The sequence below is a fragment of the Sinohyriopsis cumingii genome, chromosome 17 (genome assembly GCF_028554795.1).
Source record: "Sinohyriopsis cumingii isolate HCF-2022 chromosome 17, ASM2855479v2, whole genome shotgun sequence".
Taxonomy (NCBI): Eukaryota; Metazoa; Mollusca; class Bivalvia; order Unionida; family Unionidae; genus Sinohyriopsis; species Sinohyriopsis cumingii.
Window position 1 is genome coordinate 115,601,401 of NC_142977.1, and position 144,179 is coordinate 115,745,579.

The window sequence follows — 144,179 nt, forward strand, 5'->3', positions numbered from 1 at the left end:
TTCTTTTGTATGACTCGGCCGGGGATCGAACCCACAACCTCCCGCTTCCGAGACGGACGTTCTAACCACTAGGGTACCGGAGCGGTAATTAAAATGTACATAGCTTGCACAGGCATGTGGCTCTTGTTGCAATGGATATCATAATTAAAACAAGCAATGGACTGTTTATTCCTCTGTGTCAACTGATAACTGAACATGTCAATGCATTGTACAGGAGTAAAATCACAAGCATGTTAATATCGGTGATGCAATTTCACGATTGCCGGTAATATGGAATAGCATGCAGTGATACCATTAATATTCATGAAACTGGAAATTGTTAGTGTAAAATATGAAGCCAAGTTATTAAACTGGCCTAATCGAAATATGGACGAAAGATAGAAAATTCACAAAATTAGTGAATTCAACTTATACTCTGCACTCCGCACCGACTTTTAGGCCGAATAATACGGTAGTCTTCCAATTACTCACAATAATATAATCCAAGATGTCCTTGTTTTAATTCATTATAATTCGAAGTTAACGTTTCTATCCTTGTTTGATCCCTGATTACGATTATATGGTCTTGTACTAAGTAATAGGACAGATGGAAGCCAACAAGTTTTGTAAATTTCAACAAATAATTTATTTCCTAGAAATAAAACTTTTAAAAAGAAATAACAGTAATCCCTGTAGTCTTGAATATACTAATGCACTAGTAGTCTTCAAATGAATCACAATAATATAACTTAAGATGTCCTTATTTGAATTCACTATAATCCCAGGTTAATGTTTCCATGTAAGAATATTCTTAATGAACACTTTGTATTGGGAGTGAATTAAAAAATTTAGAAATAAAAAGAAAACACTGAACACAAAAAATACAAAGGATTCTGCTCAAAGGATTGAAGGATTGGTTCATGTTTTGTTTGAGCCATAAACAAATGTTAATTACTACCAATCTGAGAAGACTAAGAAGCAAAACATCTGCAGTCATTGAATTTTATATTTTAGGTAAAACGGCATTTTCACTCTAATGTTCGATTCGACCGTGCCAGTAGACACTCCCAGGGTTCTATCTATGCATCTAGTAACCATTTTGTTATGGGTAGCAAAAGATTGGGAATTTTAACAAGTTCCAAAATGCTGTTTTTACGCTTTCGTTATGACAAAGACGTTTGAAGCAAAATGACAAAAAAGACACATTTTCCACCCTAGTGCCACTGCATAAGTGTATATATGATCGATGGTGCTTATGTATAAAGATATCAAGGAGTACAAGGTACCAGAAACTGTGAATTTGTAATATCTATCCTTGGGTAGTAACAGCTAACAAACAAAGCGCACAACTGGCATTGAAACTTAATTGTGCATGACTTTTATCCAAGACTGTAGATTGTAAGAATCTTTTGTGAACAGCATGTTACATAACTAACTTTTGTCCATAATGTAGATTATACATTGGATTTTAGATATAGTTTTGATCATCCAAATTAATAATTTTTCTCTAAAAGACACAATAGTGCAGCAGAGATTGAATTTCTTATAACTGTGTTGTGGCATTTATGTACATTATTTGAATAAATACTATGTCAAAATTTTCTTTGATTAATATGAAGTAGTACGTTTAGTTTCTCATTATGCAATACGAGCGCTCGGATATCTTTGTATATAGCGCAATAAATCCACTGTCTCCATTTTGAAACAAGTGAACGGCAGATCCAGGGAAAAATCGAAGGTAACCTAAATTTGCATAATTGTATGCTATATATTGTGTACACCGAAGTTGATGACGTAGAAAACAACCACGCTACCAAACTGCGCAACATGACAACAACGGTGAATAACGTTCTTCTGTTTCTGATTGCTTTCAGATTAAGTAACTATTTTAAGAGAAAGTATTGAAATTTATTTGAACTACTATCTTACGTATATTTAAATATTGTTTTTTATATGAGAATTGCCATGATTTGTAAAGTATTTCAACAAATCATACACGATTTCTAATTGACTTAGAAAGTGACATTTCAGCTACCTACGTGAATTTGTACATTTTGTAAAACATAAATTACACATAAAAAATAGTTTATTTCGCAGCTAAAATTGCATCATCAAATGGATGAGTAACAAGCAAATTATGTATCTATGACGACACTAATTTGGAAATAGAAGATATATATATTTGTGTGTGTGTGTGTGTGTGTTTGTGTGTGTGTGTATTGTGTTTTGATTCCCCATATTAATACCTATCAAACACATATTATTCAAGTACAGTTTGCTTGTGGTAGGAAAGCATTTAAGTTATTATAATCTATGACTGTAGTAGGAAATCCAGGTCCAAAACGTCCATCAAATCACAACCTCGGGTGTGTTAAATTTGGCTGTCCATTAGTACTATATTTATAAAAGTTTGAAAAAGTACTCATGAATCCACCAGTTATCAATTCATAAAATGCTAAAAATAGCAAAATTCATTGCTTAGACAACTGGTCCACATTAGCAATTATAATGCATAATACAGAAGATACAAACCCAATAACAAACTCAAATGTGGAAACTTTGTAATTACCCAGAATGAAGAAATCAGCTTGCTTTACAGATCCAGAGTGACCTTGAAGAGGGAGGAGGAGAGGAAGGAGTTGTGGAGCAAGAACCAGAGGTGGACAAATAGGATGCCATGCCCTCCAGCCTTTCGATAACTGAGCTGCCTAAACCTGCACAGACTTGAAACTAAGCAAGCAAGAATGAGGGCAATATTTTTATAAATGTCATGCAAAACAAGTATTGATTTATAGTGAACAGTGTTTGATAATTTGCACAGATTGAAATACCTTAATGTTAGTATTGTTTTGCACAAGTTAGTTAATGGATACTTCCATTGAAGGACTATATATTTTAAATACCAACAAGTCCTTGTTGAAACTGATTTCAGTTTGGTAGACACTCATGCCCCATATCATTGGAAACACTAATTGAACACAACTAAAATACCGTTTCTACAACAGATACTTAAGATAGCAATACTACTTCAGTTATTCACTACATGTATGTAAAAGATTAAGATGCGATTTCAGAACGAGTGAGGGTCAAATAATAATTTCCAGAACATTCTCCTTGTCTACAAGGCCAGGTCCTTTAAAGGCCAACTAATCAGAAATCAGGTGAGTCAAAACTTGCTAAGGGTAAACTCATAACATAAACTCAAATCCCATTAAATTGTACACCTTGAAAGGTCTAGAGGCCACAAAAACATGCTTACTCAAATTACCTCATCCTAAAGTAAATTTACCAGTGGACAAAATTAGCTATTTAATATGTTGTTTACACAATGACCTACCAGTCTATAATCATAAAAGTAATTCATAATATGGGCATACATAATAGTGCTTGGAGCTGCCCATCTAAACATAATCTGTACTTACTATCAGCTCCGGCTGTGATGGAACTCTCAGTGCTCATATCAAATAAAAACCTTGTACAATTTGAATCCTATTTTGATCCATGTTAATTTTAAAGTAGATTCTGGCTAATTAAAATGAATACAACTTCAACAAGTGCATATTAATATTATTGTTTTTATTTATATTCTTTTACATTATAAATTACATATTAAATTGGTATAAGTTTTCAGGATTTTCAAGTTGTAATCCTGGATGGGGCTATGTAGATAAACTATTCCATTTCTAGATGATTAGGTTGATCTGAAGATTGCCAATAGACATGCTTCCTATAGGCAATTCATACTGTGGCAGCATGGTAGGCTGGGGTCTGAACAGAGACCTGTAATTCCCTCGTGTTGTGCCTGATAAATATCCTGATGCTTTTGGAAAGTACACTGGCTTCTTCTCCTCTAGGCTCGCATTAGCAATGACACTTTCCTGTGTTTAAGAATTTGTATATTAATGAATACAAGTGACATTTCTTTCTTTAGTTGTAGTCGCAAATAAAATTATTACCCATTTATTGCATCATACAATAATGCTTTCATACAGATGCTTCTGCTCTGAAAACAATGAGTGCAACAAGGTCAGAAATAATCAATATAGAAAGTTTTCATTAATTGCAGATACCACGTATCAACTGCTGTTTATTTTCAAGATGTTATGTAAAGTATAACCTGTTGTACCAGACATATATTGTATAACCTAATGACAGAATCAAAAGATCTTCACAAAATCTTAAGTTGATGGCAGTTCTTACGGCACTAGATTTCTATTAATTCTCCTGGGATCCTCCTCTTTATGTTCTCTTGTCCATCTCATTCCCTGCGTGCCCCCAAGTAGAGAGATAAGGCCTTTCTGTATAAGTTCCCTCATATGGGGATTTACTTTTTCCTTGCAAGGAAAGACGGACCATTTGCGATTTGTCTTGTAATAGCATGAATGATACTTGCTTGAACGAATATTATTTTCTTAACTTGTGTGACAAATATCCTCGTGCTAACCCATCATGACGTTTCATTCAATAGTAGAGCAATTTTCTTTCAGTATTCCACATTACTATGACATTTCAAATAGATTCATTCTCATAGACTACATATTTATAAGACTGGGTGATGTATAAATATGGATAAAATACAGAAATCAGAAGATAAGGACTATAAAATGTAACATGTTTTCATAAAAGAGGTATTGCATCACTATACAGTTGAAAAAGTTTACATTTATCTTCTCAAAATGCAAGGACAAGAAATCTCAACAAAAATTGTTCATAACTGCTGGCAGTCCTGCATGAAAACCAAAGAATGGTTTGTGATGTCTTTGGACCATTGTAACAAAACCACATTTTCCTTTTGTTTCATAATCTTATAAAAATGCAGATAAAATAAAAAGAGCATGAATAGTAACTATCAAAACAGAAACAGTCTTCCAATTCTATAGGCTTTATTTCTGGTGATTATTCTCTGAGTAAGTTCAAAGTTCATAAAGCAAATGCATACATCACATAATTAGAATTTATCGATTGTAGAGGCTGAACATTCATTTCCCATTCCAGGATCCCCAAGTTTTTATTCCAATTTAAGCTGGTCTGGTACATAGCCATGTGGGTCCCAATATTTAATTTCTTCAGTATATATGATTTAACTTAGACGGGGGTTCCAATAATTAATTTAAGTAGCAACAAACATTATGTGCAGTATATATGATACAACATTCTTAAAAACTACATTTTAAAGTTAAATTCAACTGTTTAATTACCCATCTCTCTCTCCACATTAACATCCAAATTATTAAATAGGATCACGACTATTTCTGTTAAAATTGTGAGACCACTGAAATAAATGTTTCAAGTTCATGACCTCAGACTTAAGAAGTTTTCAGCTGTCAATTTGTTCACTTTCAAGTCAATTTGTTGAGAACAAGTATCTTTCTTTCTTCTTTTCATTTGCTTGTCCTTAGGTTGCTTGGTATTTTAACAAGGTTTTCAACACTATTGGCTCTATATATTGCTGAGGAAATCAAAAGCTGTGTGCCTTTCACGAGAAGATCCCAATGCAGCTGAGCCAAGAATATGGTAGGGTGTCAAATCTAGAGCCCTTTTAAAGTTTTAAATGTAGTTTCTGTGTCAATATTGTCAAGTACTTAGTTGTTAATGTTACAAAATGTGCAATTTTACAATGTACGCTAAGTAATTAAAGTACATACAATAATTTATATGTATAATGAAGACATATTCTTACAAAGAACAGAACATATATGAACAAGGATATAATGCTCATGACAATGAAACATACGATTCACAATAACATTCATTTATTCATTGCAATAGATTAATGGATTGTCAGTTCTCATCATTTCTACACCAGAGACGTGTGGTTCACCACAAATATAAGGAATTTTTCTTGCTATATACAATTAATATCAGTTATATAAACATGGTACATTGTATAAGTTTTCTTTAATTTTAATTTTCCTATGTGCATTCATAATTATCTGAGTGGATAGATGAGAGGAGGGTGTTAACAGGGATTGCACGTTGGACATAGTTTATAAATGGGAAACTGTATAGAGAAAGTATATTGAGATTGAAACAATTTCAGACCGTACAGTCATCGTTGGTTCTCTAAGTACTGATTTACCAGTCATGACACATATGGGGGAAATAGCGGATGGAGAAAAATAGCTTTCAATACCAGTTTAGTCTGCACAGTATAGTGCAGCTAATTCCTCTAATTGAAAATATTATAAAGGAAAGTATACATTGGGGACTTTATCTACTTGCACATTTTTAAAATAAACTTTATTAGCATTGCATTTATTACACTATTGTTTCAATGAAATGACAGTTGAAGTAAGTGAAAATAATAAATAAAAGTCACCTTTCTCATTCAATGGCCACCACTTTACATACTCATTGTGTTTTTCTCTCTTTGTATTGTAAAAGGACTGGTCCAGGAGTGTAAGTGAAGCATGTTGATGCAGAGGCCATAAGTTCTGCTTCATTGGGTACATCTGCTGCAACATTTTTGTAACTGATAAAAAGGTAATACATTTTCATTTGTTTATAATTTATAATTTAAATCTATGTCTCTGTTCTGTATAATAGTGTAAGTCACATGGGTCATGTAGGTATTCAACACAGACTATTTCAGTAAATGTGTCTTTTGTTACAAATAGAATAGAGAATAATGGTACTAACATCTGTCTCGCTAGGCGCTCAGTATTAGGAGTTTAGTGTTAGGAATGGACGACCTGGTGTCAGGATAATGTATCTGGGTGGGACATCATGCTACAAGCCTTCGGCATAATGCCACAATGCTAGAAATCGCTATATACTGCCACACTGTAAACATCGTAGCGATATGACAGAAAAATTGATAAAGCAACGTTCAAAATCCAACAAGCACGCACGCACACACACACACACACACACACACACACACACACAAACAAACACACACACACATCTCTATCACGGATTTGCATAGCCCTTTTCCCGTTATCTTACCTTTTCTCCCGCTTAATAAGTTTCCGGAGCTAGATGCCAGACTTCCTTAGATACCGCAGTCGTCCAGCATCGTCTGTCTACCTCTCTGAAGTGTTTTCCGACAACCAGATGAAGGTAGTTGCTCAGTAATTTAACATTTGTCGGCCTTTCTTAAGACCGGCATGTGTAAAATGCATATATAAAAGTCCACACCTTAGCATCTATCACTGAAGCATATAGAAGAACTGTGAAAGTGATATTATAGTCCGTAAGGCTTGTACTCTGACGTTTTACCTGTGTTAATTTACATCGCATTCAACGAAAAACAGGAGAGCCTTTAACATAGTTTACATGGATTTTTCATATGCTTCAGTGATAGCTAATAATGCATGGAGTTTGAAATTTTTCTTGTACTTCAATGCAGACCGGTGAAATTGTTTCACTAGTTTTCATTGAAGAATATGAAACAATTCAAATTTACCACCTTCAGCAGTTATCACTAAAGTATATGAAAAACGTCTACATCTGACACTTTCGCTACTTTTCATTTACTGGAAACAAAGTTGCAAAACGGCCATTTTTCACCCATCGTAATAAATTTTCACAGTTCATTAGGGCCTTCCAGGGCCATAAGCACTGAAATATTATTGTGTCTACCCTCCTACAAAATGTGAAACTCAAAAAAGAAATAAAGGCTGAAAAAGGTTAAGTTGAATTTTTCCTAGTGCCCCTGTTGGGCTGGTGCCCTAAGCTCGTGCTTAGTGTGTTTAATGGGTAATCCGGCTACGACGAGACTGACTATATGTATAGGAGAAGGAGGCCCCCCTTCCACTGGAGATTGTAAAATATTGCATGTTTGCATACAATGTTCTATAATAATGTGTAATTTACATATTGTAAATGGAGCCGGAGACTAGGAGATTTAGACAAGAACCCTAACTGTCGAAGACTGAGACGGATACTCGTTTAGGTCCAAAACTGATATGTCATTTGATCAATGATCGTGACTATAGGACCACTTGCTTTGCAATTGACATTCAGTTTTAAAAAAACGCATAGAAGTGACGTGCAATAATTGGGGAAACATAAGATCACATGCCATGCAAATAACGCGCAGGTGGTAAAACTATGTATAAAAGATTTTATCAATGTAGATACACGGTGATCCAGGATTTAAAGTTGTTAAGATGAAGATATCGCAGAAAAGTCAGAGATATTAATGATTGTATAGAAAACGTCCCGCAGTTCTGAAGAAGAAAATTGCGATCGTCCCCTATCACAAGACAGGGTGCAATATTACCCATATCCCTAATGATATTGTATCCAGACTGTATTTAATTATACTTCAGTGGCATTTATTAGTATAATATTTTACTATATACTTTAAAATCTTCCGCACACTTTCATATTGGGACACCTTGAAGGAATCTTCCCAAATAGACATCCCTATATAAGTTTGCATAAAATGTCTCTATTTCAAGTATAGACAGAAACTTTCATGACAAAATATTCAATGAAACTGAGACAAAAACACTCAGGATATAGACTCGACATATTAATGTGAGCTATTTATGAGTATTTTATACAAACTTGTACATACACTGGTGTTAGAGTTTTATGGATTAGGGGTACTGTCCTAAAGTAAGTCTACCACATACTTGCCTCAGGTAACCTCTTCGCAACGTAGACGCCAGACAGCATGGGACAGGCATATACTATTATTTATATAATTATTCGATAGTGCGCAATACATAATTATATTATATCATGTCCATGAAAATCTGTGCAATTACCGTACACACCTTTGCTTTATAAAGCCGCTATTAATCAATCAAAATTTATACAATTTTGTAGACTTTTGTCTTTATTACAAGCTCGATGAAAATTGATATGGAATTTACTGCGTAAATAATAATTAGAGTTATAATCTAATTCTATATTAGAGTAAGATTTCTGAGACATTCAGGCCCTGCCAACAAGATTCCATAACCACACGTAGCAACCTGCACCGGGGATCAAACGAATTAGATAAGGAATGTCTTAGGTATATTGACTGAAGTGTCAAAACTTTGAATAATTGTATGAATACGTGATCATGTAAACGTTTGTAAAATCACACATGTTTCACTTCACAGATTACTGTAAGAACAAGATGCTTTCATAACGCTTCCTCAAAAATGGAATAATGTATTAACATAATCATTGTGTAACGACAAGGTTCCCTGATAAAGTTAGAGAAGGTTGATCATCCATTTTTAACTGATAATTATTTTAAGGACATGCATTCTCATAATATTCATACAATAAAGTACAAATTATTATGAGGTTCACAACATTATAATGTATCATTACATTATCACATTCACAAAATGAATTAAAGAGTTTTACTTTCCTCTTTTGTCCACGCTGCATGGATATATATGCATTTGAATACATATTGCATGTATGTATGGATGGATGTGACGACTCTAAGTCTTAAAATATGCTGCAGAAAGAAAGTAAAACTAACAATTTAAGTATATTCAAGAAGCAATTTATTTATTTATAATACCAAGTGAAAATTCAAGGGACACACACCATATTGTGAATAAAATGCCACATATTCCTAAATGTCCTATCACAAATCCAAAATATAGAATATTCCGAATGAATTCCAATAGTCTTGAATATCCTGAAACAACACAATGATACAGTCAAGCAATTCTTTGAATGAGTTTACAAAGATCCGAAGTAACATACTAATCCAAAGTTCACTGGGCATTTTAGTAAATAAAATGAATATTTCAAATAATTAATTCCTCTCCAATTAAATTTGATTTCAACAACACAAAAGTAAAATCCGATCACAAATGGATTGTCACTGACTGATCTGAAATATGAATTAATTATTTGTTTATCAAATTTATATTTACATACATTTTCACTTGACCTATACTGTAAAAGGATATAAAACAATCCAACGGAAAAAGAACAGCCTAATTGTAATTAAGGCCTTTTATTCAGTGGCATGTAAAACTTTCTGTTTACTTGTGAACATAATCTGAAAGTACAACCTACAACCATGGACAAAATATAAGCACACAATAAATATATCTAACAATTTATGTACATATGTCTGTATATGTATATATGCATATATGTCTACATCTAATTAAAAATGTATAAAGGATACGTGTAAATATATGCATGGAGTAGAAAAAATGACTTAGAAAACACAACTGAAGTCAGTAATTTAATATAGGTGCATTTATTAGTAACAAGAATATTGTGTAAACACCCATGTATATGAATCACAAGTCGAATAATGTCAAAGTAAACGACAATTCTGAGCAGTCAAATGTAATCTTGGTAATTGTAAAGTGTACGAATATATCATGATTTTACGATCACAAAACTTTTAGTACCTTCCAACCCAATCATTTTGTCATATGTTTCTGTGTGTATGCGTGCGTGTGTGTGTGCGTGTGTGTAAAGAATACAAATTATATGGCGAATACGGGCCCCGTGTACAGATGTCTCACATCTGTTTGTGTGTGTTCGAATATGGGGCTCTGCCAGCGTAGATATTTGAGAGAGCTTACCATTAGCTTCCTGTGGGTCAATGATTATTCCTGGATTTTTTACGAATTCTTCCTCCACCAGATATACTGGCCAACATATATAGCCTATTATTTACTGATACAGGTTCAGTGATATCGCGTGAACTGGATCCGGGAAGGGATTGAGTAGGATAAATGTGAAAACACAACTGGTGACGAGCTGTACTTAACTTTTTTCAACTAGTCATACGCTTTCAACGCTCTTTCGATCAAGGCAATTACAAACAGACGAACAAGGCAGATAATAAACACAAACGAATTTACACAAGTTTTTATGAATGTATTTCTAATTGAAATTGATATGTTGTTTGAAGTCGGGCTTTATTGGTTTGATGCATGTATGTATGAATTCACGTTTAGCCGCACATCTGCACAAAAGAGGCTGTATAACACCAACTGAAAGAAAATTTCGAAAATTGTAAAAATGATGAATTGTGCAAAACGCTAGGAAGATAAACCCCTCAAAATAAACGAAAACATGAAGTATAGCGAAGATTTAATAGAAAAGGTACCGATATTCTAATTATGGTTTATAAAAATAAAAGCTAAAAGGAAACCTGTACAATCTAAAAAAAATATACGGTCTATATTTAGTATATAAACCCCATTGCCTCAAAAATATCAAAGATATTACCGGGTGGTGAAGGGAAAAATCCTACTTTAATTCTCTGTAAAATGACTTAGGCACCAACTAGAACATGTCTAAACTGGCATCGACGGTTGAAATACAACGATAATCAACTACTAGAACCGACCTAAAGTGTTATTTGGAACATAGCCAACTTCCGGGTAACGAATTATGTAGTTTACGTTGCAGCAGAGTTACATGCAAATCATACAGGAATGAATATACCAAAAAATACAGACAGACAGCAGAATTCAAGGTGATGGCACAAAGGTAAGAACATGTATCCTGAGACAGATTAGAAACACACCGTATTTGCTGCCGATATGTAAATAGTAGATCTCTACAGACAAGTATTGATTCTCATGTTGAAACCTGTGTTTATTTTTCTGTGTGCACTGGGGTACATTGGACATGGCCACCTATCCTGGAGAACACAAATGTTTGACATATATGTGGTGGTCGAAGAGGACTCAAAGGAGGATGTCTTTCAGGAGCTGAAAGAAAAATATGCTGAGGTGGTTGAACAATCGGTAAGACCCACATGTTTTTCTTACTTTGATAATGAAAAGTATAAATCATAGTTCTATCCTTGTCTTTATATCTCCTAAGTCTTAGATGAATGGGGCTGTTAAGAGTTTTATATTCGAGAAATGAAACATTAAGCATATTCATTATTGCATTATTATATGTTAGCATTAACACTGTATACATTTAGTTAGTCCGAATGTACACACATACTGACGGACGGAAAAATCACACACGTATCATTGGATTGAAGATTAACAACTTGAGATAATTATTAATCCTCTGAGAACACATCTGTATATGAAAATTAATCTTTTCAATATTTCTCAATCATTGCCTACATATGACTACATATAACATTTCAAGCGCTTCAATGTCAATATGTGTGTCCGTTCGCACTGCTAAACTCAAACATCTCCTAAACGGCTCGGTGGACAACTGCATCAGCCTTGGTAACGTAGCAGTCCATACAACATCCATGCACAAAAGAATAGTTTTGGTTCCCTCTCCTTGGATCCTTGAAAGGGGTCTAATACTAAATGTAAAAAATAACTACAGTGTTAATTTCGCTTCTGTATTAAATAAACTTTTTTATATGTTGTTAAGCAGAAACATTCACAATATATTGAAGAAGAATTCACGTCGGACCATTGGGACAATGTCCCAAGGGAAGTGGTCCATATACCTGAGCGTGGAGAACATTAAATTTGATTTTAGGCCAGATGTTATAAAGGTCATCGGATCTACGATGCTAAGCTCTTATTTCAGAACTTTTAGCAACAATACCCCCCACCAAAAAACAAAAGCGAGGAAACAGTTAAAAGAAGACGAAACAATACAAAAACATTAAAAACCTCCACTAATTATTCAGGTTATGTTAGGAGACAATTCAAACAGTTGAATCATCTTCACTCTTTATGCTGGTCTAAACTGCATGTCAAGTGATGGTTGTTATATTTATAACAAATTAGCTAGATAAATAAGACTTTACACAGATTTCACAAGGCAAAGTTTAAAAATGTGTTTGATATTAAAAATTTCTTTGTGCGGAAGATGGATGAATAGAAAGCTACTGCATACGTCAATATGCATTTTTGAAAAATCAACGTTTTTATCGTCTTACAACAAATATGTGTTTACCCCCCTCCCCGCCCACACGCACACACAGATGCCGTATTGATTTTAAAGCAAACTGAACTTTTCTACTTATTTCTTGGTACACCATTCAAAATACAGCTCAGAAATAAGCTGAAAATGACCTATAAGATTCGTCTAATGTTTGATATTTCTAAAATGTACTAACCTTGTATCTCTCATTTGTAAAATAAACAATTTCATTATATAAAAAAAGATATTTTGGCACAAATACTTAGTCAATATTTTAATCTTAATGTTTTCACGTTTTATAAGAAGAACTTATTTTTAAATGAAATTAATATTTGTTACGGAAAATTTAAAGAAAAGAATATAAACTCTAACGTTTTTGGTTCAATATCAACAGTTATTTCAACCTACTTGAAAATCTTGACTCATAATTAAATTTATCGGTAAACAATTTCTCATAGAAACACTTCTATTTTATATTCTTACAATGACTTAAAACATATTAAAATAGCTTTGTAGTTAGCGTTCAACTTTTGTTAAACTGTTGAACATAGGAACTGGATTATAACGTTCTTTTTAAATATTGAAAACATAATTTTTTTTATGTTAAAATTATAACTATTCATATAATATATACAAATATGGCCACGTATGGTAGCCGATTGCAGAAAAGAAATCGAGAAATTAGTTCTGAGAAAATTGCTAAAAGGCAAAGCTTTGGTAAACACCGAATTATCTATTTTTTCTACATGAATTGCATTTAAGTGACTCGTACATTTTCAGTTGGTTTGTTTTCATTTAACTACAACATATACAAGCAATAATACATTTTTAAGGAACATAATAATATCTCTGCCGATGGTGGCAATGAAAAGACGTATAATGTTCGTCCCTCCCTATATCTAAGCCAACCTTGAAGTGCAGATTGATATTTACATTATACAAAGATACCTTTGTCATTTATGCATTAGAAAACCTCAGTGCACCAAAAAAAATTTTCTGAAAATGTCCGCTATACAGCGTTGACTATTATTTTGACTGTGCTTTGAGTCTGAATTTCATATAATTATTTGTTGCTTGTATTTTTCCAGCTACAAGTCACCCTTCTTTCTTTTGTGGACACCTACGTCTTTAGATGTATAAATATATATCATCTATCTATCTAAACATCTATTTATATGTTTATATGTTCTCTGTCTATTTGATCTATCTCTCGCCGTGTGCTAAGTGGTATTTTGTGACTAGAAAGTAAATCCTGCTTGATTTTGAGGATGACATTTATGCAACCAGATCTTGTTTTGTTTTGTCACTGTGACTTCTAAAACGACGTTTGTACGAATTGAACGGTTCCTATGTAATCTTGGCGAGTCATTTGCAACCATAAACGTGTTGTGACGAGAAACACTTGTATTATCGTGATGAACTGTTGATAAGAAAGACGTCTGATGTTTTCTGTCAGATTTATTTTAGAAATCATTGAATTCGTAGAAAATATAATGTCAGAAGCTTGGAAAAACTGCACGTTGGTCTACCGCCTTAAAATTGTACTTCCTCATCTAAAACCACATATTCGATCGAGCAAGCTGTATTGACAACGTGTGTGTGTGTGTGTGTGTGTGTGTGTGTGTGTGTACAGAGGCGAAGACAGGAATGAAACTATACTTGAATTGTTTTATATTCTTGATACTTTTCCTTTTTAAAATCGGTATGCGGTTATAAACTGCTGTTGGCTGTCGTTTGAAAATTACTGGAAGTCACCTTGTTCGAAGACTGAATATGGAAAACTGTCATCGGAAGTTACCAAGGCGACTTGCAGTCTTGAACAATTTTTGCTGTCTCTAGTGAAGGTGCTGATGTTACACAATATCGTCAAAGTTGCTGTGGTGTGCTTGTGGCAAGAGCTTCGTTATCTTTCGAACGATATAAGACTTGGTCGTTGTCGAAATGGTGTAATACTTTCATGATCGTGGAACATTCAAGTTTGGCTTTATGATATTCTCTGTCTCAAACACACACACACACACACACACACACACACACACACACACACATATATATATATATATATATATATATATATATATATATATATATATATATATATATATATATATATATATATATGAAACTTCTGGGAGAGATTTACAGAACATCATCACGGAGACTCAGATCTACTTCAGAGATGAAAGTGAAAAGTCGGGTTCCTACTGCCAGTAGAAAGGGTATTGGGAACCAGAATGTTGACAACGCGAAAGTAAATCAACTGCTTACAACAATAAAGGTAGAACCTGAAAGTTATGTGCTTGACAAACAAATGGATTTATTTTCTTAATGTCCTGAACGTTTAAAGAAAGTTGAAGAAAAGAAAAAGGAGACCAAGAAATAAAGCATATGAAGATATGATTGAGATTTTAGGAGAAATCCTATTCCATTTAAAGCATTTAAACTAATACGGTCATCAGACATTGTCAGAAGTCATGGGCAAAATAAATGGGGAAACAACAAACGATTGTCTGTACAATGGTGTGTTTCAAATATGCTCTTATTCATATTTACCAGAATATACAAAATTTAGATAAGAATCCAAGGTTGTTTAATTTTTGTTCTTGTCTTTTGCTACATTTTTCAATCATGTTATATGTGACTAACTTTGTATGCTGCGGTCCAGGGTGGCAGAGTGGTCTAACCCACCCGCCTTTACCGATAACTGCCATCTGACCTCTGTCCGCATATGTTCGATTCTCGGGCTCGACCAATGTTGGCATGAGAGAAAGTTATTCATTAGCTTTCCTTTGGTCGGTGGTTCTTAACCAGGGTTTTCCTTAGTCTCCACCATTTATACTGGCTGCCATGTATAGCCTATCTTGCGCTGAGAAATGGTGTTAAACCCCAAACACCGACAATTCGTGTTAATATTATGATAATGGGAGATTTTCTTTCATATACACATACTCATTAGCTTTCACATCACTCTGATTATATGCATGTAAGAAACATTTTTATTTTTAAAAATTCAATTTCGTATATAAACTTAATTTTTGGAAAATTCCAAAGCTTTCTCAGCAGGAGAAACTTCACGTTATCTATCTCAGGCCACAAAAGTTGACCATCAGTGATTCTTACCACATGAAAAATATATCAAGTCTATCTTATATTTCTGAGCACGCAAGGGGAAAAAGCAATAAATACATCATATGATGTGCATGGCTTATTATTATGATCAAAATGATCAAATGTCAGATGTCTTTATTCGTAATGGCCGTTATGCTTGGGTTGGGAAGTTGATGCTGTACCTACAGCGTTGTTCTTCTTTTTGGTCACATGTTACTCTAATTTGTATTACACTTACAATTTTATCTGAAATCAATGGACTAATGACCTTGCTTTATCAAAAGACTCGTAGATTTACCAACATAAATCCATCAAACCATCCACTTATCTATTTAACTCTTTCTTGAGAATATGCTTTCTCTCTCTCTCTCTCTCTCTCTCTCTCTCTCTGTTTGCATTATAAGTATTTAGAGTTTAGGAATTAATGTACATTGTATTGCTATGCTGCCATATCTACAGTCAGATCATACCTACATTTTTTTAATTCACAGACGAACTTATTCACTTACTTGATGAGATTTGCGAAATGGCTTTGTTTGTATTGGACGGTTCCTATGTAATTTTGGGTGTCAAGTGCAAACCATGACATGTGATAAAAAAGACAGACTCTTTTTATGAGCTATCAGAAATAACTTGAGCGCGTTTAATGCGAGATATTTTGGGAGTCAGTGAAATTTCCTGAACATATTGCCTCACTGTTATGAGAGAAACATGCGTTGGTCTATTTCGTACAAACCTTCCTTGTCTAAATTGACGTATTTGATAGGCTGTGGTAGACGGTATTGACCCCGGATCGTTAACATCCTGTAGAAACAAGACAAGCGTGGTTATTCTGCTACTGCATATCTGTAACGTGGATAGATTATTGATCTGTTTTACATGGAAATAGTAACATATTGTGACCACTGTGCATACACATTCCCACGGTCTCAGTAAATGTCTTCTTTTCTCGGCACGATATCTTTGTTTGAATTCATATATGCAATTAAACGTCGGTATGAGCTATTGGATATCATATCTTTATATAGCGATATTCAGTACGGCAGATTTCAAGTATAATACTCGAAACGCAGTTTTGAAATAGGAGATGTTCTTAACTATACTATATTGATCACACAGGATACTCGATCTCACTGGTGAATTCACATCCTTTGCAAAGACTCCGCCACTGATTTTCCCTTGTTGGTTTCTCCCTCCCCTCTGTCGGTCTGCTATTATTTCTAATATTTTCGTGTTAAGTTATTACCTGCCAGGTACCTCAGTCTCAATGTTTTAAAAAAATTGTCAGCCAATTATTAAATAATGTGTTACTTTGATTAAAAAATGTCATGGAAAAACAAGTCGTTCCATATCAAACATGTAGAATTTGTTGCTAACCGGAACAGCGTGTTGAAGTGCCGCATTGCCAACGAACGTGTAACTGCCCGTGAAAAAATAAACCAATTAACAAATGAGACATTACATATTCGAGTGCTCAATATATCGACATGAATGAACTCCACTTACATTCATTCGAGTCAAATCTTGCGTGTGAAAGGTTTAAATTAGAGAAACTAGAAAGATATAAATTACGTTTGCAAGAGGTCTCGATGATTATTAACTACTGTCTTCTTAGACAGATGGAACTAGCAATCTCACTGCATCTGGGATTTTTTCAGTGCATTCACTGAACAACATATACCGTTTTGGCCGTATAAATATGCAAGGGTCAAAATAGAATAAAGTGGATCGACGAACCTTGTTTAGGGAAGATGGGAAGAAACTATCAAGATTAAAAACAAAACTAAAGGGTTCAAATGTGATACAAAAAACTAAAAATATCAACATGCATTTTGAGAATCCATCTAGCATACTATATTACCTTGTAAATTTAATGTACAAGTCAGAAGGTCATAAATAAAAATATGATTGAGGGAAAAAGGTGAATGGCTGGGTAGAAGCGACATTACTAATGGACGAGATAACACATATATGAATCTGTACGCCCCACTTCTTGCAAACACAAAACGTGTTTAAATCCTAGGCCTAGAGCATTTACCCCCTCTACCCCCTTGCCCGCGGGAACAAACCATCTTCGAGCAATCGCTATCCTGCTAGGTACAACAAGGTTTAGTTGGGTTTAATTTAGGCCAATATATCTATCTCGATAACGAAATATATGTTCCGATGGTTGTTTTGAGCAGGTATTCCTTTTAATGATGAATTTATTTCGGTTCTCTACTTTTCTAAATGAAGAGTGTTGATTCATAAGTCTTGTCAATCCTAAAACAGTGCTGATGATTTCCACATCCTTATTGCGACCGACCCACCGAAGTAAAGTGATTCCCAGCAAGAAATATGTTTTCCCCATAGTAAATTCCCTCAATGGTAAAACTTAAACACACCTTTACATACTTTTAATTTAAGAGAAAAATAGATTCCACGGCACAGTGGTAACATTTTGGCACCTTTTTAACCACCATGTGTGTTAATGATGTGTACGTTGCCTTGATATTCGTTTGTATGTCTAAAGAAACAAACCTTTAAATTTGTTTCAGTTCTTTCTCCCTAATAATGTACTGCTTGTAGCAAGGTCAAAGAGAAAAACAAGTGGATTGCGCTTGAAGAAAATCCTGTCAGCTGAGGAAGAGATCACAGAGGACGTCAATATCTTCAGGCAAAAACCACATGTACGTCTATATTTACTACGTTATTCAATTTCTCCTATTTGATTTTTACGTATTTCATGCATGAGTTAAGATAATTGACATGAGTCATATCCTACCGAATTTAAGTGGAAACATTTCGCGATATATACATAATATAACATATAATGATGATAACTTAATCTGTGTTTTGCCGATGTCTATTGAAAAGAATCTTGAGCGGTTTGAAAGACACTTAAAATAATCATATCGTGCTTTTGGTGGCTTTCCTCACTAATAATATAGAGCTGTTAGAAAGATACATAATGTTCCTGCATTTTGTTTTGTTGTCAGGTTATTCTCTCCAATAAAGTAGAACTGTTAGAAAGACACGTGAGAACCTTCAGTACCAACGATACTCAGTGGTCGAAAATGTGGCAACTCGTAAGTTCATATCATTGCGTCATTGACAATATTGCATCCGATTTAGGAATTCATTATATAGTCCAGAAAGTAGAGTTCATTTATTATTCTTAATCTGGAGCACAGCAAAGCGATTTTGTTAGTGTTATCAGTGAACAAAGATCAACAAACCTCGGCGGGTCATGAGCAATCTGTGTACACTTTCATGATGCAATTTTATTAACAAGATCCACAATTAAGCGACACCCAGTATCGCATTACATTACCATTTACATGGATTTTCAGATTAATAGGCGCACTGTGATACTTGATTTGTTTTGCCCTAGTTTTGTATTTGATGCATTTCAACAAATAGTACAAGTAAAATAGTTTTCAGTTTTACAATACGTTTAAGTGTCCAGTTCATAATATTTAATAGTTTATTTTCACTTTTACGAATAAAGTCGGTATTCGAATCACACAAAATCTGTAATTTAATGATTTTAACAAGAACACATATAGGCAGTTACTGGTTAAAGGCGTTTTCATGTAAATACCTGCAAGACTTTGTACAAATATTCAGATGTATCAATGGACTTTTAGTTCTACAAGCTTTCTTGAACTTGTGCACATTATGAATGAAATCCTATCTATAACTGAAGATTTTAAATGAATCATGTTGTAAGGCCTACATTGTCATGAAAGAGAATCATTGAATGGGCCGTTAATTGCACTACATTCGTAACCATCAATACCACATTATCATAACAGCAGTAACAATTTTTCCATGCAATAACACCACCAGCTCCACCACCACCACCATGATAATAATATTAATAATAATGATTCAGAATGCGACCTTATCTCCGTCCATGAAGGTCGTGGAAGCCTGGAAATGTGGCTATAACGGAAGTGGAATTATTGTGACAGTCGTTGACGACGGACTGGAAACGAGCCACAGCGATCTGGATGCGAATGTTAGGGTTAGTTTTCCTCCGAGAAATACTGTTCAATATTGGCAATAATTCCTTACATTGTGGCATCAGAAATGAAAACAATCCCGATTTTTTTCTTCTATACAACCAGAGCAAAGATTACTGAACTTAAAATTTTGCTAATGTATAACCGATGTAACTTGAAATAATTGACTCAGAATCCTTTATATTTGGATCATTAACTTTAGTGTCATGTGTTTTAGTATTTCGAATAATATCCTGTATGTTGATTCTGAGAATTTAAGGAAAGAATTTTCCTGTATAATTTCGTAGGCTTACATTAAAAAGAAACGTTTTATGGGGTCTGAACGGTGGTCAGTACGGCTTTGTTTTGAAAGGTATGACAAATGATGAAATTATGCAATTCTTCATTTAAGATTATCATATGATATCAGATTGTATGGAAAGATGTAACATTAAGTGATATGATACTGTATTCTGTTCCGCTTTTTATTATGTCATCCTACAAGAGCGCATTACAGATTTTGTGTCAATATTGCATTAACTGTACACAAATAAACTGAATTTTCAAATGCAAACTGTAATCACGCGCCATTTGTCTTTACAGGTAAACGGCCATTACGACTTTGTTGATAACGATTTTGATCCTAATCCGCCTTTAGTCTCAAAGTGAGTAATATTGTTGAACATATAGAGTGGGGTAGGTCTAACAGTTGTTAATGCAATAATATTGTAGCTTATGTACGCTGCAAATACTATTTGGAATATTCGAAAAGTTTAAATTAATGTCTTAATTGTATAATCAAACTGGTATTTCCCTTAAATTTGGCTTTACATATTGGGGTCAATCTCTGTATAGGAATGGTTTTCGTTTCATTTTTTCCATAGTTCGTTTAAAGCAACATCTACACATTTATGTGTATTGCCATACAAATACTGAAAGCATTTAGGTGGAGCAATAGTTTTATCGGTTTTGCTAACACAAAGTGGTGTAACGAGCACCTGCTAGTATCATTTTTATAGTTTTGGTATGACTCGGTCAAGGATTGAACTCGTGACCTCCTGCATACGACACAGACGCTCTAACCACTTAGGCCACATCTGCTGAAAGAAACAAACTGTCATCAAAGAGACATACTAATGACACGGGGACTCCACTAAAAGACAAAATAATACCGTATATATTCATCGTTAACACAAACAACGAATGAGAAACACGTAGCCAGGAAATGCATTATTAACAGTTCACAAAGGCCACAATAAATCCATCTATTGATTAAATAAACGGAATGCGTTATGATATATCAAAAACATTCACACTGCGTAAAAACAGTCTTATTTGCGATTTCGTTATCTGACACAAGCGATACACACTACACTAAGGATGCATACGCCAGCCTTCATCTGTTACATATGCGGAGTTCGTACATTATTTTTTCTTTAATATATTTCGCATGATGAAAAAAGAAGGAATAAATGATAACAATGTAAGGTTAGTTTCTTTCATTTTATTTCAAATAAGTGTTTGTTTATCTATTTTCATGTACCGTCAGTGGGGGGCGGGGGTGTGGTCACAAATTCAACACAAAATTATTCCGTTTCTAAATGTCTTGGGACAAATTCCTTGATGAAAAGAAGTTTCACCGTAAGTTCTGGGATAAGAAAACAATAATTATTTTCTCGTGTCCCGATATATAGGGTAAATAAGGTGCATATATAAATGATTGATTCTACAGACTTGTACACATATAAATGATAAAAGTCCCAGAGTAATAACTCATACTTCTTTTTTAAATCCTTTTGCGTTCGTATTGTTTAACATAATGCTAAATAATGAGTTTGATCAAAGTCTACACTTTGCACGTTCAAAAAGTATTATAATTATTTTGAACAATAATATTTTACATCTGCAGTAACATTACTGCACTGTGATCCTTTCTTTGATATATTATACTTACAATCTTTCTATCCCTCTTCTCATATGCACCGTAGAGCTTTCTAAGGGATTTAGGAAGACTTAAAACTTTCCCATCCCTCACCCTATTCAATCCCACAGCTTCAATCATCTTCTAGTGGTAAACAGGGTCTTTTGGAAAAAAAAAAAAAGAAAACTCTTGTGTCACTCTTTTGGTTAAATCCATATGCAACACAGTGCACCATATTTGTTGTACAAAAGCAAGATCGTAAGATATATCACATGAACATTTATGTGAGAAAATTAAACATTTGAATTGCTAGGTTGAACAGAAGGGATAAATGTACGTCATATCCGTTTTGGCACGCTGAAACTTCTTATTGTTTACGGAGATTGCCGAATAATTTGTTCATTTAAAAAAGCGTATTTTAAGTCTAATTAAACATTTGTATGGTGTGCATACATTACAATGCGTTTTTTAATGACTATAATAATATCTCACCTTTGTACAATATAGGCAGCCAGTGACCTTTAAGAATGTGTTGGGGTAGATTATATGAATAATCTGTAGACTACGAAAAGGCCTTTAATAGTATAAGGAGACGGTTACTGTACCATATCTTAGTTCATGAAAGTCTTAGTAGACAAATGTTAAGCCTCATTAGGGCAATTTATAATCATGTAAAAGCATGTCTGTAGACTACGAAAAGGCCTTTAATAGTATAAGGAGACGGTTACTGTACCATATGTTAGTTCATGAAAGTCTTAGTAGACAAATGTTAAGCCTCATCAGGGCAATTTATAATGATGTAAAATCATGTCTATAGACTACGAAAAGGCCTTTAATAGTATAAGGAGACGGTTACTGTACCAAACGTCAGTTCATGAAAATATTAGTAGACAAATGTTAAGCATCATTAGGGCAATTTACAATGATGTAAAAGCATGTGCTACATCCAACAATAATATTATCGATGTATTTAATTGTTCTTTGGGCGTACATAAAGGTTATGTTTCATCGCCGTTACTCTTTAATTAATTTGTTCAACGATTTGAAATCCTTTTTAGCTGAAGGAAACGGAGTGTCGGTATAACTGATTATACTATAATAAGCTCAATAGGCTGCATACATGTCGCCTAAAGTGGAAAATAAAAGTGAATATGAAAAAACAAGAGTGATTGTATTCCGCAGAGGTGGCTATCAAGTTATAAGTATTTAGGATGCATATTTTCTTGAAAATGGTACTGATAAATGTGCCAGAAAACACTATCCTTGCAGGGGGCTGAAGGCAATGCATATATTGAAGCGAATTCTTTCAAAATTTGGCAAATAGCCCGTAAATGGATTACTTTGTCTGCTTGACTCAAAGAAACTCCCATACTTAACTATAGGGCTGAGGTTTGGGGGCTTTGCGATGCCAATGATATTGAAAAACTTCATTTGTCATTTTGTAAATATATTATTGGTACATCTACGTCTAATACAAATGCATTCATGTATAATGCATTAGAAGTATTATTATTCAGAGCATAAGATATAAACGCATTTTGAAATATTGGCTAAGATTTCTAAAAATGCTAGAAGACAGATATCCTAAGCAATGCTAACATTTACAGTCAAGATTGGGGGGGGGATTGTGAATGCTGGGCTGATAATGTTATAAAGCTGTTATTTAAATTTGGATTTGTCAATGTTTGGTGTACTCAGGGCGTAAATGATGAAAATAAATTTATTAGATTGTTCAGTCAGAGATATGAAGATATTTTTAGGCAAACACTTCGGGATGAAATTAAATTGATGGAAAGACTACATTTCTATACGTCACTAGGTATAGAATTCACTTGTCAAAGATATCCAGAATGTTAGGGGATAGCGATTTTTTTAAGGTAACATAGGAAAATATTTGTTGTGAAGAAAGATTGTTTCAACTTTTTAACGTTAATTTCTAAAAGGAATTCCATTTTATTACTGCTATGTCCACGTTATGGAGAATTGCGAAAAAATATTTACCCGTCTTTGTAAATAAAATTCCAGCTTTCGAATATTTTTATAACTTTTATACAAAGTGATATTAAAAAGGTCTGACGAATAAATTAGCAACGCTTACATCAAAAGCCTTAAAGGTTAGAGAAACCATTTTACCATCGATATAAGACTCTAGATTAAGATCACAAAATTTGCTCAATGCTGGCTTTTGGGTTTTCTTTAAATTAGTGTGTCTAATTATGTAGATTCTTATTTGTATTTCACCCAACTCAGTAAATGAAATAATGATTACTTTCCCTGAATAACACTTGTAATATATACGATGTTCTTGTCTAAAGCACTAAAACGTCTTTTTGTATGGAATGATGTATGCATTTGTTTCATTGGCCAGTGGCCTGTATAACAAATAACCATTATTATTATTATTATTATCAAGACATGGGACGCAAGTCGCAGGGCTCATTGCAGCTGAGCGAGACAACAACAATTGTATCGTGGGTGTGGCATACAGCTCTCAACTTATAGGTATTTTTCTCACCACAAATTATTCACGAATGAATCACTTCAAATAATTTGAAATGCGTTAGCAGCACTATTTATCACTTATATGCTATTATATTCAAATTTACAAAATCATATACATTTTTTTCATTATTCAAAAAATTCTAATAACATCTAAATATAATATATATATATATATATATATATATATATATATATATATATATATATATATATATATATATCTTTGGCGGTTACATCGCGTAAGAAATGATGCCACCGACACAAGAAAAGTAATCTGATATTCCAGTAGCTTATTGATATCTAGTATATGCACAATCAATATCAACCATGAGACTGCCGAGGTATACAAGCGGTTATATCGAAGATTTCCTAAATAAGGCAGCAGAGATGAAGGAAAACAAAATGAAACATCAACAGCACCCCTTAACATTAGGTCAAAGGAAATACAATCTTAGAGATTAGTCTAGTTTATAAAACCACTGGTAAGTGTTAGCTTTAAGCTTGTTAATAAGAAGTCTGTCTATGGGTATCATGATGACAAACTAACAAAAATGTTGAAGTTATCCTACATATATTGGATTTTCGCTAATACAATTTTTTTAAAAACCCGAAAACACTTCATTATGCACAAAACGATGAGACACTATTCCAGTTATAGATAAGAAAACATTTTAGCCTCCTACTAGGTGACGGTATTGTCTCAAATGTTTATGAATTTTAAATATAAATTGGAAGATAACCGATATCTTCTATGAGAAACATGTCTTTTGTTGCTTTATTGTCATTTCTGGGTATAGCCAGTTCCAAAAATCGTCTAGGAAGAAACAAGGGGATGGGGAGAGAACTTTCTGGCTTCTTATAGTATGTTTAGGACATTGTAATTAATACAAAAATCACAAATTGTTTACCTATCCAAGGACACATTTTTATATTTGACATCAGGATAATAATTTGACATATAATGTAGATGAACTTGTCAGTTATTGTCAAGAAATGTCATATTTACGACCATTTCACTGGTGAACATAGTAGCAACATAACTGTCATCTTCAATCTTCACAGTGAATGGGTTTTACCTAATTTAGACACATAATTTTAACATTATATTATGCAAGAATATGTTTTTCCCTATGACGCCTGTAATTTTACTGCATATCTCAAACATCATTCTTACAAATATTAATTAAGTATTTCAGAATGATTGGAATGGTACATGAGTGTTATCATACGCAAACTGAGAAGGGTTAGATTACAGTTTCAAACTTTCAGGAGTTCGACTTATCTACAGAGATTACACTACCGACATCAGTGAAGCGTACGCGATAGCTCACGGACACAACGTCACCGACATCTCATCGAATAGCTGGAATCCTCCAGATAAACTTGGGTACAATGGACCAGGGCCTTTAACAGTGAAAGCGTTTGAACTAGGAATAAATAAGGTAGGGTGATTAGCATTGATTCTTATGATGATACAGTGAATTTGAACAAAGAAATTCAAAGTGGTGTATTAAAGCTTTTGAAGTCTTCAAAATTAATTCACAACATTCACGTCATATTTAGATCCATGTCAGAAGACAACTTTTCGTGGAAACTAATTATGACAATAAACTTTTATCTATCAGCACAAAGAAGGGTGGGAAACTATTAAGGTTAGATATTTGGTTATGTTTTTAAATTAAATTTGTAGGCAAGTCACATAAATGATCAAAACATTCATTTTATTTCAGGATGGCAGTAGGTTCCTCAGTGATGGCTTAACATTTATCTATAAAATGTTTCTTCATTTGTAAAGCGACAACGTTTCGTTTCAGCTGTCTTCATGAGATCCTTTTGATGAAGTTTACACAATATCAACTTCCAAACACAATATGACGCAAGCCCCAAAAGTTATTATAAACAAACTAAATTCATCAGACTAAATTAACAGCCTATTCTAATGGAAATGTATCGACTGCTTCTTTGTGCATAACTGCTTCAGCAGACAAAAACAAACAAAAACAAAAAACAACAACAATATAAGGCACTATCCCTTGTAGCATAGACAATCTTCACTACGTTTTATTTCTCATTATTCCATCTAATCAACAGGGCCGAGGAGGGAAAGGTATAATTTACGTATGGTCAGCTGGGAATGGAGGAATCACGGACAACTGTAATGCAGATGGTTATGTCAACAGTATATATACAGTGGCCATATCAAGTGTTAACAGAGTGGGCCAGCCCGCATCGTACTCAGAAGTCTGCGCTCCTGCCTTAGCCGTCACATACAGTGGAGACGACCGGACATATATGGTATGCATTGTTAAATGATATAAATTGAATGGTCGAATACAAGTTAGAATCCTTAACAATAACTGGTTGCAGAGCCAAAATACACACTTCGAAATTATATAGAAAGTCACAGCAAAGCCTGCGTTGTACCTATTTCAAACTGTTTTGTAATTTGTTATATGAAGCTGAAAGGTAACATAACGGTTGCTCTTAATTCTTTCTCTCTTCAGCGGAACTATGGTGTAATGTACCTAAAATGTTAAATAAAGAAGACATTTGTGCATGTACTCCAATGTTTATGTTCTCTCGTTGTGTCTTTGCACCGTGTATTCACACTATTCGACTTTAAACGATCACAACCGAAACTGTAGATTGTAATGAATTCTAGCTACTTGTCGTAATTACATTACATTAGAGTAAATGATAATAGGCTCAGGTATTTAATAATCTGGCATATATTTTGTTAGTTTATAAACCTGAAATAAACAAAAATGTAATTTCCTGACAACCTCAATAAATATATAGGACAAAACAAGCGCAAATGTCATCACCTCATAAAGGCCGTGCATTCATTTAGACCACAGTGATCAAAGATTGTACGGGAAAGGTAGATTCCAGATCAGTATAATTTATTTAGTCTTTTGTATCTTTCTCATGGTTGTTTAGTATTTCGATCAACCGTGGGTCAAAGGCCTGTTTTATACGATGCCTTGATGAAACATATTTTTTCATGAGTTCGGCTTTCTAAGAGATAAGTGCTAGATCAAATGGATGAATAGGACATACACTAGTCATCCCTACAACAAGGGATCACTACTGGCTATACTAAGATGTGTGCTTCAAATGCTGCTCATACTGTGCTAAGATTTCGGTAGTTTCCTGCTGAATACTTAAAGCGTGTAATGTGGCGATGGTGATCACCGTTTACTATATGCGTCAGGGCAATGGTTTGTATCTACCTACGGTCAGACGTTTCATTAGTTTATATAGCTTCCTCGTCAACCACAACACATATTCCCCAAGCATTTGCACATATTTAAGATTTTACTGGTTATATAACTTCAAACTGGCTTGCATTATGAAGAACTCATCGCTAGACCTATTCCGTCATCTAGGGCATTGTACACAAGCTGATAGATGCAATTCCGTTTTGCGAAAGCAGTTGTGCATATCAGCTTATATCTATGCAGCCTAGTATCCCGATTTCGGTGGAAAAATTACCAATAAGATCAACAAGCTCAGAAACTGCTTATTCCTCCAAACTCCGTCAGAGCACCAGTCCTATTAATTACGTACAGAACATTAGCAACAGAAAACGGCCACCTACATCCGGATCCAAATATATCGAATTATTGTGTTGTGCAGCCTTTTAAGCTAGCCCAACGAACATCACCACTGTGAAACATGGCAAAATTATTTTTGCATCAGGAAATAGTTGCACATGTGCATTTGTTGGTGTAGAGTAGTTGGAACTAATGACTCATCTATGTCATGTCTTTTTATTTGACCATTCAGGGTTTAAAATACCATCTTATACATGTTTGTATATAGGTTGTCTGTGGTATGTCATAAAGCGACCGAAAATTTCGGAGCCTTGTTTTCACCGTCCCGGGAGAGCTGCTAAAGTCATAATATTTTATTGGCAGTAGGTAGACCGAAACAAATGGCCTAGAACTGTATTTTATGTAAACAAAACTTCTAAATCACTGTATGTAATTTTACAAACGCAATAATGTCTGCTCAACTGATAATTTGTGTTTCCAAGTGAATGTAACAGAGTGCGTTTGGAGCACAACATTTGACTAGTAATTTTCAGCAGTTTAGAATTTAACCTGCAAAACTCCTTTTACATACTGTTTTCAACTGGAATAATAATTTAACCGTATTCTGTTTAACCACGTTTATATTGGTATTCTTTGTTTAAAAATATTAGTTATAGCCAGTTTGTTTATTGTCGGATCACCAATGGCAACAATTACATTGCTACTGATGAATGCTAAAACAGCTTAATCTTAATCTTCAACCGTTATGGCTAATTATGACAAAAGTAGGCTGTTTAGGATACCATAATTATAACAGTGAACAGTCCGAACGAACCGTAAGAGGAAACATCAGATATTTACTTGCCAGATTGTATCGTTTGCACCTATTGTCACCTTTGAGTATTCGATAAAGTTCCTGACAAACGAAATGAAAAAAAGGACGTATTTATCACAAGTGCATCAACCTCCCTTAATGTCCTGTAATTGCATAAAATAGTACTGATTGGTCCAAGCACTACAAGAGTGTTGACGGTGCGTTCGGCAAATGGTTTATTTAAGTTTAAGTATGCTTGTCCTCGTTTCTAGGTTTACCACAGTGTATACAACCTACCTGATAGCTGTGAACTGGAGAATGTTATTAGCCGTCGTTTTTGAAACCCCTCTCATTATTGATTTGATTAAAATATGTGTTTTAACTACACCATCCGGCCCATGTTATTTTCATATCCATTAGTATCCAGCTTGCCAATATTTACACTGAGCTGACTTAAAGTTGTGATCAGGATTACTTTGGAGTTTATTCTCTTACCTCATATGTGAGCTTAGGAATCTTGCTAGTTATTAAATTTATTGAAGCTCTGGCATCAGTCTATTCATTAAAACAGGCTTTATTGTCTGCCAGCTCGTACGAGTAGCTAGAGTAATATTTGTCTGCCACAATCCTTATATCTCCATTAGAGCCAGACACCACGACAACGTTCGACACTTTTAGGTGCAGACTTTCACAGCTTACATTCGAGAGTGCGAGTTGTTGACTATAAGATGAATATAGAATATATCAACTGTTCGACTGTTTACCAAGAGCAAATCTCGGGATAATACCAGTCGCTGCATAGAGGATATAGACACTTACTGTCATTGAATGAATTTTAGAGTCCTTTTTTGTTCCATGTGTGCCAAAAGCAAACAGGTGATCTTACGATTCAACATCTGACTTACGAACGTTGCCAGATGTAGTGTTAGCAATAGGCATCTGAATTTACTTTGAAGTCACATAACTGTCTTCTGGACGAAAATCTTGGACTGTTACCAATCACTACACAGCTGACAGCATGCATAACAGTCAATGAGACTGCAGCAGCCGACCTATCAGAAATTGGCGTGATGGATTCCTGTTCCTCGTCCCTTTACGTCATATTTATTGTCAAGCGCTACTAAGCTGATTTAGTGGGTAGCACACGAAAGTTCAAGTCAGAGGTTTTCTAAACCATATTATCAATGGCTTCGATAATCTGACCACTTTATTAAACACCGTAACTGCATCTCCACTAATGTTTGAGACCTTTATTAATTAGGAGGTTGTGTCAGAATACCTGACAGTAGCATTAAAGCTTTAACAACTTTATCAGCAGGTGTTTCAGTTTTTTTATATGTGTTGTTATTGTTCCATCAAAATCTCTGCTAATACTTTGTCGCTGCAAACTGTCATCATATACCTCGTTATCAACATCGTTTTCTTCTTGCAAACATGGCGTAAGATATTCGACAGTCCTTGAGCGAGCCGTCATAATGTGTTAGTTATATCTAGACTATTTTCGTAGTTTTGTCTGTGATGGAGTGTTGTACCTACCTTATTTGTGTCATGAGTTTAAGAAACAAACAAGATGTTTACATGTATTTGTTTAATACCTGACCTTATTTACGAGTAAGTGGGTTTATCCGTAGAAAATACTATTACTTCGCAGGGTAAGAGAGAGAGAGAGAGAGAGAGAGAGAGAGAGAGAGAGAGAGAGACTTTGTAAGAAAGTAGTCATGCCTATCTCAAGATCAGTCTGTTGAATAAATGTTTGTTGTTTTGAGATATAATTGAACAGAAATCAATTATTTTGATTATTCATTGAATTACAAAATACTTATTGACATTTTGAGATAAAACACTATTTTTGAATTACGGTGAACTCATTCGAAGACGACAAAGATTACATCATTATTGTACATCAGAACATTTAAGATTATTGGAATTCATTCGGAATATTCTATACTTTTGGATTTGTGACAGGACATTTTGGATTATTCGATATTTAATTCACAATACAGTATGTGTCTTTCAAATTTTTACTTTGTATTCTAGGAAAATAAATTATTTGATGAACCTTACTTAAATTGTTAGTTTCACTTCCTTTCTGTTGCATATTGTAAGACCTATAGTCGTAACAAAGTAGCTAAAACAACTAAGTTTTCTCTAGCACTGGATCACATGTCGTATCTTATTTTCGTTATCTGCCTAAGCTCAGACTTACTGCAGCCATACTGTTACACTGAATTTCGAAGCCCCACTGAATACAAGTCTTCTCAGGCCACCTTTACCAGTACCAGTCCTTGTGGCAACGGCTCCGGCACTACTTGTGCATCTTAGGCTACTATCTCCTGTCCACATGTACGACAGCGATTTTTGTTATTGAATCCAGTGCAATTTAAGTGGATTACTAAATACACGAATCCGACGAAGCAGCGACATATATCAGACGTTCACATGAAACCGTACGTTTATTTCTTTGACATCTCTATATATCTTGCGTAACAGGTGGCTGAAAAGACAGATGTCAAGTTAAACGTTTGATTGGCAATAAGTCAAGGGAGACAGTTCGTAATTTCCAGTTGCCATTATTATAATTTCTTTACGTTCATAACTAGCCGCTGTGCAAGCGGTAGTCGTGATCCACTGAGAACGTCTGTAAGGAATCAATGCTGTTTTATTTATACGTGCACGCGGAGGAGGTAAAACGAGCTTGAAAACAATCGTTAACTCGCTTTGTAACTGACACTGAATCAAATCTGTATATCGTTATAACTGTTTCTTAATGTGATAAACACACCTTTATCGCGATCAGTCAACATGGAAAAGTTTCAAATCAACCAGACACATTCAGCTCTGATATGGGTTACCGTCTAAAGTCTGCCACATATACATTTGTCCACGAATAGGCACTGGTCGGTGTATTTCTGATGCTCAAACGTATCACCTGTACTTCTCTGAAAAGCTTCTAATGTCTGATAACGACAAGTATTATGTGGCCTCAAAGCCTCTATGCTTCAAGGACGGGACATGAAATGATTCAGACACATCTGTCAGTATCAAAACGTCAGTTTGTAGTTACAAATTGAGAGGTGATAGTCACCGATTTTTTCCAGCTACATATATTCTGATTCCTGAACCGCTCGCGCGGTTGTAAAATGACTATATTGGTCGAAGCTGGTTTTCTTCTAACCTCCGCCAGTTGTCCATGTACTGTGGATAGACGCATGTACGTGTCTGTAGGTCAATGCTAGTGGAATCAGTTTTGCCCGCAAAAGTGAATTGTCGATTTGTGTAACGAAAGGAGTGTTTCTGTTTGTCTGCAGCCATCTTTTCAAGGTTGCTGTTAATGTAATTTGCAAGCTGTCAATTAACTGTAGCTGCCCATAGAGAATTTCATGTACGTGTTTGTGTTGTTGGTAATGAGGGTGATTTGTTGCTAATTAGGTGTTTCCTAACTCAATCATTGTCGAGATTTGTATGGCAGACATGGCAAATCATTGGCCTCAGTGACCTCTGCCTGCTTCTACTTGGTAACAGTCATCTTTACTTAGTTTTATAGTTTATCCCTACCACACCAATCTCATACCTTGCATTAATCTTGCCACGAAGTCACATGCTTTACAGAACATCGCTAGCATCGAACAACAGCAAAAGCCAATTGTAGTTGTTCTGTAATATTTCCTTTGCTTTGTCTAAATGCTTCAGTAGTAACGCCAACTTTGAGCGACTCAAAATCGGCACAAATGACGAACTGTAGGTTGAAGAATAAGCAGTTATTTTCTGTCTCTGGCATTGCCACAAACGGCTACATTTTACTGAATTTACATCAGTCTTTTTCTTGTTTTGCATGTAAACAATCAGATCTGTATTTTGGATCTAGACGTAGTGGTACGTACTTTTACCAGTGTTGATCAACAATATATTTACAACATGCTGCCTATCTTACAACGATAGTCTCAGCGGAAAAAGGTATTCAATTCCACACAAATATGTTAACCTCATTTTCCTATTTGAGTCGTTCTGATCGTTCATTATCACTCAACTTCACAAAACAAAATACGTCCTTGAAGTCAAACTCGCATAGTACTTGCCTATATTTGTTATAATGATCCACATGGCCCTGAACGACATTAAAAAAACTCTAAAGATATATTCTTTGAAACGCAAATACACACGCGACTTGCATCTTAGAAATACATATCTTATCCAGTCCCCTCGAGCACATATCCGTGAATGCGCTGAGAAATATCTGTAACTGCCTGATATGGCGCCTGTCTTATTTAATCCTCTATCGTGAAGATGACTGGGCTGTTTCTGAAGTTGGCAGTTTTTTTAATTTCTATATTCAGACCTTTTATTCCAAACTTACAGTTAATAGATATTCAAGTTTCTGCTCTACAATTCTCTTTTTAAAAATAATATCAATATACCGCTTTGATCAGTTTACAAGTTCTATTGTATTAGCATCAACTTTGTGCTACTTTGGTACCACTACGAAGTAGTTCATTAATTTGTCAGCGTTTTTCTGCGGATTCGTAGTGCAGGAAAATATCGTGGTTGAACTGGTAGTTCAGCCACAATGCTAAGGGCGATAACCAGTACTCAAGTGTGCCAATGGTTGGCTAACCCCAGTTAGTGCCTCGATCCAGTATTATACCTTAAGTAGCCTTTGTATGGAAAGTGACTTTGATACATCATTTTTACATGTTATCTCCACAGAGGCAAAACAATTGCAGACTAAATGATGACTAATAGCGTTTACCATGTGAAAGGCTAAATTAGCCAACTGTTTCAGCAACAGTGTACTTGTGAGTTTCTCTGCCCACGCTTCCTCTCGGTAATATCATACTCATAGCTACAGATCTTTGCATAGATGTGTTTTGGATTATGCGTCATTTCCACGATTGCGAAATTTCACTGACAGGGTGCGTCTATTTAGACGTTTTTCTCTGTGGAGGAAATAACCGTTACCACTGATTTTACTCATATTTTGCGCTCACCAAACAAGAAGGAATGACACATTTCCTTAAATATCGGTAGCATTTTTCTAACGTAATGGTATTCTTCACATCTCTCAATATATCAAACCCTCATCTTCGTCCAACTAATAGTGATCCCGTATAGTATGGGAAATGGGGGCTCAGGTCTAATCTTTTCAGCCCTTTATATCTATCAAGTCTACCTCAGAAGGGCTAACCGAACGGAAAATACGTTTTATCGAGGCAGTAGATAGAAACAAGACTTTGATCCAATACTCTCCTATACAGCTCCGATCAATAATAACAATTTTACAATTATATTGGAACCCGGTTAATTAAAAGATGAATGTGAACTATTAACGAGACGTTAATATGTTATATTTTGATTATATATGTATGCACCAAATTCTTAAGGTTTTGATTATGAATATATATATATATATATATATATATATATATATATATATATATATATATATATATATATATATATATATTATTTAACTCTTTTTCTGTATATTTTCACAGACATTCAGACACTTAAATAGTTCAGGTGTTGATGGAAATAGTTCAGGTTTATCTCTCTGAGTTTGTTTTGCATTTCGTTTTGAGTTGTTTCTTCCCCTGAGAAAGAACTTGATTAATTCGAAAGTTTGGGTTAAATTTAGGAATCCGTATAGCTCGAACACACAAGAGACCTTATAAATTTGTCCGAAACATCCATAACCTGGTGAAATAGGTTTCATATAATTAACGTTGTGTTAAAGCTTTTAAAAAGAGTTCGAGTGATCCAGAATGTCCGAGCCATCGGTGCTTTGAGACAAGGAGATTCTACTGATTATAGTCAAATATTAATAATGTAATAATTTATCTGTACATTACGTTTCAATCGATATCGTAAAGGCATGTTTAGATGTTCCTCTCTTTACTGATCATCTATATAATCAATAAAGCACATGACACAAAGCCAACTTCGCCATTTTAATATTTTGTTCATTGAAACAAAATTGTTATTAGTCTTCCTAGGATTTTTAAACAAACTTAAAACAATATACAAATGTAGGTATATACTTCCGCAAGATGACTATTTTTGTTTCTTTTGTACTGCTAATCTTAAATAAGACTTATTTCAACAAAGTGGATACCTGAAACATCACATGCACTTTAAATATGCAGCCCAAAGGCTTCTTCAATCCGAACTGGTAACAAAACAATTATTTCCCTTATTATTCACCGAACAACTTCCTTCACGTATATCTGTAGTTTTAGTTACATTAATGAAAACGAGCACTCTATCCAGGTCTCGACATCCAATGTAAATAGGTGTAGCGGCGGGATCATGGGTACTTCGTTCTCGGCTCCACAGGCAGCAGGAATGGTGGCCCTAGCCTTACAAGCTAAGTAAGTTGATAGTTTTACAAAGGTATTTTGCAAGATTTTATTAGCAATACAGTGGACTTGATCTGTGAATGTAATTTGTATTGCTCAATGCTGTTTTCTGTCAGGAAACTTTCACTGAAATATTTGCAATACCAGCAAAGTTGAATAATCATTCATTATAGTGTCTATTAGCTATGAAAGATACTCCCATGCTGAATATTCAAATTTTTATCACCTTTTATCTAATATAATTCTGCTTGCGATGAATGTTAATTCTTTATGTTAAGAAATGTATTCTATACTCTACAAGATCAGAGGATATTCAATAACAAAAGCACATTGGAACCCCAAGCAGAAGCATATGCATACAAATGGCCACGCACGCAAACACACGCACACATACACAACTCAGACATAAAAACACTTATAAGATTACACACACAACATTACTGATCGATAATTAGCCAATCGACACAGAATGTATTGAGAGCAAACTAATATTCTTAAAATATGTTTGCTATAAGAGTGTAATAGTTATATCATTACACGTTTCTGAACACCCCAACCCCCCATATATATATATATATATATATATATATATATATATATATATATATATATATATATATATATATATATATATATACTTTCAGTCAAGACATGACCTGGAGGGATATTCAGCACTTGATAGTAAAAACAGCAAAATATCAAAATCTGACGGAAGCTCCTGGGTATGGTTTCACGCTAAATGGAGCCGGAAACTATGGTATATCTGGCTGTCTTGGTAATAACAAAGTAGTTTAATTGTGATGCGGAAAAATAGAACAACAAGTAAGCCACTATAAATAACAAGTTCAAACACACAAATACGTAAACATTGATGTTCATATTCATAGAATGTATAAAGTTAATGATTATAGTCAGTCCAGAAGAAAAAATAGTTTGCTAGTAAGTACCTCTGGCTCTAAGTAATTGCATAATAATAGACTAATGTTATTAGTATTTTCTTGAGCAACAATCTATTTTCAATATAGTGTCATTATATGTGAAAGTTAAGGAAAAAGATAATGTCACTAATAATAAACAAAGTAATAAATGAATTTATATTTATTTAAAGTCATCAGATTTGCACAGGCTGAAGAGCATACATCCTGCTATCAAATAAATGACGGAATGTGTTCTGCTGTTGAGTGGATGCATTTAGAATAACACAAATATTGTGAATACATCTGTCTTCCTCAACAGAAATCCTGGTCAGCCGATTTACATCATATCTCAGATAAATCGTTCAGTGTCTCCTACACTTTTCATTAACGTAATAATTTAATTTGTGATAAACAAATTTCAATTTCTTTATTTAACACGAATATTAAATCGAAAGACACTAAGCTTTCCTCCAGTCTCACATGGGGTTTAAAATTCTCAGTTCAAATGAGTAGTCCGATCGACGACAACATAATGTAACCGCGTCATTTAGAGCCACACAGTCAAAATGCTTTGTAGAAAATCGAATATCCTGAACACGAAGAAGAGGATAAAAGATGTGATGACCTTTTATTGAACGTTGCATCATTTTGGACAATGAGAGGAAACTACCACATATAGCATGCTTATAATCAGAGAAGGAAGCATGAAACACGGAAAAGAATATTGTTTGAAAAACATTGTAATCTGGGTTTGTTTTTAAAGGCGAATTAGGTTGCATATCTCATGTCTAATATTAAAATCAACTTCTTTAATAAAGCTCTACCCCCCCCCCCCCGCCGCTGGACGAAGATTTTGGAACTATGTAATAATTAATTACGTTGTACATTTGTCAACAGTCATCCATATGGTTTCTGGAAGGTAACGGAAAAGTTATTTACAGTTTTATGTTAATATGACGTCATAATATTTTGATTATTAAATGTGTGCGTCATAATTGTAAAGAGTAATGGCCCCTGAACTGCCCCATTCTGACTTTCGATTCCGCAGATTAACTGTGTCAAGGATTGGTAGATTACAGTTAAATTTGCTCATTGACTAGACCTTGAGAGATTTCGAATTCCAACTTTCCTCTGCATGATTTTATTTAATTATATTTCCTGATTCCTCGTCCTCCTGTTTGTAGCTTCAGATATATAACCTTATTATGACCGAGGGTTTAAGACATATCTGGTATATGACTTTATGCTTAAAAATCATAATGAGTTGCATTTCAAGCGTTCCACGTTTATGTACAGGACTAATTGATTACTAAATCGTCAACAACTGAACCAAATATCTTGCTCTGATTTATTACAAAATAACACCTTATTCTATTGATGATATTATTAGAAAGAAAAGTATTAATTATCATGAGATAAAATAACAGAAAATATTTCAGCCTGAACTTAAGTCGCTGCCTCCCATAATTAAATGGCCAGTATCTGACAATAGATGAGGTTGGTATGTGTATGTTAGTAGTTGTATTAGTTGCAATCTAAAAGCTGGAACTACAGCAGAATGATTAAACTTACATTATAGTTGCGACTTTCAAAGACATCGTGCTGATGTTAGAGAGCTTTTTGATATACATATGCTGTGTTGATACAGAAGTCTACAATGTTCTTGTTACACTATTGACATAATAGATAGGGATCTTTGAGTTTGATGTCAAACACTCGGGCAAGATATTTATCAGAGATTGCGAGTAAACATAAAACATACTTAATCAATAATGGAGAAAATATTTAGTGAACGTAGTGAAACTACGAATAGTTCAGACCACAAATGCAATCCTGAAAATCGCAAGATGACGCGCTGTCTTTCAAAAGAATACATATGCTTACCACATTCACACACGTTAGTAAATAACCAAAACATTACACGTATTTACCTTTTATTTTCTAAATCCGAACGGTTTCTAAAATTTTGGGTTTTTCCCAAATCTGTTACACAATAATTTATTTGGTAAAGCGCTGGCATACATGACAAGGGTAAAAAGTTGATTAAATGATCATATATATAACTTTGTTTTGTAAAATAAGAGATTTACTTATAAACTATTTTGACATGAATATCATTAAAGTCGTGACACGATTCATTGGGAATTTCCGTACATCCATTTATGACAGAAACTACCGACGTACCGGTACAGTTTAAATGTATCATAGTACTTACCACTCAAAAAAGTTTACCGCGGTAAACCGGTATACCGGTAGTACGGCGCAACTCTATTGATTACCCATCATTCTGACTTTGGGTGCAGTGGAATAATTTTACCAAAGATTGTTGAATCTGAAACGAATTTGGTATTCGTTTTTATATTGATCAACCCTTAATTAAATCGTAATCTTCAGGCGTAATCTTCAGGAGTAATGCTATTTGACTCACATCCTTATGAATTTGGTTTCCACAGCAGTGATTCATGCATTTCAAGCAAAATTTAATATCTTGCTTCATTATGACGAAAACTTTAAAAAAGAGACTGATTTTCAAAATCTCATAACTATTTTGCAATAGTTATGTTCCTGATTGCCCAATCCCCAGAATTTGGCTTCTCTGACATTATTTGTCCACGGATTGCTTGGTTTCAACCCAATCTGACAAATAGTTTTATACCGATGATATTTTTCTGGAACTATAATTCCCAGCGTTCAACATAATCATATAGAAGAGTCATATCCTTCACATGATCCAACCTTAACTTTACAGAAGATCCTTATTGATCAGACCTTGCATAATGTAGATTTGTAGCTGTTTCTGGCAACAATTAAGAGCGTTTGATTTCCTGCAGGTAAAGGCCCCTAAATAACCAAATTCCTGATTTTGTTTATCCCGTGCTTCTGTTGAAGGTGTTGCCCAGCAAACAGAAGTATTCCTCCGTGTCCTTTGTGACCCATCCAACTATAATAACCGTGTTAAAATGCTTTATGATAATATCTAAAATTGACAAAAACACATTGTTTTCATGATTCGACTAAACTGCATACAAACCTGAAATAAGTTGGTTTGGGTTCACAATAGGGGTATTAAAGTAGAATTCGAAAATAAATCAGATCAGGTTTAACGTAATAGAGTCCACCCCCAACCCATCAGAAAACAAAACAAAACATCACATCATATTGCTTCACCAGAAGACGAAGCAGTCGGCATTACATATAAAGTTTACTGTTCACATCTGTACGTTCGGCACAAACCTTTCCCTAGATTCTAGTCCTTGGATTATATTTTATTTGACACAGCGGTTGTTTAACATAAAAGATGCAAATGTATATTAGGCAAAGACTACAAAAAAAGTTTTATTGTTTTCATAAACCATTTCTTCTTATTAGTTGGTCAAATGTTTGGTTACGGTCTGATGGACGCAGAGGCAATGGTCAATTACGCCAAGACATGGAAACCTGTACCAGATCAAGTAAACTGCACGGGTATTAACAGCACGCCGCATTGGTAGGTCAACTATGCATGCTATTATTATTATTTTCTTTTTGCATACTTGTTTTGTTTTATCTATTACGTTTGTAGAAGTTGCAATATTTTTAAAGAATCAAAAATGCAATGAAACGAGGTATAACACAGTGTGCTTTCGTTTAATTTTTAATGCAACAACAAACATTTAAATAACAGATGAATACAAGTTCATTTCCTTTCAAATTTACATAGAAAACCAACGGTTTAGATGCTTGAGCAGGATAACTTTACAACATTTAAATCTAACTTTGCAACATTCTCTTTGGGTGAAACTTTCTTACAGTAATACAACAGGCAACACATGTTGCAACAATATATATATATATATATATATATATATATATATATATATGGTCAAGTTCAAATTCTATCTTCTTTCTTCTGTTTATGATTCTATCATCTTACGAAAGAATTGGTACAAATAAAAGTCTATACCAAATGTATGCCTCTAAGATATATATGCAAAAGATTACAATGTCTTGTGAAGACATCTCAACCGATGAATGGATAACGGTTATTTTCCCATTAAAAATAAGGGTGCTTAATTCAACATTGGTAACAAAGTCCGATTACCTCACGGTGGAGGAGAGAACGTGTCCAATCAATTACTTAGAGCACGTGCAGGTGCATACAATTTTCCAAAGTAGTAAGCGTGCGTACGTGGAACTGGAACTGGTTTCCCCTGCCGGGACACGGAGTAAGCTGATGACCCAAAGGAAGCACGACAAAGGGTTCGGACAACAGGAGTGGACGTTTATGTCTGTTCAATTCTGGGGCGAGCACCCGAAGGGAATCTGGACCTTCTCCATTACGATTCCTAGCAATCATACCGGTAAGGAATGAATTTATTTCATCTATACAATTTGGAAGTATTTCTGTTTTTCTAAGATTTTAGATGCTTGAGTGATTAGAGGATATAATTTGTAATACAGAAATATTGAGCGTGTTTTGGCAAATCAATTCGTCTCACCTTAGTTTTGCGGACGAGAAGACAATTAATCGACTCTTATCGTTTATATGGAGTGTAGCGGACAATGTTTCTAGCCGAGTAGTATCTTATTGTAGAAGGCAAATGTTTCACGTTACAGTAATTGACATGGCTCATTTGTGACTATTAAAAACGAATTGAACGGAGAAATGAAAATTAAAGGACTTTTATTCATCTCGCCTTAGCGGCAGAGTTATAAAGTTATTAAACCGACTTTTGCAGCCCGATGAGTCCTCACCGACTTTCTCAAGCTAAATGATTACTCCCAACTTTTAGCAAAACTGCATATCAACAGACCTCATACAAACCCAGGTCAGAATGTATACGCCTAATGATTTTAGATATCCCCAGCTTTCCAAGGCTGCACATAAACAACCCCACCCCTACACCCATCGTTTAACAAAACGAATATCAACAGGCCCAATAATGAGCACCATCATCTTCTAGCAAAACTTCATATCGCACATGCAGCCCCTTTGTACATTACTAGGCAGGCAGCGCGGTGATACCGAATTTTGTTTGCATATGCGCAACTGGCCGCATATTGATAGGAAAGTGAGATTCAGAGGCACTGTGGAAATAAAACAAACTAATTCGTGTTAGATAAAAAGCATAATGATGATACGAATGTTGTCAAAAACTTACTGAAACAACAAATAACACAAGCAAAGCAAACTTAAATCACACCGTGAGCACAGTATGCAGTTGCAGAACATGCGCAGCAAGACTACCAAGAAAAGTGTAATGAATAAGTCTGGCATGAGATATGGGCGTAATAATAGCATAGTTAGTGATAACCTCATAACAGTTGACCACTATCTCGTACACGCAGCAAAGACAAGGATGAATGAGGCTGAACTACACCTATCTAAGATGTTACAGTGCATAATATATATAGAGGCTACAGTTAGAACTCGACTCGCAAAATAGCTGATCAACGACATCCAAACAAGATGAGACCAAGAACCAGTTAAACGCATTGAGAAATCACAACTAGTGATTTTAGCAATGTTAGATATGACATGCAATAGCAATATGCTTGATATTTTTAGCCATATGATTGTATCTTCACCCTACTGCTTATAATCAGTCTTTTGCTTGTAAAGTCTTATAAGAACAAAGTTTAAAAATAAGATTGTTGGACAATGCTTGCCTACGAAGTCAGTAATATATGACATGCAGAAAACGTGTGAAGCAACCGTACAATCCCATGTCTGCAATGGAAATCCCTTGGTAAGTAACCAATGATGCAACAAAGGTATAAGACTTAAAAGTAATTATATTTGAAAAGTAGAAGAAATAGGCAAAATACTGAAATCGAGATGCCACCACGAAACGTACTAACACTAAAGCAAATCATAGAAAAGAAGAATATCCATGGCAAGACACGAGTACTGGAAGGAAATAGAAAGTATGTCATTGGTGCATATCGACACTCTAGTATACGGAATAAGCAAGAAATGGCAATTTCCGGCAAACTGTTCCGGCAGTCGAAAATGCAGAGAGAAAACATGATGTTGAATGTGGTTTCGTCGGTCACTGGCGTCTTCAACTCAGGCAACAGGAACAGCAGAATTTTTTTCTTTGAAGGCTAGTTACATAGAATATAAGAGACTGTAGGAAACACTAGCTCTTTACTAAATAGCCTAATTGCTCAAAGTGTCTGAAAGATTGTTCGGTTCAAATGATCAGACGACGTGACATCCCAAATATAAAACGCAAAATACTCATATCAGTTCTATATAGGGTGAAACGACGTCGGTATAGAGTGCACAACTAGCGTTGGCGAAATATCTCACCTGTGTGTATGACATCTTGTGCGAATTGAATAAAAAATAGGCCCAGTGGATAAATGCAGAGCATATGGTAAGGGTAGGTCAACAGTGAATATACCTTGCATTGTGGGGTATTTTTGTTATGATGGTGATCTCAGAAACACGAAACCTCCAAATGCAAGTCACGTCAGCAATCGTGCATGCAGGTTGAAGAGCAGTCGGCACTACGGCATAAGTGCAAGAGGGGAAAGAAACCCGTTCACTTGGAATACGTAACTGGCTTTTTGCGCAATATCAGTTTAAACAAACAAAATCCGCCCATTATTAAAAGGAAACAAAATCAGCTGATATATCCTTTCGCTGTCCCTGGTTACTACAATTGAAGAATATGTGGCGATCCGCGTTCATTTTGATTATTGTGGCGAACACAGTGTCTTCATTCGCAGAGATGGCATTATACCAAGACCCCGTTTGTCGCGTAGGGTTGCATAGCTTTGCAACGCAGACACTGATCCACTTATGTATCCGCTGTTGAAGTCTTTTGTTTGTGTTCTACAAGTGCAGTTCTCAATATGCAATTAAGTTAAACATGCACAGGCTTATGCATGAGATTACAACTATGGCCATGTCCTCTGAAGTAAAAACATAATGTTTATGCCCAATGAAGTGCGTCGAATAAACTGGGACAGCCAAAATGGTAGCTTTTGCGGTCAATACAGGTATGCATTTGAGCGCATAAACAGTGCACAGCATGTCTCAAAGCCTCCTAGGTTGCCAGCAATGTCGATTCTCTTGAATGCAAAAAGAGATGCGCTTAACGCTAAGGCAAGACAAATATTGGCAGTGTAAGTGAGAAGTTGACTAGTCCAAACGTTACATTTTTCAAAACCGCTTATTAATTATACGTGTCCTTAAACACAGTCTAGACATGGGTTGGTGTTAGCCATCATCAGCTATCATCCTACCTTTTTGAATGTTGTAATGGTGGGACAATGTTCCAGTGTCTTTGGATGGATTTCATCGACAACGACGCTGATTGCCATAGTGGACTTACATAATAAGCGGACAACCCTTGATTTTTTCTGCTCGTACGTAAGGATGGTCTGATATGTCTTTCTATCAAACGGATCACTTTTGACTCATTGCTTTGTCAGTCAGAATAACGGCAGTGCGACCGCCTACTTTGAGCAATGTACACCATACCACTGATGAGAGAAAGCGTTTCCAGCCAATGCTGTTTTGTATTTTTCTTATACTCCTTGTTTAGTACTTGGCCTTTACTTTGCGGAACGCGCTCGTCACTTCAAACTTAGTAACACTTGTTATAAAGGTAAATGACACACGGTTTCGCAAACTCATGTTAAGGTTCTTTCCTTCCACAAAGGTATATTCACTATGTCCTTCTTGATATACTCAAAAGCCTCAAAAGAAAAGTACGGTCAACAAGCTATCAAGGCCGCGCTGCGATTGCAAGAGCAATGTACATGTACAATGGTGAGTACAATACTTTACTGTGCACTATAGAAAACTTACCAACCAAAAACCACAAGACTGAGTGACTTAATCATTTCGTGACTAAACAGTCCCATACCCTTTTGAATATGTGAACTGAATACAATATATTGATATAACTACAATATGTCAGAGGTGGAGAGCTGTGTGCAGAAAGTTTTACATTAACATAAAATTTGAACTTGCAAAAATTTACAGTTACGTCTAATAGAAAAAATTCGCACCGAAGATATGTTTGAGTTCGACCAATAATTGTTCGTAAAGAGATTTCGTTTGGGTTTGAAAACAAGTTGTTGAGTTTGACGAAAACTTTGAGTTGTACAGACATTTGTTGGTGTCTATCAGAAACAGGTTTTGCGTTAAAATGTGACAGCTTCTTATAATTCGACGAAGTTAGAACCGGGACAGTCTTTTTTTTTTTTAATTACTGTTCGAGCGTTCCAGATAGCGTGGATGAGAGGTAGGTGGAGAGGGAGTTGACTGAGACCTTTTCCCGGGGTGTGGGTGGGTTCCAACCCTTAGTATTTTGGCTAAAGTGGGCTGCAAGAGGGATGGTGGCCATTAGGGTGCCTGTCGATATAACTATCTGCTGAGAGGTGCACGGAGTCATTTATTTAGTTGTTGGAAAGCCTGTCCGGTTAGCGCACGGAAGACTAACATTCTGATCTGGTCATTATGATCACTATTGATATATGTGTTACAGGATTAAGCTAGGGTTCATAAAAACAGGCAAATCAATCCAGTGTTTAAAAGCAGGTATATTGTGCCGGAGATTGTGCAGAATGTATTAAAAAGAATGATATTTTTTAACTTTGAAAATACAATAAACCACATTTAATACAAATATACATCAAAATACCAGCATCAGTGCACTATTTATATTCAAATGTACATACGAATTCAGCTGACAGTACATTCAATAAGAGTGACTTAATTTGTCAATTTCTTTAATTTTCCATATAAAGTGATAATGAAACAAATAATTCTAAGCGCAAGGATACAAATTATAGGTGTAAAAGCAATTAGATAAGCACATGGACAGAACGGAAGGACCAGGTAAGAATAGGAAGATTTATAGCCAAATACGTGTAATCACAACCGTTCAACAAACAGTAATTTCATTTGAATATTTAAATAGTCTTTATCATATACATTTCTGAAAGAGTGCATGCAAACTGATATGTCAATCTTGTATATTACACATGTCATATAAATCTAGGTACCTTATCATTTGCGGAAAAAAGGTCGTATTTCGAAGAACACCTTCGAACAACCAGCAACACTCATCAGGGAATGCAAAGAAATTAAAAATAATAATTATCACACGTGTAACTACATTTGATATACATGTTCATTAGCAACTTACGGTCATGAATATTGATATAATGAGCAACTATAGAAAACAATTATTTTCCAGCTACCAGTTTTGTATTGCAGAAATACGTGACAAAGATGTCCGAGGAGCAATTTAAGTTGAAAATACATGTTATCTTTCATAGCTTATAAATGAATCTACAAATATCTAATATGAAGAATAACGTATATGTTAGAGAGAAACCTTCAACGCTGGCAACTCTTGCAATCAAAACACTTTAGAAAAGAGTGGATAGCTCTGCGTCTGATTTTTTTTTCTCACTAATGTACTGTTCATAATAAATATTTATGCTACCGTTGTCTAAATTTACCATTTGGAAAGTTGCCTATTGCTTGTCTTATAAAATTGGAAATGAAAAAAAAACCATGAAAAATAATCAGGGTAACCAAATTGCCCCGTGAGAAAACAAAACTGGAACAGATCATCCTGCCTCAAAGATGACTAACTGACTAAAATGTATCCTAACAAATAATAATGTAATTGGCGACTGTATTGGAACTATGCATGAATATAATATAAAATGATAAAAGTAAATAATTGTACATAATCAAGCATGCCTGTTATATAAAATGCTAAATTATCTGTTCCTGCTACATAAGAATTTGCTAAATATCAAGGTAGTGGTAGCCATTTTGTGGGCCTGACCAATATATATTTTGTACGAGGGGATAGAACTTGGCCGGTATGTAATATTTCAAGCAAGACAGGTACAGTTTGTTTGGTCGTTGGAAAGCCTGCCAAGAACTGATGCCGAAGTCGGTGTTATCTCTTTAACGCCATATATAATACGTTTTTTCACCAATCTTTTCGCAGGGAAATTAACCTCCTGGCACCTGATACTTTATGGCACGTCAAGGAATCCGCTACCAGGTAAACCAGCATTCTGAACGACGCACCTTATCTTTCGGATATTTGAATTAAATACAAATTATTTTATTTTCTATTGAAAAAATTAAGCAATTTTGTTGGATAGATTCTTTTCTTGACGTTTTAATTTAATTGACTTCCAGTTTTGATTAAGTCTTGTTTAGTCGATCGAAAAAATTGTATCATTTGATTTCAATATACACTGGTTTCAGAAACACAATTAAAACAATGTATTTATCAATAATGGGTCAAAGGGATAGGCAAATCATGTATGTTTGCGCCTATTGCATAATGTACTTGCTGTTTAATGGTTTTGTTCATTGTCATATATATATATATATATATATATATATATATATATATATATATATATATATATATAAAGCAAATGTATCTATAATCCGTCCGGTGAACATCGTTGTATCAGGCGATTCATGAGTGTGGTATAATCCGTCTGGTGAACACTGGTGAACATCGTTGTATCAGGCGATTCATGAGTGTGGTATAATTTCATACTTTTTATAACTTTGAACTAAAAGATTCCTAAAATATCAGTAATCCAAAAACGTTTATATATTTAAAAACAAACATCGGCCGTTTCTCCCAACTATCTAAACTCCCTCTGTTGTTCAACTTTTTGTATGTCATAGATTAAAATTTCCTACATACTCACTATATTATATATCGTTCAATTTTAGAAAAGTGAAACACGGTTGGTACAAAAAGAGCTGGAACGAATGAACGGTTTTTGATTATAGTAATTTTGCATATAAAATAAAGTGTGATGCATGTATGCCCACTATACTATGAATATGAGGTGTTGAAGATATGCTAAAATAGTTTTTCTTTCCTCTGGGTCCCAGGGATCATTGATGAAAGTATTTTAACAGTACAAAAGAGTCAGAATTTTATTTTTATCATCCATGAAAATGTTAACCCTTTCCACCTCACATTCATCCTATGAGCCAATACAGGGGTTTTCATGAAATAATTTTGCAGGAATCAGAACGTTCCATAGTCTCGCTTTTGAACGAACAGTATGTAGGCAAGAAAGCTAAAGTGAGTTTTATTTCTATTCTGCGGTAAGGAAATATAAACGTAAGGCGTACGAATAGATCGAGATCAGGAAGCCGAGATATATTTAGACATTATGAAATAAATTCTTTCCACGATCCTAAACAAATAAAACTGAGACTAATGTAATTTAAAAGGAACACAACAGCTGTATTAAATCGCTTGATAAACTCCGTATTTCGGGAGGTACACTAATAACGTATACTCAATTTGGATTGTCTCGTTTCAAACTCGTTATTTTGAAGTGTGGGTGGCCGTATTGATTTCAGTGTAACATCCAGTAGTATGATTTCATTAAAAGCTCTTGCAAGTGGGCATTGAAGGTGCAAAAATGCATGGAGCACAGTCTTTTGGTCAAAAGTCTTAAATCGATTCCATACCTGGCTCAAAAGGTATTTTGTTAGCCATTTCGATTTTTATTTGCCCAATAGGCTTGAACGAAAACATATTTTGGGGTCCACTGGAATTAATTCGTCTCTAGTAGGTCACACAGTTGAGTTAGGAAGAAATTATTTCTAACAAATCTACATTCCCTGCTGTTGGTGTTGATAACTCAAGTGTCAACATGCCTAGCTGATGTTGCGCTTGAGTCCCGTGTATAGTGTCACAAATACATTGAGATGCAAAGTCGACAGCAACTAGCATAGTCTGTCTATCGTCTAAGAAAATATGTGATGCTTTTCATTTCTCGTATAAGCCAGTTGTACATCAAAAGCAATACAATGCATCTGAAAGAATCTTAAAAGCAAAAGCATTGTTCAAAACAAATGTACGAATGTATGGCGGAGTTTTCATGAAAAATAAGTTGATGGAGAGTTCGAACCTTGACCCGTCATTAAACTCGTGATAAATTGCCACGATAGGGTTTGCACATTTTATACCCATTTTCAATTAGCCAACTACAACTAAAACGATCTATGGGGCTAGTGTAACTCCATTATGGGCATGGAATCAATTTTAGTCATTTATTCATACCTCCAATTGTCACAAATTTATTAATAACGCATTAACAAAATGAACAAAAAAATCTTCAGGAATAATTTGCTCTAGCAATGTTGGAGTAATTTCATTGTAAATATCCGAACAATTTAAACATGATTTAGAAGCAACTCATACTGCACAAAGACCACATGCGACTGATATGCATTGCACCAGGGGAAGACATTCCGAATGACCGATGTTCGGGGTATGTATAGGTGGCCATGTTTATATCCCAGGCTATTCTAGGTATAGTCAAAAGGAGCTGTCGTTATGGGATTAACACCATTTTTCAGCACATGATAGGCTTTAGATGGCGGCCTTATAACTGGTGGGAAAAAGAACCCGGAAACCACCCGGAAGAACCAACGACCGACTGGCAAGTTTTCCCACATACCCATATACGCCGAGCCCAAAACTCGAAGCCATGCGGAAAGAGGTGAGATGACAGTAAACGGTAAAGGCGAGCGTTTAAGACCACTAGGCCACCCCGGGCCACTATATTAAAAAGAGATTTGAAAGGTGTCAAACCAATTTTGAAAATGATTTGATGAATGATTTTAAGTTTATATCCGAATTATGTTAAATGTGAGAAATGAAGATATTTGCATTGCAAATTGCCACAACGAAAGGTTGAAAATGAATTATGTTGGAAAAAACACTTCTTCGTGTCTTCACTACTGAATATTAGTATTATTATAGGTACAACAACCTTAAGAAATAGGCCGATCTATTGCAACGTTAAGTAGAGGATTATTCGCACATTACTTTATATTGTATGCTACCGCACCTGAACAACCAGCTTCCTGTCCCTAGACTTTTCATCAAATTCAGTTTCATTTTCAAATTAGAAATTTACACGAAATTTTCAGCCAGCTCGATATTTAACATACCTTTGGGATACATTTTGAACGTTTTGGCTAATTAATTATTTGCATACAATCAATCACGTTTGAAGTATTACGCAAGAGTTATTCAGTTGATTATAACACCATAAAATTATATTCGAAATTGATTATATACCGGTATTTATTTCTTTTTCTGTCACTAGAAATACACGCATGCGACGAATCACCATGCATGAACGGTGGCAACTGTACCTCGGACTCAAAGTATGACATATTTAACTGTACGTGCGCCCCTGGGTATACCGGGAAAACATGCGAGAAAGGTACTGTATAAAAATATCTCGTTAAACTGCACATGTAAAATTATTGACTGCATTAAGATAAATCACTGGGGCTGCTATATTTAGTCGCTAAATATATTTATTTTTAAATGATACCATTACGATCCTAATCGGGGCCCCATGTGGCTGAGTGATCTAAAGACGCTTGCCTTTATCGATCACTGCATTTTCACCTCTGTCTGTGTGAGTTCGTGTCTCGTACTCAGCCAATGTGGGAATATGAGAAAACACCAGTAGTTTCCTTTTGGTCGGTGGTACTTACCGGTGTTCCGCCAGGTTTTTCCTCTACCAATTATAGTCATATATAGCATATTTTCCAAGGCTCGATGTATATTAATGTCGAAAGATAATTAGGCCATTTTGAGCACATTCACACGATATCCATATAGTAAAGGAGAGCCTTTGGCTTGAAGTGACGTATTGACATACCGTAATGCCGCTGAATTGTGTCATGTCGGTGTGGGCTGGATATATTATTTGCTTTTTTCTTTCTATTTTCCTATGGCAATTTTAGGTGGTCAAGACAATATCAGTCGCAAGCCAGTTGATATTGATAAGGCTCATACGTTGGCATGCATATTTACATGACCATGGGACATCAATGTACGTTCCGATGGGAAGTTTCAAAAAGTCTTATATATCATGATTTCTACTACGATTAGATTCGCATAATCTGCATTGGAAGAATTGGCAATAGCTATAATCGCTAGAATATGAGCATGTGTTGCTCAAAAGAACTTCGAAAGAGGTAACTTGTGATAATACTAAATTATCTAATTACAGGTCTCAAAAGACTTGTTTACATCACAGTAAGTTACGCAAAAATCATATTTATAAATACAAATTGCAGCAAATTTGAGAAAAAGAGTCTGAAATATGTTTAGATAAATGGCAAATTAGAACAATTGTGTTGTGTAGTACTCAAATGAAATTATAACCCCTTTAAATGGTCACCGACAGAAGTACATTTCTGCAAGGTATTGAAAGTACATTTTACACTTCCATGAAGAAAGAACCACACACATAAGATTGAAATCCATGTACAAGATACTTCAATAAAGTGGTGTAGTAGTATACTATTTTTAACATTTGGCAGTTCGTAAAAATGTGAAAGTACTTATAATCAATTAGGCTTAGTGGAATGTTGAAAACAGCAGGAAAAGACAAATAGTTACTATGCTCAGTTAGGCACATTTCTACTTTAAGGAAACAGAGGACCTTATTGTTCCATATAGGACCCAAGACTGTGTGTCCTTGGCCCTCTCAACTCCTAATCTCGAACTTATCATACCATTTTGCGTACCATTTTGTTCATGTGCAGTTCAGACCGGTCTGCATAGATCTAACGCCAGTAGGTCTAAGATCCTGATAAAATCTTCAGTTCCGAAACAAGCAATTTTCTAGGTAAGCAAAATCAGGTTTCGAAAATTAAATGTGTATTGTAATGCCAGTAGAAAGTCTACATTATTTGTATAATTGCAGAAGCATATCATTCTCTTTTTATATATTACCACCCGATTTGGCATATAGTATATGATGTTCACGTTACAGAACTCGGAAGTAAGGTACAACGTCTTCATTGGTACACGTGGCACGTGGGCTTTTAATGAGTTAAACCATACATAGGATACACATGTCGTTTTGGGCGATTGGAAGGTGGGTAAAGGGGCAGAAAGTCGCAGAACAAATAGTCATGGAAGAAAGTCACAAACACAGGTTAGACAGAATGTCACATACACACATATGACAAAAGGTTATAATTTGAATTATCAAATTTATGTTACAGGACCGCCTTTAGTCCGATTGGACCAATTTGGCCCAATCGGACGACTCGCTCACAGGGACCCAGCGTGTTTGTAATTTTTTTAAATATATATATAGGGAGAAAGTAATTTTAAGGCAACGGAAGGAAATGTCCAGTTCAATATCATATAAAACTTATTTAAAAGTTTATTTCCAAGTGCTGTGTTTAGAGCCGGCCCCGCACGTAAACCCAGGGGGGATCTGCCAAAATGATCCAGATCGGGCCCCGCGTTTGCTAAGGCCGTTTCTGATGGAGAATACAACATAACACAAACGCTTTATTTGTTTCTTCCAAATTAAATAACTGACAATAATTACACCTAAATGATTTGATTTTCTTTTCTATGTAGTTTAGTTTCCTGAACAAATATATTGATATATTCTAAGTTCTTTATCCTTTTGCCTTGATCCAAATGTCATACAGTTAATTTGCTTTGTAAATAATTGTATTTTGATAGTTTCGCACCACAGTATGAGATTATCAACGTCATGTAAATTTTGTTCACGAGAAGAGATGTTATCACTGATGTCAATAAGGAAGTATGTGTCGTCTGCATAAAGATCAGTTTCTTTGGCATTAATTTGAAGCGGTAAATCATTTTTAAAATGGAGAAATCGATAATGGACAAGAATAGAGCTTCGAGGAATGCCACGTCTGACGCACAGATACACACAGTTACCTTCCTTTTAGGCAAGAATCAAACCAAGCTAGCGAATTATCAAAGACTCTTGTATGCGTTGAATTTTGTTATGAATATTTAATGATCTACTAGATCATATAACTTTTGAAAAATCAACATAAATTGCTACTGATTCTTTCCCGTCATATATAGTTATCAGTTGGCTTTTGAGGGCAGATCGGAATTAATAGTTTTCTCTTAAACCTGATAATGAGTTATGTAGAAGATTATATTTTGTAGAGAAAAACTAAACAAACCTCTAACAAACAATACAAAATAAATATACATATCACATCCTTTCTTAAAGAAATAGAAAGATTTATCCAGTTGAACTTTCTTTTTGCTATGAATGAAATATACATTACATAAGATGAAATCTTATGAATGATACAAAATGTACATAAAGCAATATAATATTTCCATACAAATGGATGTGTATCTGCTATTAAATTGTCTTTCTTGACGTTCCTGATGACATTGTTGTATTACTGCAACATCAAATTCTACCTTCATAATATTTGACTTCTGTACTTTATCTTGCCATTGAAAGTAATCGGAACGTGATCACCAAACACAATAATAATAATAATAATAATAATAATAAGGAGCTGAACTAATATAGACTTTAAAGTATTGCATTGGCAATATTAAATAAATTCATTCTTTACCAATTGTGGTATCATTTCTCTGATGCTTATTTAACGTTTTAGGAATATAGCACACTGGATAATCTACACCACGTTTGTCTTCTTGAATCAATACTGCACCAACCCCAACATAACTTGCAGCAACATTTTAAATGATTTACTGAAATTTGGAGCTGAAAGAACTGGTGCACTCTTGAGTATGGCCTATAGCCTATCAAAAGCCTCGTGATGTTTTTCAGACCAATGAAGCATGGTTTCCTACTCAATAATTGTGTCAGGGGTTCAGCAATTACAATGGAAAAGTTTGAGAACAGTTCCAATATTATTCAGCCATACCCAGTTGCATTGTACTGATAGGCACATGAAATTTAGAGATAGCTTGGCCTTAGCATCTATAGGTTTAATATGTCCATGTCCCACGTTATATCTTAGAAATATAACACAAGAATGATAAAACGTACTTTCGGATAAATTAATTATCAATTTTGCATCAGTGAGCTTGTCAAAGAATTTCCGAACTGTCTCTTTGGTGACCTTTCCTAGTGTCGTTGTAGACGATGACATCATCGATGTAAGCATCATACATTATCTAGACCATAAGTAATATTATTAAATAAACGTTGAAAGGTACAAGGTGATCATTTCATTCCAAACGGAATCGCTTCATATTGATAAATTATATCTTGAGTCACGAATGCCGACCTTTCCTTTACTTTTTCCGGCAGTAAAATTTGCAAGAAGCCTTTGACAAATTCCGATTTGGTTGACATAACTTGCATTTCCAATTTCATCAATTCAGTCTTGAAACAATTTTCGATAAGACATATTTATTAAAGTTTTTGGACATAAAGGTACTGTGAAAGTTTTCCTAGCACCTGTTTAATACGACATGCCAAGATCCGTGGATATTTAGACATTATATTAATATCATTTAATTACCAGTCTCAAGCACACGTCTGCCTTAAAAGGCCAGATTATTGTGCTTCCTGATTGACCCTGTTTAACACAAGTCTTCCTGTACATCAAAGACTCTAGCAGCCACTTTTTAGATACCTCATTTTTAATTCCTTCTTCAGTTACAAATTGAATGCGATCTATCCAGAAAAAGTTCTCTTGAAAACGATATTCAAATGCCTGAAAATTTAAGAAAAACAACAGAGGCTAAATGGTCTTTTTGTATTTTCAGAAATAAATCAATGCGAAAATAAACCATGTAAAGGGAACGCTACATGTATAGACTTAATTAATGCGTACAGATGTACGTGTCCTGCTGGCTATGTCTACAACTATACCACTGGTGCTAATCAATGTCAAGGTACTTCTCTCTTTCTCTGTTGCTTTATTTCTATGTATGTTTGTTAGTCTGTCTGTCTTTCTGTTTCTCTCCATGACAGCCTCAGGCGGACATTACATACATATAGGGACTAACATCAGAGAATATGAACTGAGGTGTTGTGATTATGATATAATTAAGACGTTGTATTCAGTGTATATGCAGACTTCACTCTCAAGTCGGCTTGTGAGGCAGACAATATATGTTTAAACATGTGTGTCTCTAGTTTAAAGAAAACATTGCTCAGATTATCCTAACATTTCTGGGTGATATTTACAAATATTGAAACATACTTGTATATTTGAAGTATTGTTGTACACTTTGTCACATAATTTTCGTTTACTAATTTCTCTAAAGGTACGTATAAAATAAGTTATAGAAAAAATTTAATTAAACACAACTTCATTACATATGTAAGCATAGAGCATTGCTTCCGTTAAACCAGTATACATTCTGATGACTAAAAGAGATAAATCAAACCAAAGTGATTGGCGAAAATCATTTTAAAAACATTTTCTACGATTACCTTTGGATCTTTGGCTACTTCATATCAGAACTCGGATCGTTCAAAGAACTAGTAACGTAACTGACATCTCTCTCTTTCCGCACATGTACAAGCATATGCATTTTCTTAGGCTCACAATTCACGTCAGGATAGTTTGTAATATCAAGCAGTTGAGTGTGACAGTAGTATTGGTATACTTGTATTTATATTTAGAAGAGATCCTTGTTAGATCATATGTTATAGTGTCTGAATCTTAATCCAAGGCTTGAAGGTTTGCATGGCCGGGTCTTTTCTTGAGAAATGCGCTTAGATTCCGTTTCCTCGGCATGATGTAGCGAATATTTGTTGAAAGTACTCTTAGTAACCAACCAGCTTTCCAAGCAATATATTTAGACTAAACTCTGATAGGTGGCGCTCACCAGATAATATGTACTTTTGAGAGAGTGATGTATGTAAGGTGAAGTAGTTCGCATTTAAAACATGCACAGTGGAGAGAATGTTTGCATACCTCTATGCTACATTAATGTAATGTGGATGATATTTCTTTTGGATATTGTACTTTTGGAAATTTTACATGATTTAAGCACACTGCTAACTAAAATGACTGCTCCCTTGTGTTAAAAAATCAGTCTGAATTAGTCTAAAGTACACTATACATAGCAGCCATTAAAATAGGGAAAATGAATTTTGCCAGACTAGACAATACCAGCTTCTGAAAGTGCAATGAATGAATTACCAAATATATAAAATGTAAAAAAAGTTATCGGCTCTTTTTTATACAATTGACCTCTGAAGTTCAGGAAGTGAAAATGACCAAGTAGAGCTAGCACTTTTTTGAAAGGTGCACATTTGAAGTAAGGCCAAGCTGTATACTCTATAACCCATAGTACACCCATCAATCATACACCAAAATAAAGGGAATTAAAGGTTCTTTGCATTATACCTAAGATATACAAGGTCTTTTTTAAATAGCCAGTATAACCAGTGAGGAAAGCCGGGGACATTCTTTTTCTTTAAATTCCTAACCCTATGCAAAATGCGAAACTGTATAGCGCCACCATATGCAGTTTTCCTTTATAGATATTAATGAGTGTATTAGTAGCCCCTGTGCAGGTGATTCCACCTGTGACAACAGACAAGGGGACTATTTGTGTGCCTGTCCAACCGGTTATGTTTATGATGATACAGCTGGCGACTGCACAGGTAAGAAGAACAGACGAAGAGTATCATTACATTCTGTTTTGATGAAGATCTAGAATAAAGATTAAACAACAAAATAAAATATTACCTTTCGTGTCATGGGTAAACTTTTTCATTAAAGCGAAGATTAAATTACATTATCAACATGTCAATTCTATTTATCAGACTCTCGGATGACATCGTTTGTATTAGTATTAATGCCAACCGGTAATCCGTGGCAAGATCTGAATTGGTGTAGCTTAAGAGGTAATGCGAATTAGTGTGGCAATAAATGGTTTATTTGTTTGTTTCCATATGCCGTTTTCAGAGCTAAAGTAAGGTAGCTTACAAAATGTGAATGGTGTTTGTAAGAGCAACGTTTACCATCCTTTTTGAATTTCAGCAAAACCTAGAAACAAGAATAATTCAATTGCCTTCCCTATTCTTAAATGATTTAGACGACATTTACTTACCATAATTAATCATTTTAAACAAACGCATAACATGTGTTTCAGCATTCATCATGTTTAGCTCGACACACTAAACATTTGTCGAACAGCAACTGTTTCCGCAAACTGATGTAACGTCATACAAAACTCAATGATATTGTGATAGACATATGCATTGAGTTTCGACGGATAGAGGCATCCACATGCGTTTGACCATATTTTGCAAATGAAACTATGAAACAAAGGTATTTGTCAACAATGTTCCACCATTACAAATGAGTGATTCCTGTCATCCATCTCTTTCCTTCCTTCCGTGGAACTAATTTGCTTTTTCATAGTGAGGTTGGAAAAGATATTTTGTAGCGTCGAAAACAGGCTCCAATGTAGATCCAGAAATCAAGTCTCAAACTGCACATGAAGTGGGTAACAATATATGCTCTCCCATATTTTTTGTGAAGCACAGAAAATAGGTTATGCCACATGGAATAAATTTAAATTGATATACCTCAAACAGCATATTTTTTTTATAATTTCTCTACTGTTAATGCATGTGTGATAGTGCAAATAATCATTAAGAGTGCGTAACGATCATAGTTTTGATTAAACTGCAGGCTAGAAGTAGAATTAAAATATTATTGAAGATACCGAAAGCTGCCTCATTGGTACGCGGTGCGAATCCTACAACTCGGATTCTTCACCCAGACCTATACGAATGGGATGTAAGTTGATGGAAAGATCGATTTCTTGATCAAGCAACCACCTGAAATGAATATTCAATCGTCTTGAAAAGAACATAGCTCACCAATATGTTTTGCAAACTACATTCATCTAGGGGTACGAATGATGCCTGCAAATAGTTTCAAAATAGTTGCAAGCCTACATTTTTAATATTTTGATCTAAAAGCTGGCTTACAACCATTTTTATTTATTGAAACAAAGGCTGACTCACATCGATCAGGACATCCACATCATAAAGCTGTATTTCACGTTGACTTTACATACTGTGATTGTTGCAAGTAATGGAAAGAGGTACAAAAACAGTTTACTAGTACAAGTTTAAATATATTTTACTTCATGTGTTCGTAATTGGACATTACTCGAGGAATAATATAGAAGGTTAAAGATTAGAACGAGGGCCATTGGTTTTATAAAGTTCTTCTCTTTTACAAGAAAAATATGTAAATATTTAAGGATATGACATTTATGACGTACGAAAGTTCATTTTAATGACAAAAAATAAAAGTTTATAATAGTCAAAATGATGATTTTCTTGGTTAAACATGAACATTGCTCTACGGTATATAAAGCCTGAGGATGAACAACAAGCGAGTAGGAGGAAAAAACAGGAATAAAGAAGGAAACAAGTTAAAACGTAAGATTGGCAATTTGAATGTGTCAAACTTTGCACAGAAAGTTGAAGATGCAGAGATAAAATAAATAAACAAAAAGGAACAAAAACAAGATGAAAAGTGGACAGTGCTTTCTCCTAGAGCATGTCGTTGCAGAGGCCATGGTAAATCATTTGAAAATATATGGGACATTGCTGTTTGAAGCTAACCATGACCCATGAAAGTGCATGCGTGATAGTAACATGTGCGCTTAAGTAAATCGTTTTGATTTTTCAATAGATTTATGAACTGCATAAAACACACGAATGTTTACTTCATTCTGAATTTTTGTATCCCCACAAAAGAAGGAACTAAAATTAAATTACCATATGGATTGAGGGATTGAATTAGTGCGAAGTTTTCTTCTTGGTAATAATTGCATGATAAGAAGTTGTGAACACCAGTTTGATCGAGTTTGGGCATGTATAATTTGAAATTTTCTTTTACCCCAATTAAAGTGTCTTGGAACATAGATGCTGCGAGTACTTAATGTGCTTTTTGAATTTGTTAATGGCGCCCATTTGACAGGTTTCGCTAGATAATGTACTTCATTCACGAATGGTCGAAGGAAGAAACGAGTTGTAATAAAGACTTGTTCTATCCTGTAGAAACTGGAAATTGTTTACCTAACGTTAGTCTTAGAGAGTATTATCACCTACAGCTGTTGGAATCAGTGATGTAATATATGGAGGGTTATACCAGTTGTCATTATATGCAAGAGTGTAAGTTTGTGTTTTTGTCGTCTGGATTCAACACTTTCCATCACGTTTCTCTACATAGTGATTCAATAAATATTAATTTTGTTCCACCAGTCACAATTCTGACTGCCTCATTGTATTTATTAGAGCTCTCTTTTCTCGAGTAATATGCAGTTGTCCCAAACCGAATTACCATATCTCAGAATGAATTATGTGAAAGACGTATATAAATTCTAAAGATTTCCTGTCCAGTTGGATTATGTGTTGATGCATTAAATTGATTCTTGATGATGTCTTTTCTTTTGTATAGTCTATTGATTTGTGCCATGAGCAGTCATTTGAGAGAAGTACTCAGAGATGTTTGTCCACATCTTCTTCATAAATTATTTGGTTGAACATATACAGTAGTGGAATCAAAGATTATTAATTTCAATAATGTCAGTTTTAGAAGGGTTGAAAGATATGTGCCTACTGATAATAATTGTGTCCAGGTCAGAGTTGAGGTTGTGAGCGTCTACGACTGGATTATCTAAGATTAGAATTATGATCTGCAAAAAATCAATATTAGAGTGTATATGATTATCGTTTATGTATATCTAAAGGTAAGGGACCTAATACGGATCCTTGGAGCATACCAGCCCTAATACATCTCCACTCTAAAAAAACTCAAGGAACCATAGCTCGTTGTCTTCTGCTTTTCAGTTAGCTAGAAAACTATTATATAAGGTTTCATGTAATTGTAGTACTTTCAATTTGTGAACAAGTCTTTCATGCAAGATACGACCAAAAAGCCTTGTTTTTGTCCCAAAACAACTCTTAATGTCTTTCCGGAATCTACTGATTTATAGAGCATATCATAAAAGACTGTTAATTGATTAACCGTACATCAACCCAGAATAAAACCAGAATGAAAAGTCACACGAATGTTATTTTAACGGTCGTAATCAAATATGTGTTTAAAAATTAGTCTTGCAAAAACTTTGCCAACAATTTTGAGCAGCGAAATTGGCCTGTAATTATATACCATGGAAAGATCGCCCTTCTTTAAAACTGGACTAAGGTTTACTTCTCTCCAAATGTCTGGAAAGGTTGATTATATAAGAGATTGGTTAAAAAGTGAACAAAGGCTAATATTATAGACGAAGTCTGGAAAGTAATTGATTTATACTGAATACATTTAACTTGTGTATTTCTCCGTGCATTTTAATGTTGATCGCATTAAAAGTCATATTATTTTTCAGTAATTTATGCATCATTTTGATGTGAGAATGTTTCGCTTTCAACGATCTGTTATATATCTTAACGAGTCAGATATTTGGTAAGCTAAGAGTCAGAGAAGGTCCAGATCTTGTCATTTTCCATCTGGTCAGCCAATGTTATATTTGCCCAAAGTCACTGGTATTTTCAAGACTGAACCATTATTGATTGATAAATTTTGATGTCAAAGGGAAGATGCAATCAGATATTTCTTTAATTATGCGATTACGTTTCACAAGAGAAATGTTGCCATCTTAAGTTCCCAAAGAATATTTTAAGTGTCTCAGCCAATTTCCACCAAATTGCACACAAAACATACTGTTATTATCTATTTGTAAAGTAGATAGTGTCGAGACAGCAGCAGCAATCGAAGTTCAAATCGATGAAATTGAAGATGGATTGCGATGACATCATTAAGAGCGTTGTACTGATGTGTCAACAGTCTCTTGTTGGAACACAGAAAATAGTATTCAGTTTTTGAATTCCTTATAATTCCAGTAAATGTCTTTGTCCATGAATTATCAGAGCACTTTTGTATTTCCAGGGAAAACGGTCACTTGAATTCAATAATTTTAGAAAATAAAAATTTAACCTAAACTGGTCACAACATAATACAACTTAACATGTCAAATGTATTAAGCCTGATTGACTAATATTTATCAACACATTAGTTATACGGCTAACTAAGACGCAAAACAGATTTCCGGATGGGTCTTTTCAAGACAGCTTTACTAGATTAAAGTGAATTATGAAAAAGGAAATGAGATTGAAACACGTACGATAGCCGTTATACATAAGGTAAAATCACTTCCAGTTAGCAACCCAAGATGTCATTGAGTTGCAAGAACTCACCCAAATGTGCTATATTGATATACATTCGTGAATAGTGTCAGTGACATCTTGTTGGGAAATATTTTATTAGAAGTATAAATAATATTATTCGAATATTATTTGAAAAATGTATAATTCTCATGTCGTTTCGGATTTAAATGATAATAGTTTTTGTCCAAATTGATTTTGGTTAAGCATAATCGGAAAGCTGACGGGCAACTTTTATCAAGCGAAGTTAATCTGCCCAAAACTGAAACCATTTTATATTTAACGTACTGCTTCATCTCAAAACTTTCTCTTAGTTGCATCGGATCTATAGGAAAGCTTCAAATGTTTGAACATCCCTTTATGCAGTTCGTTAACTGAATCTTGAGTGCCTTTATTGCAAAATCACTTCAATTGATTCATACATAACAGGCACACAATTACTCATCTTACATTTAACATCTATTTAGAATTTGCTAACATAAATGTTGATAAGTCACTCAAGACATAATGTTAGCAAAGATCTGTGTATTTGACTCGTCGTATGAACAGTATTCTGCCACGTGTATGTATGTATGTGCGCATATATATATATATGTATATTTATGTAATTGTTGTTTATGTGTGTACATGTATGTATGTCGTAAAATATAAATAATGGGTGCCTATGAATGAGACATGAAATCTAAACCTGTTATTCACATATTTATCACTGTCTATAGTATACAGGATAAACTATAATATCCGTTTAGTTCTAAGTTGAAATCTCATTCACTCTCGCGGTGTATCTTAGAATTAATCATAATACTTCCTTGGGGCTTGATCTATACATATTGCTGTAGTTTAAGAATGTTCAATACAATTCAATTCAATAGCTGTGCCTCTGAGAGCTATGGCATATCAATTATTTTAACATGTACCTCTCAAATATTGACGCTGATCAACCATATATACAAAGAAGTGAAATAAGTCGTTAGCCTATTCGATAGAGACTATGCATATAAACCCAATATAGCTTATATGATCACATACTTGTTAACAATATGAAAAAATATTATTTTTCAGCAGCATCTTTCCCCAGCAAGCCACCGGACCCCAGTGAGATTTCATTCGAAGCTAAGATAGCGATCGTTCTTACTGTTTTGCTGGTAGCTGTTGTCGCTGTAATAATAATTGTAGTAGTAGTAATCAAGAAGCAAAACAAAGTATCTGTTGGCTTGAAAGGTGTATCATATTCACGGGAACAAAGCTTCGATGCCGGCGCAATAATGAATCATTGTACTGAAACAGATAATGGTACCTGGCAAGTGAATCAGTGCTCAACCACTGGTGATTTAAATCATACTGTTTCTATTCCTCAAACGTAGAGTTTGACTCGCACGGCAATTGAATATGGTCAAAGTTTTCACCAAATTCAGAACGACGTACAACACAGAGAAAATAAGAAGAGAATTTAAGAACTTTGAATCAGTATGTGACTCACGGAACCAAGATAACAATAGTTAATTACAATCCCTTAATTGCATCAAAAGTTCTTTGCGTTTTTAATTTAGGGCTAACATACGTATGTATTTGTAATTTTGCATTCATTTATATGATGTCCTAAGGTCATAGCCGCATGTGCTAGCCAGGAAACCAGTATTCACTACTGTTTCCGGTGATCTCACTCTGCATGGTAAATTTTCTTGACGTGTGATTTGTACCAAAATGGAATAGTAGATGACAAAATATGTACCCTATTGGTTGATAATTCAAATATTTACGTACCAGTCCGTTAAGAGGAATTTGTTGTAGACTATGTTAAAAACGTCAAATAGTCTCATTTTGAAAAAATGATTTCGGGTTTTTTAAATGAAAGTAAATTGTTTCCTAGATATTTGATTAGTAATGCGGGGAAGTTCAGCATACAAATGTTATATCATGATGCTTTGAGGAACGCTGTAACCATTCTGAAATTACATAGTAATGTTTGTGATACTATATTGTTTATGTTTAATTGACATGTAAAGTACAATAGGTTAGTTTATTAATGTTATTTTAATTGCGTAATTATCACGTGAAGAATTCTGCAAAAGTTTACTCGTGACTTCTTTGCCAAGGGCTTGATCAAACAACCCCAATAAGTCAGTGACACGTTAGAACTTGGTCACTGTAACCTACATTTTGTTGTTGTGAGTAGTTCTTATGACGATTCCAAAGGCTGACAAAATCATTTCCTACTGAGTACATTTATACTGCACAGAGGTGAACTGTTATCCATTGAAAAAGTAAGCAACCTGATTATTATCACTGCTTTGTGTTCCTAAGATGTTTGTTGTGTCGCTTTTGTAATTACAAGCTTTAATTATTACAAATGATATCTTAATGACAAATGATAACGGATGAAAAGCAAAGCAATGTTACGTCAAATCACCATAAATAAAAATAGTATGTTAACCAGATTATCTTCCCTCCGTTAGATTAGAAGAAGCAAATCAAAGAGCACCAGATAAAACACTAATGGATCATGTGACAACCATTCTTCATTTGCAAACATTTTGTGTAATGGTTTGGTAGCCAACGAGAGTTTTCCGAAATAACTTTTAATATGAAAGTGGATGCTTGTAACTGAAGGGATAAGTTATTGCAAAAAATGCAAACCATCGCCTGACATCATCACAGTGGAAATAAAAGTGTAACAAGTTCAACGGCGTGAAACGAAGGAGAGTCATGTGGTAGTTGCTTAGAAATTTGACATCAGATGAATAACTTCGTCTAGAAGAGAGGAATATATAAATGGTTTTGCATTGCAACTGATGGATATTCAGAAGTATCTTAAATAACTTTAATACTAGTTTTATCACATTTATTTCATGACTTACAGATAATTTTCAAATGAAAACATTAAATCTTTTAAAATTATATATTTTATCTTTGTTACTTTATAAGTACGTATTACTCATATATGTGTTACAGCCCACTAGAAAGAACATTTCTCGTATAGTTAATCTCACATTTACAGTATTAAAATACTTTGAAGAAAAGGATGACGTGTAAAATATTCATAAACAATCACATCACCGATGTAACATTTTTAAATTATTTCATTATCATAACAATATCATATATATATATATAAAGAGAGTGAGAGAGTATAGTATGTATCCTCTCTATTGAACTGATAGTGCATTGCTTGATTTAGATCAAAAAGTTATACAATTCCAGATTTTTAGGACTTATAAAACATCAATCGCTATAAATGTAAACAAAACAAAAATGATTTCATGCTGTTTTGCTAATGTGCGATAAGGTCCATGAAAAAAATAAACAGATTAAATAGTTTATTTTATTCTAAGCTTTGTCAACAATTGTAACAGAGAAACTAATGAAAGCGAACATTGCGATTAAGGTCACCTAACAGGCAAATGTACAGGTCTATTATATACAGAATGGACTTTGAATTTAAAATACCTATAATACAATTCATGCGTTATGTATAACTTGTTTAGTTATGGGAATCATTTAGTATTAAAATGACTGAGATAAAGAAGAAGAATCATACCAAACAAAAGACGAGGAAAACATATCATTTAGAAAGGACTTTATAGCTTTTAGGTTTTTCAAATAAGGAAATATATTAACAGCTAAAAGGACGATCTGATTTTTAGATAGCTTTAGAACAAATAGCTTAAAATTTGGGTTATGAACAATTTACAGAAACAATGATATAATGTATCAATATGCAGTACAAATAGTTGAGGAACGTTATGTACTCATACGAGAATATCAATCGCTGTAAAAGGACTATTGAAACAGTTAAACAGTCCGTATAAAAGTTTTACTGATCACTGACTTATTGAAATATAAACAATAACCATAATCAGTATGTGTACTGATAGTTTGCTATTTTCTTATAATAAATGTTATTTAAACAATGTTTATATATATATATATATATATATATATATATATATATATATTGAATTTGTTTTTCATTTTATAACCAGAATAAACACGGTAATGAAATTATGTGTCAAGCGTAGTCGAGTGTCCACTTCCAATATTGAATGGACATATTTCCACGTTGCTATTTATTTCAGTCATTTATGATGTTTCAAATGGAACTTACAAGTCTATTTCAGGTGATGTCCATGTATATCGTATAGTAAATCTGAATTATTCGTTGCATTGTGTACGTTATTTGTTTTCACTGCATATCTGATTGTTTCCAAGAGGGTACGTTTACCGCCTTCTCATTGGCCGAATATTTAGGGAATGGTATTAATGTTATTAGCTATTTTTGTAGCGTCGCCTCTTGGTATGGTTCTTGTCCTCTGTTTGTGTCATTCTTTGCAAGATCACCCTATACGGTTCTAACGCGCAATGCACTACATGTGTTTGATGTCATGGAATAGTAGAACACACAGTCTACTCGACTGGAAATGTACATGACTATTATATCATGAAATATACCTAAATATAGAGTGTCATTGTCAAGGATTTCATATTGTGAAAGATTAGAAAATAAAACCTTCTTCATATACCATCGCCATGAATTGCCAATGATGCATGTTTAAATATGTTTGAAGAACTTGCAACTTGTAGAAAGGTATGTTTTGTACTTCGTGAATGACAGTGCAATATGAGTGCATCTATTATGATAGAGCAGATTGAGGCAGAATCCAATCACGGTACTACTTGAAAACAAGATGAAAAGAGAATTTCTGATGGCGATTACAACATCTCAAGTTCAATGTCATTAATAATGTTTATCGGGAAGGGCACAATGATAGCATTCATGATTTGAATAAGTTACTGAAATCGTCCGGTATCAGTATAGATGTTTTAGAAATCTATATTTTTGTTGTCATCGCCCTTTCCTCAGAGTAATAAATCTAAGCTAACGTATGGCTATACCGTATACTTTCACTGACACTTTAAGAATCTTGTGGCCTACTTTGTCAGGTACAGTGGCTCAGTTGACAGAAGTGGATTTAATAATATCGGTATTCTCTTTTTCAGAGATTGTAATTTCGTTTATGGTATCAAAAACATATTTTTGTTTGAAAATGGAAAGGGAAAAGTTTTAATCATCTATAGCTGAAATCAATGGGAGGCCTCATTTAGTAAGTTCGCCTTTTCTTTGAGTGGTTGGTTAGATTTTGAAGGGTTTTCTCTTTCAAAAGAGGTTTTGTAATTTTTCAAAATGTTTCTGAAATCTTCTCAGAAGCAGAAAGTCCGGAATGAATATTGCATATAAATTGTGCATTTGGATATCTGATTAGGATTTGACATGAAATATATCACTTCCATCAAATTCCCTGACTGAGATATTACCAACTTTTGTCCAAAAAGACATTGTTCTGTATTTTTTCTTAAGTTTTCTTTGTTTTGTTAGGTCATGCCTATGATTGATTAGATCCTCAGTAATGAAAGTATAATTTTCAGTTTTCAGTTTTTCACTTTTGCTTTCTCATGCAAAATAATAGGTAGTAGGCGATACGACACAAACTTTATAATTATTTATTTCATACACAACTTATTATCAATTGTTTTAAAAAAGTGCGAGCGGCAAATTGGTTTGAATGGCACATACATTCCCAGTTCGTATGTGAAGAAGTGGCCACTACATCGGTGGTAAGGGATACTGGTAATACACAATTCAGTACCGGTGGGTGGGAGATGTTACACTGTGAAGAAATGGGAAAATATCATAATAATAGTGATGCTCCATTTTCCAGATAAATGTCTGGCAACAATTCAAAGTGAATGCTTGAAACGATAAATTATTATCCGAAACAATCCACACAATTTTGTCCACATACTTTCATGCAACGTGCAGCAATGAGGAGTCTTTATGTAATGAAAATAAAATACCGCTGACACTTATGAATAATTTTTTTAGTGGCAAGAACAAGTAGCCTTTGCATGAAACGGGTAGAAATTTAAAATTAGCAATTTTGTCCGCACATACTGTTTGCAAATAAAATCCATTCTAGCCAGTCCTGAACAACCTTGAAAGTGGTTCCTAAAACAATTTTGGAAGGTCTGTATTGGCCATAAGGAGCATTGCATAACTTATACAATAACTCAATTCTCAATTTATTTTGGTAATACTACTACTAATACTACTACTACTACTACTACTACTAATAATAATAATAATAATAATAATAATAATGATGATGATGATGATGAACTCGAGATACCACGCGAATAGCGCCCTTTGGAGTGTCGTCTGTCTCTGGCCTGTTGGCATCGTCTTCTGTGGTTGTACTAGCTTATGCGTGAGTGACAGTCCCTATTGCAGTTGGTGCAGACATACTGGGAAGTCTGAGTTACTGGGCCTGCTGCAGTGCTCTTCTTTCTCTCATGTTTCTCTGCCGTTAACTGGCCTCTCCTCGCATCAGCGACTGATATGTCCTTGTTTAAAGTCAGCCTTCAGGTGCCTCGGTCCTCGTCCAGCACTTCACAGCCGTCAGGTGAAATGTCCAGCCTTCATGTCCCACTTGCACACATCTTTGAAACGGAATAAGGGGTAGCCAACTCTTCTGGTGCCAGTGGTCAGTTGTCCATATAGGATGTTATTTGGCAGCCTCTCATCCTCCATGTGTCAGACTTGTCTCAGCCATCGACGGAGGCGTTTGCTCAGCAGGGAGTAAATGATGGGGAACTTGCACGCTGCAGGATCTCGCTGTGTGGGATGCGGTCTTGCAAGCTAATTTTCAGGATGCGTTTTAGGCACCGTATATGGAAGGCGTTGAGCCGGTGCTCTTTCCTCTTGTAGGTGATCTAGGTCTCACTTCCATATAGAAGGGTGCTGAGAACGCAGGCCTGGTAGACTTGGATCTTGGATCTTGGTGTGCTCTGTCAGCGCGTTGTTTTCCCACACCTTCGTTAGTCGTGTCATAATGGTGTTTGCCTTTCCAAGCCTTCTGTCGAGCTCCACATCGAGCGAGACAGTGATGGGTGACCAAAGGTAATTAAAGTTCTTGACTGCTTCCAGGGTGACACCGTCGATCTTGATGGAGGGATAAGGGGGTATCTTGCAAGACGAAGTTTATCTTTCCCAGGCTGATGGTGAGCTCCAACTGATTGCAGGCATCAGCGAAACGATCTCCCAATCTCTGGAGGGCGTCCTCGGTGTGGGTCACAAGAGCCGCGTCATCTGCAAAAAGCGTCTCCTTGATGAGCACCGATCTTACTTTGGTCTTCGAGCGCAGTCGTGCCAGGTTGAACAGCCTCCCGTCTGACATGGTGTGTAGATATACCCTATCAGTGGACGAGCTGAGGGCGTAGAACAGGATCAGGGAGAAGAAGATCCCGAAAAGGGTTGGCACTAGTACGCAGCCCTGCTTCATGCCGCTGTTGATTGGGAAGGAGGATGAGGAGGATTCATCATACAGGACTGTTCCCTTCATATTGGCGTGGAAAGAGATTATCATAATACGGAGTTTTGGGAGCAATCGATCTTACTGAGAAGTTCAAAAAGGCCCTTCCTGCTGCCCAGGCCAAAGGCATTGGTGAGGTCGATAAATATCATGTAGAGTGGTTGACCTTGCTGTCTGCTTTTCTCTTGGAGTTGTAGATAGAAGATCAGGTCTGTTGTTGACCTGCCTGCTTTGAAACCTTATTGGGATTCTGGGTACACACGGTCCGCTAGCAACTACAGCCTGTTGGGTATAATGCGGGCATACACTTTGCCAACGATGCTCAGGAGCGAGATCCCTTTGTAATTATTACAGTCACTGCGGTCGCCCTTGTTTTTGTAAAAGGTCACAACCGTGGTGTCGCGCATGTCTTGGGGGACTGCTCCTTCCTCCAAGTAGAGGCAAAGTAGCTCATGTAGTTGCTGAAGCAATGTTGGTTTCCCACGGTTTTGGGCGCGATGCTGTCACTACCTGGTGTATGTCGTTTGGGAGGGAGTCGATTGCTTTGCTGAGCTCCTCGAAGGTGTGCACTTCGTCGAGTTCCGTCATAGTAGGTAGTTTCTTTATGCTGCTAAGGGCCGCATCGGTGACTGACGTTTCTCGGGAGTATAGCTCTGCGTAGTGGTCCACCCATCTGGCTATCTGTTGCTATCGGTCACTGATCTTCTCTCCCGTCAGAAATTTCAGGGAGGCGGCCACTTTCACTGTAGGGCCTAGAAACCTTCTTGATTCCACTGTACATACCTTCGATGTTTTCGGACCCGGAACTGCGCTAGATTCCTTCACGCAGTTGTTGCCATTCGTCGTTCACGCACTGTCTAGCGTTGCGTTGGGTGTTGCTTCGAGCACTTCAGAGACCAGCAAGCGTCCATTCATTCGGGCATTTGTGTAAGCTATGAAGGCCTTTCGTTTGTCCTCGGTTATTGGTTCCATCTTTGATAGGTGTGTTGAACTAGTCCCGGCTGGGCCGTCCCCTCTTGCCAAACGTGGACATGGTTGTGCTGTACATGGCATCCTTCATGGTGTTACACTTGGCTGTGGCATCCTGCTCTGGCAGGCCCTGGAGAGCCTGGTGCAGGGCGCACACATACTCTTCCACCTTGGAGGGGACCGACATCTGCGCAGTGTTTATACGAGGGCGTCCTTTAGGTTTCGAGCGGTGAAGTGTGTGTGGATGTAGTCTCAACCTGCTGATAACGAGGACGTGATCGGAGTCACTGTCTGCACTGTGGTAGTTTCTGGTGGTGAGGACGCTGTTAAGGGCAGAGTTCCTGGCGATGACCAAGTGGAGCTGGTTTCAGCGATGAGACCTGGGTTGTTTCCATGACACTTTGTGTTGTGGCTTACACTTGAAGAAGGTGTTTATGACGCACAGGTCATGGTAGGTGCACGGCTGCAGTAGTGTCTGACCGTTTTGGTTGGTCTTTCCAGTGCCATGATGCCCGAGGCAGGTAGGCCAGGACTCGTGGTGCGCAACTATTCTGGCATTAAAGTCGCCGAGGAGGATTAGTGGTTCGTCTTTGGGGCATCCTTTGATCTGTTCGTCCAGTTGCCCATGGAACTGATCCTTTGTGTCTTCTGAAGACCTGAACGTGGGACGTAGACACTGAGGATGTTGCCTAGACCAGCAGCAGTGGTAAGTTGAATGGACAAGAGACGCTCAGTGCCCCCTTTGGAGGTTGTTTTTGATGGCAAAGACCACACCATGCTGGCGGGGATCCTCAGGTTCTCGACCCTTCCAGAAGAAGGTGCAGTTTTCCTCTCCGAGGGAGCGGCTAGAGGCGATCATTGTTTCCTGGATTGCATCTATGCTGATATTTAGTCTGGTGAGTTCTCTATCGATGATGGCCGTCTTCCTGGTGTCGTCCACCTCCCTGATGGCATCAGAGATGCCTGTGAACATCGTGCGCACGTTCCAACTTGGGAAAAGAAGAGACGGTGTCTTCTTTATCGGTTTCTTGTTTCTATTATCTGGTGTGGAATTACCGTCTGCTAGTCATGCTGAGCAAAACACTGAGCTCCAGACACCCACCGGAGCAGGCGGACGATGGCGGGTCAACACCTTACTGACCGGGGGCTGCCCAGTTTTAGACGGGCGGTAGTCGGCCAACGGGACACGATGATTCCTCCCACCGTCGACGCTGACCCGTGGCGCCCCATCCCTACATCAATCGGGTGGAACTTATAACCCGTAGACTGCCAGCTTCCGTGTCGTTTCCTCACTCAGTAGCGAGATTGGAGTGACCTCTCCAGGGAACAAGCCTGGGTGTGGATATGGAGATCCTGGGCTGCCCAGACGTCAGCATCCCCCTCTCGTCCTTGCTGATGGGGTCCAATGGAATGCTGAGCATGACATTTGGCTCCAGTTCGGATGCAGGAGTTGCCGTAAGGAAATCGGAGTTGACACCCGGCCGCATTAGGACCTCCACTCCGGATTTTCTGTCTGGATTTACTCCCGTAGCCTATCCTGCCCCCGAAGATATCCACAAGGCAGCGGAGCAATCAACCAATGGATGAGACTTTGTGGGTTTGGAATCAGAGTTTCCTTCTCCTAGACAAACTGCCTGACAAGGCTAACGAGCTCCATCTGCCCGGGTTTTGGAGTCAGAGTTGTCCTTCTCTTACACTGCCCACCCAGGGGCTCGGTCGCGCCACACAGCAGGATCTGTGGAAGCAGGGGGCCCCACGTCAAGGTGCTGCTGTGGACACAATAGTGAAGGAGAGGTCATATTCAAGTAACCACCTGCCCAGGCCTCGCACACCCCAAACAATAATAATAATAATAATAATAATAATAATAATAATAATAATAATAATTATAATAATAATGATAATAAAAACAGCATCAACACCAACAACACCAACAACAATACAAATAATTATACTACTACTACTACTAATCATAATAATAATAATAATAATAATAATAATAATAATAATAATAATAATAATGTGATCTTTTGCTCATAAAATGCAATATCAAGTTGCATATATTAGCTGATATAAATACATTTTCCTCAAAACAGATCGTGCCTGAAAATTTAAATGGCAGTTTCGTAAGTTAATAATTTATGAATTTCTCTGATTACGTACAGCACGTGATATTTGGCAGTTCACGCCCACCCAGCCTGTAAAACCTATTCCAGTTACCAAATAGCCCAAAACTATTTTGGATTAGCAGAGTTGACTGGAATATTTATGATATGAATGCTTCTTTAACACAGCATGGGCTACAATCGGTGATATTACTGACTTTATGGCCATAACGATATATGAAGTAATAAACTCTCACAAAACTTGTTCTACTATAGTATTTGTTAAATCGAGATTGTAGTTTACCTATGATGCCTCCGTGGCGAAGGTAGACTGGTGCATTGTAGATACGGCATTTTGGAAAATCTAAATAAAAAAGGTGTTGTAGCTGACATTGCAACAGAGAGAGAGAGATTACTTTTAGGGACAGAAAAATGATCCGAGAGTTAGCGGCAGTGTACTCAGTCATTACTTACGATCTGGGTCAAATTTCCTGAAAGGAAAAAGAAAAAGAGAAAACAAAGTAAAATATTTAAAAAATGCTGCAAAAAAGCATAAATTAACAACTATTTTCTCCACCTTTTGGTAGTACTCAAGAATCTGATTTCAGATCAAGCACGTAGAAATCCAGAATTAACAAAGCCTAAATCACGTCAAACCCAGATGATTTGTTTGGGACCTATCTAATCTAGATGATTAGGTTACGGGTCGCATTTTAGAAGTTGATTTAGATATTGCATTACACCTGCATGACTACTTTAAGGACTATCTATTGGCTCCAGGAAATAAAAAAATAAACCAAAAATCCTGACTTTGTTTACCACATACTCATGTTTAAGGTGTTGCCCATTAAATATTAATAACCCATGTCCTTTGGACCCATCCATTCATACTAGCTCTTGTTACAAATTCGTGCTGATATTATCCAACATTAAAAACGACATTGTTTTCATAAATCTAGAAAAATACATACAAACCTGAATTAAGTTAGTTTGGGTTTACAGTAGGGGAAATAAAGGAGAGTTCTAAAATAAATCAGATTATGTTTATTGCATTTGATTCTACTACCCCCACCACCAGAGCAAACAGAAACCAAAAACAAAACAGCACATCGGTGATCAATTACTAAGTTTGTATTCTTTCACCAGAAAAGGAAACAGTCGGCATTGCATGCTTAGTTCATATAAAGTTTACTGTTCTATATGTACTGTCGGAACAAACGTTTCCCTAGAGCTGAGATTCTTGTCCTTAGACTCTTTTGTATCTGACAAAGCGGTTGCTTAACATAAAAGATGTAAAAATACAAAAGTATATAAAGCAAACTCTACGAAACAATTTTATTGCTTTGATGAATTATTTCATCTTATTAGTTGGTAAAATATTTGGTTACAGTCTGATAGACCCGAAGACAGTGGTCAATTACTCCAAGACATGGAAGCCCGTACCAGATCAAATAAACTTCACGGGCATTAACGTCAACCATGCATGCTATCATTATTTTCTTTTGCATGCTTGTTTATTTTAATCTATTACGTTTGTATAAGTTGCAGTATTTCAAAATAATCCAAAATGCAGTACAACGAAGTCCAGCACATCCAGAGTTTTACGTTTTATTCTCAATGAAGTAACCAATCTTTAAATAACAGGTGAATACAAGTTTCCTTCATTTCAAAATTACGTAGAAGATGTTTGATTGGGATTAACGTCCCAAAAATTACATCTAGCATCTGGTTATATTAAAATATATTTTTTTTTGTTGATGTTTCTAACATCCTACGAAAGATTTGATACAAATAAAACTATACACACGATGTAGGCCTCAAAGATATGCAATGGCAAAAGATTATATTAGTTGTCTTGTGGAAACACTTCAACCGATGAAATTTTGATCATACACATTTCTGGCTTGAGAGATGCTATATAAAGTACATATAAAGGATAACGGTTATTTTCCCATTAATTATTTGTGTGCTAAATATTTAACATTGGCAAGAAAGTCCGATTACCTAACGTTGGAGGAGAGAAAGTGTTCAATCAATTATTTAGAGAAAGTGCAGGTACATACAGTTTTCCAAAGCAGTGAACCTGCGTACCTGGAGCTAGAGTTGGCTTCCCCGCAGGGACATGGAGTAAGCTGATGACCCAAAGGAGGTCCCACAATGGGGTTGGTAGGGAACAGGAATGAACGTTTATGTCAATTTAATTCTGGGGCAAGAACTCCATGAGACACTGGACACTCTCCGTTACGATTCTCACTAATCAGACATACAATGGATGTGTTAATTTCACTTCTACAAGTTGGAAGTATTTCTATTTTTCTGAGATTGTAGATGCAGAAGCAAGAGTGGTTATAGGAGATGACTTACAATACAGAAGAACTGAAGGTGTTTTGGCAAATATAATTCATCTCGCCATAGCTTTGACGACGAGAAGAAAATGAATGGACTTTTTATATGGATTGTAGCGGACAACGTTTCCAGCCAAATGGTATCTTGTACTAGAAGGCAAATGTTTCACGTAATAAAAGCTGATATGGCTCATTTTTGATGTTTACAAAACTTGTGCAAATGAGCATACAAATCAAAATTAAAGGATTCTTTTTGTTCACGTGGATTTTAGGGAACACTATTTCTGGACGAGTATTACCTTGTTGTAGAAGGCAAATGTTTCATGCTCCAAACGTTGACACGTCTCATGTTTGATGTTACAAATTTGAGCAATAAATATACAAATGTAAATTGGTGACAATAAAACGGAAGTGTAAGACACCCTTAATTATACATTAGTAATTAGCATGAATACCATATGTTGGAGAAGTACTCTATGTACACTTCTTTTACTGCAACAGTATTATTATATGACCATAATGCTCACGATTGCAAATAATATCATACAGTTAAATAATTTTAATAGGTACTCTACGGAGATTCGAACACAGGTCCGCTGGTAAACGGCACCCATTGCCTTGCATGCAGGCTCCAGACCATATTCCATCACGACTAAGCACACATCACCACAAATGATGCAACGCAATTGGTGTTATTTTTACTCGTGCGTAGCAGACACACTCGTATGACGAATCATTAATTAATTCTCTATCTATTTACGTGGTCATTCCGGATACCTATGAAAGAAATCAAGGTATGTAGGATAAATTATACGTAATTACACATATACACCATGATCCCATGATAGTATTATTTGTATTAACGAATTAAAATTTTCTAACCTGTATGATTGTATTATTTTAAAGCAATATTAATTCTGTATAATGCCTAGTATTATCAAGCATTATCGTGTATAATCAAGGATATATATATATATATATATATATATATATATATATATATATATATATATATATATATATATATATATATATATATATGGCTATATAATGGTTACACCCAACCTTTAGGAACACAGGATATCAACATGTCTCATAAAAATCGAATAGAAAATGTATTTGCTTTTTTCCGTGCCAGGGTTTCCAATGCTACACAAAACTTACCCCGCATATACACCCATCATTTATCAATAACGGATATTAAGAAGCCTCATAATCAGCACCAACAGCTTCTTGCAAAACTGTATATTGCCCATGCATCCCCTTAGGACATGAATAGGCAAGTCGCGAATCTGGCTTGCACAGGCGTTGTTTTGCTGCATATTGACAGGAAAGTGAGATTCAGAAGCGCTGTTGGAAAACAACAAGCAATGAAAAAATGAAGCATACCGTGAGCAAAGTATGTAGAGGAGGATGGCTACCAAGAAAAGTGTCATGAATACGTCTAGCCTAATATATGAGCAGGATAGGAGAGTTAATTGTGACGTCATAAGAGTTGACAAGTATCTCGTAGACGCAGCAAAGGCAAGGATGAATGAAGCTGCATTACAACAGTCTAGGATGTTATAGAGCATAATACATGTAGAAGCTACAGTTAGAACTCTACAGAGAAACATTAGCTCAACAACGACATCCAAACAAGATGAGGCCACGAACCAGTTAAATACGTTGATAATTGACTGCTTGTAAGTTTAGCAATGGTAGATATGACATGCCAGAACAATATGCTTGAAATTTTTGGCCACACATGGAAGCAATCTGCCATGAAGAAAAGATCAGGCCAAGAGCAAGTTAAACACATTAATAAATCACAACTAGTGATTTTAGCAATGTTAGATATTATATGCGACAGCAATATGCTTGACATTTTAGCCCTATGGTTGTATCTTCACCCTACTGTATCTATTCAGTCTTTTGCTTGTAATTTCTTATAAGCACAAAGTTTGCAAATAAAAGTGTTGGGCCATGCTTGTCCATAAAGCCAGTAAAATATAAGGTTTGCAAAACATTCATGAAGCAATAATTTATCACTTATGTAGTAAAATCCCTTGTTCGCCATGCAAATATAATGGCAAGTCACCAATGACGCAACAAAAGTCAATGATTTCAAAAAATATATGGGATGAGTGGAAGAAATAGGCAAAATACTGAAACCAATATTCCACCACGAAGCGTGCTAACACTTATGCAATCTTAGAAAAAAAGACCCTCCATGGCAAGACATGGCAAAAATATGGCTCCGTTAATCACTTACATAATGAACAATCTGGCGGCTTCAATTCAGACAGCGCAAACAGCAGAAACTTGTGTTGAAGGCTAGCAACAAAGAATACAAGAGGCTGTAGCAAACAATAGCTCTTTACTAATTACTCTTTAGTAATTGATCGAAGTGTCCGAATGACTGTTCTGTTCAAATACTCATCTCAGTTCTCAAGACAGCGAAATGACGTCGGTATAGAAAGCACAAGTATAGTTGGCGGAAGATCTCATCTGCGCGTATGACATCTTGTGAGAGGTGAATCAAGAAGACCAGCTGAGAAATACTGAGCATATTGTAAGGCAAGGCTAACGGTGAATATATCTTGCACTGTGGGGGCTTTTTGTTAGGATGATGACCTCGACAATATGTAATATCCAAATACAAGTCACGACAGCAAACATACAAGCAGGTTGAAGAGCAGTCGGCACTACAGCATAAGTGCAAGTGGGAAAGGAAACCTCTTTACTTGGAATACGTAATCGGCTGTTTGCGTAATATCCATTTAAACAAACGAAATCCGTTTAGTTATTAAAAACAAAACCCAATTGCAATATCCTTTCACTTTCCATGGTTATGTGTAACAATACGTGCTGATTTGATTATTGTGGCAAATACAGTTTCTTTATTCGCAGTAGTGGCATTAAAACAAAACCTCGTCTGTCGCATTGGGTACTGATGTATTTCGTTTGTGTTCGAAAAAGTGCAGTTCTCAATAGCAATATATATACACGTGCGCAGGCTTATACAAGAGATTAAAACTATGACCATATTCCTTGATGAAAAAAGAACATATGATGTTATTGCCAAAGGAAGTGTGTGCAAGAAATTAGAGCGGCCAAAAATGTTAGTTTTCGCGGTCACTGGTATGTATTTGAGCACACAAACAGTGCGCAGCTTGTCTAATAGCCTCCTAGGTTGATTTGCAAAGTGGATAGTACGTAAGAATGGCTTGGTCCGTCGTTCCATGAAAACGGAGGAATTCTTTCTGATTGATTGCTTTGCAAATCAGTATAACGACAGTTCGAAAGTCTGCTTTGAGCAGTGTACGCCATACCAAGGCTGCGCGACAGTTTTTTCAGCCAATATTATTTTCTATTTTCTTGTAAACTTTTATCAAGTATTCGGCTACCGGTCGTTAGGGCGTGGAGAGAGTTGACGGGAACCTTTTCCTGGGGGGTGGGGGTTTGAACCCTTGGTATTTTGGCTAAAGGGGGCTGGAATGTAGATTGTTTCGTGTCACCTATTTTGTGGTTTTGTAGATGATCAGTTCTTTTCTGCCATATATGTTTTGGAGAGTCTTGAAAGAGAAACATCTTTAGATTTGGAAAAAGCATGTTTTATAGTGCTGATTTGATAATTGTGGCAATCCCAGTTTCTTTATTCGCAATAGTGGCATTATACCAAGACCCCTTCTGTCGCATTGGGTTGTACAAAGACAGAGCTCCACTTATAAACCCGCTGTTCAGTTATTTTATTTGTGTTCCGAAAGTGCAGTTCTCAATAGCAATAAACTTTACAGATGCGCAGGCTTATGCAAGAGATTAAAACTATGACCATGTTCATTGAAGAAAAAAGAACATATGATGTTATTGCCAAATGAAGTGTGTCGAAGACGTTAGAGCGGCTAAAAAATGTAGTTTTCGCGGTCAACACTGTATGCATTTGAGCGCACAAACAGTGCGCAGCTTGTCTCGAAGACTCCTAGGTTGCTAGCAAAGTTGATGGTTTTTGGTTGCAAAAAAAGATGCGCTTAACGCTAAGGAAAGACAAACAATATTGGCTGGTTGCTATAGTGGACTGACATAATAAGCGGATACCCCTAGATTTTTCTGCTCGTACGTAAGAATGGCTTGGTAGGTCGTTCCATGAAAACGGAGGAATTCATTTTGTTTGATTGATTTGCCAGTCAGAATAACGTCAGTATGAAAGTCTACTTTGAGCAGTGTAAGACTTGCCAAGGCTGCCAGAAAGCGTTTCCAGCCAATGCTGTTTTGTATTGTTCTTACTACCTTTATCGTGTATTTGGCCTTCAGGTTACCGGTGGGTGGGTGGGTGGAGAGAGTTGACGGAGACCTTTTCCTGGGGTGGGGGTGGGGTAACAACCCTTGGTAGTTTAGCTAAAGGGGACTGGAATGTAGATGGTGGCCATTATCACTATCCGCTTAGAGGATGAGGGGGTCATTCAGCGCGCGGTTGTCAAAATAGGACTAACATTGTAACTGGGTCAATACGATCACTACTGATAGGTGTGTTAAAGGAGTAATCTCTGGTTTATAGAAACAGGCAAAAACAACAGGCGTTTAAAAATGAGTTTATTGTGCCGGAGAATGTAATATAAGTCATGACGTATTATTTCACCCTGAAAACAGAAATAATTGATAAAAATATACATGACAATACCAGCAGCAGCGCATTAATTTGTTTAGCATTTGAATATTAATCCATTTGCCAGTACATTCCATAAGAGTAACGTAATTTGTCATATTCTTTAATTCTTCATATAAAGAGATAGTGAAACAAATAAATCTAAACGCAGGGGTACAAATTACAGGAGTAAAACTATCAGGTACATCGACCGAACGGAAGAACCAGGTAAGAATAGGCAGATTTATACCCCAATAAGTACACTCAAAACTGAATGACATACAGTAATTCCTTTTGAATATATAAATAATCTTTATCATCTACATCTCTGTTCTTATGCAAAAAAAACCAAAATAATAATTACCAAGCATGTAATTTTGTACTGCACAAATATGTGGCGTAGATTTAACGATCACACATCAATTAAATAAAATGTAATATATTTTATCTGCGTTCTTATTCCTTAAAAAAACTTCTCCACAACGTATTAACCTGAGCGAGAATATTGCCAAGACGTCACGAGTAATGATTTAAATTTATAACATATTTCATCCTTAACATCTTATAAATTAAGATAAAAAATGATCTAATATGAGGAAAATGTAAATATTAAAAAAACAAAAACACAATTAGGACAGTAAATGCAGAATATAAACTTGTACTTACCTCATTGCAATCCATGCCTTAAAAATATTTTTTAGAATCTTACAATAAGAGCACTTCAGAAAAGAAAGGATTAAGCTGAATATGATTTTTTCACTAACATACTGTTCATTATGTAATGTTTACACGAGCATTTCTTTACATGATTGGAAAGTTGCTTATTGAAGAAACATGAAAAGCAATCAGGGTAACCAAAATGACCCGAGTGAAAACAAAACAAATGGAATAGGTAATCCTGGCTGAAAGATGCCCTATTGAGTAAAATGTCCTTAACTAATAATAACACTATTGCAATTGGCGACTTTATTGCAATTATGCATGCATATAATATAAAATGATAAAAGTAAATAATTGTATCAAATTAAAAAATAACTTATATAAAATGCTAAATTATCTTATCCTGCTATATACGTTTGTTTATACAGTTCTAGATGTGGTAGCCATTTTGTAGCCTGACCAATATCTATATTTTGTAAAAGAGGACAGCACGTGACTGCTATGTAATATTTTAAAAGAAAACATATACAATTTTCATGGCCGTTGGAAATTCTGCCAGGAACTGAGGCTACTGAAGTCGGTGTAATCATTTAAACACCAAAATATATAATACTTGCTTTAACGAAACTTTAACCTGCTGACAGCTGATATTTTATGGCTCGTCAGGGGATCCGCTACCAGGTAAACCATCATTCTGAATTTTGGCCATTCTTCTTCGGATATTAAAATGGAATAACAACTATTTTTCCTGTTGAAAACGATAAGAAATTTTGTTGAAACGTTTTCTCTCCTGATGTTTAAAGTTAATCCACTGTTGATTAACCCTTGACTGGCCCATCGTTCGTTGAACCAAAGTTTCATAATTTGATTTGAATACACTTTGGTTGACGAAACATTTAAAACAATATAGTTATCAATATGGGTCAAATGAATAGCCAACCCATCTATGTTTGAGCCTATTTCATCGCACATTCTGTCATACAACTAGCATGATGTGTACTAGTAGGTTTATGGTTTTGTTGAATATATATATATATATATATCCACATGTCTGACTGTGAGTGTGATTTTGACTTTTTAACGTAGCTTTAACACGCGTTTAGTCATATCAATACGATGTCTGGAGTGTGACATTTTATAGGGATGTCTAGCACCGGGGCATAATGCCGCAGACATGTTGCATGATGTACCACCCAGTCACATTATCCTGACACCAGGCCCACCAGTCACAACACTAAGCTCTTAATGCTGAGAGCCAAGCGAGGTAGCTGTTAGTACCATTTTTGTAAGTCTTTGGTATGACTCGACCGGGGATCGAACCCACGACCTCTAACATCCGAGGCGGACGCTCTAAACACGAGGCCACCGGAGCGGTGATATATCCACATGAACTTTGGAACAACAAATCAATTTTATTTATAATCTCTGTTAAACGTTTTATATTATAATTCTTACAATTTTTTTTATTTTTGAAAATCCAGTTCATAAAATGTGTCGCAAATGTCATATTTATCAGGCAAATCACGAGTTTGATTTATTTTTTAATATACCTGTTTAATATTTTAAACATAGTTTTGCATGTTTGATCCCTAAAAGATCGACAGTCCTAAGACGTATCTATATTTAAAAACATAAAAACTTCCGCCGTTGCGCACTAGTAGCTAATCTCCCTCTCTATTTTAACGTTTTGTCATAGGTTAAACTTTTCTGAATGTTAACTATAGTAGACATTTTAAAATTGAAATAAAGTTAAACACGGCTGGTAAAAAAACCAGATGCAACGAATGGTAAGGTTGTGTTATAGTGCTTCTGCATATACGATAATGTTTAACGCATCTATGTCCACTGTAATATGAATATAATGTCTTGTGGATATGCTAAAATAGTTTTTCGTTTCTCGTGGTTATTAGGGGTTATTTATGAAGGTGTTTTATCTGAACGAAAGAGAGTCAGAATTTTATTTTTATCATCCATGAAAAATTGAACTCTTTTCATCCAACGGTCATCCATTATGCTAATTAAGGTATTGTTATGAAATAGTTTAACTGGAATTTCGTTGTCGGGCTTATGAACTAACAGTGCATACATAAGAAAGCTAAAGTGCAAGCGTTTTATTTCTATTCTGCGGTAAGGGAATGTAAAAGTAAGGCGTCCGAGTCGGTCGTGGCCAACAAGCCGAAGTGTATTTAGACACAGTATAAAACAAATTCTTTCCATGACTCCAAACAAATAGAATTGGGGCTAATGTAATTGAAAAGCAACACAACAGCTGTATTTCATCGTATGATAAACCCCGTGTTTCGGGAGATATACTCATAATTTATATTCAATTTAGGCCTGAATCGTTTCAAGCTCGTGATTTTGAAGAACGGGTGGCCGGATTGATCTCAAAGTAATCATCCATTATTGTTTGCATTAAAAGCTCTTGTAAGTGAGCATTGAATGTGCAAATATACATGGAGCACATTTTGTTGTCACAAATGATAAATTGATTCCTTACCTGGTGCAAAAGGTATTTTGTTAGGCATTTCAATTTTTTATTTACACAATTGGCTTGAATAAAGACATTTTGGGGTCAGCTTGTATTGATCAATTTCTAGTAGATTACACGGTTGTGTTAGGAAGAAATTTTTCTTCACGAATCCTAATTCCTTGCGGATGGTGTTGCTAACTCGAGTGTCAACACGCTTAGCTGATGTTGCACTTGAGTCCCGTGCATAGTGTCATAAATACATTGAGACGCAAAGTTAACAGCAACTATCACAGACTGTCTATTTGTTAAATAAATATGTGATACTGTTTATTTCTCTTATAAGCCAGTCATATAGCAAAGCAAAAAAAAGTGTCCAAATAATCTTAAAAGCAAATGGTTTGTTCAAAACAAATGGACGACTGCATGGCGGAGTGTATATAAAAGATAAGGACTAGTTCGAATCCTGACCCCTCATCAAACTCGTCATAGATTGCCACGATAGGGTTTACTCATTTTATTCCCATTTTTAATTTAATCAACTACAATTAAAATGATGTATGGCGCTAACTCCAGTATAGGTATGAAATAAATTTTGCTCATTTATTTAAACCTATATTTGTCTCAAAGAACATCAACAAGAAGAGGAATAGCAATTTTGGAGTATTTCAGTATTTAAACATCCAAACAATTTAAACATAATTAGGAAAACAATTCACACCACATAAATACCACGTGCGACTGATATGTCTTGTACCAGGTGTGGTCATTCCGAATGCATGCATCGTTGACTACGTGCAGATCGCACGCACAAATGCTAGGTATAGTCAAAGAGAGCTGTTATTGTGGGATTAACGCCATTTTCAGCACATGATAGGTTTACATGGCGGCCAGTATAACTGGTGGGAAGAAGAACCAGGAAAACACCTGGGAAGAACCACCGACCCACTGGAAGCTGCTTGCAAGCTTTCTCGCATACCACATAGGCCAAGCCCGAGACTCGAACTATGCGGACAAAGGTAAGATGGCATCGGTTGGTAAAGGCGAGCGCTTTAGATCACTCGGCCATCCCGGGTTCCTATAGTCAAAAGAAATTAGAAAGGTGTAAAACAGATTCTGAAAACGATTTCGGTTAATGATTTTAAAATTATATTCGAATTCATGTTAAAATTTTAAAAAGAAATTGTTTCCTTTGCAAATTACCACAAGGAAAGGTTGAACAGGCATTTAAAACCACTTCTTCATGTCTTCACTACTAAACATAAGTGTTATTGAAGCTACAATAACCTCAAGAAATGAGCCGAATACTGTTCGCACATTACTTATTTTGCCAATATGAAATTATTTTAGAAACTGATGATAAGCTGGTGTTTATTTATTTTCCTGTCACTTGAATTACCCACATGCAACGAATCACCATGAAAGAAATTTCGCAACTGCAACTCGGACTCAAAGTATAACACATCTAACTTCACGTGCGCCACTGGGTATAAAGGGAAAACATGCGAGACGGGAACTGCATAAAAAGATCCCGTTTAACTGCACATGTAAAATTATTGATTGCATTAAAAACAAAATCACTGGCTTTGCGACATTTAGTCACTAAATTTATGTATTTATAATGTGCGGTTAATGAGTTCAACCATACACAAGATATAAATGTCGTTCTGGGTGACAGAAAGATGGGTAAAGGGACATAAAGTCACAGAACAAATAGTCATGAAGAAAGATTCACAAATACGAATGAGACTGATAGTCACATACGCATACAGGACATAAAGTTACAATGAGAATTATTATGTTAATGGTAGACATGTTTTACAAAAAGCAACAGGACACAAAATCACACTTCTAAATCTTAATATTCCTAAAGAAAACTGTTGATGACGAAACGCGGATAATTTTGATTTATGTGAATGGTTCCGATGCATGTTAAAAAATGAATTGCCTTTGCTAGGGAAGACAGCCCACAACGCTTACCTGCAGCTGCAAATATCGCCATTGACAGAGTATCTTTGACACTGCTCCACCACAGATTAGGTCAAAACTTCAACGTTACTAGTGTATTCTCTGACTTTGAGGACAGTATGCTGAGAGTAGTATCTGCCATAGTTGGACGTCAGATGGAATACACAAGCTGTTTCGGTTATCTAAAGCAAGCAATATGGCATAAGATGCAGACTTTTTGACTAATCAACCGCTCCATGGGTGATCAAAATTTCAAGTTATTCTGCAGCCAGCTGGATGCCATAGTTCTTTTGTTACCAATACAGCAATTGCCAGAAGGTTTAGAACACATAAGTGCAATGATGTGAGAGCAGCCACCAAAGGCGGAAGCACTTGTGAACCCATTCGACACCTTATACGTTACTGCTTTGTTTAGACGTGTTGAGAGGTCGAAAGAGAACACATATATACACATTTGCCTTCTCATAAGGCAAGAATCAAACCAAGCAATCGAATTATCATATATTTGTGTCTGCGTTGAGTGTCATAAATATTTCATGCTCTGCTAAACCAAACGATTTTTAAAATCAAACATATATTGCTACTAGTTATTTTCCGTCATATATAGCTGCCATCAATCCGAGTTAATTATACATAACACATCCCCTCATAAAGAAAAATAATTATTTATTCAATAAAACTTTATTTCTGCTATCAGTCAATTATGCATCACATAAGATAAAATCTTATGAATTATACAAAGTATTCAAGAAGCAGTAAAACCCTGAACCTCCAGATATTTGCGTAGGAATACGGACACGCATGTCGGCCTAAATGGAGGTTCAGAGAAGTGTTAAAATGAAAATCTATGCAAGCAATATGACCTAGGGGTGATGCACTCCAGCCGGCTGTACAGTTGAGATGAGCAACTGTTACTATAATAGCCATTACTTGTGTATTTAATCTTAGACCCCTCTTAGATTCACTGGGAAGTGACCAGAAAGAACTTGCAATGACTGCACAGTCATCAGAGAGAACACAAAGCATTAAAAATAAACTATTCAGGCCAACATAGACATTTTTGTATTCATTTGAATGTGGTATGTACATTACCAGATTACCCATTAAGCAAACTATGCATGCGCTTAGGGCACCATAAAAAAATTTAATTATCTGCTGATGATAAAATATAATGAATTATATATGACCATTTCGATATGCATGTAAGAGTATTTTGATTTGGAACGGTGGCAGCACTGGTATTTTCCAGCATTTGTTAGCTTCTGATATTTGTTTTTTTATTTATTTGACATTTAGTAGTGGGGATGGGGTGCTACAATATTTTCAGTGATAAGAGCCCTGGAAGGCCTTAATCTGGCAACTGTTTTATATTATCATTCTCTCTTCGTCAGTATCACACAAATAAGATGCCATAATAATGGAGACATCATGGTATGGATGACAATTCAAATTATACAAAAGTCATATAAACATAAAAGGAGCCAGATGACTACTGATGAAAGTAATTGTCTCCGTAGAAAAACAACTCATTTGATTCCCCATTGTCATATTCACATTCTGGAATAAATGATGCAACCTGAAGATGACTAGTTAAAGATGCTGTCATTGTCAACTCATTATTTACCCATCTTTTTCAGCCAATAAACCATGCGAAACTAGACACATGGGCACAACACCCAACAAACCGAGCACCAACATTGCAGATACAATACCATCCCTTGGTGGAGTCCATGGAATAGATCGGCTTGTATTGGATCCACAGCAAATTGATTTTATTTTTAGAGTGGTCAGACTGGATTGTTACATGTAACAGACCTGGAAAATTCATACATTCCATAACCTCTTAGTGCCCCTCCCATGTGAGATGCTCATTTGTATACTTTGGAGCCTGTTTTACTTGCCAAATGCCATAGTGATGTCACGCAGGTAATCAACTGATATCCTGTGTAATTCATTCAGTTTCCAAGTGGATGCATCCATCTTGAAGTACAATTTTTGCTTATTCAGCAAGTAGTTCTCTTGAACCAGGATTTAAACATTACTTCGCTACATGAATTGATTAATTTTCAAGCCAAAAAGATGGAAATGGTCATCATCGAATAAGGAAGAAGAAACATCAAAGTTAAGGTATGACTTGTTTTAATTAGCTCATGCACATTTTCTAAAAGTGATTTAATATCTGTTCTTGAACAGTTTTCAGGCTCTTTTGTTGCAGTGATAGATCGCAGGCATTCGTTAGTGAAGTAGGAGATTTCCAAATGGAATTTTCAACATCTACTATTTGACTTTATAGAAATGCTACACTCTGCAAAAGACTGGGTTATGGCAAACATTGGGATATTAACAAGATAATTTTGATGCCCATATGGTCTTTTACATACAACACAATGTCTGGGAGATCTTGATGTTGATGGAATTTGAAGTTGAATTGATTGTTGGCCTATTATGGTATCATTTGAAGTGTTTTAGACCATTCACCAAATTGTCATATCTGACATAAAGTCTCATTTGTTGGGTTATTTTCATACATTTGCAAGTATTAACTTTAGCAGTCATATTTAGTCTATGATGCACAGAGCCTGTGAATTCCATATAATCAGTTATTGTAGGGATGTCAACATAAACTAATTTTATGAACGTTATTTTAAAATTAACAACTCAGCTTATTATGTATTAATTATCATAATTCTTGTTTTATATCATAAATTCTTGTGTCGTCCATTATGCAATGTTACATCCCAACATTTGTCATTTCAGAATAGTTTTGGTCTGAATATATTATATGCTTGTTATGTTTCATGGTTAGAGCCAACTCCTCCCCACTACACTGAATATAAAAGTAGTAAGGTGGGCCACCTTACGTACAATGGAAATTAGCATTACAGAGACCCCTTGGCCACTTTACGTACAATGGAAATTTAACATGGCGAAAAATCGTGGGCCACTTTACGTACAATGGGAATTAACATGGGAATAAATCGTGGGTCACTTTACGTACAAGGGGAATTTAACATGGGGGAATAGAGTTTGGGCTTGTCTAGGAACAAGGGGAATTGAACATGGGATTTTTTTTTTTAAATTTAAAAAAAGGGGTAGGCAATTGAAAAGTCATTCTCTTTTCGAGAAATATGGCTGGCCCTGAAAAGGGCCTTTGGGTTTATGTTAATGTATCCATTAACATAAAGGGCACCGCATTGGTCTTCTTCTTGTCCTTAGGCTGCGTTTCACTGTTGGCCCGTAAATCAGCATTCTTTTGAGGCATCCTTGTCTTTCTACGTAGATCCTACGTATCCACAGACTGGTGTCTGACTTGTCGACGACGGTCCACTTGGACCGGACATACATGAGCATGTCCGTCCTAAACATCATGGAAGACACAAGGGTGGATGATTCGACTGTGGTCCACATCTTGAAGCGACGAGAACAGGTGAATCAATGCAGTGAACTGCACTTATTTATAGGTAGAGGAAGGATTGAAACGGATTGAGTTCATTCACCAATCCGAACATGCGTTACAAAATTCAGTCAGTCCGCTTCCAATCCGAAGAGAGCAGTCTGTGACGTCACGTAGTCTATATAGATTCGCTAGCTCTTATGTACATTCAATCTATGCGACAGTGATTCAACATGACGGAAACTCAGAAAACGATCCATTGGGGTGCACCAGTAGGGGAGACTGCCCAAGGGAACCCGGACTTACTTTCAGAAGAGGTGAATTGGGATTTTGTGGATTTTCTCTCCTCGCAAAAATTTGTTCCGGAACCTTCGTTACCTTCTTCATTACCGCAAGTGGAGAATTTTAGACAGAGACAGAAAGAAGAATTGGAGAAATTTATACAACGACAAAAGGAAGCGGAACAAGCTTTTCTCCTACAGCAAGAAGAAGAGGTAAGAAAAAAACAACAGCAACAACAGCAAGAAGAAGTAGCAGCAGCAAAGAAACAAGAGGGTGAAAATCAAACGGTCACGGTACTGTTGGACATTTTAGCGGAGTTAAGGAGTCTGAAACAAATGTATCAGGCTTCTTTATTACGACCGAAGAGAATACGACCTTCCCGAGCTAAACACGTCAACCCTGTGACTCAGCCTACCGTACCACCCTTAGTGATTTCAACCCAATCATCATCAACATTACGCAGTCCAGAAGTAGGCCTTGGCCGTGGCAAAGGCTTAAGGCAGTTAAAGTTGATTGCTTAAACTCAACCCTACACCAAAAATAAAAAGGCCCTTTTCAGGGCCACCCACATTTCTCGAAAAGAAAAACAATTTCAATTTGCCAATAACTCAAAAAAAAACAAAAAAAAAACAAACAGCCCATTTTACCCCTATAGTACGTGTCTTTGTATGAGTGCCTGAGTGTAGCTTCTTATTTTAAAATCAAAACTCAAAGACACTTACCTTATATCATTCATGTATTCTTTTATCCATTTTTACAATCCAATTCACAATTCACAACACAACACTTTCATATAAAGTTCATTGACTTCTTCTTTCTCCTTTTTAGTCTCTGTTTTTTTAATTTCTTCACCTTCTTTTCCTCATTTTCTTCCCTTCTTCTTTTCTTCTTCTGTTTATTTGCCTCTTGAAAATAGAATTGTCTTCTTTCTTCCTCTTCTTCCTCTGAAGAATCCCTCTCTTCCTCTGAAGAAACCCTCTCTTCTTCTGAAGAATTCCTCTTTTCTTCTGACTCCTCTTGTTTCTTTTTGGGGCAATCTGGAGACCAATGTCCTTTTTCTTTACAATAATAACAGGTATCTTGACTTTTGTCTTTTCTAGCCCCTGTTTTTGTTCTTTTTTGACGGTCTGGACACTCTGAAGACCAATGCCCTTTCTTCTGACAGATATAGCAAGTATCTTGACTTTTATCTCGAAAGGAAGGAGAGTAGTCCGTGGGCTGGTCTGAAGAGAATTTTCTAATGACCCTTCGCAAAGCTCTGACGAAACGTTCGATTTGGTTAGTCTGTTCCATCGTTGTGCTCGGCCTGAGAGTGAAATGAATAGTGAAAAGGACAAGACACACACCCTTTTATAAAGCTGGTTTGCCATGACTATAAATTAGTCTATGGTGTTTAAACTTGAGTCATTTGACGTTTTTCACTCAAGATGAAACGATCCTATTCATTTGAGAAGAAAGAAAAAGAAAGTAAGAGGCAGAAACGTGATCTATCGCCTCGTACCAGAGCTGAAGTCTTGGCACAAATTCATGCCAGTGATTTTGAAGAGGACATGAGTGAACAAGAATTTGAAACCTCTAAACCAAGTTCGCCACCCTTAGCTAACCTTGACAAATACTATTCCATTCGAGAGACGGAAAAGCGCTCCTCTAGAAAATTTAGAACCACGGCTTACAAATACACGGTGAAGTTTAAAGATTTCAAGGCTAAAGTGCCGTTAGAGAAAGCAGAAGTGTTTATCACTGGGGTGTGGGATTCTTTGCTCACTGCACTCAAGCGACAATGTCATCCCAAAGAAGACGATCGCTTGAGACTTTCCATACAACACGACGGTTTGAAATCCCTGTTTGGATCGAGTTTAGCACCCCTGCAGAAGATTCAACACGTACAACAATCTAATGACCAGTTTGACATCACCGATGGAAAAGCCACACTGGACATGACCCACGTCTCTCCTCCTCAAGGGACTGGACGCAAAAAGATGTTATTCGTGGACGACCTTCGCAACACCAAAAAGAGTCTCGTCCGAATTAACAACACTGATGACCAGATGTGTTTAGCCCGTGCCATCGTGGTGGGACGAACCTATGCCAACAAGAACGACACGGTAGGATGGAAAAGAACCTGGAACACTATTCAACGTTCCTATCGAGCCAAACAACGAAACGAAGCAGAACTCCTGTTGCAACAAGCTGGCCTGTCCAAAGACACACCCTGTGGCATTCCTAAGATGCAAAAATTGCAAGATGTCCTAGCTCCACGATACACCTTGAAAGTGCACCCTCAAGAAATCCGCGGGACTCTGTTGTTTCGAGGCCAAGATTTTAAGGACGGAAAATACATTCATGTTTATTTTCACGATGACCATTTCGATACCATTACCACCATCACCGGATTCCTGGGATACAGATATTACTGTGAGAAATGTGATTATTGTTATAACAATCGAGAGCAACACAAGCATTGTGGAATGAAATGCCCAGGATGTTTGGCCTCTCCACCCTGTCTGAGCGAAGGACCAGTGCCTTGTTCAACTTGTCTGCGCACGTTTGTCAGCCCTACCTGTTACCAACAACATCTGAAAACACAAGGTTCACAGAAGAAATGTGCTTGTCAACTGCTGAGATTGTGCCCTACCTGTGGACAAGGCATACTTACCAATAATGCCAAGGCACACGTATGTCGAGGAAAGAAAAAATGTCACATTTGTCACCACATTGGAACACCAATGCTACGTGCAAAAATACCAACCCCCACCAGAGAAAGAGGACGGTTACAAGAAGAAAGGCAATTTCATCTTTTTCGATTTCGAATGCATGCAAGAGACTGGCATTCACATTCCTAATTTCTGCGTGGCTCATCGAGCGTGCGAGAAGTGCATTCAAGAACCTATCTTCAGTCATTGACCTCACTGCAGCAAAATTCCTGGAGGGCGTGAAAAAATCTTTCGAGGACCAAAGACGCTGGACGATTTTGCCCAATGGGGCTTAGACCCCATCGACAAGACGTGGAGCAAAGAGGACATCGAACGTTACGGAGATTGTCATCGTCATGCCACGGTGATGGCTCACAATTTCTCCGGATACGATGGACAGTTTCTTTTGAGATACTATACGGAACAAGGCACCGAGCGTCCTAAAGTGACTTTGAACGGAGCCAAAATCATTTTCATGCAAGTGGGACAAGTACAGTTTAAAGATTCGATGAGCTATTTGGCCATGCCTCTGAGTCGAATGCCTAAAACGTTTGGAATGACAGAAATGGCTAAAGGGTACTTTCCACACTTTTTCAATACGGAAGCCAATCAACACGCCGTTCTACCCCATTTGCCTGAGGCTCACTATTACGACCCCGACAACATGCGTACCGAACAACGAGAAGCTTTCTACGCTTGGTACCAGGCTCACGCCTCCGACCCTTTCGACTTTCAGGAAGAAATGCTAAAGTATTGTCGTTCCGACGTGGACATTTTACGGCGTTGCTGTGGAAAATTTCGAGAACTGTTCATGGAACACAGAGGGGTCGATCCTTTGAAAGAAGCTTGCACCATTGCCAAAGCGTGTTCCTTAGTGTATCGACAACGATTCATGCCTGAAAACACCGTGGCTGTCATCAGCCCTCAAACGACCCACTTTGTCAAACGTCAATACTCGGTCAAAGCCCTACGTTGGTTACATTACTTGTGCGACAAGGAAGACAAATGGATTCAGCATGCCCGCAACGGAGGGGGTGAAAAGACCATCGGAACGTATTCGGTCGATGGCTGGGACTTAGAAAACCCCAAGATCGTGTACGAGTTCAACGGTTGCTTATTTCACGGATGTCCCGTCTGTTACCCTGACCGTAGCACTAAAAATCAGTTTTTACAACGAACCATGGAAGACTTGTACCAGGACACATGTCAGCGGCGCTTAAAGTTGGAACAGGAAGGATACCAAGTGGTGGAAATGTGGGAACACGAGTACGATCACCGTATGAAAACCGATCCCAAGTTTAAACTCCTCGTGGAAAGTTACCAGTTCATGGACCCGCTGAACCCGAGGGATAGTTTGTATGGAGGAAGGACCAATGCCACCTGTTTGCTGTACCAAGCCGACGAAGAGAAAGGAGAAGAAATCAAATACTTGGACGTGTGTTCGCTGTATCCCTACGTGTGCAAATATTGTCGCTTTCCTGTAGGGCACCCACAATTGCTGACAGAACACATCGACCTGAGAAACATTCGACAATACGAAGGCTTGATCAAGTGCAAAGTTTTGCCTCCCACGAACCTACACCATCCCGTCTTACCTCACCATTGTCAAGGCAAACTGATGTTTCCCTTGTGCCGTACTTGTGCCGAAACGTGCAACCAAGATCAGCCTTGTCAGCACACCCAGGAAGCACGGGCCTTCACGGGAACCTGGGTCAGCATAGAATTGTTCAAAGCTATGGACATGGGATACCAACTGTTAGAAGTGTACGAAATTTGCCACTTTCCCAAGACAAAACAATACCACAAGGGTGACCCCATTCAGAAAGGCATTTTCGCAGACTACGTGGATGCCTTTTTGAAACTGAAGCAAGAAGCCAGCGGCTATCCGTCCTGGTGTCACACTCCCGAAGACCAAATACAATTCAAAGAGAAATACTATGAACAAGAAGGCATCTCTTTAGACCACATCGAGAAAAACGAAGGCAGGCGATCGTTTGCCAAAGTGATGTTAAATTGCTTGTGGGGTAAAATGGCACAACGACCGTGTTTACCCAAGACGGAATATTTGACACAACCTTCCCGCTACTTCCAGATGATTCACGACAAAACCAAATACATGAAACACGTGGACGTCGTTCGAGAGGATTTGGTCTTGGTCAATTACGAAGAAGATCTGGACTTTGTACAAGACGAACCTTTTGGAAATGTCATCATTGCGGCTTACGTGACAGCTCATGCTCGCTTAAAATTGTACGAAGCTTTAGAACTGTTAGGAGAACGCGTCCTGTACTTTGACACGGACAGTTGCATTTACATCCATCACCCGAGTCAACAGCACCCTGACATCGAAGGAGACCGTTTAGGAGCCTGGACAGACGAGCATCCCGACGACAAGATTCTAAGTTTCGTCAGTGGCGGTCCCAAAAATTACGGCTACGAATACCGGACCCACAAGGAGAAGTGCACACGACGTGCGAAGTGAAAGGACTGACTCTGAATTATCGTACCAGTCGTGTGGTCAACTTTGGGGTATTGAAAGAAGCCTTGCAATCCGGAGAGGATGGAAACTTTAAAGTGACCACCTATCAACCCATCAAGATTGTACGTTTACCCACTCATCACATCGTCAGTCGGCCCTTGGAAAAAGTCTATCAAATCGTGTACCAGAAGCGAGTGCGACTTCCCAACCACTTTACTTTGCCGTATGGACACGTTGGTATAAAACACTGGTTGTAAGAGGATAGTCACCCACCAGAAAGATGACTTCGCCACAGCAAGAATCGAGTGAGAAACCCGATGAGAACTCCAAGTTCAAACCCTACCATTTTCCAGTCTTCTTACCTGACTATTGTGATTGTGCCCGTCGATTGGACACGTTTCACAAATGGCCTACAGATAGGGAAGGATTACCTTCTTCGAATGTTTTAGCTAGAACAGGATTTGTCTACTTGGGACCTGAGTCAGGATTGGGATACGAGGTACAGTGTTTCGCTTGCGGACTCAAGTTACGAATGGATCTATGCATCTATAAAGATTCAGCTATTCTGGAACATACTCGATGGTCTCCGCACTGCCCTTACCTTTCTATGGCCTTTCCACCCATCACACTACGGTACAATGTTGACGGTACCTTAGAGACGGTACCGTCCAGAACAAGACATAAAAAACGAAAAAAGGAAAGATGTACAAGCTGGAGACTGCATTGCGACTAGTATAAAAAGGGGGCTATGGTCAAGATCGATAGTTCATTGGGACTACCAAGACCGAGCGAACAAGATGAATACTTTCAGAGAAACACAGAACAAGTTGTTTAGAAAGGCACAATTCAAATGTGAGGCTTCGGAAGTGGAATGCGATTGTGAGCCTTGCGATGGGTACGATGCTGTACGTTGTGACCTTAGCGATGCCGTAAAGCATCATGGGAACTTTAGTGTCACTACCCCTATCATGGAAAATGATGCTGTGCGTGTCAAACCTGAGGGATGCGAAAGTGATGCCGCTCGTCCTCTTGGACATTTTACTGGGTTTCGTTTTAAAGGGGAATGTTCACCTTCACGTCTACCCGCCTACTGATGTCATCCAGCCCTGAGCAAACTCCTGTTCCTGTCACCCAACCCTCATCGAAACGAACCTGTGAAAGACGAATATTCGTTTCCTGTGCGTTTGTCGGAATACTGAGACTTTGAAAATCGTCTTCAATCGTTCAAAGGAAAATGGCCTAAGTATCTGGGAGGACCGACCCCGAAGAATTAGCCAGAGCCGGATTTTTCTACTTGGGCGAAGGAGATAAAGTCAAGTGCTTCAGTTGCGGTGTGTCACTTCACCACTGGGAACCGCAAGATTCGGCCTACGTAGAACATGTTCGATGGTCACCGAATTGTCATTACTTACCCTTAGTGGGACCGAGACATTGAAGTAACTTACCATAATCTGTTCATGGATACTTTACAAGAGAACATTCGTGCTTTGCCTGTGGAGTTGAGAGAACACATTTACCGAGAGCTGGTGAAAATACAAGTGAAACGTAAAGAACAATTGCATCCGTTACGTCACCGGTGTTTGAACCACTGGTACCTGAAGGCTATACAAGGACTGATTCAATTGAAAGTGTTCCATTGGACAGACATTGATCAACGATCCCTTAGTTTTAAAAAGGATTGGTTTGGTATGGACGATTCTATCTACTACATCATTGTAAACTTACTGCATCGAATTCCAGAGGAAGAGTTAACGAATTACCAACATCTTGAACACAATGTCAACTTAGTGAAAGAGGAAACTTCTGAACGAATTGTAATGTGTAGATTAGTGACTAAACGATTTAAATTCGACACTGAAGTAAAACCATGTTTGTGCAAAGAGTACATTTCTTGTGTCAGACCAAAGAGGATTTAGTATGACCTATTCATGGATACTTTGCTAGAGAACATTCGTGCCTTGCATGTGGAGTTGAGAGAACGCATTTACCGAGAACTGATCAAAATACAAGTGAAACGCAAACGCAAAGTTATTCAACCGTTTTTAAATTATGCTCTGTTCCAAAGTATAAGAAGACTGATTATGAGTGGATATTACATCAGGCACAAAGTTAAACGAGGCTATTGGCCACCACCCAAGGATTCCAAAAACAGTGTATATACTTATGGATACTTTACAAGAGAACATTTTGGGCTTGCCTGAGGAGTTGAGAGAAAGGATTTACCGAGAGCTGTATTGCTTCCGAAACAAAGAGACTATAAAATTAGGCTGCCATGCCACGGATTATGTCACATATTATTGAACAGATTCCGTGGAAGGAACTCAATGACCATATTCAAACCGTAGATCATTACCATCGATTATTACAGGAACTGTATCCATTCAATTTGGGACGACAAGTGGTGTGTGTCTTAGTGACTTGTTTTCTGGGATTTCGTTTACCAGCCGATTCTTTGTGGACTCTTTACGATCAGTACTTACCACCTCAATGGCCTTAAATGGTCACGAAAAACTCCTTTTGCTCAAAGCCTTACGGTTTCATCTGGATACTTCTCGACCTCTACGGGAAAAAAAGATTCGTCAACTTTTAGCTACCCAAGACGTGTATGACGATGTGTGTGTAGCTTGTGACTTACATCCCCATTGGACTGATGTCCGTGCCTGGAAAGAATGGGATTTTGAGGCTTGGACCCAAGAAGTGGCCCAGTATGCACGAGAGTTGTTCAAGGGAAAAAGTTACTTTTCAACCCGTGTTAGTGACGGTGCCAGAAGAACCCGTCACCCACGACGGGACTGTCGTGGACAGGCCTGAAAGACCCTTTCGGGAGGATACTTGTGTGACCTTACCCCCTACTATAGAACTGGTTAGAACATTACCCAAAACATGTTGTTGTACAGACACTTGTGTTTATTCCACGTTAATAGTTATCACGTGCCTTTTATTCTTGTACTTAAGCCTTTGGCTTTTATGTATTTTTGTCTTTCGTATTCATGTTTGAAAAAAACATTCAATAAACGTGTTCTGAAAAAGTATATAAACTCTTGTCTTGTTCGTTTTCGTGTCACAAGTGACATTTCTCACACAATGGCTACCTCTGCTGTCTCTGCTGTCTCTGCTCCCTCTTCCTCTACTCTCAAAGTCATCGACGAACACTTAGATCGTGCCAGTTGGGAGGCTTTGTATCTTCGCCATCCCTTTAACATGCTCATTGCTGGACCTAGTGGTTCAGGCAAAACCGAATTCGTCAAACGTTTGATCGAACATAAACATCATTTGATCGATCGGCCACCTCAGCGGATCGTGTGGTGTTACAAAGAGTGGCAATCGGCGTACAGCCTCTTGCGAGAAAGTCAAGGCGATTCCATCGTGTTTGTGGAAGGCATTCCTAAAGAAGACGACGGCATCGTCTCTGACTCTCGTCAAACCCATTTGGTCATTTTCGACGACATGTTAGGAGAAGACGAAGAAGAAATTAAACTGTGGTTCACGCGCAAAGGGCATAACCGTAATGCCAGTGTCGTTTACATCACCCAAAATTTGTTTCAACAAAGTAAAGCCCATCGCACCATCTGTCTCAATGCGCATTACGTGGTCTTGTTTAAAAGCCCTCGAGATAAATCGCAAGTGCAAGTCTTAGCCGAGGATTTGCGATTTCGTACCCACTTGTTCCACCACTGGTGCCAAGACGGAGGCCCAGTCCTGTACACGTCTCCATCCTCGACTTCATTTCACTCCACATAAAAAATCTATAAAAACCTCAGACCTTTTTCGTCTGTCTCACACACATTTTGAACATGATGTCCCTTCAGTCGCATCTTCCCGTCAAATTGATTCGTGCCTTGTATGGCATCAGTCGAGAAAAAAATCCACAAATACGAGCTCGTGTCTTAGAAGCTAGTCTCAAAGAAGTCTTACGATGGTTCACGGTGACGGCACGTCAAATACTCCAAGGAATCATTCAGATTCCTCATCAAACCAAACGCTTTTTGGATCGAAACAAAGTCGCTTTGGTCCAACTGGCCGATCCCCGCATCGACACTCAAACCAAAAAACAAATCATTTTGAAACCTGGAGGGAGCGGTACTCTAGGAGGGGTCATCATTCGCTCTCTCTTAAGATGGGATCCTAATGCCCCCAAAGTTATCCTCAAGAAAAAAGTCAAACGAAGCCCTAAGAAGAAAAAGACCAGGTCCCCACGAAGAACTTCTCCAGTGGCGGGACCCTCCTTTTACCAGACACTGCCCCAGAAAAAGAAAAGAAGCCCCCAGAAAAAGAAACACAGAAAAAGTACCCAGAAAAAGAAAAGTCCACAGAGGAAAACTAGTCGCAAGAGAGGCACTTCGGCCAGGACGCAACCTTACACTCGCAAACCACGCCCTGCCACGGCAGTGACTGCGTCTCCGGCATCCTCACGTTCATCCACTTCTCCGTTGATGACACCAAGAACTGAAGAGTACTTGGAGACGTTGATTACACCAAGAACTTCTCCGGTGATGACCCCAAAAAGAACTTCCCCAGTGGCAGGACCCTCCAATTTAGTGGCAGTGGCTGCTGCTCACAAAGTACCTTCTCCCAAAATCAAAGTTCAAGAAAGATCGGGCATGTTACAAAGTTTACTGGATTTGTCCAAGCAAGAACTGGCTCGATTTAGTCCGTTCCGTACCTCTGCACGACGTGTCATGCCTGTCCTCAAATTGATACGACGTAAAGACAATCAGTGGCGACGCGTTCCAGTATAAAAAAGGTGTGTGACCAAGTCGGGGGTATCAGTGTTTTTTGGTGCTCCTGAAGACTCAAAGATGTCACCCTCCAGAAAACCCCAAGGAAAGAAAAGAAAAGGACTACCACCACGTTTAGTCAAACATGGGGACATGTTATCTGTCCTGTCCAAAGCTTCTCCACCTCTACGAAAAAAACTCATTCAATCGGCCTCCAAAGAGGTCATCGATACCGTGTGCGAATGTTGTTTGAACGTTTTGAAAGGCTCGATCCCTTTGTCCAAACACCAGAAACAATGCTTAGGCAAACATCGTCACGTTCTTCGCCAAATGGTTCAAAAGAAAATTCCCATTCGTCAAAAGAAGAAGATGTTGGTCCAACGTGGAGGCATTTTGCCTCTCTTGTTAGGCCCCATACTGAAAGGAGCCTTGGGAACCATGTTGGGAGAACTGGTGGGAGCAAGATAAAAGGCCCTCCGAAGTCTCAAGATCTCAGAATCGACCCCTGACAACCCCATGGAAGGACGAAAACTAGCCTTAGTACCTTACAAACGATGGATGGAATACCATCGGTGGCAAGAACAACGCACCCCGCATTTACCTCCCAATCCCCATTTGAACGAGATGTCCCAGTTACAACACGAATTGCAGTCCTTAATGGATCGCCAAGATTTGTCCGAAACAGAAAAATCGCAAAAGTACGGTCAACTCTTGCAACGACTGCAACTCTTTCACCAGAAAGCTTTAGACGAAACAGCTCTACCCACTCTGAAAGATTTTAAGACCTTGATGAAAAGTCCAGCACCACCACCACCACCACTACTACCATCTCCAGGGGTCACCAGTGATGCTACCCACGAAGGTCTGAGGAAGAAGAGATGCGAGAAGTGTTTCAAACACCGTCAGCAGCTCCCATTTCGAGTAAGATTGCAGCATCCTTGTTGACCCCGTCCCCCACACCCCAACGAGAAGAAATGAAAGCTTGGGTTAAAAAGATGATGTCCACTCCTCCTTCGACAGAAGTGAAAAAGAAAGAAGGGAAACCAGAAGTGAAAAAACAAAAGAAGACCAAAGCCATTCCATTACCACCTCCACCACTACCTTCGACTTCTACTCCCGTAGCCCATTGGACACGTAAATTCGTTTCCAAACCACCCTTTCGTCCCACCCAAAGTAGCATCACCGAAGAGTGGGTGACTTATTAACACACAAAAAAAATGGAAAAAGTCTTAGCCAGCATTTACTACGATCCCTCCCATCCTGCAGGTTACGCAGGAGTTCAAAAATTGTATCGTGCTGCCAAAACGCGACTGAAAAGTCTCCGTTTACCTCAAGTGCAACGATGGTTACAAGAACAAGCTACCTACACTTTACACAAACCCATTCGACGCAAGTTTGCCAGAAGTCGCACCCGAGTGGAAGGCATCGATCATCAATGGCAAGCCGATTTAGCCGATATCTCTCATTTGGCCAGCTACAATCGTGGCTACAAATATTTGTTTTGTGTCATCGACGTCTTTTCCAAATTTGCCTGGGTCGTGCCCTTGACTTCCAAATCGAGCAGCGAGTTAGTGCGAGTCCTGCAACGGGTGTTGAAACAAAGCGGTCGTCACCCTCTTCGATGGCAAACGGACAAAGGCACCGAATTTCTGAACCAAGCTTTCCAAAAAGAATTAAAGAAACGTGACATTCATTTTTTTACCACCGAGAATCCCGAAACCAAAGCCAGCATCGTGGAACGTTTTCAACGTACTTTGAAAGAACGCATGTGGAAATATTTTACGCATCACCACACTCTGAAGTACATCGACATCTTACCGCACCTGGTGCAAGCGTACAACCAATCTTACCATCGAAGCATCGGACGTGCCCCGCAAGAAGTGACTCCCGAGAACGAAGTGTTGGTGTTTGAGCGTCTGTTTGGTACGTCCCCGACGAGGGCTGTCCCCAAGAAAAGTGGAGAGTTGGTCGTAGGAGATTGGGTGCTCATTGGTAAAACCAAACGCACTTTCGACAAAGGTTACTTACCTAACTGGACGACCGAATTGTTTCGCGTCACTGGACGAGTGCGTGGCCGTCATCCTGCCGTCTATACATTGGAAGACATGAACGGAGAAGTACTCAAAGGAACGTTTTATTTGCCCGAGTTACAACGTGTGACCAAAAAAGAAGACGACGTGTACGACATCGAAAGCATTCTCGAACGCAGAACCCGTAAAGTGGGCAAACGACGTGTCAAAGAAGTCAAAGTACGTTGGAAAGGATATCCACCCAGTTTTGATTCTTGGATCGACGCTTCGCAAGTCATCGACTATAAAAAGAAGTGACCATCATGCCCTTTCACACAGCAGACGCAGCTACGTCGACCACTCCTCCTTCACCTAGTTCTTCTGTGCAAGATTTACAAAAACAACCCTTGTGGGTGTGGTGTGGAGAACGTGTGCCTAAAACGCAAATCGTCTTTTTCTGCCAAAATCTTCGTGGTGTATTGTGTCATCGGGGCAGCCATCGCCAATTTGAGTTTGCAAGAAGGAGACAAACAATTGTGGACCATTTTATTGAGCAGTTTCATCGGTTACCTGCTTCCTAATCCCTCCCTGAAATTCTCCTCGAACGGGAACCTTGTGTCCAGTGCCAGTGTCAGTCACCACTCTAACAACAACAACAACCCCATTTTGGGCGGAGACACGCCTCTGACGTCAAGTAACCCCTCGGACAGCCACAGAACTCTGGAATTATGAGTCACTAAAACCAATTTTACTTAACCTTACCCAGTGACAGTTCCATGGAGGTGTTTCCCCACAACACGTTGTGCTGTTACACGGCCAAATTACCTCAGGCCATCCCCTTAGATCACGAAGCCCATTGGGAAGTGGCTTTAGTAGAAATCATTCACCCGACCCAAGTCCTCAATGTCCTTCCCAATCAAAATTTTTTTATGGTGGAAGTTCATGACGAGCAAGTGCAACAGGAGTTGGATAAGATTGTGAAATAGAACAATAAAACCTATAATGACAAAACTCAAAAGTGGACCTACAACTTGTTTATTCCCCCAGGCTATTATTTTAGTGGTGAACATTTGGTCAGCGCCATAGCCACCAGGTTTAATGTCGTGTTTCTGAGAGCTTTGGAAAATGCCAATAAAAGTGTCACCCTGGAATACCACAAAACAGCTCGTCGCTTCCTGATGAAATTTTTTCCTGAGGGGGGTAAAATCATGTCTTTCTTATTTTGTCCAGAATTGTTTGACATGTTGGGCGGAGACATGCACATGAGAATGACCATGCTCAAGAAAAAGGAATTGCCAGTCGTTTACGACAACGAGTCTTTTGCCAAGTTATTTCGTGCCCCGGTAGAACTGAACCAAGGACTGAATTTGATGTTTGTGTACTCCGATGTGGTGGAGTACAACGTGGTGGGACACACCTCTGTGCCGTTACTGCGTGTCATTCCTTTCAAAGTGGATTCTGCCACGAACGCTGATGAGGAAGGTGGAAACACTTATCACGTCCACCGCGAATTTGTACATCCTCATTATTTGCCTGTCAGCAAGTCGTATTTGGACACGGTCAACATTGCTATAAAAGGAGATTTGGGACAAAATATTCCATTCACCAAAGGAAAAGTCACGGTGAAACTCCATTTTCGAAAACGGTTCTCTCACGACTCGTAAGTCATGTATCCAGTGTACCGAGGGGTTGCTCGACAGCGAGGACACGGTTTAGGAGATATGTTAAAATCGGCCTTTCGTTCGGTGGCCCCGGTGTTGAAACCGATGGTGACACGCGGATTGCACGCCTTGAAAGATGCGGCACTGACACAAGGCAAAGAATTTCTCCAAAATGTCATCATCGACAAACAAAACCCTAAAGAAGCCTTCATGAGGGCAGGCAAAAATGTCTTGCTGCAAACGGGCAAAGACCTTTTGGGCCGACGAGACACGCCTATAAATGCCCTGCACGCTACCGAGTCAGGCATTCAGCAAGGACAAGGCAGAAAGAGACGACGAAGAAAACATCCTTTCACCAGACTTCAAGCGAGAAAGATCAAGAAAAGAAGAACCGTTCGAGACTTAGACGTTTTCGATTATTGAGAAAGAGACAAAAAAATGATGCACCGAGAGTCATGCGCTTGTTCCAAATCGGAACTGGATATGTTTGCCATGCCCCCCACCATGATGACCATGCAAGAATCCCAGTGGGTGGAATTTAATCCCGTCTCCTTATTGACGGATTCCGCTCCTATCGAGTTTGAAATCAAAGGACAGCCCGAAGATTACATTGATCTGAATAGCAGTTACTTGTACTTGAAAGTGAAAGTGATCGAACCACCCAACGCTAACCTAGACAATGATGATGCAGTAGCTCCCGTCAACAATTTCATGCATTCCTTGTTTAGCGAAGTGGACTTGTACTTGAATAACAAACTGGTCAGCAGCAGCATGGATACTTACCCTTACCGAGCGTACCTGGAAAATCTCTTGACGTACGGAAAAGAAGCCAAGAACACTCATCTGGATGCTTGCGTCGTATGGAAACCTGACCAAGCGACTAAGTTCAACGGCATTACACTTGCTGGGGATGCTTCAAATCCAACGGGATTTGTAGAACGACGAAAGAAAATTCATATAAGTCGTAGTTTAGAACTCATGGATCGTTTGCATTTGGACATGTGGTTACAAGAAAAGTATTTGCTGAACGGGGTGGATGTTCGCCTGAGACTAAATCGCAGCAGTGCCGCTTTCCATTTGATGGCTGCTGCTGATGCCACTTACAAAACCATCATTCAAGAAGCCAGGCTCTACGTGCGTCGCGTAGAAGTGTTACCTAAAGTGGGAAACGACATCAGTCAAACGTTGAGCAGAACGACCGCCAAGTATCCGATACGTCGCGTGGAAGTGAAAACGTTCACGATTCCCACTGGACAGCGATCTATGATCGAAGATCATCTGTTCCAAGGACAGCTACCCAAACGTTTAATCCTTGGCATCGTAAGCAATGCAGCCTTCAACGAAGCCTACAACGAAAATCCTTTCAACTTTCAACCCTACAATGTGTCCAAGATTGAAGTCAGTCGCGATGGCAAAACCTTCTGTACCCGACCTTTCGAACCTGACTTTGGTGTCGCGAAGAATTACTTGAGGTCGTACTTGTCCCTGTACGAAGCCACCGGTCAGTTAGGAACCAACACCAGTCACGGTATTACGTACGAAGATTACGCAGGAGGCTATGCTTTGTGGGCTTTCGATTTCACTCCAGACCAAGGCAGTGACGAGGGACATTTCCACCCTATAAAATCCGGCCAGATTCGTGTGGAACTTCAGTTTACTACAAATCTAACAGAGACGGTGAACGTCATCCTGTATGCAGAATTCGATAATACCATAGAAATCAACAGTTTGAGAGAAGTCATTCTAGATTATTAGAAGCCATGGAAGACTGTTATCCCTCTTTACCTAGTGGAGAAACTTTGGACATGAAATGTGAGGAGACCGTGGAAAAAGAAGAAGTGATCATGATGAAGTCAAGATGGCCAGAACAAGAAGCCCATTTAGTCTGCTGTTTTGCCAAACACTTGGTCGAAAAAATGACGGATTGCTATGGATGTCAAAACGATCATCCCAGTCAAATTCAACACGATAAATGTCTGATGTTGAGTCAAGAAGAAAAATTGGACGAGTATCTGGACGAAGTTTGGAGTCTCATCTCGAACAAAGACGTGTTGCACCAGTGGTATAAAGACTTGCGTGAACATTCTTGTCCACCATTAACCACTCAAGAGATCCATCGTATCGAAGCTCTCCTGAATCAAAGTGAGGAGACGAAACGAAGAAACGGTTATTTGTCAGACATTTTCAAGCAAAAAGTCAGGATCGAATTGACGACTTATTATTACCTGTGAAGAAGAAAAAAAAAACATGGATACCTGGGAACTTTATTACCTTTTGAACCACAGCTCGTATACGGCTTCTTGGAATCCTGTCGTCTGTGCTAAAGATGAACTCCCTCATCGCAAACCTCAAGACCATCAAGCTTACGTGATCAACACGGACGACAGTCATCTCCCAGGAACCCACTGGGTAGCCGTTTACTTTCCTCAAGAAGGATGTGTGGAATATTTCGATTTGTACGGATTGCCCCCTTTGGAAGACGATATCATTGACTTTATGAGAAGAAATGATCAGACCACCCGATTCAATAATGTGAAATTACAAGGCACAGATTCCTTGGTGTGTGGACAATATTGTGTGTATTTTCTGCATCATCACAGCCTGGGCGGCTATTCCTTAGAACATTTAGTGACTCATTTTGATCCTCGTTCTTCTTCAAGAAACGATGTGAAAGTAGATCGATGGTTTTGTGACCATTATGCTTATCTTTTGTCTCAAGCTAGGAAACGTAGTGTCCATCAATGGCCTAATGATTTCCAACAGTGGAAATCACAACGTTCTCAGCCTTGTTTAAAGTAGAGTGTGAATTGAGAAAAATGTTTGTCATTTTTTTTGAAGGAAAAATGTTTGATGTTATTATATTGGATTATTGTTAAAAATGTTAGAAATGTTGTTGTTTAGTATTAAGTGATTTTTGAATAAAAAATGTTGTTTTGAAAAAAATGCCTTTGTCTTTTGTTTAGCTATAACAATGTTTGATTGATGCTCTTTAATTTTTACTATCCCTCTCATGACACTCACTGAACGTTGCGGCTCGAAAACCGTGTGGGGGATGTTTTCCTTCACGTCCGCGCTTGGACTTTAAGAACCGGGTTGTTTCCAGTCTAAGCATCCATTGTCGACTCATCCTCCCAAGAAGATGTGCTCCAAACTAGCTAAGCTCAACGAAGCCTACGTGAATTTGCATAGGGTCAGACACAGTCTGATACCGAAGCCAGAAGAGATAGAGAATGTGAGAATGTTAAAAGTCACTGAAGACCTGATAGAAGAGCTCTTCAGAGAAGAAGTGAACAAGGAGAAAGAAGAATGGACAGAGAAGTACAGACTTCAGAGACAGCAGCAACAGCAGCAACAGCAGCAACAACAACAACAACAACAGCAGCAGCAGTAACCTGAAGCTGACAGAGGCTTTGTGGATTGTCGTATCGACACCAAAGAGTTCTTCTTCTCTTTCCGAAGAAGCAGACCTATCGCCAGAAAGTCTATCCTCAGAGGACATCGCATTCTTAGAAACTAAAAAAGATTGCCATAGCAAACAAAAAAACAGCCCTTTTCAGGGCTACCCAATACTCTAGAAAAGAAATAACCATCAATTTGCCAATGTGTGTAGGTAGAATAGTGTGAATATAAACACTAACTCTTTTTTAAAAAATGTGAGGGTATGTGTTTGTGTGTTTGTGTGTTTGTAAGTGCTCACGTAAGTTGGTATGGATAGTAGATTAAAATGATGTCTTTTCTGGTGTTTGAGGTGTATATTTGGGGTTAGATTGGATTGCTTTGCGTATGTGGATAGTCTATTGAAGTGGTTAATAACAAAAAATTTTTAGAATAGTAATGGGTAGCATAAAAAGTGAGTGAGTGTTTCTTTTAGGTCCGCGAGTTGTTTTTCGGTCATGATCTAGGTAAGATCAATTTTATGTTTTTTAGGTGGATGTTTTCCTTCACGTCCGCGCTTTCACTATAAATTGAAACTCGCTGGGCAGTCTAGCTACCCTTGTTGATTGATCAACAGTAAAAAATGAGCAGCAGACTGACTAAATTGATGGAACTTCAGATGCATCTGGAGTATGCCAGATACCTACTGAACGAGCTGACTGCAGAGGCCCTTGTGGAAGAAGTGAGAATAGAACAGGAGGAGGAGGAGGAGAGAAAAATGAAAGAAGAGAATGAAAGAAAGAGAGAGATCAGGTGTCACCCTATGATGAACCCTGTGTGCAAGGTGACACCTGAGGCAAGGACATCTCGCCAGCCTGTAGCTGAACCACAATCACAACGAAGACAAAGACAAAGAAGACAGAGGGAAGAAGAAGTGTTCACTATTCCGCAAACGGAGGAGTGGGATAGTGAAGCCACTCACTCCCCGTCTGCTCTTCAAACGAATTATGTGAATTGGACTAATGATTGGAGTAGACGTTGTGTCTGTGGTGCCAGACCCGGAAGGTGCCACCATTAACCAGGGGCCTCTGAAGTTAAAAACAAACAGCCCTTTTCAGGGCTACCCCAATACTCTAGAAAAGAAATAACTATCCATTTGCCAATGTGTGTAGGTAGAGTAGTGTGAATATAAACACTAACTCTTTATTAATAGTGAGAGTGTTTGTGTTTGTGTTTGTAACTGCTCAAGTAAAGTTTGTGTGAATAGTAGTTTCTTTATTGTTTCTTAGCGTATGTGGAGAGTATAGTTTGGGTTTTATTATATGAAATGAGAAAAGTGGGGGATGTTTTCATTCACGTACGCGCATTGTTTGGTCATGATCTAGGTAAGATCAATTTTATGTTTTAGGGGGATATTTTCCTTCACGTACGCGCTTTAAGTATAAGAACCCACAGTATTCGTCGTTCAAACCATTCTACAGAGAAGATGGCTTCGAACCACCTCGATAAATTTCAAACATTGCAAGACGTCCTTGACAATTTGGGCATGATAGAACAATGCTAGTACGACTCAATGAAGACCACTATTCTTATAGTCCGCATAGAGTAAAAATGGAGATTAACAACTTAAGAAAAGCAAAGGACATGATAAGTGGTGTGATGAAGGAAATAAAGGAGGAGAAGGAGGATGAAGAGGAATGGATAAGAATAAGAAAATGGAATGAAAAAATGAAAAAGAAGAAGAAAATGAGAAGAGGAAGAAAGAAGAGGAGGAGGAAGAGAAGAAAGAAGAGGAGGAGAAAAAAAGAAGAGAAAGAGTGTAGGTGAAAGTTGGTGGAGAAAAAGAAGAAATTAGAAGCAGAAGAAGAAGAAGAAGAAAAACAAAAGGCCCTTTTCAGGGCCAGCCATATTTCTCGAAAAGAGAATGACTTTTCAATTGCCTACCCCTTTTTTTAAATTTTTAAAAAAATTAAAAAAAAATCCCAAGTTCAATTCCCCTTGTTCCTAGACAAGCCCAAACTCTATTCCCCCATGTTAAATTCCCCTTGTACGTAAAGTGACCAACGATTTATTCCCATGTTAATTCCCATTGTACGTAAAGTGGCCCACGATTTTTCGCCATGTTAAATTTCCATTGTACGTAAAGTGGCCCAGGGGTCTCTGTAATGCTAATTTCCATTGTACGTAAGGTGGCCCACCTTACTACTTATAAATGTTAAACCTGAATTTGTCTAGCATGCAGAGTGGCAAAACCAGCAGTAGACAAAAGAGATACATTATACTTAAGATATTCACCCACAGAATTAAGCACGTTACAACATTACTGGCACCACGTTATCTTCTGTATCGTGTCTTCGCGTTATCTAATAAGAATTGACCAAAGGATAATGAAAATAAAATTACAATACCCCGAAATAAAACAATATTGAACACAAAAGGAAGCATAAGATTATATATGATTACTGCAAATGGTTCAATTCATATACCTTTTGAAGTTTTCTAATTATGCTGGAGATGATTACAATAATGTAGGATTTTATGATGGGTGGAGTGGGTATAGACGAAAGAGAGTAAAGGCTGGATATACTTACAATAATGGGGAATTCTATGATGGGTGTAGTGGGTATAGATGAGATAAAATTTGGTTATACTCTAATGGAAATCTTGTCTCATGTGGAATGGTTAGAGACGAGACAAAATAAATAAAGTTTGGATAACTATAAAATAATGGACGATTTTTAAGTGGGTGTAGTGGGTATAGACGACACAGTGTAAAGTCTGGATATAAATTCGATAATGAAGGACTTTATGGTGGAAGGAGTGTGTATAGGATAGAAAGAGTAATGTATGGATGCACTTCAACAATGAAGGATTCTATGAGGGTGCAGTGAACATATACAAGACAGTATACAGTTTGGATACAATTACAACAATGGTAGATTGCGTAGTAGATGAATGTTTTCGGACGAGAGAAGGTACAGTTTGGAAACATTTTCAATAATACAGGACTTTATCCTGGTTGGAATGTTTATAGACGATACAGAGTAAAGTTTGGATATAATTATTATATGGGAAGATTAAGGTGGAGTGTAATGGATATGGAAGAAAGAAAAGACGAATGTTTGGATATACCGTTACTAATGAAGGATGTTATGGTTGGTGGAGTGGGTATATACAAGACAGAAATATCGCTGCGCTTAGAGGGTCGATAACAGTCACACATGGCCCACTGGTCATACGCGAATATAATCCAATATCAGTCAGGGGGTCGGTGAGAGATTCCTTTAGAGTTTGTGCTGAAAACACAAATTTCCAAATCCAATCTGATTAAAATCAAATTTCCACGGTGCAGCTTGTAGATCTGATATACCGATTAATGTTCATAATTTGGTGATATTTTGAATTTCCAGTCTACTTATATTTAGTATCCTATCAGAAGCAATGCAAATTCATGTTATGGAAAGGTAACGTGAGTAATGATATGTTCCGTGTGACGTTTGTCACGTTCAGAAATTTGAAAGTTGTGATTTGATTTTTTGAACCAGAAGGTGAGCATACTATATTCTCATATTGGTGCCCATGAGATCTCTACGTATGGCTATGGAGATCTGATTTTAATCAGATTGTTCTAAAGGAATCCTCCCCAACTAGGTAAAGCTCAGTGAAAATGACTCTTCATGTTGGAATCACAGATACACCAAATGCAACACAGTTCGGTATGCATACATTGTTGATTGAACATAGAATGCTGCCTTTACTTCAGCGTCTGCACTTTGCTCGCCATATTCCCGATTGGTAACGCTACGGAGTTTTACCAAGGTTACAGAGAACTCAGCCTAGTTACCGAGCTCTTCCTAGTATATCTAGCGATGCAGGGCTACCTTTATTTTTATTCCAATGCGTGTTTGTTGTGATATAGTTACTTTTAGTAGCTTTAAACCGTATGGGGTTCGGTATATTTCAACCTGGACTGGTTTTACCGAGCTCCAGCATACATGTATGGGTGGCTGGACCGGTGTGTCCTAACGACGTTGGTGGAGTCTCTATTCTATTGCTTGAACAGTCATGTTCGTTTAGTTAGATTGGAGCTGATTCGTGGTTTTCTTTTCTGTGAAGTAAACCTGTTCTTTGCTACGTAATCTTAACACATATTAAAAATTTAAGTCATTGGAATATAATGTGTATGTAATACAATAATAAAGAAATTATTTAACCTTATTTTTTTCCGTCTCTTTATTAGTATCACCTGGGCCAAATATTAAGGAGTGTTATTAACTAATTTTGTAGCGTCGCCTCTTGAAATGGATCTTGCACTCTGTGACATTCATTGCAAGATCATCACACACTTCGTTACATGTGCTTGATGTCATGGAACAGTTTAACAAAACATCTACTCAACTAGAGATGTACGTGACTATTATATCATGAAATAAAATCTAAATATAGTGTGACATTTTCAAGAGTTTCGTGCTTTAAAAGATTATAAAATAGAACCTACTTATTATAGTATCACCATGAATAGCGCATGATACATATTGAAAGATATGTTTAATGAACTAGCAACTTGTAATAAGCTATGTTATGTTCTTCTTGACTGACAATACAAGCAGCAGAGGGGCTGTACAGACCGAAACTTTTTGCACAATAAACCCCTCCAGGAAACTATTCCTCGATAGAGGGCTTATTTCGACGAAATAAACCCTTCTATTCAGAATACAGGACAAAAAAAAATGTCCCCCGAAAACTCGAAGAGTTTCCAGGGACAAACTCGTTGAGTTTGCACTGACAACTTGGGTTACTTCAATAAATCTGAAACAGTTTCCGTGGCGGGGTCGTTATTGAAAAATCCATGGGTCGGGTCCATCCCCTCTGCTGCTCTACGAAATGAGTTTCCAAGGAAAAACATTTTTATGTTAGCGGAATTAAATCATTGACAAATAAATAATGGCAAATATTGGAGAAGCACATACGACTAGATTAGCTCGAGAACGTCTCGAAGCAATTCAGAAATTTCTTCCTGTCCGTGATAGTGTCAGACAAAAATTACAACTAAGACAGCAAGCACGGGAAGGCTTTGCAGAGACTACGGAGGAATTATTTAAACCCGTGACCAAAGCTACTGAAAAATCCGCAGCTGTTACCAAAGAGGCTTTAATAGAGCAAAGGAAAATTTTACAGGATATTTCAGCTGGACTTAAACCCCCGCCTCCACCCGATGAAGTTGTTGTGTCAGTACCTGCTGGTAAGCGAGTAACAGGGAGAATTACTGACCCCGCCAAAAGATTTACGCCGGATTATATTGAACTTCTTAAAAATGTACCAGAAGAGAAATTACCTGAGACAATACTGTTAGGATTGATTAGAAGAGATGTGTCTTTAAACCCAGAACACGGTTCTATGACAGATGATAATTTTATCAAATATTCGTATCGTATACGTGAAAATAAAAAACAAATCAGCAGGGACGATACAAAATACGATAGACTTGTAGATGCTATACGTAAACTTGAAATTCCACCATCGCAACCTCAAGAAGAAAAATCACCGTTGCAACACACAGAACGACAACAATATCCTTCACGGCGAAGAGCAATAGATCCTGACCTAACTCCGTTAAGTGAATACGAGGCTGCATCTGAAGGAAGTCCGCGGGGCCAAAAATTCAAACAAACTAGGTCGCCGATAATTAGCTTAACAACATCTTCTGAAAGTTTGCCTCAAGACATTTTATCCCCAAGAATTGTACCATCAACAGGGGAGGGTTTAGGATCCGGTTTTATTGCCTGCCCTAATAATATCATCGATGATGTATCACGGTTGGAAGTTCTCATCGGAGGAAGACGTGCCGGAAACAATTCTCCGGAAATTATAAATGAAGCCGCAGATATCTGTCAGAGACTATTTCAGCGTGGCATCATGGATATCAGCATCTACCGGGGGCTCATTGATGAACTCGCAGACGGTTACCACAGCGACTAATAATTAAATTTGCTAGCAAATTCAGTTAGATAAACAATAATTAAATAAAATGATACTACACGATTCTTTTCGCAGACCAAGAAGTGTCAGAGTAGTAAACTCACGATTACCAGTATACGAGGTTGTTTACGGAGATGGAGTCGGTGATGTTGTTAGGGATTTAGTCACAAGAATCGCTCCGAAAGCTGGACCGTTAGCAAAACAATTCGCGATGAAAGCCGCTGATGTTGTCAAGGATAAAGCCATTGGCACTGTTGGTAGTCTTGCCGGGAAAGCATTTCAATCAATCAAGGATCGACTAGCACAGCTGATACGAAAAAAAAACCCAGTCGAGAGGTTGGTGCCAGTAAAACTACCATCCACTGAAGCTATGCCGGCAAATGTTAGTAGCGTAGTAAATAAGGCCGTAAATCAGAAATTAGCTGAGATCGCAACAGCAGGAATTACCTCCAAAGCGTTGCAAGATAGTGTAACTGCTAATTTGATAGCTGGTAGTGGTTTCCGGTGACGATAACATTTTAATTAGATCATCACAAATAATAATAATGTTTGCACGAAAATCCAATGACGCGTTTGATATGTCCAAACCAGTACTTAAAGATGATTCTGTACGTGATTTTCAATATTATTCTTATGAAGCACGTGATCCTAACCAACGCGGAAGAATTGAACTACAGGTCCAGGATACAAGTAGATACTTCTTGCCCGCTGAGGCCTTCATGGAAGTTGAAGGTAGGCTTTTAAAGAATGATAACACTAACTACGGAATCGGCGACCGAGTTGGATTTGTTAACAACGGCATCATGGCGTTATTTAAATCCGCTATTTACATGATAGATGGAAAAGAAATTGAAACAATTCATGATAACGTCGACGTTGCCACAACAATTCTCGGGTTGGCGAGATACTCGGATGATTACACCAGATCAGCCGGACCATCAATGATGTTTGCAAAGGATATAACCGACAGCCCCGAGAACAGGAATGTAACAATGAATAATGCCGGTGACGCAGTTGCATCGATGAACGAAAATTTTAATTTGGGTTTTGCAACACGTAGATCGATGTTAAGTGGAGATGAAGAGTTCTCAGGTGTGATTCCATTGTCTCACATCTTTGGATTCTGCAGAGATGTCCACAAGGTCATATTCGGTGCCAAACACACAGTTGTACTTGTGCGAAAACCTGATGATAATGACGCTATCTGGCGAGATGCTGCTGTTGCCCCTGGTCAGGTAATACTAACTAAACTGTGGTTGTGGATGCCAGTGTTGTCTCCGTCAATCACCGAAGAACAACGACTGTTGTCTTTCATGGACACGGGCGGTAAATCACTGCTATCCTGGAAAACAACAACCACAGACGTTATTCAGGGTGATAATGGTGGGTTGTTTACATGGCATATATCATCGCAACAAGGAGTATCAGCACCACGACATATTTTCATTGCATTTCAATACCGTGCTAGAACAGATAGCCAGGAAAGAAATCCAATGGTATTTGATACACTTGGAGTTTCTGAAGTTTCGTTGAGAATAAATGGGCATCAGGAGCCATCTGAGGATATATTAATAGATTTCGAACATCATCGTGTCGCACGCGCGTATCATCGTCTGATGTCATTTATGGGGCGCGACCTTAATGTAGACACTGGCCTGCAAATATCACAGCGAGACTTTATGAGTTTATATCCGATTTATTACTTTTCGCTGGAACATCTTGATCTGGTTAAACAATCTGTTGTCGACCTACATTTCCGAGCTCGTGTAGGTGTTCCTGCTGGTGGTTACAGAGCGATTGCTGTCATACTCTCCGATAAAGCAATGCTGCTTGAAGGTGTTGGCGGACTAATGAGGGTCATCGACGCTCCAATCGAGAATATGTAACGCAATTAAAATCAAACTTAGGATATAATGTCATACAGTCATGTTAATGTCACCTTGACTTCCGGTCAAACGAAGAAATTGCAATCAAAGAACGCAAGCACGTGCGGGACATCACTAACACTAAAACGAGATCAGATTACTGGTGGTCCAAACAAATTGTCGTTGACTAATACTCAGCTTAAACATTTTAATAAGGCACTAACAGCAAAAACCGGTGTCCGACTTGATTTCTCTGCTGCAGCTATCAAGGACATGACTAAAACCGGTGGAATATTTCCTCTTCTCGCAGCAATACCGGCGTTGATTGCCGCGGCAGCACCAGCCGTAGCAAAAGCCGCAGCACTCGGTGCAGTTGGAACTGCAGCTGGAATGGCACTAAAAAAGGCAACGGGAAAAGGATACAAGAAAAAAAAGGGACGCGGTCTAAGACTACCAGGAACTCCACCATCATGGTATCCAAAAAAATTCTAACGCCGTTGAGCAATTTTGATTTACTCGATGCTGTTAAAAAATTGCGTGTAAAACATTTCAGAGGCGTATTTATGCGAGATCAATTACCCCAACGACCGAATAATCCAGAAACTGGCATTATCAATCTCGACAACAAAGATGGTCCGGGAACTCACTGGGTTGCTTACGCGATCGATCCACGTGGAATTATCTATTTTGATTCGTACGGTTTAGCACCGCCAGTTGAGTTTCTCAAGTATGTCAGCAGATTTTCTAATGTTCCAGTGTGGCAGTCGACGTTACCAACACAAACATTAATTGATCCGCCCATTTGTGGGAGGGAGGTTTTAAATGTTCTTGATGCAATCTCAAGAAATCCAGCAACTCCTCCTCATAAAGTAGTGTATGAATATACCGCATCGAGAAATGCTAGCATTTGAAAAACAGCAATAAGAATAATGGTGGATATTTACGGAAGACCTTTCACACGAGGAGGTAAACCAAGCACAGATGCTGATCTCTCAAAATATGCGACCAAAGATGAAGTCGATAATCTTTTGAATATAGCTGGAGTTGACCCAGATGAAGTTGCTATTTTCCAAGACAGGCAAGGAAAACTAAGAACGAGCAACATTAAGTGGAATGATATAATTCGCAGAGTTCTTGGAGCTACCAAGGATAACTTCGTTGCATTTAGTGATGGCGGCCGGATCAAGGACTCGAATATATCAATCGCAAGCATCAAAGACAGTATTGATAAAGGTGTTGATAAATGTGTGAAAAAAGCCGGTGACACGATGACAGGCGAACTCAGCATGAGCGGCAACAAAATAACCGCGTTAGCGAATCCCGAATCCGACCAGGATGCGTCAAACAAACAATACGTGGACATCGTCAACGGTAAACTAAATACGCTGCGTGCAGAGCATGATGTTCACGTGGGCGCGTTTACAAGATTTCGAAGAAACTTCGTAAAAACTGATGAGGTCGTGGATAAGTTCTTTGGGACTCCTCCAGTCGTCGATGTAAAACTCGCTGATGTAAAGACCGACATTAACACGATCAAACAAACACAGCAGGATATCGTATCGGGTATTCCTGATATCGTTAACAAAACCAGTTTGATTAAAGTTCCCACTGGAGTTACTCCGGGGCATATCACCAACATCGTATTCACGGTATCATCGGGATTCGCAACATGGTCACGACAAAATAACACTATCAAATATACAGCAACAGCCACCGGTGTTTACAGGTTGTCTGTGTTTTCAGCCGCTAAATTTGAAATCTTCACAACATATCCTTGGAGACATTCCACCGATAAGTATTCCGGGGTTTGCACTGTAATACTAAACAGCGGAACCGAGGAAACATTTATGCTTGAAGCCGAGGACGATAGTTTAACAGCAACATCTTACTGGTTTTGTTTGGAATTCGTCGCTGCAACGCCTCAATTGGTTACCGCGTAATTGAATAATGTCAACGACGCCAGATGCTCAACAATATCGATACAATCAAGTCCGTGAGTGGCAATCTGAGTTAAAAACTGTCATCGAAGTAACTAGTCAAAAAGTAAAAAAATACAAGCGCCGCATAACAGTGCTGGATATTATGGTTTATTCAGTATCTGCCGTTGTTGCATCTGCCGGAGCAATACTATCAGCGGTCACTCCGGTAACTGCAGCAGTCGCCGCCACGATCTGTGTTTCCGCGGCCACAACAACAGCTGAAGTTTTCGGCATCATAGCAAAAAAAATATCATCATGTGCTAACACAAAATTACACGATTACACGACAAAATTAAATACAGCCACGACCGCATATCAGAAATTATCATCGCTGATATCATCATCGTTAGACGTGCAAAGTAGCGACGCTACGATATCAGATTCTGAATTCAAACTAATGTCAGATGCGTACAATGACTATTTGAAAACTAAACAAATAAATAATGTCAATAGAACTGCTTCAACAAATAGTCACAAACACAACACCGGTAAGGACCACAATGATCTCAGTGTCCTCGACGACACCAGAATTCGGTATTAATTTTCGAACTCCAATTCCAGTGAGTGAAATCGCGTTAGCAAAGCTCAGTGTGTATCACAGCTGGCCCAATGTTAGGTCGGCATCATTTGGTGGTCTGCAGCCAAATAATTCATTCGTGTTCGGGAAAAGCAAAGCCGACTCCGGCGAACAGGGTGAACTTGACTGGAATACAATTACACTTCCCACTGGGAGTTATCAGATCGAAGAAATCAATAATGAGATACAACGCCAAATAAAACGAATCACCGGCAAGGAAGCCAAAATATCTATAACAGCTCATGAACCAACGCTGTCTGCGGTCATTGAAATCTCAACGCCAGGATACGCCGTGGATATTTATAACAGCTCAATCCGAACATTATTAGGATGGCCAAAGGCCCCCGAGGTTAAACCTCGTCCACCAAAACCTGAAAAATCGGATTTTATGACCTATAAAGAAGCACTACACGACCTCGAGTACAATTATTATTTACTCCTTGCAGATCAATTACTAGCAAGAAAAAGTACTTTAATGCCCGATACTTGGAGTATAGAAGCTCCACGTGTTAAGGGGGGGCAGGAGCTCCGTGTTTACCGTCTAGATGATATAGAATCTGAATTATTTATTCCGATCAATCTAGTACATAAACAACAGCTACAACTCCTGCGAGTATATTTCCAAGATTATATTTCTGATTTAACAAGTCCGCGTGATAATATTATCACAACCATAGAAAAACTAAACAAACTCGCATCGGCCATGGAAACTATAAATCTAAGAATAATTCAGGCTTTACTGGATCTTAAAGACTATATCGATGATAATTATAGACAGATAGCCAGAGCAGATTTTGCAATTAAATATGGTATTCAAGTGAATGATATTTCAGATTTTAAATTTCCTGGATATAACGTGCCCGAGCTGAGAAAATCAGTCTCTGATCTCATCGATCAATCTTTCGAAGATATTCTTGCCGCGTACGAACGAATAAAACCACAACCTGTTATTCTCAAGCACGACAACAGTACAGCATCCGATGGCAGACACATCTCACCCGGGATCGTAAATATCACAGATGTTATTGCGGTCAATCTTGTATGTGACGTCATCGATGGCAGTTACAGCGCATCAGATACTACGACGGCACAACAGGGGTTTATCCTGTATACGTTCACACCAAGAGACCCCCCTGGTTTTCTGATTGTGCAAGAACCAATCAATCCGGTCTATCTACGGTGTCATAACCCGTGGTTGTCAACGATAAATTTCAAACTCACCGACCAGAGGGGGAATTTGTTGGACCTGCGTGACGAGACTGTTAGTATAAACTTACTGGTGAAGTCCTAAGTCAAGGGATCCATAATATTTATAACAGTTTTTTTTTCTGCACTGATCCATTTTCGTCATTTTATCGTGCAAATACCCTATCAAAACCAGCATAAGTTATCGTTGAAAGTGCTAGCACGCATTTAAAAAAAAACGGTTGTGTATAATGTATCAACCCGAGTACATTCATGCACGAGTTCATATTCATGATAAGCAAATTCTTTACGAGGCAATAAAAACCGCATTTCAAATACAGACATTCCCAGAACAGTATTTCCCCGTTAAAATAGTTATTGACGTGTATGGTGACGAAGACTTCTTGTTAACTCCGTCACAATTAACAGAGCTACAGCAAAATCATATGATCATAGTTTGGTGTCAACGAGAACAGATTATGAACTATTCTCATTCCTGTATTGATGTTAAAACGCTTAAGCAAATCCTGAAAATCTGAAAGCGCCCTTCACTTGAGAAACTCTTTGAGTTTCCAAGGGCAAAAAAAATAATACACTTTTTTTTTTACCCGTGGAAATGTGCTTTACACTCCAAGCGGGGGGGGGGGGGGCGCTAGCGTTCTCAGGTTCTACTTTCACTTTGTGCTGTGAGTCACACGCTATGCGGTTTATACTTCCTTGTCGGCCTCGTAGTCAGAAACACTAGTATTTTTGTCAGAAATGCAAGGCATTTCCGTGTCTAGATTCTTTATATAACCTTTTAACCGTCTCACCCTGGTGCTAATTAATTTTCGAGTCTCATACTCTTGTGACAATCCAAGACGAATCTTCTCAACTGCACGGCACAGTGGAATAAATTCAGATACCTGATTTTCAGTTATCCCGGCAAGTGATCTGTAAACACGATCTTGCAAACCCTTAATGAACCTATAACGAGCAGGGAGATTGTTCTTCCCCAAGCGTGATAGCTCATTCAAGGATTCAAAATCTGACATAATTGTTTCAGTGTCTAGTAAAATATTAAAACCTCGCTGTTGTAATTCTTTAATTTCAACAAGTATGGTATTTATATTTTCGTGATTCATATTATTATATATTTTTATATTTTTAATAGAAACACTTTGCATGAGAAACGTTAGCTTTCCAAAACAAAACGAGACAGTCGGAAACATTTATCCCCTGCAAGGGCCTAGATCGTCAAATAACGTTCTAGAACCCCACGAGGACTGCTTCCGACATGACAATACAACATGTAACACGAAACACTTTATCCCCTGCAAGAGTCTCTAGATCGTAAAATAACGTTCTATAGGCTCAAGAGAACGTGTTTAGTGAATTAACAAGGACAAACATATAACACGTAACTTATCCTAAGGACGGACCCCTCTGACTGCCAAGTGACTCAGAGGCACATTTATTTACAAGACGAGACAGCCCTGGCTTCTAGGATCGAGTTCTCTAGCAGGCCCGGCAAACATTTATTTGACAACACAAACAACCTTTACCTCTGATTCGAGTATGACAGCAAGTAAAGGCACAATGAACATGTAATCTTATCCTAAGAGACGGTACAGAACAGACAACCTTTACCTCTGATTCGAGTATCACAGCAAGCAAAGGTACAATGAACATGTAATCTTATCCTAAGAGACGGTACAGAACAGACAACCTTTAACCTCTGATTCGAGTATGACAGCAAGTAAAGGCACAATGAACATGTAATCTTATCCTAACTTATCCTAAGACCTTATCCTATGACGACACAAACATACACAGGTGGGTCATTTTCTACGGTCAGCAGCAGAGCAAAACCATCCATTGAATCGACCATTGGATGGTGCACAAAAGACACCCGCCATTGGCGGATTAAATTTATGGTTTTGCTTGCGCGTGCTGACTTTCGATCGACCCAAAGGTCTTAGGGAGCGATTTCGTATATAACCCAACTGTTACTTGCGAGTTGGAAATTCGCTCTAGCAGTGGGCGGGACTTGTTTAAAATATTTTAATTGTATGTTTTCTTAAGCGCGGTCATATAACAAGCACAGAAGAGCAAAACAGTCGGATATATTCAGTAAAACGAGGATATTGTTTGTAAAAAAATATATATTCTACGGTAAATAAATGATTACATGTTATGAACTCGATAAAATATTTTATCAAGGTGGCTTTCTTAGGGGGAGCTAATCCTCTGACCAGCAACGACAACTCTGCAAAGCGTTACACACTCTCGGAGGAGTTATCGTCGTTTGTGTCAACGATAAGAGTTATATAACAGAATGAAATCTTCTGTTTGAGCTTCTTTGAAAATGCTGTTTTGTAGATCCCATCTGCGACATGCTGTACAGAAGGTGGACAAATACCGAAATACCTACCGGCGGCGTTTATTGACTGGAATACAATTTCTTCACCTGTAATTGCGTTTATAGATTTAATAGCTCTTCTTGCAACTGTTTTACAACGCCCTGTGTTACCCAGTAGGCAGTTCTTGCTCTGAGTGACCACGCGAAGATTGTTTATAGAGTTATCAAGTATGTTACCGTTAATGTGATCAATGACAAAACCCTTAGGGATCACTCCAAAGAAACATTCGTAAATAAAACGATGACATAAATACCTCTTTCCGCACGTGGCAGTAAATCTTGAATAGCCACCATTATCAACTCCACCAACTGGTCGTCTTCGCGTGCAGTGTCGTACTATGCCATCTCGGTTTGCCTCATAATTTGGAATAGTTGGATGTCGGACGAATTCTTGATTCATTATACTATAAGCAAATCATTTGTCTAATTCATAATTTGTCTGAAAACTTATTTATGTAATCACGCTCCGAGAGAGCGTTATCACAGTCTGGATTTTTTTTATCATAATACCGTTTTAGTTCTCGATAGCGTTTTCCTCCACACGCTGAACATAATTGCGTTTTTCCTCGTACTCCAATGCCGCATCTGATACACGGTATCGGTCCTAGACTCCCACCGCGGACCTGTTGAGCATGTTGTCCACAGTATTCGCCTCTGCAGGGTTTGCTACACGGCGCTGATGAATTTAGTTTGATCCACTTGCATGAGAAACTCTTTGAGTTTCCGTTCATTATATATAATATTTTTGTCTATTTAAATATTTGTCTTAATTATAATAATGGGTTTTGAAAGACTATCCAGAATAAAACCCATATCAGGTTCTAGATTCGATCTTGACCGGTTAACCGCTGATCCACGACGAAGAGAGTTAGCAGAGGTAATTGGTGTTATCAAGAATGCCAAAGAAGAGTTTCGTCGTGATGGTGCCGCACACACGTGGTCTTCGTATAAAATTATCCTCGGAAACGCAAGCATTTCTCGTGACCGTATCATTGATGCTACCATGAACGATACAATCGCGCGTAACATAATTGGGTATCTCGACGATAGAAGATATTTCGTACAGATAAAATTTATTGTTGGAGTCGGCGAGGGAACGTGGATTATCAGAGACAAACTAGACCCTGTTCTTGATGCCAGAGGCGTTCGTGGAAAAACCGTTCTGTTAAGTAAAGACTCAAAACCGGGAGTACTTGTTGGGATTGATATACCATATTATGCCAGAGCGTATCCTGTGACCGCAGTTGTTTATGGAATTTATCCGATGAAGAAACCACGCGTTGATAAACTCAAACCGATGAAGGTGTCGCCGTTGACAGAGTCAAGGATGAATTGTGTAGCTGAGCGAGTAATGGAACATTTTAAAAATGCAATGCGAGGAAACGGCCTAACACCGCTAAGACAAACTAAAATAACAGCGTGGGCGACACGAGTAGCGGATAAAGGAGCGTCAATAAATGATGTTGCTGAGCTAGAGCGATTACTAAAATTTCCTATAACGGTTTCATCGTTAACCGGTGAGGTATTGTATGAGTGTAAATACAATTCCCGTGGAACACCAATAACTATTATCGATCATAACAGTCACGCCTGGACTGACTCGGTTAGGATATTTCCGCAAGACCGTGTTGTGAAGTATTATCCGGAATTGCAAAGCAATTCTGGGAGCATGTTTGATTTTATTTATCAGATAAGTAAAACCGATCCAGTGTCTGTGTGGTTATTCAGAAGTAGCGAAGATGGAGAATATGATCAGTTTGTGAGACCCAACGGGGAAATATACAGAACAATGGCGTTACAGCAGGAAATGAAAAAACTCGCAGAAAAATATCATGCTGGCAACACTGATACGTTACTGACACACTGTTTTACTGTCCCGGGTGTTGTCGCGCATGTAGCCCGGGAACGAAATTCATGGAGACCAACTCCGAAAAGTTTTCTTGCGGATATCCAACAGAGCTGTGTTGAATACGGACACGGCGGTTTGTGGAATACTCGATATGATCACCGCGGTATGATATCCGTCGACATGACGGCGTGTTATCCAGGAAGTTTCCTTGGGCGTGGAGAATGCAGCGAATATTTTAAACGATTTGGCCACGTTACAAACTCGATGACAAGAGTTGCTGTAAACGGACCATTGCCTGATTTTGACTTGACCGGATTTGCTTGTGTGTCGTCGTTTAAATTCGCTAAGGATTTACATCCTGTGTGTTATGTTTGGTTTGGCAGACATTTCGTTGAGAAGCGATGGGCACCGATAGTGTTATTGCGATACATGCTTGACAGTCGAATACTGTTGTCGCTGACGGTCAGCGAAGCGATTATATGTTATTGTCGTCAAACCGAAGTTTGGTTGCCAACTCCAACGCCGGTTACGTTAGAAGAAGTCATCGAAGATTGGTCACGAGAATATCCAGAAACTTCTATCGACGCTATCATCAAGAAAGCTCCTGAAGTACTTAAAAACAAACTCAGAAATGACGAAAGCACAGCAAAAGATCTAGGACGAAGAATAATAGGGAAATTCACTCAAGGTGGAGCGTATGATCATAAACAACATCACAGTCGATTAATCATGGACAAGACTGAATTGGATCTTGTTGTCGCTGATGCAGCCACGAACAACATGTTCTGTAACCGCGAAGATGTGTTTCTGTCAAACGGGGAAAAACTAGGGACTGTTTTTAGTTATATCGACGGAGAATCATCTCAGTACACACATTTGAGATCTTCGATGCTAGCTTATGTATCCATAAATTTGTTGTCGATGATTAATAGATTCCCTGTTGTCGCAGTGAGAGTTGCAACGGATTCATTTTATATTAATAAAAAATACTCAGCGCTGTTGGATAATGTTATATCGGATGATCCATCGTGGGGCTCGTGGAGAATAAAGAATGAAATGTTACAAGGATATTGTGAATCAGCTGACGTTGAAATCGTGGATGAGTATCGCAGCGCAGAAATGTCTTCGACGGTTTCGTTGTCTCCGCCGGTGCACGATCCTGTTACAAGACACAAAACAGTTTATCTAAACGGCCCTGGTGGTTCTGGTAAGACAACTCGGGCGATTGAATTATTTCGCGGTTCTGACTTGGTCGTGCTGACTCCCACACACAGACTTGCCAGGGAGATGAGACAACGGGATGTTAACGCGTGCACGTATCACAGTTTTTTCAAATACAGCGGCGGCACGTGGACACCTGAACGAATGGGAACGAAATATATTCCCGAGAAAATAATCTGGGATGAGATAGACACTGTGCCGTTAGATATATTAAAACAGTTTCTGGATTGGTTGCTAAAGAAAAATACCGCAGTGGTGATGTGCGGCGATCATGGTCAACCACCGCCATTTACAGGTGAATCTCCACACGAGTGGCTGAAAACTTTTGTAGATTATTATGAGGAAATAACTAACGATGTTAGAGCACTCGATGAAACGCTGAAAGAGTTTAAGACACTGATCAGGCTACAAACCAATAAAGTCCAGTGTGAGATAATGCGTGAAATAATTCCAGAGACTTCGCTGAGCGACTTTTGGGAAACGTGGAAACCAGGTGATTTAATTGTGGCAAGTAGAAAGATAGTCAGGGACACACTTCAGCAGCGGTTATTTCAGTTACATCAGAAGAAATTTCCCATGTTGCCAGTGCCGTTGTGTTATAGACCAGCTGATACGCGATTGCAGAATATTGATGTTGATATTCCAGGACGCCTGACTGCGTCAGGGACGGAAAAACAAAATTTAGTATTAAATGATATTGTTATCGTTGATGTTGATGCTGTCGAACAGGCACTGAAAATGAGCAAATCCCCGTGGACGCTAGGATACGCTATGACCATCCACAGTTCGCAAGGACTAACTATTTCAGATACAACAGTTTGGATTGTTGATGATCGCATCGAGTGGTCAAATTTAGTTTATTTAGCCGTGTCAAGAGTAAGAAGGATAGCTCAGTTACAAAGAATTGTATTAGATGATGTTATCAACGACAGCATCAACAGATCAATCGCTGATGATACAATAAGAAAGAAATTAGCCGGTTACAAACAGAGCGACAAAAAAAATGGTAGAGAGTTTGATCCCAAACAAAGTTTGGATGTTGAATTTGTAATACAATTACAACAACAGCAGAATAATCACTGTGCGAGTTGTAATTGTTTATTGCTGTGGCAGTATTCGAAAAACGACCCAAGGCAATTCACCGTAGATAGAATAGATAGCAGTCGCGGTCATACACGTGAAAATGTGATGTTGACCTGTCTTGAGTGTAACCGACGCAGAGGTGTTGCTGCAGTTATTTAAATGATTGAATCACTTCAGTGCGGATCACTTTAGTGATCGGGGTGGTAATTGTGTATCCTCGGGAATCACCTGAAGTTGCTCGCGTTTAAATCCGCGTTGAGGAGCAGTCGAATCTAATCTGTAGATTGCGTTTCTCCCAGTTGATCTGGTTATGCTGGATATCTTATGTGTAGTAACACTCCATGTGGGATCGGTTGCTCTTTTTTTTCCTCCTTCTAGTTCGCCTGGTTCGTATAAATACCTAACGGTGACATTACCCAGCAGTGGGGACGCTAGCGTCCCTGGCTGCGTTGAAACATTTTGTTGCTGTTGTCCGCGTTCACTGACGCGGGGTATATATTTTTTTGTGATTGCATTTACAGGTCTCATGTTTGTTGTTCTGGTAATTTCATTATTCAGTGCGGCTATCACGTTTGGCAGTCTTGCAACCCATTCACGAGATCTCGTATCGTAAATGAATTCCCTCGCGTACTGGTATCCGAATAATCTCTCAGCGAGTGTTCTATTAAATCGCTCAACAATTGCCTGATCCCGATGAATTTCAGTATGTCCTCGTCGTATGGTAACGTTATGCTGCTTTGTCAGTGATGACACCGCGCCCTGAAATTCCTTGCCAGGATCAACTTGTAATAATCGTGGCCAGTTTAGAGGTCCTCGTTGATAAATTCGTTTAAACGCAGAGGCGACTTCGGACGCTGTTTTAGTCGCTAACGGTTCTGCTTCTTTGTATCTACTGGCAACATCAACTACTGTTAGCGCGTATTTGTATATTTTTCTACGGACAGTATCATGAGGCAGGAATAGTATGTCAGCCTGATGAACTTCATTGGGCACACTAACATCAAAATGTGCAAAGTTGATTTGTCGAGGTGGTGGTAAGTAGATTTGCCATATTGCTTGTTTTGATAGCCAATTTTTGGCAACCTCGCGTGTTACTGATGCCGCGTTGGCGAGTTTATTAATTGCTGAGTTACCTCTCCAGTATCCGATTGGGGAATAATAAATCGCTTGCATTTTTATTTAATTATCCAGCGCCTAATACTAATTTAGATTTCATCGCTGATCTTACTAACCAATTAACGAGTGACTCCTTAAATGATTTATTTTTTATGGCGCTTAGTGCATGAACTAATTTCACATCCGCGATATGCCTGTCTTGTAGATCTTTACTTCGATAAGCAACATCATGTATGTGACACGCTGCGTCGATAGCGTTTATCGGATACTCTCCCGGTTTTGGTTTAGATTGTTCATCAAGTCTGATATCTAGTCGGGTCCCTGGACCGCAGTAATTGTATCCTGGGAGATGTTTTTCTCCGGGATACTTTGCCCAGGGAGTTCCGGGGAGCTTTCCAAGTTTGGCTGCAATGTCACCTCCGCTAAATTCTCGCTTTTTTTTTGAAATCTAAATTTTTTTGTGCCACATCGCGTACACTTACCAGAAAGTGCTTGTCTGTTATTTTTTGTTGTAATGGTTGTTAGATCATTCGTAGGGGTTCGTGCCTTACACTTCACACAATATAGATCCATAATTATTATTCTTTATATACAAATGGAAATTACAGATTTTTCTGCGACAAAAAAGAAAGAGCCAGTTAAGCATAATTCAGTGCTACCAAACTCTATCCGCGCGATTATAATTGGGCCATCCGGTTCAGGTAAAACACAGCTGTTGCTGAACTTGATAATGAAGTGGATGAAATGGGATAAACTGTATTTGATAGCTCCATCTGTAGATGATCAACGATGCTATAACGTTATAAAAGATTTTAATGAGAGTGCAAGCGCGCTGAGTAAAGACGGTGAGGATGTTGTTGAATTTATCACTGATATCGAGGAAGCCCCCAGCGTCGAGGATCTTGATGAATCAATTAACAACCTAGTAGTGTATGATGATGTTATGTTGGACAAGCAAAAAAATCCCGCAAGAATATTTTCCCGGGGACGTCACAAAAACACTGATGTGATTTATGTTACTCAGCGTTATACACAAATTCCTAAAGTAATCAGGGATAATTGTAATCTTCTTGCGATATTCAATGGAGTTGATACACATACACTGAGAAATATTCATCAAACCTGGTGTGGTGGCGATATGGATTTAAATAAATTTAAAAATTTCTTCAGTCATGCTCAAAGAAAACCTCACGGATTTGTGACAATAAATTTACACGATCCCAGAACAAGATACCGTATTGGACTTGATACACTATTTGCAACATAAAAATGTTTTTCCTTGGAAACTCATTTCGTAGAGCAGCAGAGGGGATGGACCCGACCCATGGATTTTTCAATAACGACCCCGCCACGGAAACTGTTTCAGATTTATTGAAGTAACCCAAGTTGTCAGTGCAAACTCAACGAGTTTGTCCCTGGAAACTCTTCGAGTTTTCGGGGGACATTTTTTTTTGTCCTGTATTCTGAATAGAAGGGTTTATTTCGTCGAAATAAGCCCTCTATCGAGGAATAGTTTCCTGGAGGGGTTTATTGTGCAAAAAGTTTCGGTCTGTACAGCCCCTCTGCTGCTATACAATATGGGTGCAATTATTATGATAGAGCAGATTGAGGCAGAAGTCAATCACAATACTACCTGAGAAAATATGAAAAGAGAAAGTCTTATGACGAAGAAGACATGGCAAGTTTAAAGTCATTAATTATGTTTATCGGGAGGGTCACACTGATGCCATTCGGGGCTTGAATAAGTTACTGAAATCGACCGTTATCAGTTATACATTTACAAAGATATTTTAGGTACCAATATTTATGGTTTGCATCGCTCTTTCCTCAGAGAAATAAATCTAAGGTAGCATATGGCTATGACACTTATAGTTTTACTGATGCTTTAAGCATTTTGTGGCTTAGGTTATCAGGCTGAGTGGCTTTACTAACAAAGGTGATTTAATAATATCGATATTTAATTTTTCAGAGGTTGTAATTTCGTTTAAGGTATCAAAGCGTAATTTTCGTTTCAAATTTGGGAGGGTAAAATCATAATCATTTATAGTTGAAATCGAAGGGAAATCATATTTAGTAAGTTCGCATTTTCTTAAACGTTGAAGGATTTATCTCTTTCAAATGATATTTTGTAATTTTAAAAAATGTTTTAGAAAGAGAAGAATCAATACTACTGATATATTGCTCACTTAGCATACTTTTTCACGTGGTTTACATCATTCTTGATTTGTATGTATTTATTCCAGTCGATTGATGGCAAATTTGTGTACCTTGTCCCTTTTCCATTATTTAATGGGAATCTGACTATGGGTTATCACTTAGGCGAATATATCCAATTTTATAAGAAATACACAATGATATGAACTCTAATAGTTTCTTGGTAAATATATCAGTTGGGCAATCACAATATCTTGAGTTAGCAATAAGTCTATCCAGTTAGGTCCTGTTATCAGAACGTTGAATCGTTTGAGCTCAGCTTTGCTGTAAATCCAGACAGAACGCTTAAGGACTTGTTGGATGTGCAAACACTGACTGCTATATTAGGAGCAATTAATTTTCTACCAGTGATTAAAATGTCAGGGTGAAGTATGGTTATACCACTACTTACAAAGATTGGGCCATGCAATGTTTTGGTAGTAGAAGTATTTGCTTATAGTTGATTATCACATTTCGAACCTATTATCTTGACATAACATCGATTAATTATGCAGAAATAGAAGGTTTGAGTAAATGTGTGTTGTAGTCATCCATAATAATAATAATATGTTTATACATGTCACTAATGACATAAATCGAAGTTTTAAAATATTCCCATACATTGGTAGGAGAGTAGTGTTATTCTATAACCTACCCATAAGACTACTTTATCAGAGTATAACTTAATCTCAGTCCATATTAATTCAATGTCATGAGATCCAAAGTTCGAAGCATTCAGATGTTTGCTAAATAGTTTATTGGAAACGTTAACGTTGATGCCGCCTCTGTGACATTTCTGTCTTTTCTAAAATTTTCTTTTATAAAATTATTGAGTTTTAAACTAATTATATCGATGCTAGAATTTATATGTGTTTCAATAAAGCAGAACATTGAACAATCCTGAGCTATACTTTGCAAATAATCAAATTTCTCTTGGATTCACCTAATATTTAAATAAAGTAAAGACATTTAATTATCGTCGGGTTAGTTTCAGTATCCCCGCCCAAAGTCAGTAAGACTGAAGTCAATAACGATAAGTGTCAGTACAGCAAATGCGTATAATTGAAATAAAAACATGTTTCTAGATTTATTTGTGTAGTTTATTTTTATTCCTTTTCCACTGAACAAAACTAAACGATTGCTCAATATCCCGATGAAAATTCTGTACTGCTTTATTGAGTTATCCATAATCATTAACAAGTTTATTCTGTCGTCTGTGTTCTCCATTAGGGGTAATCGCACTTAGACAAGATAAAATTCTAAATGTACAACACCGTGGTACAGATATTTTGCCCGGTGGAAGAGAAGAAAAAAAAACACTGATAAAGAGAAAAATAAATCAATAAATGAGAATATGTTTTCAAGTTGTTCATGATTAAAATGTTTTGTTTCTAAGTTTGACATACAAGTAGTGCGATGTATTGAGCTAATAGTTACAACAGACTTGAACTAGTATTAAAACTGCTAAATAAGTTCAATACAATATCAACTAAATATAGTTTTTCCTCGCATGAACTCATTATGTAAACTCCGCACAACTTGACATTACATCCAAATTATCATATAGGTAGGTAGGTAGGTGTAGAGACAAACATATACAGGTACGCTCACATACCTTTACGTTCATACACACACTCTCACACACATATACACAAATATATTACTTGATGCACGAATGCCAAATTTCATTAGAATGAACATATGTGGCAACAGTGGAATCTACAACATTAGTCAGACTTAGATAAGATGTGTCAGAGACGTTATTGGCACGGCGTCAGGAAAACTATGACCCTATTATACTAAATGATATGTGTTAAATCAGGTGCATTCATAACAAATGGTATTTGTTAAACCTGGTGCAGGTTTGGCAAAGCGACAAAAACATTCTAGGTTACTGTAAAATGTGGAATAAACAAATCTCTGGATAACTACACTGAATATAAATTTTAAACCTGAGTTTGTCTAGCAGGCAGATTGGCAAAACCAGCAGTGGACAAAAGAAGTACATTATACTCAAGATAGTCACTTACACAATTAAGCACACTACGACATTACTAAAACCGCATTATCTTATTTATTTCACTGTTGACTTTCGCACTTTTCAGTATCTTGTCTTCGCGTCACCTAATGAGAATTAACCAAAGGATAATGCACATACAATTGTAATGCCCCGAAATAAACAACAATGAACATAAAAAGAAGGATAAGGGTTTATATGATTAGTGTAAATGGTTAAATTTATAAACCTTTTGAAGTTTTCTAATTACGTATATTATGTTGGAAATGCTTACAATAATGTAGGATTTTCTGATGGGTGGAGTAGGTATAGACAAAACGGAGCAAAGGTTGGATATACTTACAATTATGGGGAATTCTATGATGGGTGTAGTAGGTATATACGAGATATAATTTGGTTATACAATACTGTGGATCTTATGTTATGTGGAATGGGTATAGATGAGACAAAAATAAAGTTTTGGTAACTGTATAATAATGGAGGATTTTAAAGTGGGTGGAGTGGGTATAGACGACACAGTGTAACGTCTGAATATACTTTCGATAATGAAGGATTTTATGGTGGAAGGAGTGTGTATAGGATAGAAAGAGTAATGTTTGGATGCACTTCAACAATGAAGGATTCTATGAGGGTGCAGTGAACATAGACGAGACAGTATACAGTTTGGATACAATTACAACAATAGTGGATTGCATAGTAGATGGATGGGTTTAGACGAGAGAAGATACAGTTTGGAAACATTTTCAATAATATAGGACTTTATCCTGTTTGGAGAGTTTATAGACAATACAGAGTAAAGTTTTGATATAATTATAATATGGGATGATTTAGGTGGTGTGTAATGGGTATGGAAGAAAGAAAAGACGAACGTTTCGATATACCGTGAATAATGCTATGGTTGGTGGAGTGGGTATATACAAGACAGAGCTGAGTTTAGATATACTTACCATAAGAGAAAATTTAATCGTGGGTGGAGTGGGTAAATATAAGAAAAAGGAAAGTTTAGATATATCTACATAAATTGGTGATTTTTTGACGGGTGGAGGGGGTATAGACGATACGGAGTTATGTTTAGATAATTTTAAAGGAGGATTTTATTGCTGGAGCAGTGGGTATAAACGTGACAGAGTAAAGATTGGATATAATTGCAATAAAGGAGGATTTTATGGTGGGTGGAGTTTAAGGGGATGTAGTGTTTGGATATACTTAAAGTGTAAGAATCATGTTACCACTTAAGTACTTTTTAGGCATTGTATATTTTATGTGGATCTGAATGTGAGTTACTTTTCTAGGTTTCTTTAGCCAATATGTTGGGGCGGGGCGTATTGAAGATATGTTAGCCCATAGCCTAGCACAAATGATGAAGGTTATCATGTCAGAGGTTTTTGCTCTAAAATTCTCAATACATTGAACAATTCATCCAAGATTTCTCTTGCCTACCAACTAGTTTCACTTGCCTAGGCTAGTTGGACTTAGAATTGTCATCCTTACAATGTATTTTCTCTCTGATCAATTCATTTTTATTGCAATTCTTCCTAATCAGAAAGTCCTATTAACTTGGGGTTTTCACCAGAAGAGGTTTATGATGTCTATATATAGTCAGTTTTAAAGGAAAGGTGTGCCGATCTGACAGTCAATATGGTTGCCATCTTGAAAATCTTATGGTTCCTACTTCTGGGTGGATGGTCATATTAGCATATTGTTGTTTTACCAAAGAACTATTTATTTTGTTTGTGGTGCTGATCCGACATCATATGTGACTGTTATGGCAGCCATCACAGAAATCTTGTTACTATTATCTCATAAACGGAAAACCACGCTGACATGTGGTTTGCACCAGATGACTTATTTTCAAGCCTATATGAAACTAAATGGCAATGGTTTCAATGTTGCAATCAGCATGGTTACCATTGTAGCCATCTTGAATCTGTTTTTCGCAATCTTCTGAATGGAAAGTTATGTAGACAAAAGGCTTTTAATGATCGTAAATGAAAACATTGCGGAGGTGACACCCACAATTACCACTATGGCAGCCATCGAAAAAATCTTATTATTGCTTCTTCATCTAAACAGAAAGTCGTAGCGGCATTTTACCAAAAGACATCCTTGTGTTGTCTAGTTGTTCCAAAGTGAAAATGATGCAGATCTGACGTACAATATGGCCACCATGGTGGCCATCTTAAAAATCTTGTAATCACTAATACTTCTGAATGGATGATCATATCAGCATGGGTTTTCTTCATAAGATGTCTCATTGGTGCTACAGCTCTCTGTATCATCTATAAACTTAAAATATAGTTTTTATGTAAGCCATTTGAGCCTATGACATTTATATTTTAAATTCTTTAATTCAGTGACTAGTTGGCACTATAGTAAAGTACATGTACAGAACGTCGTAGGAATTTCATTCATAACAAGGCCAATTGCTAAGTTCAAATCAACAACTAAGTCAGTAAAGAATGTCATGCCAAAATGAATGGAATTTACATAAACATCACATGGAATTAGAAGTGCATTTGCCCTATGACACATTATGGCTGTTTGCATTATATGTATTGTGAAATAATCAGATTTAATTATTTGCGAAATTATTATGAATCAGATATTTTTGATTTGATGCATATATATTACAATATAATGACAATATACACAACTTATTATATTCTTCAGTTATTCCAGTTTTGTAAAAGTCAGAAAGCAACTTGTAATTTATTTATAACATTTTCGTTGGATATAGCAGAGTAGATAATATTTACTTTAAACAGTTAGTACTTTGAAGATTATGTGAATTTATTCATGGATTTGAATATATAACTAATTCTATCAGATTATGCGAAATCTTCAAGGACTTAAGTGATAATCTAAGTTCACGGGATTACATTGACGTAAAACATTTGGATTAATAACTGTGTTAAATTCAGTGATGTTATCATGGTAGCATATAAGCACCTTAAAACCTTCATTCAGATTACTTTGGAACAGTTTCTGGATTGGTGAGAAGTTGATAGTATAATTAGGATAATTAGGATTACATATTAGGAATTCAATCATTCTAAGTTATTTTTAATTCTCTCACATTGTTTGATTTTATATTTTATTTACGAAAATTTATATTTTGGAATACTTGAATGCTTGTTTGGTTTTACCTGGTCTTGTTACTTAAGTTCAAGCCCTATGACGTAACTTTGGTCTTAAATGATGCCAATCTGCACAGACAGTATGATTGCTACAATGACCATGTTGACAAACATTGTATCTCTACTCTTCCTAAATGAATGGTCATATCAACATAGGATTTTCACCAGAAGATTTTACATAACAAATGGCCCAAATTTTGCGTCCATTATAGATGTCATGGTGGCCATTTTGAAATTGTCTTTTTGTCCAGAATATCAAAGATAGATTCCACATCCATCAGTTAATAAAATGAAACTATCTTTGATTCCTGGAAATTAATTTCGGTCAGCTTGAAGGAGCTCTTGTTTTACATAGCATGGCTTTTGCTATTAACGCCTTTTGTTTGTACTTTGGTATTGAGTTTCGTCCATCTTGCATCATCTCGTGTCCGTCAGCAACTGCTATATTAATCTGACAATAATTTCAACCTGACTTGTCAACCTTGTAAATATGTTCAGGTTTAAAACACTGTATGTTTGTTTTATGGTTTTGAGTTAGAGATTCTTACTCTTCGTATTAAATATGGTGATTTTTGAAAAAAGAAAAGGCCTTTTTTATTGAAAACAAATTGTCGTGCTCTTTCACATTTCTTTCATTCAATCTTGGCAGTGTTATCTTTCTCATCATTATCTTCAATCGGAAGGTTGTATTCCTTCACATCTGTGCTTTTCCCATGTAAAGCGGTACTTTCATTAGTCTTACCACCAATCATTGACTCATGAACCAAATAAAATTAGTATATTAGTTGAGCCTTGTTCAACAGAAGATGGACAAGAATACCCCCATGAATTTACTAGCATAAGCAATTTTCCATTATGACCATGATCTGCATCACTTCGTGTGTGGTAAAGAAAGTGACCCCTTCTGCAATACACACATAGCTGAGGTTTTTAATCAGGCCTATATTATTGATTGTGGCTATACTACAAATTCTTGTGTAACTGCAGAAATAGGAATATTGATCACCACTACACTGATTTTATTTTCTGTGGCAGAGATAGTCTGAAATTATTTTAGACCAACTGCAGCAAAGGATATTTTTATATTAAACAATTAGTGCACTGCATATAAATGGCAAAAAGTCACAGATTGACATGTATAGTATTTTGAAAGAATGTATTGACAGATCAAATTGTGGCTTCATTTTACCATATCAGTGAATTGTGCACAATGTTACAGAAAAATATGAAATTAATATTTCGCTTAAATGTATCATAAAGATTAGTCAGACACTTGCACAAATATAGCCTGTACATGTTGATAATTTATTCAACTTATGAACTGTCTTGGAGCAGCAACGATATACCGGTAAACAATAATTTGAAGAAAAAATCCTGGAAAGTCCTTTTTGATATTGTACATGAGAAAACTGAAGCAGCTGACATTTAGACAACCCAAACTGAATAAATACTGCAATGATGGTGATAGTGATGACATTGATAACATTACGTGAATATAGTAGCCGTATAATGAAGATAATCAAGAATGAATTAATGAGAGAGAGGTGTCTTTAGCATTAATATATTGAATTAAGAACAACGCCTTTACATGAATATGAGACGTTTCTCGACAATGGAGAATCTAAGCGAATGCAGCGTTGTTGCAATTTTTGTGGAATGAGATTCACATGCAAGGAGAAAAGCTATAGTGTCAATATACAAGCAGTGCTTGACATTTAAGAACTTCAGATGTAATTGTACAAGCGGTGGTCACTAACCTATTGGTATAATACATTGTGACCATAATAATCAGCATGCAGTGATGTGATCAGATACTGAATTAAAGAAAAATTATGTCCAGAAACAAAATTATATTTGACATTGATCCTTGGTTCATGTTTTTAAAATGCAGTACCCTAGGTTTGCAAATTACTTTCACAGCGGTGTATTTTGCAGTTAATGACCATACAATCAAATAATGTCCACTGTTAGTATATTTAAGACTATATGTATATGCTGAGAAGGACATACGCCTAATAATAAGTACGCCATCATTCAGAAGAATGACGGGCCCAGGGTGACATACTGGTCAAAAAGGCTTACCTCTACTGATTACTGCCATCTCATCTTTTGCATGGGTTCGAGTCACAGGCTTGGCCAATGTGGGTATATCAGAAAGCTTGCCAGTAGAGTTCCGTGAGTTGGCTGTTCTTATCGGGGATTTCCCAGGTACTTCATCTGGTCACTATTTATATATCCGATAATGTGCTAAAAATTAGCGTTCAACCTAAAACAACAATTAGAAACATAAATTATAATTTGTTTGAAAACACGGTTGATTATTTCTGTTAGAATACAATTTGTAAATATATAAAGTTCAGTGGCATTGATATGTAATGACTGTAGAGGTGTTAGCCTTCGAAAATTTTAACTGTTGAGGAAACACATATGTTGATGAAGTAATAGTCAGGGTTGAAGCTTTTGCAGTTTATAACCCTAATAGAGTCAACAAAGTAAAACAAAATTATTGATGGAATTTGCAATTAGAGAAACATTTTTCTTTATATACCAGTATGCCGACTGATTCAGCTAAGGCAACTCGCACGTGAGTGTGGGATACGAATACCAGACCGTATGTAAGAAACTGAATGGCATCCGTTATTAGGACCACGACTGGTTGTGCAACAATTTCCACAACTGGTTGCCCAGGATCAACCAAATGCACTGAGAGCATTACAAGTAAAACAAGTCGCGTTTAAGCAAAATATACAAATGCCATGTGGCACTAGAAAACCTGACATTTTCAATATCAGGTATTATAGCCAAACCGCGTCGGACTGAGAAACTGCAGTACAGTTAATTATCAAAATTCTTCCAAAAATGAAACTGTATGCGTTGTTGTGGATGAACAAAACCATTGTCGTATTGCAGCCGAAGCTGCATCATATGTTCATGAACAAGACTGCCATCATTGTAGTGTACATATCATTGTTACTTAGGCTGCTTCAAAACCACAGCAATTACAAGTACCCTAGTACATGTATAAGTTTCACAAGTGTCATGGTAACGTAAAGACTGTTAAAAGCTGTAAGGCAATTATTCAGATTGAATTTGAACCAGGTAAAGACCTGGTTGAACTCTTTTCAAAGATGTGTTTAAAAGTCGTATTGATGTTACAGCAGACAGGCACCTATGGAGTTAAAGCATATAATGTCCTCCATGTGCATTTGAATCAGACATTTAACCATCTTAAAAATGGATTATAAATAACAGCCTTATAGCTTTATGGTGATCCACTTATAAGCTAAACCGTAAAGACACCAGGGCTGTTAATGACAAAATCTACAAAAGCTTTACAATGATTCTTGAGACATTGGAAAAATTGAGACGCTGGATGATGATCTATGACACATTGCAAAAATGAACCCATACATTGTCTGAATGGACGTTTCAAAGATGCGTGCTAGTTGAAGTGCATACTTCCGCTTGTTGCCATTTGATCCATTTTGCCAGACTGTTTTGAATGGGCGATCTTGTCCAAGTTGCATCCCTTGAGTAGCAACACAAACCGATTGGAAATATCATCAATATTTGGGTAAACTCAATTTCGGTAATATGGAATATTAGGTAATATTCATACCTGGCTAGGAGTCCCAAGGTACCAACAAATAGAATTACAATTGTGTCACACATTTGGGTTTGTTCTTCCATATGAGCCTTTCTTGGAAATTGACGGATAACTAACACAAGACAATGCCCTCAGTAATTATTATCCCGTCAATACCACAGTTGGATATATTAACAATTGCATCCTGGCATTGTTCAGCAGCGCAAAATATTCCATCAACAGAAAGAAAATCAAAGCTATTATTGACAACTTTGACATTACCACAATGATTATTGGACTCGCCTAGATACAGTGATGATTCCGCGAGATCCACGGGTCCAACTATCATGTTTTCAAAGATACTTCTGATAATGCCGATTCTCGACTATATACATATCAGAAACATACACTACGAAGTGCTTCTGTCAATGATGTAGATACATGACCTTTAGTCACGAGTACGAACAACAGTTTTAATGATGGATTTAAGCAGTGTGAAGTACAACTTCATTGACGTTCATCAATCTAATTAAAATCAGATCTCCGCTGTCCTACTTGAAGATCTGACGATAACCACTTAGGGGTCATTCTCTGGTGATCATTGAATTATCCAATGGAGATGTGGCTTTCAAAAATCTGAAAGTGAATCAAATCGCTCGGTTAACATTGATGCTGTTCATCCACACTGCTCAGTCTCCAAACGCATAGATATAAGACTTCGCCTGATTGACTGATAAAATTAGCGATTATGCTAATAACATAGGCAACCAGAACAAGGTCCCAAAGTGGTCGCTGTCTGATCTTCGTGTATAACAGTAGAGATCTGATTTTAATCAGATTGGGAGGCTCATTAAGGATTTCGTGTGACGTCTGGAGCCATGTCAACTCTGTCGTTCCTCGCACTTACCACATACAAGCATCAAGTAACTTATATTATGGGACAGTTCATAAGGCAAATAAGTACCCGACCTTGCTTCTTACCAAAATACATACTCCTTGCCTTCCAAAACTATAAATTGAGACAATAACCAAACCTGTAGCAAGATGATATTTGACGAATTGGAAGTAACTGAAGATTCTCGTCGGTTAAAGAGTTATCAGGAACCCTCTGAACAAAATGTTGCTTGACTTCACAAACATATTGCATTTTGATGTATCATCTGTGTTCGTATCAAAACAATGATAGATATGCAGATTTCCCTGCACTTGAAATGTTTAAATGGTCCGTAGTCGACATATACATTCAAGCGCTTGGACATGCATCACTTGACAGTGGTTACAAATGATAAGTTATGATCCACTCTGACAAAATTATGTTGTTGGAGGTCATGAATTTACAGATGAGGGTCATTGACACCCTTTTGGAACATTAAGTATTTAGACCTGTCGCATTTTTAATAATAATGTCCCATCATGAAGTTAAGAGGTTGATCTTAATGAAAACCAGCAAACGAGAATAAAAAACGATATAAAAACATGATCCCAGACTCATTTTAGTCTTTCTTTTACTATGTTGATTGTGATTGCCCACCTGTGGTTGACTCAAACACAACGTGATGAGCTTAATGCGGCCAATGAAAGGATACATCTGTTTTGTTAAAATATCCAAATCAATAAATAAAAGATTTCAGTAGAATATTTCAATTCGTCATAGAGATTTCAGTGCTGTTAGCAGCTGCAGTTCCAGTGGTTGCAAAACCGATTGTACTAGGGCAGTCGGAATTGCATCTGGAATGTCTTTAAGAAAGGCTGCTGGTGGAAACATAAGCGATAAATGAATAAGAAAAGGTAAAGGTGTTCGATTACCAGGAACAACTTACAGAATACCCTCATATGTCTTCTACTGCCCAGTACAACTTGCAGAAGACCTCTTTGCTAACCAATTTTAATTTATTTGCAATGGTAAAATCAAACATTTTCGAGGTGTCTTTTTATGCGGGTGAACATGCATCGATGATTCCACAAATAATGCAAAACAGCATTGTTAACCTAGTTTTGACAACGGGACCTAGAACGCATTGGGTAACATACATACTAACACCCAAACATATTTTATATTTTGACTTCTATTGACTTGCACCAACACTTAAAATTGTTGATTATTTAACCCGAGGAGCTAGAATCCATGGCGATGGCCCAGACTGACAGCCACCATTTTATTTAACTCTGCTGTTGCAATCTCTGTCAGATGGGCCAATATGTGGTCATGTTGTTGTTAAAGAATTGCATGCACTTGAGCGTTCACCGTCCCAGCAAATGCGTATCGAAATTACGTTAAAATGTGCTTAATATTATACAAAATGTACGTTAATATTTACTCAGATTAGATGTGGTACTGATGAAAATCTTAACAGATTTTCCGCCAAAGCATATTTGGCTGAGTTTACCAGCCACATTGTTACTGACCTTGACCCAGGTGAGCTTGTGAATTTTGAAGATCGAACTGGTAAACTTAATGTGTAACACGCTATTTGTGGAATCGACACGGCAACAACCTGTCAAAGAAGTCATAGTACGTTGGAAAGTATCTCCGCTCAGTTTCGATTCTTGGGTCGACGCTTTGGAAGTAATCGACTATAAAAAGAAGTGACCATCATGCACTTCAACACAACCTCAGATGCCATTGACACCCATTTCTTCTGTGCAAGATCTGCAAAAACAGCCCTTGTGGGTGTTATGTGGAGAACTTTGTTTAAAACGCAAATCATCTTTTGCTGCCAAATATTTTTGCTTTATTTTGTCATCCGTACTGACATTACCAACTTGAGTTTGCAACAAGAAGACAATTGTGGACCATTTTACTGAGTAGTTGTATCGGTTACCTTTATTATCCAATATTTCCTGCAATACTCCTCAAACCGGAACAACAAGAGTCTTCCGTCCAACCTCAGTCACCCTCCCATTAGTCAACACTCCAACAGAGCTCTGGAATTGTGAACGACAACAACCAATTTAACTTAACGTTACCCAGTAACAGTTCAATGAAGGTGTTTCCCCAAAACACTATGTGCTGTAACGCGGCAAAATTACCTCATTTAGATTGCGAAGTCCGTTGGAAAGTTGTTTTGGTGGAAACGATTCACCACACACAAATTCAAAACATCACTTAAACGCAATGACCTCCCCATGTCGAATTCCTGAACGTTCACTTGCTACAAGAGATGATTAAAATCGGTTTTTCTTGTCACCCACAACCAGTAAAATAATAACATTTGGTGGATACAGTTGCTGACAGGTTAGAGGAAGCGTTTTCCATAGCCCTGTTCAGAGCATAAAAAATTGTTACGATTGAGTATTATAAAGTGGCTCGTCGCCTAATAATGAAATTTTCGGATACCAAAAACTTTGACCATTACTTGTAATTGTAGGATGTTGGAAATTTTGGGTGGACATCCACAGATGGTAGCAGAGAATTTGAGCCCAAAAATGAACAGCAATATAGATTTTCACAGAGCTTTTGGATTCCTGGTAGAAGTAAACGACGGACTCAATTTGATGTTTGTATACTCTGATGTGGAGGAGTACAACGTGGTGGGACACATGCCAGTACTATTACTGCTTGTTATTCCTTTCAAATTGGATTCTACCAAGGCCCATGACGAGGAAGGTGGAAACACCTATCATGTTCACCACGAATTTGTACATCCTCATTATTTACCGGTCAGTAAGTCGTATTTTGACACTGTCAACATTGCTATAAAAGATCTGGGACAAAATATTCCATTCTCCAAAAACAAAGTCCCGGTAAAACTCCATTTTCGAAAACGATTCTCTAACGGCTCATGTATCCTGTGTACTGAGGATTCGCTCGAAGGCAAGGACATGGTTTAGGAGATATGTTGAAATCGGCCTTTCGTTCGGTGGTCCCCGTTTTGAAATCGATGTTGACATCATCGACAAACAAATCCCCGAAGAATCTATCCTGAGAGGAGGCAAAAATAGCTTGCATCTAACGGATAAAGATATTTTTTTTGGTCGACGAGAAACTCTTATAAATACCCTGGACTCTACCAAGTCAGGCATTCCTGCTTCCCTGACGCCACAACAATGAAAAGGCAGAAAGAGACGACGAAATCATCCCTTGAGAAGCCCTCACACCCATAGAGCTAGAAAGACTACGAAAAAAAGAACCGTCTGGGACTTATACGTTTTTTATTATTGAAAAAAAGAACTAAAATGATGCAGCAAGAGTATTGCGCCTGTTCAAAGTCAGAACTGGATCTGTTTGCCATGCCACCCATCAGGATGATTATGCAAGAATCCGAATGGGTCGAATTTCATCCCGTCTCCTCTTTGACAGCCTCAGCTCCCATCGAATTTGAAATCAAAAGGCAGCCAGAAGATTACTTCGATCTGTTACTTGTACTTGAAAGTCCAAGTGACGGAAACGGACAACGACCTTCTAGGAGCCGATGACAGAGTAGCTCCCGTGAACAATTTCATGCATTCCTTGTTCAGCTAAGTGGAGTACTTGAATATCAACCGGGTCAGCAGTAGCATCAATAGTTAACCTTACCAAGCGTACCTGGAAAATCTCTTGACGTACGGAAAAGAAGTAAAGAACACCCATCTCGATACCTGCGTGGTATAGAAACCTGATACAGCGACCAAGTTAAACAGCACTACAATTGCCGGTGACGATCATAATTTATCGATATTTATCGAGCGTAGAAAGAAAATTGCTAGAGCCGAAGATTAGAGCTGATAGACTGTTTGCATTTGGATATGTGGTTGCAAGTATAGTATTTGTTGAATAGTGCGGATGTCCGCCTCAGACTGAAAAGTTGCAGTGCCGCAGTCCATTTGATAGCCGATAGACCTGACTGGATTGTGCAATATCTACTTGATAGCTATCATCAATCGCATCACATACAAGAATGACTGCGATTGTTGATGTAATAGTGTCAACATATGTTGATATATGACGACCTACGCCGTATGGATCATTACTGCACTTGAGGATGTTTGCCGGTATCGCTACTTTTCTCCACGCGTCAAAGACCTGTAGATAGTATTTATCGATGATATCACCAACTGATGTCTGCGATTCGTGACTTTCAAGATCGGCTAGCATCGAATATACATCTCTGATATTATCTTCGGTTGTCGCATACTACGCTTTCTTCAATAACTTGATTAATATAAGGTAAGTCTGATCTAAATTGGTTTATTTGTATCGTTTCAATAAGCTAATGATGGGTATCATCGCTGTAATGTTGTATGATACTGGAAAATATATTTTGTAGATCAGTGTACGTTCAATCTTCTTCAGGCTTGATTGCGTCGGCGAATGATTTAATAAACGTTGCATCGACGATTAGCTTTTTATTGTCGTCAAGAGTATATAAATTCATCGATAATTTAGGAAGCCTTTCACCATCAGACCCAATAAAATATTCCCTTTCATTGTTTACCCATGCTTCTATGTATTTCCATGGAAGATTTTTTCGATACTCTGGAATATTTAAAAATATTCGTTTGACCGTGAAGAAGTTGACACACTGAGGTTCGGGTAGTGCTTGATAAACAGTGCTATCTCTGGCCATCCTAACACAGTTCGGATCTACGAATCACGAACCAACTTTATCAGCCGCTATAGAAATAAACTCGCTAGATGATACCTTCGATATTATATATATATATATATATATATATATATATATATATATATATATATATATATATATATATATATATATATATATATATATATATATTATTTCTATCGCGGCCGATAAAGTTGGTTCCTGAACAATGATAGCTATTTTGTATTTGAGTCTGCGCTGGAATTCATCGTTGATTTGTTCCATTTGATAACTGCCTGTAGGTACACTCACAACCTTGCCAATCGATGGTTCCATCGGGTTTATTGTTATGCGCAAATACCAGTGAAGTATTTGCTTGCAACCCACACAATAGTTTTGATCTAATATTTGGCGAACTATGATATACTCGTAATTGTACTAGTGCTATTTCCTTCGATGAAATTGCAGTTGGAAAGAGAACGCTGAAATCAGGATTAGTTAAGCTTGCTAATATCATCGTGGTTATCATCGTGGTTATCATCGTGGTTATCATCGTGGTTGTATTAGTGACGATATGTTGTAGTAACTCGTGCGATGACGACATTATTATTTCTTAAACCCTGATTTTAAATCCGATTTTTTTAAAACCGATTTTTTAAACCGGGGATCTAACATTGTTTTTCGTAGATTCTGACACAGTCAGGGCCTCGTAGTAAATCTTTATCATTTATGTGAGCTCTTGATCTGATAGTATTCGATCGCTAAGACATGATGATATCAACGAAGATAATTAGGAATATGCTAGCGTCGCTATATGAAGCTGTATCGTATGCTCTTGTAATTTATCAACGGCGCACGTGGATATTTTTTGCGATGATACTAAGAATACCTTCAATTCCTGTTGCAACTGGAACACCAATTCCTATCACTGGTGCTATCGCGTAAGACGTTGTCACTGCGCCGATGACCGTCACTGTTCCAACGATGTCCGCAGACGCAGAGTGTACAATTATATCAGTAACAACACGTCTGCCTTATTTTGTTCTGTTTTGAATGTATAATCATCGATGATATTTTTCAGTTGGGTATGCCACGAACACACTTGCTCGTATCTGAAATTTTGAACGTCGATTGGGGAGTTCATTATATTTTAAGCAGGTGGTAGTTTAGCGACTAATTAAAGACACCAAAAATAATACATTACGGGGTTGCCTTTTTCTTAGGGTTCCGGCCCACATATTTTCTCGTCGTTTTCCAATATTGCTAATATAGATCCAGATGATCCAGTTAATGGATAGCGCCGTGAAATTGAGGTAGATATTGTAAATGTTGTAAGGCCAAATACTTAGAACCAGCATATGCCGGCAACCTTAGCACGGTGTTTAATGAATTTCTCGAGTTTTGTCCATAATGCTGATCCAGACGCTACTGTATATTCTACACCATCGGTAGTATTTTTAATGTCAGAAAGTTCAATGCCGACAACTATTAGCTTTCCAAAGAAATCCCCAATAATTCAATTTATTTTTTGCGAAAATTTATAAACGCGATTACATGATTCGAATATTCATATTTAAATGTGATCAGTCCATCACTGATTGTGATTAACGAGATCATCATCGGGATGTAGCTATTGTCGACATATTTCTTCCTTGTAACGTCATCGTTTGATTCTAGTTCTCTAAGAGCAGTAATTTTATGACTTACCATATTGAGAGAATCAGTAGTAGTATATGGGGTCACCCTAGCGTCAAGTGGACTTACCATGCAAAAACAGTCGATTCACTCTGGCGTCAAGGGGAATTTAACATGGGAAATTTTAACATGGATGGAACTGTAGAGCGTCAAGGGGAATTGAACATGGAAATTGAACAGGACCGGTACTTTAACGTCAATGGGACTTTAACGTTAAAATATGGGGTTTGCACTTTGTCGTAAATGGAAATTGAACATGGGAATGTCACCTGGATGTCAATGGGAATTGAACTTTGGGTGACGTCATGAGGTTTATAGGGTCAAAACATTTTATAGGGATTTTAATGTATTTGTAAGGACAAAGGGTAGATAGGGACAAACATACAAATACACATTTAAACACACAGAAAAGACGACAGAAATGTTCTAAAACAAACCTCACAGAGAGAATAATGGCTCAAAAAAGAAAAGTCTATTGTATGGGTTCAAAACATTTATTCAAGTATATACATGGGCTCTCTGGCCTGTGCTTTGGTCTAAGCACTATCCATTTAATACATAAACATTTCTACATCAAACAAACCTATTTACTAGTTATTTAGTTCTTGGCTCTAGTAAACCTGTTTACATTTAATGTTCATTTATAAGAAAAAGCTAACACAAAACAAGTAACATGCAATCAAATAGGACAAAGTTCATGTTTCTCTCTCTCTATTCGTCTCACACGTTGTTAAAAATCTGGTCAGCTAGCACTTGTGTCCCAGCGTAGATATTTCCCATCACTTAATCCGTTTCATTCATAAATCGGCTGTTATATCCATCGTGCTAGGTACACTTATCAGTAAGCAGATCAAGTGCAGTCATCGTCTTCTTCCCATGGAGGTACAATGTATACCATATGAATGGTTACTTTTCCTTCGTTGATGTCAAATTTTCCTCTCATCGACTGCACGTCTTCAATAGCCCTAAAAAGTTTGGACGAAGTTATTTCTGCAGGTGTGCTAAATCCGAGACATACAGGTGAGTTCAAACTGTCGCGATACATAGATAGGCTCAAACGACCTCGATCTTTGACTTGGCAATGACATTTGAGTTCCTCTAACAGTGAGTCAAGTAGGTCCGTAATGAAACCTGCTACTTCCTCGGCTGAAATGTCAGACGCGAAGTCTCTAAATTTCACCGTGTAGGTGTAAGTTGTCGTTCTAAATTTTCTTGAGGTCGCTGTCTGAGTCATTTGGATGCTAAAATACTCCTGTAGGTCTACTGAATCCTTTCCCTTCTTGGACGCACTTTGCTGTGACGGTATGGTAGTGAAAGAGGTCAGTGATGTTTGTTCCTTCTCTTTTTTCATCTGCGTAGAGTGATTCATCTTTCTCGTTGCTTGTCCTCGCAATGAAGTGTCGTTCTTGGAAGTCGTCCCTTTTTATACTGGGTGATATCAGTATGTCCATAAGGTAAAGTTTTGTGGTCTGGAAGTTTCACTAGCTGCACGTAGTTTGTCATGGCGTTAGTACATAAATAACTAAGATGTGTTACTGCATTGGTGATGTGATAGTGAGGCAAAGAATCACACCCGAGTTTCTCGTTGGACTTGAGTCTTACGCTCTATACTTGCTGTTTGAAGGGATTCATTTTTTCTCAATTGGTCTTAGTAGTGACAATGAACTGTTGGTCTTGGACGTTGTCCTTTTTTATATGCTGACCAATGTTGATGTGACCGTACGGCAAAGTAAAGTGGTTGGGAAGTCGCACTCGCTTCTGGTACACGATTTGATAGACTTTTTTCCAAGGGTCGACTGACGATGTGGTGAGTGGGTAAACGTACAATCTTGTTCGGCTGGTAGGTGGTCACTTTAAAGTTTGCATCCTCTCCAGACTGCAATGCTTCTTTCAATACGCCAAAGTTGACCACACGACTGGTACGATAATTCAGAGTCAATCCTTTCACTTTACACTCTGTGTGCACTTCTCCTTGTGGGTCCCGGTATTCGTAGCCGTAATTTTTAGGACCGCCACTCGCGAAACTTAGAATCTTGTCGTCAGGATGTTCGTCTGTCCAGGCTCCTAAACGGTCTCCTTCGATGTTAGGGTGTTGCTGACCCGGTCGATCGATGTAGATGCAACTGTCCGTGTCAAAGTACAGGACGCGATCCCCTAACAGTTCTAAAGCTTCGTACAATTTTAAGCGAGCATGACCTGTCACGTAAGCCGCAATGATGACATTTCCAAAAGGGTCGTCTCGTACAAAGTCCAGATCTTCTTCGTAATTGACCAAGATTAAATTCTCTCGAACGACGTCCACGTGTTTCATGTATTTGGTTTTGTCGTGAATCATCTGGAAGTAGCGGGAAGGTTCTGTCAAATATTCCGTCTTGGGTAAACACGGGCGTTGTGCCATTTTACCCCACAAGCAATTTAACATCACTTTGGCAAACGATCGCCTGCCTTCGTTTTTCTCGATGTGGTCTAAAGTGATGCCTTCTTGTTTCCGGTATTTCTCTTTGAATTTTATTTGGTCTTCGGGAGTGTGACACCAGGAAGGATAGCCGCTGGCTTCTTGCTTCAGTTTCAAAAAGGCATCCACGTAGTCTGCGAAAATGCCTTTCTGAGTAGGGTCACCCTTGTGGTATTGTTGTGTCTTGGGAAAGTGGCAAATTTCGTACACTTCTAACAGTTGGTATCCCATGTCCAGAGTTTTGAACAATTCTACGCTGACCCAGGTTCCCGTCAAGGCCCGTTCTTCCTGGGTGTGCTGACAAGGATGATCATGGTTGCACGTTTCGGCACAAGTACGGCACAAGGGAAACATCAGTTTGCCTTGACAATGGTGAGGTAAAACGGGATGGTATAGGTTCGTGGGAGGCAAAACTTTGCACTTGATCAAGCCTTCGTATTGTCGAATGTTGACCAGGTCGATGTGTTCCGTCAGCAATTGCGGGTGCCCTGTAGGAAAGTGACAATATTTGCACACGTAGGGATACAGCGAACACACATCCAAGTATTTGATTTCTTCTCCTTTCTCTTCGTCGGCTTGGTACAGCAAACAGGTGGCATTGGTCCTTCCTCCGTACAAACTATCCCTCGGGTTCAGGGGGTCCATCAGCTTGTAACTTTCCACGACACGTTTAAACTCGGGATCGATTTTCAAACGGTGATCGTATTCGTGTTCCCACATTTCCACCACTTGGTATCCTTGCTGTTCTAACTTCAAGCGTCGCTGACAAGTATCCTGGTACAGGTCTTCCATGGTCCGTTGTAAAAACTGACTTTTAGTGTCACGGTTAGGGTAGCAGACGGGACATCCGTGAAATAAGCAACCGTTAAACTCATACACGATCTTGGGGTTTTTTAAGTCCCAGCCATCGACCGAATACGTTCCGATGGTCCTTTCGCCTCCTCCGTTGCGGGCATGCTGAATCCATTTGCCTTCCTTGTCGCACAAGTAATGTAACCAGCGTAGGGCTTTGACCGAGTATTGACGCTTGACATAGTTGGTCGTTTGTTCAGGACTGATGACAGCCACGGTCTTTTGAGGCATGAATCGTTGGCGGTACACTAAGGAACACGCTTTGGCAATGGTGCAAGCTTCTTTCAAAGGATCGACCCCTCCGTGTTCCATGAACAGTTCTCGAAATTTTCCACAGCAACGTCGTAAAATGTCCACGTCGGAACGACAATACTTTAACATTTCTTCCTGAAAGTCGAAGGGGTCAGAGGCATGAGCCT

The 144,179-nt window shown here is 37.6% G+C and overlaps 1 protein-coding gene across 4 annotated transcripts; it reads left to right on the forward strand.

The window, feature by feature from the left end:
• Positions 1–11,279: 11,279 nt before the first annotated feature.
• Positions 11,280–64,093, forward strand: LOC149779711 (furin-like protease kpc-1). Of its 4 annotated transcripts, none has more exons than XR_016415701.1 (16): positions 11,280–11,663; positions 18,411–18,542; positions 18,852–18,941; positions 19,751–19,882; positions 20,463–20,524; positions 24,194–24,282; positions 25,552–25,724; positions 26,374–26,577; positions 34,897–34,997; positions 35,630–35,742; positions 39,272–39,389; positions 39,947–40,242; positions 45,874–45,930; positions 49,031–49,150; positions 50,375–50,572; positions 53,485–53,613. XR_016415701.1 is itself a non-coding variant. In XM_089940564.1 (16 exons), exons 1-16 carry the CDS (start codon positions 11,496–11,498, stop codon positions 61,288–61,290), a joined length of 2,286 nt encoding a protein of 761 aa, XP_089796690.1. In that variant the 5' UTR covers positions 11,281–11,495; the 3' UTR covers positions 61,291–64,093. The 4 variants fall into 4 exon arrangements, 3 of the variants coding, with proteins under 3 accessions (XP_089796692.1, XP_089796690.1, XP_089796691.1); XM_089940564.1 differs by lacking the exon at positions 50,375–50,572 and adding an exon at positions 60,989–64,093 and having other exon boundaries at positions 11,281–11,663; XM_089940565.1 differs by lacking the exon at positions 50,375–50,572 and adding an exon at positions 60,992–64,093 and having other exon boundaries at positions 11,281–11,663.
• Positions 64,094–144,179: the final 80,086 nt, after the last annotated feature.

What these genes read in the sequence shown, in the direction of transcription:
- LOC149779711 (XM_089940564.1), top strand. Translation starts at nt 11,496, where the DNA reads ATGTTGAAACCTGTGTTTATTTTTCTGTGTGCACTGGGGTACATTGGA. An exon ending in GAGACGACCGGACATATATG is followed by an intron (nt 26,578 to 34,896) that starts GTATGCATTGTT and finishes CACTCTATCCAG; the next exon opens with GTCTCGACATCCAATGTAAA. An exon ending in GATTCCTAGCAATCATACCG is followed by an intron (nt 40,243 to 45,873) that starts GTAAGGAATGAA and finishes ATCTTTTCGCAG; the next exon opens with GGAAATTAACCTCCTGGCAC.